General features: G+C 42.1%; 1 protein-coding gene across 1 annotated transcript; it reads right to left on the bottom strand.

Annotated features, from left to right (window-relative positions):
• Positions 1–71725: 71725 nt before the first annotated feature.
• On the bottom strand, positions 71726–115476 carry slc6a15 (solute carrier family 6 member 15). The gene is made up of 12 exons (XM_055650757.1): positions 114432–115476; positions 103731–104190; positions 102588–102745; positions 100749–100875; positions 97337–97518; positions 83294–83404; positions 80977–81218; positions 80687–80879; positions 79996–80188; positions 78460–78619; positions 76410–76572; positions 71726–74717 (listed from the first exon to the last, which is right to left on the bottom strand). The coding sequence occupies exons 2-12, from the start codon at positions 104020–104022 to the stop codon at positions 74349–74351; spliced, it is 2190 nt and encodes a 729-aa protein (XP_055506732.1). The 5' UTR covers positions 104023–104190; positions 114432–115476; the 3' UTR covers positions 71726–74348.
• Between the last annotated feature and the right edge of the window lie 28703 nt (positions 115477–144179).

Genomic DNA, 144179 nt, shown 5'->3' with positions numbered 1-144179 from the left:
AACGTCTATCATATCGGACTGATGAAAGCTCAGGGTCCGCATCTATCACCGAAAGTCTTATTTAGACCAGGGCCCAGAGCGGACCCCATGGAAAATGTGCCACCCCCCAATGTCACCGCCATGTCAGACGACGTGCAACACTCGTTGGACCAGCAGGAAACAGAAGAATACCCATAACCATGGAGGTAGGTGGGTCTGGTTCCTACCAGTATATAGAGCATACTAACACATGGGAGTCTATCACGAGTGATCAGTATATACTCAATGGCATTAGTGAATACAATTCATACTAGAAAATTTGCCACCAGGTCAACATTCACCCCAGAGGGTATTTTTCCTCTCTCCATTAAAGAAACAAGAGGGACAAGCTGAACTGGTGAGAATAATTACAAAGGGTGTCATGGGGAAACCTGAACCCTTGCAATTCGTATCAAATATATTCACTAAACCCTAAAAAGATGGCGGATGTCCCATCATCATTGACTTAACTTCACTAAATATGTTTGTTAAGTATATAAATTTCAAAATGGAACCGGTTGTTACTGCCAAACAACTAAATTCCAAAGGATACTTCATGGCAAGCATTCATCTTAAAGATGTTTACCATTTAGTACCATTCACAAGGATCATCGCAGATACCTGAAATTTACCTGGATGGGGCAGCTATAGCAGTTTAAAGCGTTACCCAATGGGCTCACATCAGCCCAAGAGTGTCACCCAGACACTAAAACCAGCTCTGGCAATATTCAGAAGACAAAAACATATTGTCATGGCATATCTTGATGATATCCTAAATGGTAGGCAAGACCATGAATTTGACTATGTTAGCTGTTCAGCTACCAAACAGTTATTCGAAACCCTGGGGTTGTCTTACATCCAGAATAAATCTAAGTTGAAGCCATCCTCTATCATGGACTGCTTGGGCTTCACAATTAATTCAGTCTACGTGACTGTAACATTGCCAAGAGACAACATAGTTGAATTGGCACAATCGTACAACAATTTAATGGTCAACAAACTACCAACTACTCGACAAGTAACAGAGTAATTGGGATAATGGTAGCAGCATTTCCAGCTACATAATTCGGACCTTTGTACCAAAAACGACATACAGGTCATTATGATCGTTTCATGAAGTTACCCACTGAAGTAATATCAGAACTACAGTGGTGGGCAAAAAACGTTTGACATAGTTTCAGCCTATTATCATCACTAACCCTACGTCAGTTATCCAAACAGATGCCAGTGCTCAAGACTGGGGAGCACCTAACTCTATATCCAGCACAAGTAGTAGATGGACTAACCCAGAATCATCGTTACCACTTACACTGGGCATTAATTATCTAGAGATGTTTGGGTAACTTTTTATGGTTTAAAAGCAGATATAAATATGCATCACTTGCATGTACGGTTATAAATAATACTACGGTGGCGGCCTACATTAACCATATGGGTGGCATAAAATCGGTATCATGCGACAAGTTGGTCAATACAATTTGGCAATGGTGTGTCCAAAGACATATTTGGCTATCAGTAACTTACCTGCCAGGTAAGCTAAATACACTGGCAGACACCAGATCACGTAAATTTAATGACAACATCGAATGGATGTTAAAACCCCAAAAATATATATTTTTCACAAAAGTTATTAAGCAATATGGCACGCCAGATATAGATTTATTTGCATCTAGGCTAAATCACCAAGTACCTATGTATGTCGCTTGGGAACCAGACCCTGAGGCAGCAGCGGTAGATGCGTTCGCGCTAGATTGGGGAAATTTTTCTTCTATTCATTTCCTCCCTTCTGCCTCATCAGTCCGGGGCTACGCACAGTACAAATGGTCTCTGCTTCAGGTATTTTGATAGTACCCGACTGGCCTACACAGCCATGGTTCCCAATACTCCATGACATGGTTATTGGAACTCCAATGGTATTCCCCAGTGACCCAGAGTTATTAACACCCAGTGTCGGGCACAAGCCACCCGTGCCATGAGAAAATCAAACTCCTGGGTTGCAGATGCTGCACAAACCACTTCTGGGACTGGGATTATCATAACAAACCGTCGACACCATGTCAGCATCCCTCCGAACATCCACTAAAAAACAGCACTTGTCCAGCATCAAAAAATGGGAGAAGTACTGCTTGGATACAGGGACCACCTACACAACCGCTACAGTTACCAACATACTGGAATTCCTGGCGAACCTTCACCACGATGAAGGACTTCAGCTACAGAGCCATCAACACAATTGCCCTGCCTGTCTATTTAAAACCAGCTCCAGGACAACAGGCCATGGGGTCCCACCAGCTGGTGATCAAACTAATGAAGGGTATTTACAACTCTAACCCCTAGACCAAGGTACACCCATAAATGGGATGTCAGTGTGGTCCTGACATACCTCAGGGGATGGCCACCAGCGAGATCCCTCAACCAGAAACTATCTATGCTCAAAACACTCATGTTTATGGCACTTGTAGCTGCAAAGAGGGTCCAGTCACTACACCTATTGCAAATGGACACCATGCTCACAGCTCCAGACCAGATCTCTGTCGTTATCCAGGGAATGATCAAACAGAGCAGAGCAGGAACATCTAATCCAGTCGTGGAATTCCGGGCTTACCCGCCAGAAACACGGTTATGTGCCATGACCCTCTTATCCTACATAGACACAACCAAGATATTCGAGGGAGATGAAAAGCCTTGTGGGTCAGTCATAAAAAACCTTATGGGCAGGTGACGAGCCATTTCAAGATGGCTCAAGCAGGTGTTAAAGGCTGCTGGGATAGAAACTAACATGTACAAAGTTCATTCCACCAGGGCAGCATCCACGTCGAAGGCTAAAAGAATGGACGTGCCTATAAGTCAGTTATTAAAGATGGGATAGCAGCACATTTGGAAAGTGGTGAATCATTGGACAAAGTCAGCATGGATTTACGAAAGGTAAATCATGTCTGAAGAATCTTATAGAATTTTTCGAGGATGTAACTAGTAGCGTGGATAGGGGAGAACCAGTGGATGTGGTGTATCTGGACTTCCAGAAGGCTTTCGACAAGGTCCCACATAAGAGATTAGTATACAAACTTAAAGCACAAGGCATTGGGGGTTCAGTATTGATGTGGATATAGAACTGGCTGGCAAACAGGAAGCAAACAGTAGGAGTAAACGGGTCCTTTTCACAATGGCAGGCAGTGACTAGTGGGGTACCGCAGGGCTCAGTGCTGGGACCCCAGCTATTTACAATATATATTAATGATCTGGATGAGGGATTTGAAGGCAATATCTCCAAGTTTGCGGATAACACTAAGCTGGGGGGCAGTGTTAGCTGTGAGGAGGATGCTAGGAGACTACAAGGTGACTTGGATAGGCTGGGTGAGTGGGCAAATGTTTGGCAGATGCAGTATAATGTGGATAAATGTGAGGTTATCCATTTTGGTGGCAAAAACGGGAAAGCAGACTATTATCTAAATGGTGGCCGATTGGGAAAGGGGGAGATGCAGCGAGACCTGGGTGTCATAGTACACCATTCATTGAAGGTAGGCATGCAGGTGCAGCAGGCAGTAATGAAAGCGAATGGTATGTTAGCTTTCATTGCAAAAGGATTTGAGTATAGGAGCAGGGAGGTTCTACTGCAGTTGTACAGGGTCTTGGTGAGACCACACCTGGAGTATTGCGTACAGTTTTGGTCTCCAAATCTGAGGAAGGACATTATTGCCATAGAGGGAGTGCAGAGACGGTTCACCAGACTGATTCCGGGGATGGCAGGACTGTCTTATGAAGAAAGACTGGATAGACTTGGTTTATACTCTCTAGAATTTAGGAGATTGAGAGGGGATCTTATAGAAACTTACAAAATTCTTAAGGGGTTGGACAGGCTAGATGCAGGAAGATTGTTCCCGATGTTAGGGAAGTCCAGGACAAGGGGTCACAGCTTAAGGATAAGGGGGAAATCCTTTAAAAACCGAGATGAGAAGAACTTTTTTTCACACAGAGAGTGGTGAATCTCTGGAACTCTCTGCCACAGAGGGTAGTTGAGCCCAGTTCATTGGCTATATTTAAGAGGGAGTTAGATGTGGCCCTTGTGGCTAAGGGAATCAGGGGGTATGGAGAGAAGGCAGGTACGGGATACTGAGTTGGATGATCAGCCATGATCATATTGAATGGCGGTGCAGGCTCGAAGGGCCGAATGGCCTACTCCTGCACCTAATTTCTATGTTTCTATAAACCACATCCTGGCTACAACAGGATGGTGGTGGGGGGGGGGGGGGGAAGACCGTTCAGAAATTTTATAATAAGCCGTTGGCAAAACCTGTTTTATTTGCAGGAAAGATTTTACAGACTGCAAATATTTAATTTAAGCTCAGGGGAACAATTTAATTTCTTTTTGTTCTTATTGTTAAAAAAATACCATTGTGTTTTTCTACAAACAGATTAATTGGTTGATTACGATAACACACTTCCTCCCTCAAAGACTTCGGCAGTGATGTAGTAATAACTGCTACACGGTTTGAAATCACAGAGCTTTGAAATCTTCACGGGATCACTCACGTGGCTCCGAAATAAAATCGTAAGATTAAATGAGAACTTACCAGTTTGAAGTTTGATCTGTATTTTATGAGGAGTTACAATGAGGGATTACGTGCCCTCCGCTCTCACCCTCAATAATATGGGTCAAATTCATAAACTGATGTCTCCTTATCTTTACTATGTTTATTTCAATAACTGTCTATCTGTGATTCCACACTGCTGCTTTGAAGTATGCCGCGCATGCATGCTGAACGGGTTCTTCACGTAATCCCTCATCGTAACTCCTCATAAAATACAGATCAAACTTCAAACTGTTAAATTCTCATTTAATCTTACTATTATATTGCTAAACAGCGAATCAAAAGAGGCAGCCATTTATAACTTAGATTTAAATTTATTTAACTGCAAAGAGCAAAATATTGTAGATTTTCCAGTACTATATGCCTTGATAATTTGAGCAGCATATAAGAGAGTAGTACAAACAATTTGATAGACACATAGTGATTTTTCAACAAAGCTACTTATGGTACTTCCTGATCCCATTCTTCCTTTTCCCAAGGTAGACACAAAAAGCTGGAGTAACTCAGTGGGACATGCAGCATTTCTGGAGAGAAGGAATGAGTGACGTTTCGGGTCGAGACCCTTCTTCAGACTAGTCATGGAAAAGGGAAACGGGAGATATAGACGATGATGTAGAGAGATAAAGAACAATGAATGAAAGAAATGTGAAAAAAGTAACAAAGATAAAGGAAACTGGCCAGTGTTAGCTGTTTGTTGGGTGAAAACGAGAAGCTGGTGTGACCTGGGTGAAGGAGGGATAGAGAGAGAGGGAATGACTTAGGGGGAGAGATAGAGAGAAAGAGGGAATTACAGGAGGGGGAGGGATAGAGAGAGGGAAAAGGTATTTTAAAGGGAGGACCCTTTTCCCTCTTGTGTTTTCACAATCGGGCAGCAGGAGATGCAACCCTATGGCGTGAAATACATTCTGTTCATTTCCCCTCCCTTGGGATAAGCAGAGATCTCGGCTGTGTTCACCCCACTGCCAAATATGAAATGTTTTTTTTATACAAGTATTTACAATAATACCAGAAATTATGAATAGTTACTGTATAATTAATTGACCATGCACTTCTTTTACTTCTGTCAAATGTTCCTCATTTATTGCATTGGTGATGAGATAATATTATTGAGATGCATTTTTCATTGAACTATTTTTGTTCCTCATTTCATTGCCATTTTTTTCTAATCTGTTAAAAGCATTTTTGTTTTAAATCTATGTTCAAGTATATTTGCCATGCATTTCAATAGATACTATTTTGGTACTGCAGCTGGACTTAATATTGCAAAACGAATCTACATCACAACTGTAAATGCACTGAAAAGATAATTTATTGTGTAAATATGCTGAGAGAGTTTGATGTGGTAAGGAAGGGAAGAAATTCAATTATGTATGGACTCTGGACTCTTATTAATCATGTACATTTATCTGCAAATTAAAGATCAAGAGGGATTTGTTTTGTTGTATAGTTAAGGGCTAAAGAAATATCCCTAATTTGGTATTCACCTAAAATGTTAATCCAGTCCAATGCAAAATTCTGTCTTGCTAAAGTCATTGAAGACAACAATAGGAATGAACACATGGAAAGTTGGCTAAACGATACCCGCATATTGCCTCCTAGCATTCATTAAAGATTTTGCATCTCATTTTTAGATGCTTAAAAGTTCAATTTCGTTTTCAGCAGTGACCAGTATGTCTATGATTACTGTGACATTTTACAAAACCTATCCCACTGCAGATTTACGCATCAGCATTCATTCATCAGAAGGGAGCAACGTCAGAGATCACTATCACCAGCTGAAGCCAACTACCACTCAATGGAAGGTTTGACTGCTCCACTTGAAGGGGAGGCACTCGGGATGCTATCCCACCATTTCCAATGGTGATTTGAAATTGTGGCAGAATAGGTACAAGGATAGTCATCCTGATTTACAAACATGGTCCTGGTGGAAGAGATGAAGAGGAGAGGACTCCAGAATATCCAGGAGTACAGTTATCCTGATAGATCAACGACAGTACCATTTTGAGGAGATGGTTGTCAAGGTTACCTCTGGTAGTGTAGCATCAATGGCATATCAACAAACCTCGTTTTCTAACAGCAGGCCCACTAAACTACCACTTTGCCCCTGTCACATTCTTAGTAGAAGTAGCTATTCTCACTTCTCTCTAACATTTAGATACACCATCACATCCTCACCCTCAACTTTGAAAACACATACATCTCAGGCCATGCACATATTCCTTTCTCCTGGAGGAAATATGGTGGAGTATCACACTTGTACACCATGGAAATGCTGCCTAAAACATCACCCCTCCTCTCTCGGAGGAGGAGAAGATGATACTTATTCACCAGCAATCATTGCACACCAGCAATGATCAATGTCATACAATCATAGTCACAGCACAGAAACATGCCCAGTGTCATCTTGAGCTGGTTGCATTTGCTTGACTTTGCCGCACATCCATCTGAACCGTTCCTATCCATGGACCTGTTCAAATGCCTTTTGAACACTGTAATTGTACCATTCTCTACCACTTCCTCTGGTAGCTCATTCCATTTACCCACTAAAAAAATGCATCTCAGGTCCCCTTTAAATCTTTCCCCTCTCACCTTAAGACCTTGGCCTCTTTTTTCAGATTCCCCTATGCTGAAAAAAGAAAAACGTCCATCCACCTTAGCAATGCCCATCCTAATTTTATTAGCCACTAAAAGGTCACTCTTCAATCTGTCCAGTTTTTCCTTATAATTCAAGCCAGTCTGTCCTTGTGGCCCTTTTCTGCAATATCTAGCTTAATCATATTCTTCGTCTTGTATGGCAATGAGAACTACAATAATATTTCACGTGCAGTCTCACTAAAGCCCTCAATAGCATTCACATGCGCCCACAATAGACTTTATGTGGCAATTATTCGCATACCTTGGGTCTGCAAGCAAAGAATTCCGCTGTGACTTATGTAACAATAAAGTTCAATTCAATTCAACATGACATCCCAACTCTTGCCCTTAGTATTCCATCTGATGAAGGTATACACCCCCTAGGCATTCTTCACAACCTTATCTCACTGTGTTGCCACTTTCAGGGAACTATGCACGTACCTCCAGGTCTTATTGTTCTACAACATACCCCAGATGGCTGTCATTTACTGTGTAAGACCAGCCCTGGTTTAACTTCCCGGGTTGATCTAGATTCTGTTGCAGCCTTCGACAAAACTCTTCACTACACCACCAATTTTGGTGCAATTATGTTGTGTACATTCTCAAAAAAATCATTAATATATATGACAAACAGCGGGAGACCCGTCATCAATCTATGTGGCCACTACTGGGCACAGAGCTCCAAACCAAAAAAATAACCTTCCACTATCATCCTCTGACCTTCCGCCAAGCCAATTTTGGATACCATCAACTAGCTCTCCCTGGATCCCATGATGTTACATCCAACACTGTGGTCAGTTGGAGGATGTGGGGTGGCCGTTACTGGAGCAATCACTACAGAGCCCAAGGCATGGAGAAAATTTATGTTTACATGCAAACAAATCTATTTACTATAACTCACTTATTCTTACAATCTATAATCCTACAATCTTCCCTGATTCCCAAAAGGCTGGTTGTGCATCTATCAACAAGATAGATAGTCTATCAGAGACTCAGGTTCCACCCCACCATTATAACACTGAGCCTTTTTGCTTTCAGCTGCAACTTATGGAGTCACACCGCATGGCTCACCTTAAACCTATGTCCTCTGGTTCGCGATTCTCATACTCTAGGAAAGAGACTCTGCATCTACATGATCTACCTATCTACATCTTTGAAGACCCTTGGACCATGCAGACTCACCTTCACTGATGTCATGACTTTAGTAACTAAATTCCTCATCCAGTTATGAAATGGCTGGTAGCAACTGTGTTCAATGTTCTGTAGCACACCTTGATGTTACTTTATGTACACATGAAATATATGTGTGTTTGCTGGTTTTACTCCTGATGTAGGCAACATCTCCTAGGTAGACACAAAATGCTGTAGTAACTCTGTGGGACAGGCAGCATCTCTGGAGAGAGGGAATGGATAACATTTCACGTCGAGACCCTTCTTCAGACTGAAGTAATCAGTCTGAAGATGGATCTTGACCCGAAATTGCACAGTCTGAAGAAGGGTCTCAAACTGAAACGTCACCCATTCCATCTCTCCAGAGTTGCTGCCTGTCACGCTGAGTTACTGCAGCATTTTGTGTCTCTCCGGTTTAAACCAGCATCTGCATTTTCTTCATCACATGAACCAGCTCCTGCCTGGCTCCTCTAAAGGGAAAATTGTGTCTCCTCTCCTGGCTCCAGCACATACCCCAGCAATGAAACATTCCTCCTCTCGCATCAAAGTTCAACTTCATTCTACCACCAAGGGCGCTGCACAATTGGCAGCCCTGCAACAGTCTGTTTGTTTTTTTGTCTTTTTTTATTTTTAGTGTGTATTTAAAGTCTGTGCAAATGTTCTCTGATTTGTTTTATGTGGGGGGAGGGCGAAGGGTCGGGGGAAACTTTTTTTTCAGATTTTTACTTTGCCGGACATGCAATTAATTTTCGGATCGCATTTTCTGGTCATTCTGCGGCCTACCATCGATGGAGCTAGATGCCTCCTTGGACTGACCTTGCGTCCCACCACAGGGCATGTGGACTTATATCGGAGTCGATCCTTTGCCTGGGGCTTTACATCGGGAACTTGCTTTTTCGGGAGAGACCGTGGATGTCGAGAGCTCCAACATTGCAGAAGATTTGACCAGTCCCGAAGAGGGGTTCGATCGTCCGGCGTGGGGGTGGGACCCCCCCCCCCCCCCCCCCCCCCCCCCCCCCCCCCCCCCCCCCCCCCCCCGATGCAGGAGCTGATCGCCTCGACGTGAAGGGCCCACCGCCGGCTACGGTAGTCAAGATCATCCCGTCAATAGAGGGCTCGAGGCCCCCGACCGCGGAAGAGCAAAGGGAAGAGATTGGACTTTTTTTCGCCTTCCATCACAGTGAGGAATGTGGAGGACTCACTGTGATGGATGTTTATGTTAAAATGTGTTTTGTGTGTTCTGTTGCTTTTTATTTGTATGACTGACTTGGCAAATGAAATTTCTCGTTTGTTCCAAAACATACTTGGCTAAGAAAGTATTATTGTGATTGTGATTGTGATTATTGCATAAATTCTGATGCTCTCTCTCTTTCTGCAAACTCCGTCCCCTCTGTAGCAGCCATGATTTCTGCTGCTGATGCCAAGCTCTTAAGGGGGCTGTGCCTTCAAGGCTCTTCTGTGATTGCTTGTAAACAAAGTGTGTTGGCAACTCTGCTAAATGGAACCTAATCCCATCTGGATTTATTGCAGGTCCTGTTTTAGACAATTCTGGGTGTAAAGCAACTGACACCATTTCAAATGTTTATATTGGCTAATTCCACAATATTTTATGGGGAACCTGAATAGGCATTCATGCCGAGTGCAACAACTGTTTAGTGCGACAAAGAAAAGATAAATCCAATTTCAAGGCAATGAAGACTTTAAATTGTAAGCTGGGGTCTCGAGACTGCATATGCTGGAGTCTGAAACAATAAACAAATAGCTGGATGGGTCAGGCAACATGTGTGCAGAGAAACAGACAGTCAATAGAAAATAGGTGCAAGAGGAGGCCATTCTGCCCTACGAGCCAGCATCGCTATTCATTGTGATCATGGTCTGATTGTTCCCAATCAATAACCCGTGCCTGCCTTCTCCCCATATCCCATGATACCACTAGCCCCTAGAGCTCTATCTAACTCCAAGGAAACAATGTTTTGAATTGAGGCCCATCACCTGGACTGAAAGGCTTCCAGTATAAAGTGGACAAAGAAGGAAGATATCTCCAATGTCTAGAATGAAAGACCTTACCTCAGTAGCAGATGTGGCAGAGGTTGTAAAACTGAGAGAAAGGGATGCAATTCTTACTGGAGATAGAATGTACCTCGGTGGGTGTGGGAGTCAGTGTAGTAAATGTCAGTGGATAGTTGCTTCCTGAGATGGAGGCAGCGAGTTCAAAAAGGGGAGAGAGGTGTCCGAAATGTTCCAAGTGAATTTGCAGGCATGGTGGAAGTTAGTAGCAGTTGATGAAATTGACGTGTTCTGCATGGGTGCAGAAGACAGCACCAATGCTGTTATCAGTGTAACCGAGCAATAGTTGGGGACTGGTGCCAGAGGAGGTTTTGGAACAAAGATTGCTCCAAATAGGGCAGCACAGTGACACAATGGTAGAGTTACTACATTACAGCACCAGGGTTCAATCCTGACTACAGGTGCTGTATGTACGTAGGTTGTACATTCTCCCTGTGACCGCATGGTTTTGCCCGGGTGCCCCGGTTTCCTCCAACACTCAAGATTCACTAATTTGTCAGTTGATTGGCTTCTGTAAAGGTTGTAAATTGTCCATAGTATGTAGAATAGTGTTAGTGTATGGAGTGATCGCTGTGTCAGAGACTCGGTGAGCTGAAGAGCCTACTTGTGCACTGTATCTCTAAACTAAATAAACTCAGTTAACAAAGAAGCAGTCGTATCTGAATGAATGAATGAATGAATAAGTTTATTGGCCAAGCATTCACATACAAAGAATTTGCCTTGGTGCTCTGCCCGCAAGTGACAACGACATACAGTGACAGTTAGGAATTACACATAAAACATTAAACCTTAATAATAAACATTATTGATTAAACATGTGAATTAAGTAAAATACCAGAGCAAAAGAAGGCTACAGATGTTTGGTTATTGAGTAGAGCTACTACTCATGGAAAAAAAAAAGCTGTTTTTATGTCTGGCTTTGGCAGATTTGACAGTCCGAAGTCGCCTTCCAGAGGGAAGTGATTCAAATAGTTTGTGGCTAGGGTGAGAGGGGTCAGAGATGATCTTGCCCGCTTGCTTCCTGGCACTTACAGTGTACAGTTTGTCAATGGGGGGGAAGGTTGCAGCCAATAACCTTCTCAGCTGAACGGACGATTCACTGCAGCCTCCGGATGTCGTGCTTGGTGGCTGAGCCAAACCAGACCATGATGGAGAAGGTGAGGACTGCCTCTACGATGGCCGTATAGAATTGGACCATCATTGCCTGTGGCAGGAAGTACATCCTCTGTTGTGTCTTTTTGACTGTGGAGTCGATAAGCCCCCATTTTAAGGTTCTTGGAGATGATGGTTCCCAAGAACTTAAAAGACTCCACAGATGTGACTGTGGTGTTGTTGATGGTGAGTGGGGTGAGGGGAGGGGGATATCTCCTAAAGTCTACAATCAATTCCACTCTTTTAAGAGCATTGAGCTCCAGGTTGTTGCGATGGCACCAAGCTGCCAGCTGTGTCACTTCCTGTCTGTAGGCAAATTTTCCCCCATCCTGGATCAGTCCAATCAGGGTTGTATCGTTCGCAAACTTGAGAAGCTTGACAGAGTAATCAGTGGAGGTGCAGTCATTGGTGTAGAGTAGAGGGGAGAGTACTCAGCCTTGCGGTGCTCCTATGCTGAGGGTTTGCAGGTCCGAGATGTACTTTCCCATGCTGAGGGTTTGCAGGTCCGAGATGTACTTTCCCAGCCTCACATGCTGCTTCCTGTCTGTCAGGAAGCTGCTGATCCTTCTAGGGCCCATTTGAGTGCCTCTGGCGAAACATCTGGACAAATTTGCACCGAAAGTGGACATAAGGTAAGTTCAGTCGGGAAAGAGAAGTGGATACAAGAGCCTTAGCGCAGTCCAGTTTGTGAATCATGGGGGAGAGAGGAAGGGAAAGTAGAGATTTGGTGAATTATATGGTTGGAGGATGTATAAGGAGGATCTCCTGTAATCATGGATCTGATGGCTCTAGAAAGTTTCCAAACTGCCGCTTAATCAGCCTAGGTCAGCAGAATACTCATTGGTGAGGTTTGGTCAAGCATGGCGATGAGAGGGTCTGACACTCTATATTTACCCTTTTCACTGGCTAACTGTGTCCACGTTCACTCAAATCAGTTTTCTGTCTCCTACCCAAGATTCTCAACAAGAACGTGTTTGACAGTCCCGTTATTTCCAATGGCTCTTGTCCGGGTGAAATCATTTCCTCACATCTTGACTCTGTCTTCTCCCCCTTTGTCTCATCCATTCTCACTACATAAGAGATACCTGCTGTCCCCCATTTCAACAACTTTAAATTCCCAGGCCCTCACCACCTCATCTTCATCATAGACACCAAGTACTGATACAATTCCATTTTCTAGCAGAAAGACATTAGGGCTCTCCATTTCTTTTTAGAACATGGATTAACCCAGTTCCCCGCTGCTAATAATCCTCTACGCCTGGCAGAATTTGTACTTTCACGGAACAACTTCACTTTCAAACCCTGCCATTTTCTACAAATCAAAGGTGTAGCTTTTGGCACTCACAATAGTCTCAGCTGCCCCAGCCGCTTAGTTGGCTATGAGGAGCAGTCAGTATTTAAAACCTATTCTGGCACCACTCCCCAAATCCTTCTTCACTGCATTGACATCTGCATTGGTGCTGCCTCCTGCACCCATACAGAGTTCTTCAATTTCATCAACTTTGTCACTAACTTGCTGCCTGCCCTCAAATTCAATTGGTCCATTTCTTTTTTCTTGGTCTCCCAGCCTCCATCTCAAAAGACAAGCTATCCGGTGACATTTACTGCAAACCCACCGACTTCGAGCTAAGACAACATCTCCTCCTGTTCTCTCTAGTGTAAGGACAGCATTCCTTTCTCCCAACTTCTCTGCCTCCACCACATCTGTTCCCAAGATGAGGCGTTTTACTCCAGGCCATCAGAGACATCCTTCTTCAGGAATCAGGACTTGCTCCTCACCCACATCATCTCCATTTACCACACACCCGTTCTCATCTCATCTCTCCCTAGATAGAATAAGGAGGGAGTTTCATGAGGCCCATTGTTTCCATTGGCTCTTGCCCCAGTGAAGTAATTCCCTCTTATCTTCTCACCTGATGACAGAATGGGTCACTGGAATTTAGAAGGATGAGAGGGAATTCTTATAGAAACATGTAAAATTCTTAACTGATTGGACAGGCTAGATGCAAGAAAATGTTCCCGATGTTGCGGGAGTGCAGAACTAAGGGTCACAGTTCAAGAATAAGGGGAAGGCCATTTAGGACTGAGATGAGGAAAATCTTTTTCACCCAGAGAGTTGTGAATCTATGGAATTCTCTGCCAAAGAAGGCAGTGGAGGCCAATTCATTGGATGTTTTCAAGAGAGTTAGATTTAGCTCTGAGAGCTAAGGAAATCTAGGGATATGGGAAAAAGCAGGAACGGGGTACTGATTTTGGCTGATCAGCAATGATCATATTAAATGGCGGTGCTGCCTCGAAATGGACTACTCCTGCACCTATTTTCTATGTTTCTTTGTTTCTCTTATCCACATCTTTCACCACATCAGGTTTCACATCCAGGACATAAATTTCCAACATTAGTGCCAACTATAACATTACCCGACAACCTGTCACATCCTCCCACTCTCAGCCCCCCCCCACCCGTTCTGCCTTCCACGGGAAACACTCTGCGACTCCCTGCTTCACCTATCCCTCCCCACCTCCTCCCCTTAGTCTTTTTCTCCTGCAACAGTAGCAGGTGCAACACTTGTCCCCACACCTCCAGCCTTACTTCTATCCAAGGACCCAAACAGCATTTCCTGATGAGGCAGAGACATAATGAGACATGCACTTTCTATAATCTTACTTATGACATTACCTCACATTAGCCCACCCGTCTTCACCTGGATCCATGGATGCCACTTCTCCCTCACCTCTTTATACTGGTTCTATCCCCTTCATCCTTACAGTCAGGTTGAAGGGTCTCGGCCCAAAACCACAACTTTCAATTTCCCTCCACGTGTACTGTCTGACCTGTGGAGAACCTCCAGCAGTTTGCTTTTTGCTCTATAGTTAAGCGGTTGGAGTACAGACAGTTCAGATCCGACTGAAGCTGCTTCAACTTTCCACACTGGATATGTTTTTTTTTCAGATTTTACCAAAAGCTTCAAATGGTGCACTTGATGGTAGAGGTGCAGTACATGACAACTCTACTTCCTGCATGTCTCAAACAATTATATTTGATCATATGTCTGTTCTTCAGGTGATTGAACCTCATACATAATAAATGTGAACTGTCATGTTTCAGATTGCTGGAGTTTTTCTGAACATTTTATCACGCTGATACGACATCAGATGCTGACAGAGAACTCCAAGTGTACAATTAAAGCTATCGTTTAGCTGGGGAGCAGGTAACACATTGTTATAACCCTGTCATCTTCCCATCTCTTTCCCGGATTATAGCTAAGCTTTCAGCCAGCCAGAACCATTCCAACCCTCTTATCAATGTCTTTTCTTATTGTTTCATTCTTCACTATGAATGGACTGTAAAATATATCGTTGCCAGTATTTTAAGCTTAAGAGTTTCAATCATGGATCATTATCATCTAATTGTGGCATGCCTTGTCTAAATGAAATGTGCAGTTCAAGAATATTGAATGTTATACATTGCTAAATGTCCCGAAAATGAGCAGAGGCGGCATCTGGTGACACCAATCTTCTTGAAACGCCCATATCACGCTTGGCCTGCCGAATTTGGCACATGGAACCAGGAAAAGCATGATTGGCTGGTCTATGCATGGGGAAACTGTTTAACCAGCATCCCATCCCATCCTGGACTATTGAAATTGGTCCTCCATTATGATATTTTAGTTTAGTTTAGAGATATGGCACGGAAACAGACCCATCGGCCCACCGAGTCCGCACCGACCAAAGATCACCCCGTACACTAGCACTATCCTGCACACTAGGGGCAAGTTACTATCCTTACCGAGGCCAATTAACTTACAAACCTGTACGTCTTTGAAGCGTGGGAGGAAACTCCTGGAGAAAGCCCAGACGGTCAAGGAGAGAACATGCAAACTCTGTACAGATGGCACTTGTAGTCTCTGGCACTGTAAGGCAGGAATTCTATCACTGCGCCACTGAACCACCGCTTAATCTTGGCTTCTTCTTCTTACCGAGTCCACACACAAGATTAAAAGTTTTTCAGCCAGAGCTGAACACACTTCTCGGCATCTGCATACAATGGTGTCTGTCTTGTTGCTTCTTGTGCTTCCTGTCCGTGGTGGTGGAAAGATTGATGGAACCCTCTTTCCTTGACTCCAATCTTAGCTTTGGAACAGGAAATAAATCATTTCTTTGCTTCAATACTCCAGGTGATTGGATTACTAGTGACATTTGTCAAAGGTACACTGTGCATGACATTAGTAAAATAGAGGCAGGAACTTGTCACGGAGTATCTAATTTCCTGTGCAGACAAAGTCTTTCTCCTCTGTTCATTTGGAAGATTAAGTTCTACATCTTGAGTATGGACTTGTACTTCCAGCTCCTCTTGCTGCACTTTGTGTTCTGCATCATGGCCCTTGCGCTTTGTGTCTCCTTACTGCTACACCAGCACTGGCTTCTGCCTTTAGTTGGTTAGGCTGTGCTGCAGGCACCACATCTTTGGTGAACTCTTACTGTCGATTTGGCATCGAATGCCTCCGCAGTCTGACTCAGGGAATGGTAAATTTCATTTATTGAGATCCCAAGATGTTCTCTGCTACAACTCAGTGGACTTAGTGGGACGAAAGGCCTGTTTTCGCACCCTATCCCTAAACTAAAATAAAGTACAGCAAACAATGTAATAACTAGGCCTACGATGCTCTCTCTCTCTCTAACCCTAAGTGCTACAATCTGAACCCCCCCATATTCAGAACTGTGTTTGGCTAACAGTCTGATGAGCTACAATGCTGAAGACTCAACAGATCATCATTGGCAATTCCACTCTGGATTCAGTAACAACCTGCTGATGTCTACTGGGGTTTTCTATATTTGTTTGTAGATTTGCAGATCATACCATAATTGGTGTTACAATGGACAGTGAGGATGGGTATGTAAATTTACACCAGGGTCCAGATCAATTGGGAAGGGGGAGGGAACAAAGATTGACAAATGGAATTTATCTCTGACAAGTGTGTGGTGTCTCACTTTTATATGCCAAATCAGGGCAAGATGTCCACAATAAATACTAGGGCCCCAGAGAGTGTTGTACAACCGAAAGATCTTTGAGTAGATACGAGGAAGACTGAGGTGGGCCATCAAGGAGCAAAGTGGGCCATCAATGAGTGAGAAGGGGCATCGGGAAGATCCCGGCAGTGGGCGGCCAGTACGGGCCTGCTATGAGGGCCGGAAGTCTGACGGGTCCGCGGTGGATGCCGTAGGTTGGTGGAGGACAAGCCGCCAAGAACAAAGAGGGACTTGGTGGTGTGGGGGGACTGCCAAAAACAAAGGGGGTCCCGGCATGGGAGACCTCCGAAAACAAAGAGGGACCTGGCGTGGGGGGCGGCCGAGAACAAAGAGGGATCATTGGGGACTACTTTGCAACATTGTTGGTGCTCTTTACCAATCATGCCTCTTTGCATATTTTGTGTATGGAATGCAAAACAAAGAATTTCGCAGTGACAGGTCTCCAGGATAATAAAGTATCAATCAATCAATCAATCAATCAACATGATTTCCTTTCAATCAAGTGGACAGAGTGCTGAAGAAGGTGTTCGGCACATTTCTCTTCATTGGGAAAGGACATTGAGTACCAAATGCAGCTGTACAATTCATTGGTGTGGCCACACTTGGAGTACCGTGTGCTGTGCTGGTCACCAACCTGTACCAAGAATGTCATTAAATTAGAAAAAGACACAGAAAGGATTCTCCCGGATGTTACTTGCACTTGTGGATTTGAGTTATAGGGAGAGGCTGGATAGGCTGCAATATTTTTCTTTGGATTGTAAGAGGCTGAGGGATGACCTCCTTGAAGAGTACAAAATCACGAGGGACATGGATATAGTCAGTCTTTCCCAATGTTGAGATTCTAAAACAAGAGGGTGTAGGCTTCAGATAAGAGGAGAAGGATTTAAGAGGGACCTCAGCACAACTTTTTCTCCCAGAAGAATGTCCATATGTGGAACGAACTGACCCAGGATTTTACAGAGGCAGATTCAATTACTGTATGAGTTTCATAAAATCTTTGGACAGATACCTGAATAGGAAGAGTTTAGGATATGGGCCGAATGCAGGCAAATGGCACTAACCCAAAATGCTAAATGGGCAACATGGACAAGTTAGGCAGCAAAGCCAGTTACTATGCCGTTTGGTTCTATAACTTGTATATATAAGGCATGATTAGTAAGTTTGCAGATGACATGACGGTATCATAGATAGCGGAGATGGTTATCAAAAATTACAGCACGATATTCATCAATTGGCAGGTAAGTGTGAGTCAAACCAGGGCAGGACCCTAATAGGCTGGTTCTATGAGATATAGAGATTCTATGAGTGAGCAGGTAAAGAGATGATCTTTAAAAACTTTCAAGTAACCCCTGCAATCCCTCTCTCTACCCCTCCTCCACCCAAGTCACACCGCCTTCTCGACCTCACCCAGCAAACACCTAACAGTGGCCTGTTTCCTTTATCATTGTTACTTTTTTGCATATCTTTCATTTGTTTTTTTTCTATATCTCTCTATATCATCGTCTATATCTCTCATTCCCCTTTCCACTGACTCTAGTCTGAAGAAGGGTCTTGAGCCGAAACATCACCCATTCCTTCTCTCCAGAGATGCTGCCTGTCTCATGAGTTACTTCAGCTTTTTGTGTCTATCTTTGTCTTTAAAGACTATCCCTACTGGCAGTTCCTAACTTCCTTCACAGGTTTCTCTTTGATTTTCAACAAAGATTCATACAACATCATCTTCCTCCCACTACCATACATCTCCTTCCTGTCTTTCTCCGTCTGGTGTCAGCTTCCTTTTGACAACTGCAGTAGATCACATAAGGACTACTAAATTGTATGCCTTGCCTTAAAATACATCGGGTGACTGCAAGTATTTCCGCAGGCGACCATAATTACCGTGCTTGTTTACTGTAACACCGAGTTAACCAGTCCATAGTCATGAGGAAATGCGTCTCTGTTTGATCAAATAATCCTCATCACACAATGATGGAAGAAACTTTGGCTTTGTCTGCATGTTTCATCTCAACAACAATCAACTATTAGCATTTTAAATACTTTAGGGATGAATGCCAATGTTTTCGTGCCAAGGCTGTTACAGCCTTATGAATTTCAGATCTTGTAGATGGTCGGGACCACAGTAGGCTCCGAAACAAAATGTTTAATTTCAGTCAATACATGCCAGCCTCTTTACTCTCAACTTTGTGCATTTACAGAGGTCGCAGGGCATGCCAGGACATTAGGCATTGATCAATTTCTGTATACATAAGCCACAAACTGCCTTCACTCTTTAGCTGCCTAGTTTAGTTCACCGGGGTATGGTTAAACATACTTTCCTGCAGAATAATGACAAAAAGTGTGTACGTTGATGTGAGGAATGAGTGAAGTAGAAAAGGGAAAAGAATCATCCCTCCAGACAGTGTTTGCCACTGAAAATACCTTCACCCTTTGGTGGTGTGTCCTCCCCAGGGTGAAGGTATCTTGCTCTGAGGAGGAATTTCTTTAGTCAGAGGGCGGTGAATCTGTGGAATCCATTGCCACAGAAGGCTGTGGAGGTCAGGTCAATTGATATTTTTGAGGCGGAGATTGACAGATTCTTGATCCAGGAGAATGGGTTGAGTGGGAAAGATAGATCAGCCAATAATGAATGGCAGAGTAGACTTGATGGGCCGAATGTCCTAATGCCGCTGCTGTAACTTATGAACTTATGAAAGTGTTTCTTAGAAACATGGGTATGAGGAAATTCATCTGATAATTCACTTGATCACTGAGATGTGGAGGTTTATCTGTTGAAAAGACCTGTGTTATTAATAGGAGCCTTTAAACGTGCATGTGCGTGATCAGAAGCTGTCTGTAACCCTAGGAAACCAGCAATGTGGGCTGAATCCATTGCCAAACATCTCTCAAATTGGAGTAAAAGAAGTCATTCCTCAGGCACAGATGGACTTGGTCAGCTCTCCAATGAAAGCATGAACGGAAAGTCGAAGGACAAGACAGAGATCTGCAACAGCCACTTGGAATGATCCCATGGCAAGGAATTTGAGAGTCAATGTGACCTTGACCTCCTCAGAAGAAACAGTCCAGATATGCAAGTGTGCCTCAGACCTTCCTGCACAATGTCATATATTTTAGTGGTGGCGCCTTGGATAATCCGTCTCGGTGAATTTATCACTCATCTGAAAGGACTCTGTGTCTAAATAATCCACAGGAATCCTGGATTTATAGAGAATCATAGTCATACAGCATGAAAACGGGCCCTTTGGCCCAACAAGCCCATGCTGCCCTTTAAACATTCATTTACACTCATCCCATTTTATTCTCCCATATTCCCATCATCACCCCTCCTCATCTGATATGTTCTACCGCTCATCTATAAAGTCGAGCTACCTTACAGTGACCAACTAACCTACCAACCTACACATCTGAAACAATACCTCTAGAATTGGAGTATAACCAGTGATGTCACCATGGAGGCACCTGGTGGGTGTGAACCTCAGCAGCTAAATACTTGAAAAAAAAATCTCTGTCAGTTGTAGGGCATTCTGTTGAACAAAGAAGGTATCTGGGGTGGAGCAGTACAACTCGGCAGTAGAGTTGCTGCCTTACAGATCCAGAGATCCAGGGTCGATCCTGACTATGGCTGCTGTCTTTACGGAGTTTGTATGTTCTCCTTGTGACCACATGGGTTTTCTCCGGGTGCTCCGGTTTCCTCCCACACTCCAAAGACGTGCAGGTTTGTAGGTTAGTTGGCTTTTTGTAAAATTGTAAATTGTTCCTGGCGTGTAGGATAGTGCTAGTGTATGGGGTGATTGCTGATTGGCGTGGACTTGGTAGGCCATAGGGCCTGTTTCCATGCTGTATCACTAAAGACTCTAAGGTCTAAAATAATGTGTAAAAGTCTGAGCAGCCTGCAACACGTTCTGATGCTGCCCCATCAGGCCTCCAGGTGTCAACACATCACGTTAAATAGCGGAAAGCACATTGCTTTTTATAAACAGCGAGTTTTAGAAAATGCCAAAAATAAGCACCAGGTTAGACAGCATCTTTGGAGAGAGAAACAGGGTTAATCAGAGTTTTTGAATAATGGCCATTCTTCAGAACTAAGAAAAGTAAAAAATGAAACATGTAATAAGTTGCAGAGAAGGGGGAGGGATGGGGAGAACAAGGGGAATGTTTGTCATGCAGTGAGGAAGAGAGCCTGAATCTCATAAGTTGTGGTATTGATGGGCAGCAAAAGTTTGTTCTATTTTTTGAGAAATCATAAATAAATACTGTAACTTTGAATTAGGAGGGATAAGAAAAGAAACACAGTGGAAATTGGATGACAGCTTTGGGGAATGCCTCTGATCAGTGTGCAAGGTGACCCTTGTAACACCTTGTAAAGGTGACACACGCCTCAGCACTCGTGAGTAAGGCAAGGCAGCGCCTTTACCACCTCAGGCAATTGAGGAAATTCAGAGTGTCTCCGAGGATCCTCCAGTGCTTCTACGCAGCGACGGTGGAAAGCATCTTGTAGGGGAACATTACCATCTGGTTTGGGAATTGCTCTGCCAAGGACAAGAAGGCTCTGCAGAGAGTAGTGCGTTCGGCCGAACGCACAATGGGAACTTCACTCACCCCCCTGCAGGAACTATACAACAGGAGGTGCAACTCCAGAGCAAATAAAATCATGGGAGACCCCTTCCACCCCTGCAACGGACTGTTCCAGCTGCTACGGTCAGGCAAACGCCTCCGTTGCCATGCAGTGAGAATGGAGAGGTTGAGAAGGAGTTTCTTCCCAGAGGCAATTCGGACTGTAAACGCCTATCTCACCAGGGACTAACTCTCCTGAACGTTTTTTCCTTCCATTATTTATTATGTAAAAGAATATGTGTGTTATGATTGTGTTTATAATTTGTTTGGTTGTTTTGTTGTTTGTCTTTTGCACAAAAGTCCGCGAGCATTGCCACTTTCATTTCACTGCACATCTCGTATGTGTATGTGACAAATAAACTTGACTTGACTTGATTTTAATTCTTCGTCCCACTCTCATCCCCACTGAACTGTATTTGATTTCTTACCCCGTTACCATGGTGCCCGAAATAAGCTTGAAGAGAATCATCTCATTTTCCAGTGAAATTGTTCATAGCACGACGGATATAACATTGAATTTAACAGCTTCAAGTAACCAGCGCAACATTTTTTATTGGAACTTGAAATTGAGTGACATTTTTTTCTGTAAATATATGACATGGCCAACTGGCATTTAATGCATTCACTTTAATTTCAAATACCCAGTATTTGTTGTGATTTGTAATTCAGCAGTTTTCCTCTGTTATTCTGTTTTATTTACATGATTTCCAGATAGGATAATGCCAATTAAGAAGCCTCCAAGCCTTCTTTCAGCTGGCACTACTACCTATGTCATTCAGCTTTTCTTAGTCTTTTGCCAAAGCCGCTGAACCTGATGGTGTACTCGATAAAGTACTTAAAACTTGTGCAGACCAGCTATCAGGGATCTTTACCAAGATCTTCAATCTTTCCCTGACATAAGCCACCATTCCACCTTGTCTGAACTCGGCTACCATCATCCCTGTCCCTAAAAAGCCAGTCATAAACAGTCTCAATGACTACAGACCAATTGCATTAACAGCAGTAGTCATGGAATGCTTTGAAAGACTAATTTCACAGCACATCAAAGCCAGCCTCCCTCCTAACCTTGTTCAGCTTATAGAGCAAACAGATGGACGGAGGACACCATCGCCACTGACTTCCACACTGCACTGAGCCATCTGGAACATCCGGGGAACCATGTAAGGATTATTTTTATTGAGTATAGCTCAGCTTTTAATACAATTATCCCTGACATACTAGTCAACAAGCTGTCAGACCTTGACTTCCCCCCTCTCACCTGCACCTGGATAAAGGACTTTCTTGCTAACCGCACACAAACAGTCAAAATGGGCCCCCACTGCTCCTCCACCCTCACACTCAGCACTGGTTCTCCACAGGGCTGTGTGCTGAGTCCACTCCTCTGCGCTCTGTAGACTTATGACTGCACACCCATCCACTCCATAAACTCCATTATTAAATTTGCAGATGACACCACGGCAGTCGGACTAATATCAGGAGGAGACGAGGCAGCGTACAGAGACGAGGTCCTGAAGCTGTCAGAGTGGCATTCTGCGAAAAACCTGGCACTTAACATCAGCAAAACAAAAGAAATGGTCATCGACTACAGAAGGCACAGAGTGGACCCTGCCCCGCTCTACATCTGTGTCGAGAGGGTTTCCACCTTCAAATTCCTGGGAACGCACATCGTGGAGGACCTCTCCTGGTCTGCCAACACTTCAGCGGTGGTAAAAAAGGCCCAGCAGCGATTGCACTTTCTGAGAGTGCCAAGGAAGAACAGTCTAGAGGAGAAGCTGTTGGTGACCTTCTGCCGCTCCACCATCGAGAGTGTGCTGGCATATTGTATCACGATGTGGTTTGCCGGCTGCTCAGCAGCAGACAGGAGAGCCCTGCAGAGAGTGATCAAAACTGCCCTGTGCCTTCCCTGGAAGACATCTCCAGCTCTCTGTGCCTCTCTAGAGCCAGGAAAATAATCAAAGACCTCCCCCATCCTGGACAGCTCCTGTTCAACCTCCTGCCCTCTAGTAGGCGGTACAGGTGCGTCAAAAGCCGGACAAACAGACTCAAGAACAGTTTCTTTCCCTGGGCCATCAGAACTCTAAATTCCTCAACTATCCACACGACGTGAAGAGATGCTGTCATCCATTCCACTATAAAACAGACCACTCAGCTAATATTTCTTCTTTTTTAATTCTTTTAAAGTATTTATTAATTTTAAAGTGCAATATTCTCCCAGTGCAATGTTCTACTTAGGTGTGATAAATATAATTGATATACTATTTCAAGCAGTTAAATAACATATTGGATGTAATTGGACATGTTATCTTTTTTAAAACTTGTTTTGGTTGCACTGATCAGGAATAGCTCTCCTAATTTTGTTGTGTTTCTAAGTACAATGACAATAAAGACTTGTTATTATTTTTATTATTGCAGATATTCCTTTGTTCTCTCCACCTCCTTTTGTGCAACATAACATTTCCTCAAAAAGATTAATGACCACTTACTCTGTTTCTCTCTCCAAAGAAACTGCATAAACCTGCTGATATATTGCCAGCAATTTTTGCTTTGATTTCCTCGAGTCATAGTCACATTAACAGGCCCTTTGGCTCAACTTGGCCCTGCAGATCAAAATGCCCCATCTACACTAGCGCACACACTGGCACTTAGCCTATATCCTTCCCAACATTTGCCATCCATGTATATGTCCAAATGTATTCATTTTCTTCTCAGTATTCTTCTCATTTAGCTTATTAGCAAAGAACCCTTTATTTCAGAATCACTTATCATTACAAAAGTTGTCATCCTCAAGACTACAGTAAAAATATCTTCAGTTATTTTGTTTATCTGTCTTTTTTTCTAAACACCTTTTATAAACCCAGTTGTAAATTTATAATAATAGACATACAGGTAATCACGTATCATAATTAAATGCTTACATTGGGTATCATGTAGTTATGCTATGCTGAATATTTAGTTACTTTACATATACTGCCTCCAGGGCTAACATTTACCACCTCACATCATTAAATTAGACAATCTTGACTATCAGTTCATTTAAATCATATGTGAACATTTAATTGCCTATAATATTTATGTCACTTTTATCAATGGCTCATTTACAAACCTACAATTCTTTTCTCCACCAAGATATCTGCCCTGACCCAACTGCCATAAGAATCACAGAAATAGGAATAGGTCCAAAGGTGAACCTAGTAGAGTTGCTGCCTCCAAACACCAGTAGCCCAGGTTCAATCCAGCACTGTCTTTGTGAACATATTCTCCCTGTGATCATATGGGTTTTCTCCGGATGCTCCTGTTTCCTACCAAATGCCACCAATGTGAAGGTCAGTAATTGATCACTGTAAATTGACCTTTGTGTGCAGATGGGTGGCAGAATCCAGGAGAAGTGGAAGGGAGTGTGAGGAGAATAAAATGGGTTACGGTATGATTAGTGTAAAAATGGGTGATTGAAAGTCAGCGTGGACTCAATGGGCCAATAGCTCTGTACATGTGTTTCACTAGAACTCTTAGCCATTGAGATTCTTGCACCACCCCACATTCAATAAGACTATGATTGATTATTTTACTTCCTTGCTATTTTCTTATAATACCTTCATTTTCCTTGTCTTTTGATTACCAACTACTATTGTTGAATGTACCCAGCAACTGAGCTTCCACAGTTCTCTTTTGTTGAGAATTTCAGATTCACTATCGTGAATGAAGACGTTTCCTTTCATCGTAGCACTGACCGGCCAACATTCTTTATTGAAACTGTGGGTTTTAGTACTTGTCATCCCAGTCAAAATAATCAATATACCTGCATCGACTCTGTAAAGCTCTACATGAGTTTTGAAATAATAGACAATAGACAATAGACAATAGGTGCAGGAGTAGGCCATTCGGCCCTTTGAGCAAGCACCGCCATTCAATGTGATCATGGCTGATCACCCCCATCAGTACCTCATTCCTGCCTTCTCCCCATATCCCCTGACTGCTATTTTTAAGAGCCCTATCTAGCTCTCTCTTGAAAGCATCCAGAGAACCTGCCTCCACTGCCCTCTGATTGGTGGAAACAGGGCCGCGACGTGAACGCTCTTTCCTGAGAAAAAGCCTTGGCTGGTGTCTGTTGTGGAGTTTTAGTGCAGCACAGTGGTGGCAGCGGTAGGTTCTGACCTTACACTGTCAGGAACATGTTTTGCCTCTAATGTGACCAATTGGATGTGGTGTATCTGGATGTTTCAATGGGAAGGCTTTCGACAAGGTCCAAACATACAAGATTAGCTGCTGCAAACTCTAAAGCACACGGTATTGGGGGTTCAGTATTGATGTGGATAGAGAACTGGCTGGCAAACAGGAAGCAAGAATGTCCTTAAAACGGGTCCTTTTCACAATGGCAGGCAGTACACTAGTGGGGTCTCGCAAGGCTCTCAGTGCTACTGACCCCAGGGCTATTTACAATATATATAATGATTGGATGAGGGAATATGAAGGCAATATCTCCAGGTTTGCGGATGACACGAAGCTGGGGGGCAGTGTTAGCTGTGAGGAGGATGCTAGGAGACTGCAAGGTGACATGGATAGGCTGGGTGAGTGGGCAAATGTTTGGCAGATGCAGTATAATGTGGATAAGTGTGAGGTTATGCATTTTGTGGCAAAAACAGGAAAGCAGACTATTATCTAAATGGTGGCCGACTAGGAAAAGGGGGGATGCAGCGAGACCTGGGTGTCATGATACACCAGTCAATTGAAAGTAGGCATGCAGGTGCAGCAGGGAGTAAAGAAAGCAAATGGCATGTTAGCATTCATAGCAAAAGGATTTGAGTATAGGAGCAGGGAGGTTCTACTGCAGTTGTACATGGTCTTGGTGAGACCACACCTGGAGTATTACGTACAGTTTTGGTCTCCAAATCTGAGGAAGGACATTCTTGCCATAGAGGGAGTGGAGAGAAGGTTCACCAGACTGATTCCTGGGATGTCAGGACTGTCTTATGAAGAAAGACTGGATAGACTTGGTTTATACTCGGAGGCTGCAACTGCGGGTCTGGCGGAAGGCGACACCGGGAGCCCGCGGGTCCCTGGAGGGAGACCGCTTTTCAGGGCTCTCGCAAAGGCGACTTCTCCCGCCCGAGTTGCGGGGTTGAAGAGCTCCTGGAGCGGGGCCTGACATCACCGCCCCGCGCGGCTTGGAATGGCCGCGGGACTCTGCGAGTGCACGCCGGGGGCTCTAACACCAAGACCCGGTGTGCGACCTCGCACCACCCGGCGTGGCTTTAATGGCCACGGGGCAATCGCCATCGCCATCCGGGGGCTTTGACTTTGACTCTGACATCGGGGGGGGGGGAGAGTGCAGTGGAGAGATAAGTTTTTTTGGCCTTCCATCACAGCGATGTGGGATGGATGTTTATGTAAATTATGTTGTGTCTTGGGTCTATTTGTTTGTAATGTATGGCTGCAGAAATGGCATTTCGTTTGGACCTCAAGGGGTCCAAATGAAAATTAAATTGAATCTTGAATCTTGAATCTACTCTCTAGAATTTAGGAGACTGAGAGGGGATCTTATAGAAACTTACAACATTCTTAAGGGGTTGGACAGGCTAGATGCAGGAAGATTGCTCCCGATGTTGGGGAAGTCCAGGACAAGGGGTCCCAGCTTAAGGATAAGGGGGAAATCCTTTAAAACTGAGATGAGAAGAACTTTTTTCACACAGAGAGTGGTGAATCTCTGGAACTCTCTGCCACAGAGGGTAGTCGAGGCCAGTTCATTGGCTATATTTAAGAGGGAGTTAGATGTGGCCCTTGTGGCTAAGGGGATCAGAGGGTATGGAGAGAAGGCAGGTACGGGATACTGAGTTGGATGATCAGCCGTCCGCATATTGAGTTGGCGGTGCAGGCTCGAAGGGCCGAATGGCCTACTCCTGCAGCCTAATTTCTAGTTTCTATGTTTCTATGTTTCTAAGGTGCCTTCTGTATGGAGTTTGCACGTTTGCACCTGTGACCAAGCGGGTTTTCGCCAGGTGCTCCTGGTACCTCCCACCTTCCAAAGACGTGCAGGTTTGTCGGTTAATTGGTTCTACAAATTGTCCCTAGTGTGCAGTATTGAACCAGTGTGAACGGGTGATCAATGGTTGGCGCAGACTCGGTGGGCCGAAGGGCCTGTTTACATGCTGTACCTCTAAAATAAAGTTATTAGTACTTTTCGTGTCTAAACTAAGGATATGATGGCTTGTTGAACATAACCATTCTGAAGGAGAAGTAAGAATCAAGAGATGAATATGAGAAAAAATGAGAGAAAATTGCAATGCTGAACCGAGAGATAGAAAGTGGAGTTGAGATGCTTTCTCTATGAACTTGGCATGTTCTCTACTAGACCACATGAATTTTCTCCAGGTACTTAGGCTTCTTCCTATATTGCAAAGACATGCTGGTAGGATAATTGGATAAATTCACTTTACTGAAGATTATGAGCAGAAATAATTGTTTTTTAAAGTTTGAGAGCAAATCTGTTACCTTGACAGATGGTAATAAGAGGAAGAATGAAATCATTAGTATTATAATGGACCCTATCAACTGAATTACCTCCAGCTCTGCCATTATAATGATAATATATGGAGTGATAGAGAGATGCAGCACAGAAACAGACCATTCAGCCAATAAAGTCTGTGCCAATTATCAATCATGCTTTTACACCAATCCTACATTAATCCCTTTTTGATGTGTTCTCATAGTGTCATCTCCAGATTCTCCAGATTCAACAATTCTAGAGGAAATCTACACTGGCCAAGTAACCAACCAACCTTCATGTCTTAGTGATGCAGGAAAAAATTGGAGTACCTGAAGGAACCCCACATGGTCACGGGGAGAACATGCAAACTCTACATCGACAGCACTTGAGGTCAGGATCTCTGTTGTTATGAGACTCTGGAGCACTCTTGCCTCAGAGTCAATGTGTTGTGAGATGATGATGCACCTTGGGGACTGGAGCATGGCAACCAGGAAAAGGGATTGTTGCATTATTGAAGGAGTAACCTTTTGGATGAAATATTAAATAGTGATTCTGTCTCTCCATTCGTGAAGCTGCTTGAAGAAAAACGGGAAATTCTCCTTGCGTCTTATTTTTAGTTTTAGTTTTCGAGATACAGCATGGAAACAGGCCCTTCGGCCCACTGAGTCTGCACCGACCAACGATCCCTACACATTAATGCTATCCTACACACACAAGGGACAATTTACACGTATACCCAGTTAAAAATTGTTTTTAATTACCCTGCAAACTTGTACGTCTTTGGAGTGTGGGAGGAAACCCACGCGGTCATTGGGAGAACGTGCAAACTCCGTACAGATAGCACCCTTAGTCGGGATCTAAACCACCTCTCTGGCGCTGCAAGTGCTGTAAGACAGCAACTCTACCTCTACACCACCGCGCCGCCCTACAAATACCATTGCAAAAAGGAAATTGCCGGTGATTGAATGTACATATTTGATACGTTTTTACACACTATTTAAAAGTAATTCATTAGTTGTGGTGCTATGAGATGTTTTCGAGGCTTGACAAAGCATTACATAAATGTTGTTATGATTTATGGCAACTGCGGGAGAACATTTCCCATGATAAACATTGGCACCCTCTTTAAAAGGTTATATCAACAATACCACTTAGTGCAATAAACTTGGTTTTCTTAATCCTTCTATTTAGATTATTCTTATGCACTGATATTGCAGTGCGTGTTTCCAAAAAATATTTATCGTGCCTCAGTTTTAAAGATCCTCAAGAGTTATCTGCACCGTGACATTTCAGAGGAAGACGGAACACTTGCCAACCTCTTTATACCTCTTTGATTCAGTTGCTTTTCCTCTCTATCTGTCCAACTGAAGACAAAGTGAATTAGAACCATCCATATTTGGTGAAATTATTTTATAAGATATGAATATAGTTTATTTGTTTTGGCAGTGACTTAATCCGATAAAAGGCAACCCAAATACATTCAATGTTTTAACAGTTAATTATTGCATTCCATTTCTCTCCTCCCGTACTGTAATCCTTCATTTTGTTTTTAATTTCTTTTGGAACTGCTTTGAAGGATTGACCTATTAAGTTTTCATCCTGAAAATCACCAGTCAGTAACACTTCATCAATTCTACAGTGTTTTCTTGAAGCAATAATATTCTGTTTATTAAAAACATCAGTTTTATGCCCACTTTTATAACTGCTTTACGCTCTCCCTTCTCCAATTCTCCTTTGCAATTCTCCTTACCAGAAATTCAGTGAGTCAGACAGCATCTCTAGAAAAAAGGAATAGGTGACGTTACGGCTCAAGACCCTTCTTCAGCGGAGAATCAGGGGATAGGGAAACGAGAGATTATAGACAGTGATGTAGTGCAATACAGTATAGAACAAATGAATGAAAGATATGCATAAAAGTAACACTGATAAAGGAAACAGATCATTGATATAAATCTGAATAACCGCGCTGCCGACCAGAACTTGCCTCCATTAGGCCCGATTCGCCCTGCAGGCCCCCCTAGGGGGACTGCCATGAAGCCAAGCGGCGAGGCCTGGCTGGGCCAAAGCAGCCTTGGCGGCAGCGATGGGAGCCTCAGTGGCAGGGACCATGGGAGCCTCAGCGGCAGCAGGACCCTCAGTAGCAGTAAGAGCCTCAGTAGCAGTGGGAGCCTCAGTAGCAGTGGGAGCCTCAGTAGCAGCAGGAGCCATAGTAGCAGCGGGAGCCTCAGTAGCAGTGGGAGCCTCGGCGGTAATGGGTGCTGCAGCGGCGGCAGCAGGAGCCTCAGCAGTCACTGGAGCCTCAGCAGCAGTGGGAGCCTCAGCAGCAGTGGGAGCCTCAGCAGCAGTGGGAGCCTCAGCAGCAGTGGGAGCCTCAGCAGCAGTGGGAGCCTCAGCAGCAGTGGGAGCCTCAGCAGCAGTGGGAGCCTCAGCAGCAGTGGGAGCCTCAGCAGCGGTGGGAGCCTCAGCAGCGGTGGGAGCCTCAGCAGCGGTGGGAGCCTCAGCAACGGTGGGAGCCTCAGCAACGGTGGGAGCCTCAGCAGCAGTGGGAGCCTCGGCGGCGGCAGCAGGAGCCTCAGCAGCCACTGGAGCCTCAGTAGCAGTGGGACCCTCAGCAACCACTGGAGCCTCAGTAGCTGTGGGAGCCTCGGCGGCAGCGGAATCCTCAGCAGTGGTGGGTGCTCGGCGGCGGTGTGTATTAGTTTGTTTGTTCCAGTTAAGGCGCTGTGCACACGGCAGCCAACCAACAGTCGCTTGTCTTTTTCTTTTTGTTTTCACTTTTAATTTCAAGTTTTTGTGTACCATGTTGTGTGCTGTGAATGTTGGCAAACCAATTTCCCTCCAGGGATGAATAATGTTATATTGTATTGTATCATATCGTAACGTTAGCTGTTTGTTAGGTGAGAACGAGTTACCGACAATAAGACTCATCAAGACGACTTTGAAGTTGGTACAACTTGGGTGGGAGAGGGTTGCTCCAGCTTTTTGTGTCTATCTTCAATATAAACTAGCTTCTGCAGTTCCTACCGACACAAAAGTCTACCAGAAACTGGCTCGTGGAACTTGGCTTACAATGCAAAAATGGACCAGTGTGACTGGCTTTGTATTGCTTTCCAACAATATGTTCAGTGACGAATCTGATCTCCACATAGCAATTCCCAGGAAAGATACATGATAGTTGAAAATTCAAATATAGTCTGACCCTTCATGCTTCCTATTCATTTACCTTAAACTAGAATGAATGTGGTGTATTTGTTTTTCAAATTTAGGTGATATTTCATGTTGGGACACTTCTTCAAACTGATTGTGGGGGGGGAGGGGGAAGAAATCTGGACGGAAGGAGGGGCAAGACAATGCTTGGCAGGTATACGGGATGATACAAGTGAGGGTCGTTTTGATAGGCAGGTATGGATAAAGGCCAGAGATGAAAAGGTAGAAGGTGTGATACAAAATTAATGATAAGTTGTGAATTGTGAAGCTAGAGGAAGGAATGTTGTTGGAAGAGAAATAATTGTGAGTCCGGGTGGGACACAGGAGCAAGGAAAGGGGAAAGGGGGGTTGGAAGCAGGGAGAGGGGGAGGGTTTTGTAGTTACATAAAATTGAAGAATTCCATGTTTATACCATTGGGTTGCAAGCGACCCAAGTTGAATACGAAATATTGTTCCTCCACGTTGTGCGTGGCCTCGCTCTGGCAATGGAGGCGGCTCAGGACAGAAATGTAGATGTGGGAATGGGAAGGGGAGTTATAAATGTTAGTAAACCTTTCCGCCTTCCACAGAGACAGACCCAAACTATCCCCATCCCGGGTACTTTCCCCCGCAACTGCAAGAGATGTGACACCTGTCGCTATACCTCCTCCCTCGCCTCCATACAGGTACTCCAGCTGTCTTTTCAAGTGTGACAGAGGTTCACATACACCTCCTCGAACCTCATCTACTGCATCCAATGTTCCTGATGTGGCCTCCTATACATTGGAAATACCAGGCATAGGCACAGCGACCATTTGCACTCGATCTACCAAGGACTAAGAGATCTCTCACTTGCTAACTCCTTCCCTTTCCCATTCTGATCTTTCAGTTCTCGGTTCCTCCATTGCAAAAGTGAGGCCACACACAAACTGCTGGAACAACACCTAGTATTCCGCCTGAGTAGTTTACAGCCCAAAAGTACGAATTCTGAATTCTCCAATTTTAGGTACCTACAAACCCGTTCACTTTCCCTTCTTCCTCTGAACCCCCTCCTCATTTTCCACCTCCCCCGTACTCCCCACCTTGACTTGCACCTGTTTCTCCACTCCACCTCCACTTCCACCTACATTCCTTCCTCTAGCTTCATAATTCACAACACTTCATCATACATATTCTGTCTTTTAATTTTCTTACACCGTCTGCCTATCCAAACCCCCCTCATCTGGATCAGTTTATTATCTGCTAGGCTTTGTCCTGCCCCTCCTTCCTTTCAGCTTACCTTGGTCAGGTGGCAATATCAAATTGCTTCAGCTTGTTTCAGTCAAGCTGACTTAATTTGGATATACTGTACATGTATCTATGAGCTAGTGCAAGCCTGTGATGTGAATAATGGTGAGTTACAGTGTGATCCCATATAGTATGGGTATTTGCAGGTTAATTTATCTCGTTCAATATTCCTTATCTTGTATGCATTATTAGATCCCTGTTTTTTCTGTTACTTCCTCCGTCTCCTCAGAAGCTGCACATCTAAGATATAATTGGCAGCATCAACTGTGCTGCTGCATCCCTAGAAGGTCATCCTTGATTTGTGGATGTAAGTAGCCACAATAAGTTGCATTGTGCTGCTGCTGGTATATACAAGTAGATAGAGGTGAGGCAAGTATCAAAATGTCCACCATTAGTGGCAGCAGTTATGATTAATATGTCAATGTCAAGCCAGTCCCTTCACATAAATTCATCTACACTGTACTGTTTTCCCTTTAAAAACAGAAGCAACCCCTTTAACTATTACACAGCTAAATTATGCCATCAGTTAGCTATTTATATTAATAGAATGGACTAACTTCACTCATTATAAATTCATTTCATCTCTCGATCTCTTTGTTCTATTAACTCTTCACTATAAGGTGCAGTCGACTTCTCCGTAGCTTTCGCTCCAAGCCCAGCACCGATCCCTGAGGCGCAACATTCGTCACAGGCCTCAGTCTGAAAACCAACTTTCCACCACCATCCTCTGCTTCCTACATTGTAGCCAAATCTGCATTCAGTTCGCCGATTCTCCCTAGATCCTAATGGGCCTGTCCACTTACGCAGCTTTTAAGGTGACTGCAAGAGACTATGCAGTCGCCACATGGTCACCACATGTTTGTGGGTGGTTGCCGGGGAGTCGCCTTCATGGTCGTGAAGAGTTCCCACATTCTGGGGACTAGTCACGGCCTCACATGTTGCAAAATTAGCAGCGACTAGAATGAAACCGCCACGGAGAGTAGCAAGAATTCTCCAGCCGTAGGTGGGTTGGCAGGAGGTCCTAGTGGGTTGCCATGAGGTCGGAGGTTCTCGTAGGTTGGAGCCAGTGCAGGACGGTGAATTTTGTTGGCTAATTGTAAAAAAAAAAAAGATAAGTAATAATTTTCAAAACCAAGGATAACCGACCGGTAATGTTAAATGTCCGCCGAGCTTCACAGCCTTGTATCTCTGGCTTCTTAAAAGTTGCCTCCACTCCTTCTCTCCCCCCCCTCTCCTCCCCTCTTTTAAAAGACTTACCCATACACTGTGCTGTAGCCGTCTTTTTACAGCGCCAACCTTCCTGTTCATCGCGGTGTGTGTCTGTATCACCTTGGCTTTGCAGCGTGTGAATTTTTTAGTCGGGGCAAGTGGGGGTGGGGAAGGCTGTCTAAAAAATTCACGGGCTGGTGAAGGAAGCGATGTGTTTGTGTGTGTGTGTCGCCGTTCCAGTTCCTGTTTTTTCAGGCAATTGCCAGCAACTTGACAGTCGGGTCTGCTGAAAAATTGCCTAAGTGGGACAGGCCCATAATGCCATCTAACGGTCCAGAGCAGCCTACCATGCGGTACCTTATCAAAGGCCTTGGTGAAGTCTATATAGTCTATGTCTATGGCCTTGCCCTAAACCACCTTCGTTCTTCAGGAAGTTAGTTCTTCAAAAAACTAAAAAGAAATCATGAGACAAAACCCCCCACACAAAAATCCATGCTAACTATTCCTAATCAATCAATGTCATTGCAATCCATGTGTATCTTTTTCCTCAGAATCTTCTCCAATAACATCCCTACCACAGATGTTAGCCTCACCCGTCTATTGTTCCCATGTTTTTCTTTGCAGCCCTTCTTAAATATCAATAACGACAGCCATTGCATTTATACATAATATTTACTAAATTTATAGAAACTGCAGACTACTTCGAGTGACGGCATCTTTGCCCCCTTCTCGAGGCCTATCACCTGGATTGGCAGGGCCTTTCCTGCTGGAGACCGGCCAGAGATTCAGCGGTGGTGCAGCACTGAGGTACCATCGTGGACCCGGGTCGCCGTGTGGAGCTCTGGAGTGTTGGGACTGCCGACTTAAACATCGTGGAGCCGTGGTCTGTGGAGATTCCAGCCCCGGGCGGCATTGACACCGTGGAGCCTGACATCTCTCGCTGACATCGTCAGTGTTGGAGTTCTGCCCATCTCAGCCTGTGGACTTCGGGAGCCGCGGTCTCCGGTAGCAAGCGGTGGTTTTGAAACTCCAAGCCGCTGAGAGTGTTCTTCCGATGCCGGAGTTCCATCATTCCATCGAGAGGGCTTGAAACATCGGGCCGCCGTAGCGACGACTGCGGAGGTCTCAATAGGCCCTGACCACGGGTGAACCGGAAGTGGACTGAACTTTGCTACCTTCCCTCACAGTGGGAAACGTTGATCACGCTGTGCGGGGATGTTTTTTATGTTTAATGTTAAATTCTATAATGTTGTGTTTCTTTTATTTGTGTGCTGCAATGGAAACTCAAATTTCACTGCACCAATTGGTGTATGTGACAATAAATGTCCTTTGTCCAACAATGTCTTTGATTGACAGTGTCTGTGTTTATCTGTGCATCGCATAGGCAATTAAATAGAGGTAGACTGTACACAGAATATTATTGACAACTGCTCTCAGCTAACAGCTGATATTTAATTCATACCAAACACTCAGTTCTTAGAGGTACTCTTGCACTTGTATACACAACTGAAGTGGGAAGCAGTAGACCATTTCGCCCAGGGAAACATTAAAACTGAACCTGTCAGCGCATATGAACAGCTTGTTTAGTTTAGCTTAGTTTAGAGATACAGCAAGGAAACAGGCCCTTCAGCCCATCGAGTCCGCGCCGACCAGTGACCCCCGTACACTAGCACTATCCTACACAGAGGGACAATTTACAATTCTTACCGAAGTCAATTAACCTACAAACTCGTACATTTTTGAAGTGCGGGATGAAACCGGAGCACCCGGAGAAAACCCATTCGGGCACGTAACCACCCGTACCATAATTAATGAGTGCATGTTAAAATGTTGAGACTTTTCCCTTAACATAGTTTATTAGGATGGAAAGATGAAGAGAAAATGCTCCGAATACGCAGCAGATAAAGTAGCAAAGAGTTGAACTTGTGTAGGAAGGAACTGCAGATGCTGGTTTAAACTGAAGATAGATACAAACAGCTGGAGTAACTCAGCAGGACAGGCAGCATGTCTGGCGAGAAGGAATGGGTGACACTTTTTGGGTCTTCAGTGTGAAGAAGGGTCTTGACCCGAAACGCCACCCATTCCTCCTCTCCAGAGATGCTGCCTGTCCTGCTGAGTTACAGCAGCTTTTTGTTTAGTTTAGATCAGTTTAGTTTAAAGATAGAGTGCGGAAACAGGCCTTTCAGCCCACTGGGTCCGCGCCAACCAGCGATCCTCACACATCAACGCTATCCTACACATATTAAGGACAATTTATACATTTACCAAGCCAATTTACCTGCATACCTGTACATTTTGGAGTATGGGAGGAAACAGAAGATCTCAGAGAAAACCCATGCAGGTTAAGGGGAGAACTTACAAACTCCGTACAGACAACACTTCTATCCGGGACCGAACCCGGCGCTGCAAGCACTGCAAGGCTGCAAGAGTTTAACTTTCTTTCCTGTTTGAAATATCATCCTGGTTTCCTCAGCACTGCACTTTAATCAACAGCATCAATGTTTGTGAGCATTAGTTTGTTTGGTATGTTTACTTCACATATGCGGAGCTGGCCACATGACAGGCTGAACTACTTTAGGAATGAACAAAAAGCATCTATTTACCCCCAATCCACTTTACCACGCCTGCTACGAATTAAGCATTCCCTGTGAACTGTAAATATTATGTGGTTTGCTTTTCAGACAATCAAGAATATGGTTGCATGTTTGTGGAATGTACTCCATGTTGAGCAAGTTTTAAATGTATAGTGCTGTGCAATTATGCAGTGGCATATAAATCCCACAACTAAGAATTTTAAGCAAAATGTGCTTAACGAAAACAATATGCCTTCATAATGAAAGTATCAGAAAAGAAATAAGCTGTGTTACGAGAAATGGGAAATTTTCTCTTTGAAACATAAACAATTCTTCTGGGGATTAACAAGGTAGATGCAGAGATGATATTTCCCCCGACTGAGGAGTCCAGAACAAGTGATCACAGTCCCATCATACCAGGTCAGCTATTCAGGACAGAGGTGAGAAGACATTTCCTCTCCCAGAAGGATAATGAATCTTTGGAATTCTCTGTTTTAAGATCAGGCTCAGTTGCTATGGATATTCAAGACAGAGATTAATATTGTTTTCTGGATATCAGGAGAATCAAGGGATCTGGGGTTAATGCAGAAAGGGATACTAAACTAATAGATCTGCTGTGGTCTTATTAAATGGCAGCGTAAGCACAAAGGGCTGACTGGCCCACTCCTTCTGCCTTTATGTTTTAAGAAGTTCATATTGTACTGTGCGATGTTACCAATCATTAATACTTTGTACAAAATCCCTCTGAAATTGGTGCAGCGGTAGCGTTGCTGCCTTACAACACCAGAGACTAGGGTTTGATCCTGACCACGGATGCTGTCTGTGCAGAGTTTGTATTCTCTCCCTGTGACCGCATGGAAGTTTTCCAGGTGCTCCGATATCCTCCAAAGACTTACGGGTTTGTCGGTTAACTGCCTTCGGTAAAATTGTAAATTGCTCCGAGTGTGTAGGATAGTGCTAGTGTACGGGGTGATCGTTGGTCGACATAGATTCAGTGGGCTGAAGGCCTTGTTTCCACGCTGTATCTCTAAAGTTTAAAGTAAAGCCTAAATAAATTGTAAATAATTTTTTTTAATTGACATTTTAAAGTGAATACAGTAATTTGTGTAATTTTACAATGTATTCAGAATTTGATATTCCAATAAGGTACTAATAAATATATTTTTTGGAAAAACACACAATTTAAGTACAATTAAAATAAACAAAAGCACATTGCAACCTGTTTAAGCAGTTGAAAGTGATGTCGTAAGTGACGCAGTTAAGCAGTAGAAACTAGAAACCCTGCTTGGAAAACTAATCATGGCTAAGAACAGAAAACATTTGAAACACAATGCAAATAGTGCAGATTTTGAGGGAGAAATAGACCCCATTGCTAAATAATAGGGAAACTCTTTAAGAAATTCTTTCTGACAAAATGTATCAATTTGCTTGAAAAGGGACGGTATTTTCTCATCTGGAAAATTGTAATGTATATTCTTCAAAGTTAAACAGTTTCAAATTAAAAAAACTTTGTTTACACCATTGCAATGGAGGGTTAATTTCCACTCTCTTATGTATATTCCTGGATTCATCAGCTCTGCTCATAGTAACCAGTACTCAAAGGTTTTCTATAAAATCATAATTAAGCACTCGGAACAAAATTGAATAATTAAATAAAATCATCAGAGTCATAGAGTCATAGTCTTACTGAGTGGAAACAGTGGAAACAGGCCCTTTGGCCCAACTTGCCCACACCAACAAATGTGTCCCAGCTATACCAGTCCCACTTCCCTGCATTTGGCCCCAATATCCCTCCTGAACCTGTCCTACCCATGTACCTTAACCCATGTACCTATGCTCATCTGTAAACTTCTTAAACACCACTATTGTACCTGCCTCCACCACCACCCCTGCCTCGAGTTCCAGCCACCCACCACTCTCTGTTTAAAAAAACTTGCCCTGCACATCTCTAAACATTGCTATTCAGAACATAAAGCTCTGCCTTCTAGGCTATGACATTCCCATCCTGGGAGAAGTTTCTGACCGTCTAGCCTATTTATACCTCTCATAATTTTATAAAACAGCCTAAACTCTCCTTGTAGCTGAGGGCGGCAGGGTGGCGCAAAGTGAGGACTGAGAAATGATTGAAAGGCAATGATCGTTCCAAGAAAAGTATAATTAGTCAGGATGTAAAACAGGCAGCGTGGCAGCATGGATTTCAAGTAAAACTGAAGCCAGTAGGGATCAGAAGAAAAGCGTGGTCAGGGCTGGAAAATCTTTGTAGTTTCTCTTCAATATTTCTTAAACATAATTCCTTCAAGTGCACCTGCCTGCTTGGATTATGAGATTATGGAATCATCCCTCAAACGTGACACACAGACATCCCACAGCCAGTGAGCTGTCTAATTTAATTATCGAAAGGTAAAAAGACTGCCAGAGTAGTAGTCTGAAAATATATTTAATGGTAATGTCGCTACTCTCCCATTCTGTCATTCACAATCTATCCACGGCATTTCATAACCTTATAAAATCATTGATTTCTTATACTGTTTTTTAAATTCCATTTGGCCCATCAACTCTATACTGTCTCCTAGTTAAACAACCCTGGCAATAGTATTCCCCAGTCATTCCCTCCGGACTCTTTGAATTATTCTCTTGAATGCCTATCCATTTTGCTTCTGGATGCCCCCATTGTTTCTAGCAGCCTTGCAGCCATTGAGTTCTAATTCATTATCACCCTCCAAGTTAAATAAAATTTCCTTGTATTCCCCTTAAAGCAATTCATTGACATTTTGAATGTATCCTCTGGTTCATGAACATATGGTGATTGGACCGGCTTCCCACTGTTTAACTGCATCTAAAATAGTTGATGTATAATCAGGTTTAATAGATCTGGAACAATTAAATTCAACCACAACTTGTTCAAGTTACTCTCCTCCCTTTCCCCTTCCTTAAACATTAACGCATGCACTGCCTATTGAATGAAATCCTTGATTGGTAAAGATTATCTTTTGAAAATTCTGCCATTTTAAAAATAAGCTTCAATATTCATCCTTGTCAGTGCTGGTTTAATGCAGTCCTGACAAATTAATATTACTTGTAAGAAGACAGAACTTCTCTTGTTGATACTTGAGATATTTGTTGTGATATTCTTTTTAGAGTTGGCACTACTTCAATCCACAATATGCTTCCTGTATTCAAAGTTAGAGATCTCAGCACCATCTAGTGGGAAGAACTATTCACTGCCTCCACAAAGAAAATTGAAAAAGTTTAGTTTAGTTTAGAGATACAGCATGGAAACAGGCCCTTCGGCCCACCGAGTGTGCACCGACCAGCAATCACCATGCACTAGCACTATCCTACACACACTAGGGACAATGTTACATTTATACCTAGCCAATTAGCCAACAAACCTGTACGTCTTTGGAGTTTGGGTGGAAACCAAAGATCTCAGAGAAAACCCACACCGTCGCGGGGAGAACGTACAAACTCTGTACAGACAGCACCAGCAGTCGCGATCGAATCTGGGTATCTGGCGCTGTAGCAATACGATACGATATGATACGTTAGAACTTTATTTATCCCAGGAGGGAAATTGATCTGCCAACAGTCATAAAACACAAGATGTTTAAGAAGGAACTGCAGATGCTGGAAAATCAAAGGTAGACAAAAGTGCTGGAGAAACTCAGCGGGTTAAAAATAAATTAAAAAGTTAAAAAGAAACTTAAGCGGCTTAAAAATAAATTGGATAGTTATATGGATGGGAAGGGAATGGAGGGTTATGGTCTGAGCGCAGGTATATGAGACTAGGGGAGATTATGTGTTCGCCACGGACTAGAAGGGTCGAGATGGCCTGTTTCCGTGCTGTAATTGTTATATGGTTATATGGGTGCAGCAGCATCTATGGAGCGAAGGAAATAGGCAACATTTTGGGCCAAAATCCTCTTCAGACTTTTCTTCAAAAACAAGACACTGTATATGAAACATGACATTAAAGTTGCTAGTGGAAAGGATTGGGGATGTGCAAAGATTTGTGGGGGTGGGGGGTGGGGGGGATATTCTAAAAGAATATTGATAGAAGGGGGAGGAGTTGTACAGTTTTATAGCTACAGGGAAGAAGAGCTCCTGTGGCATTAATGTCTGCATTTTGAGGGAACCAGTCTGTTGCTGAAGGTACTCCTCAGGTTGACCAGTGTGTCCAAGATGCTCTGCAGTTTCAGAAGCATTCTCATCTCCAAAACCATCATCCATGAATCCAACTGGCAGCAACTCTACCGCTGCACCACCGTGCCGAACTCAGAATAGTTGTCCAATATCCATGAATTCATGATAGAATTAATTAATGTTTAGTTTGCTAATGTGACTATGTTCAACAAACTGCAATGCATTGTTGCCCATTGCTGTAATATCAAGACAATGACAAAAGGTTGCACCTTAGCTAAAGTAAATAAATAATAAATTAATCCTTTTGCTGTCACGGGGTCGAAGGCTCTTAGCGAACAGCAGTGTGGGAGCGCCTGCAGATTGAAGTAAATTAAGAAGAAAGATGATCACCACCTTGTCAAAGTCATTAGGCAATGGCCATAAACACTGGACCTGACATTGTCTCCCACCTTGTGTAAATTAAAGTAGAATACGACCACCTTTGAGATCTTCCACAATATTGCACAATAAAAACAAGCGTTAAATTACTTCGGCAGTGGGTATGAGTGTGGATGTTCAAACAAAGGTAATTCAGTAGAGCAAGCAAGATATAAGATCACTGTGCATTAAGATGTATATTCTGAAAAATCACAAAGGGGAGGTATATATTCCAGTGACTGACATGACTTATCCCCGTTATTGTTCTACTACAGTTTAAATTGTCATTTATATAATGTGGGCATTACTGGTTAGAACAATATTTATTGCCTATGACCAATTATCTGCTTTGTTAGGCCATTTCAGATTTAATTAAGCAATCCATCCAAGTCAAATCAACTTAAAACATCAGGACACAAGATGCTGGAGCAACTCAGCGGGTCAGGCAACAACATGTCACATGGAGAAGTGACGTTTTGTGTCCTGATCTGAAACGTCACCTGTGCATGTTTTACAGAGATGCTGCCTGACCCATTGATTTGCTCCAGTACTTTGTGTCCTTTTGTATAAACCAGCATCTGCAATTCCTTGTTCCTACAACTTAAAACATACTTGTTTTCTAACTTTACAAGTTCAGGTAAATAGTCCATAACCTGACACATTAGATCTGTTTCTCACTGCATGGAGGCTACATGGACTGCTGAGAACTTCTGGCACTTATTTTAGTTGAGCATAAGACACTTCTTTTCATGAGGAGGGTGTTTTAATCACTTTTCGGTAATTGCATACTCATTTATTCTGACACTGGCTGTTTAATTCAGAATTCATTTAATTACTTGACCCAACCATGCACTTTCATTCACCCAGTGAAGCATGCAAATACAATGCATGCATGTTGTGTGAGTTAAGCTTTGAAATCAAAGTTACTTTTAAAAATATTTGTTCTTGATATATATGGTGGTGGCCCATTGGTAACGAAGATGGTGGGTTGTGCAGTCTCAATTCTGGTGAGTTCTGACATGGCTCACGAGTCAGAGAAGAGGGCTGCACAAAAACCTGTGCGTGAATGAGTTTAAGGTGGAGAAGCTGTTGCACTGTAACAACCCCACCCTCTCGGCCGCAAACGTCAGAGTCCAGTGGTATGAATAATCATCCTGGCAGGAGACTTCTTGGCTGCAGTGGATGGGCGTGTTGTCTTTAGTGCTCTGACTAGCCCTTTGCATCCCACAGTGCATTGCTATGTCGCCTTTCCAGCTGTTGGTTCATAAAGATCTCTTCCGCCTGGTCCACCAAAGCAGGCTTTCCATGAAGGATGAGCATGTCCCACAGGTTGAACTGGACTACATGGTACCATTTGCAAGGCTACACCATGACCTGACAGTATATACACATACACAGACACATACATACATACAAACATAATCAACATGAAAACATAAAACATCCGACCACATTAGGACCAGAGTTTCCCGCTGTGATGGAAGGCACAAAGGTTCAGTCAATCCTCCTCATTCTGTGGACTCGTGGTCGGGGCCCTGAAACCCTCCGCAGTCACCACTACGGACAGCCCGAAGTACAGGCCCTCTCACCGGGATGGTGGAAACTCTGATGTTGGGACGGATCAGTACAGCCCGGGGCTCGGACTTCCCGCATTGGTCACTTCCCACCAGCGACCGTGGCTTCATGATGACAGGTCCACAGGCAGCGCGGTCGGAGCAACTTTTCTGGCAAATCTTTGGCAAAGGTCGCTGGTAGCTCCTCGATGTTAAAGTCCATGCAGCGCCCATGACTAAAAGCTCCACAGACCGAGCTCCATGATGTGAGGGCAGGCCCCCGTGGTCGGCGCCCTAACATTGGCGATCCTCAGCCAAGGACCGCAGCTCCACGATTGAAGTCCATGCTGCACCTGTTGCTGTAACTCTAGGCTCTGGGCAGGTCTCCGGTCAGAAAGACCGCGCCAATCCAGTTGATAGGCCGTGAGGGGGGCGAAAATTGCAACATGGAGAAAAGTCGCATCTCCGCAGAGTAGGTAACTGGTTACGGTTTCCCCATGTACCCCCCCCCCCCCCCCCCCCCCCAGCACAAGACACACCGAGGGACACTAATACATACATTGGGACACAATAAAAAGTATAAAGTGGAAAGAAACACACAAGCGGCTGGCGTGGGCGACTGCCGCCATCTTGGGGACTGGATAATAGATATGATATCTATTATTGTGTTTACAGACCTGTTAAGCTGCTGCAAGTAAGATATATATGGGATAGCATTAAACTACTAGCTTCCCAATTAAGTAGGATAAAAAGACCATTGTCAAAGTTTATGGAAAATTGGTTAGTTCAGGTTTTTGTTAATTATTTCAGTAATATTTTTAGTGAGCAAAAGGAAAAAAAAAATGAAGGTGGGAATAGATCAAAACTTGACATTGACCCAGAATATGCTGGGAAAATGCAGGTTCCATCAATTGCATGATGCCCACACAAACAATTGCTGACCACTTTTGACTATGCTCTAATGTTTGATTCTCCATGAGAGACTAGAAGTTGAATATAAGATTCTTGCAATTCCAGTGACATACAAAGAGGAGTCCATCAACTGAATCTGTCCACTTATTTCAATGGCAAAGAACAAAGCTAAGTATTAGTGAACTAGTGAATTGAATTATTGGTTCAATGATTTCAATGTTTTAAATGGTTTAAGTCCGAAACCTCTGCTTCAAATTTTATCACAGCAAGAAATTAGCAGGTAGTCAGGAGGTGGTGGAGGCAGATATAATTACAATGCATAAAGCGTATTTCAACTGGTACTAGGATTGGAAAAGCACAGAGGGATATTGGCTTAATGCGTGTACATAGTATGCGTGTACATAGTATTAGCATAGATAAGCATCACAGTCGGCGTGGACATGTCGAGTGAAAAGAGCCTGTTTCTATGCTCTTCGATTCTACGACTTGATTTTGATAGGGTGCCATATAGAAGGCTTGCACACAGGGTAAGAGCTCATGGCATTAGGTGAAGTTTACTAGCATGGATTGAGGACTTGTTATTACATAGAAGACAGACTCAGAAGAAATGGTTCTTATTCAGACTGGTAAGAGGTAACAAAGCGCCAATGAAGTGTCCCAAGGATAAGTTTCTGGTCCAAATATTTACCATCCAAATTAATGACTTGAAGGAGGAGGCAGACTGTAAGGTATCCCAGTTTACCTGACGACACAAATTTGCTGAGAGGACATGCAGTAATGGGAATATTTGGATTTTTCGACAGGATGTAGATAAGTTGAATGAGGGGACAAATGGTGTTTAATGTAGGAGACTGTGAGAAGAGTTAAGAGTTCAACAAAAGGCCACTGCCACAATATGGCCTTGTGCAAAATGAACATTTGTCCTTACCAAATTCAGAAATCCTAATAACATTTGCTCTCATGGAATTTGTGTGAAAAAAAGTAAACAGCACTGGAGGTAAAAAAAGCATGACTCTAACAATGCTTTCCAACTTACCCAGGTGAGCATATGATGGAGCAGATAGATGATGGCGCCCTCAACCCCCATCTTTGTTTGGTAAGCAAACTGCGGGGGACAAGGTAGGGTTTAACTAGGGGTCTCAAGTAAGTGAGCACCAGCCCCTCCAGGAACTTCATGATGTGTGAAGTCAGTGCCACAGGTCTGTAGTCATTGGAGGAGCTGGGACGTGTCCTCTTTGGTAGAGGAACCAGGCAGGATGTCTTCCACACCATAGAAACCCTCTCCAGACTCAGGCTCGGGTTGAAGATATGCTGGAGTACTCTGCTAAACTGGCTGGCATATGCTTTGAGTACCCTAGGGCTAACACCATCAGGACCCCCCTCTCCCCGTGGCTTTGCCTGGGCAGAGTCTGCTCAGCCTTGATGGTCAGGCACGACAAAGAGAAGGCAGAGGAAGTGGACGAGGGGGATAGTCTGTCGGGGAGCTGTGGTGGATGGTGGGCTTCCTTCACCTGGAATTCCGCATACAGATTAGGATCTCATATTTAAGGGAGGATATACAGGTTGAAATTCTCTCCTCCAACACTCTTGGGGCCAAACTGGTACTGGACCACTGAAAATACGGATCACAAAAAATGCCCCAGCGCATGAGAACTGCTCATTTTAAGAATAGACTTACTGAGTCACCAAGGGTTCTGAGAACAGTCTGTAAACCCAAGTTTCCATAAGTTGGAAACATTGTCAGCTGAGATCACTTTCAGCTGAGATCACTTAAGTTGCACTTGTAGGTTAATTACCTGCAGAGCGATACAGATCTCAATTAATGTTAGATCTTACTTAGATCTTAGTACTTAATGGTATGGATCTGCACTACCAATTCAATTCCTGCCCAACCATAGGAGGTGACTGACCATAGAATGCTGGGCTAGCAATTTATCCTAGCATTGGAGGCAACCCAGAAGAGATCCATTAGGCTAATTTCTGGGATGAGAAGGTTATCCCATCTCATGGCTAAAATCGTTAGATCTGTATTTGGGGTTGAGAGTAAGGAAGGGCGACCTTACTGAAACATATGAGATCCTAAAGGAACATTATGGAAGGTAGGTACATGAAGGTTGGTAGAAACATAATGTAGATGGTAGGTACATGAATGTAGATGTTTCCATTGTGGGATAGTCTCAAATGAGGAGGCAGTCATTTATAACTGAAGTCCACAGGAGTTTCTTCTCACAGATGATAATGAATTTCCAGAATTCTCTACCCTAGAGAATTTGTTGAATCGGTCGCTCGTAATATTTAAAGAAGAGGCTGATAAATATTTAAGAAACATGGGAATTAAGGGTTAAATGGAAACACAAGGAACAGTAGATACTCGACCAAAACACATAGTGCTGGAAGTATTTGGTTGGATAGGGAGCATCTGTAGAAGGAAGGGATAGGTGACATTTTGGTTTGCAACCCTCCCTGAAGGGTCCGGACCCATAATATTGCCTCTCCATTGCCTCCACAGATGCTGCCCTACCCGCCAAGTTCCTCCAGCATTTTGTTTTTTGCTCCGGCCTTACATAAAACTGGCACAGAAGAGGAGTAGAGAGTGTGGACAGATCATCAGAGATCATATTGAATTGGACAAGCTTGAAGAGTTGTACCCATTTTATTGTGTGTATAAAGCCATCTAATGACTCCCTCATGAATTTACTATAAACAGATCGAAACCCACCTAGCAATGAAATAATTGATCAAAACTGGATCTTCAATCAGAAGCAAAAGCAGGGGAACTCATTGATATGTTCTGAGCAAAGCTAGGATTGTTTTGTAAATTTGAAACATTTGCTCATCAGAGATTGGATAACATATGGAATCTGAGATTCCAGCAAAACTAAACAAATGAAAAATGAACAGAATTAACCCTGGAATAGTATATACAAAGCTGCGGAGCTATCCAAATATTAAATAATAAAGTGGACATTGAACATGCACGGAGTGGACAAGATGATCCTTGTAAGAATGTAGACGAAGTTAGATTCAGAGTATCAGTTGCAAACAATGTACCTGGTGCCAAACCAAGTAAATTCGGTAGAACCAACATGCATTAAATGTATAGGAAAGAACTGCAGATGCTGGTTTATATCGGTGAATACAAAATGCTGGAATAACAGGCAGCATCTCTGGAGAGAAGGAATGGGTGACATTTCGGTTCATGACCCTTCTTCAGACTGATGTCAGGGAATTGGGCGGTACATAAATAGAATGTAGTCGGAGTTGGTAAGATTTGTGGGAGAACTGGGAAGGGGATAGGAACATAGAAACATAGAAAATAGGTGCAGGCGTAGGCCTTTCGGCCCGTCGAGCCTGCACCGCCATTCAATATGATCATGGCTGATCATCCAACTCAGTATCCCGTACCTGCCTTCTCTCCATACCCCCTGATCCCTTTAGCCACAAGGGCCACATCTAACTCCCTCTTAAATATAGCCAATGAATTGGCCTTAACTACCTTCTGTGGCAGAGAGTTCCACAGATTCACCACTCTCTGTGTGAAAAATGTTCTTCTCATCTCGGTCCTAAAGGATTTCCCCTCTATCCTTAAGCTGTGATCCCTTGTCCTAGACTTCCCCAACATCGGGAACAATGTTCCTGCATCTAGCCTGTCCAACCCCTTAAGAATGTTGTAAGTTTCTATAAGATCCCCCCTCAATCTCCTAAATTCTAGCGAGTACAAGCCGAGTCTATCCAGTCTTTCTTCATATGAAAGTCCTAACATCCCAGGAATCAGTCTGGTGAACCTTCTCTGCACTCCCTCTATGGTAATAATGTCCTTCCTCAGATTTGGAGACCAAAACTGTACACAATACTCCAGGTGTGGTCTCACCAAGACCCTGTACAACTGCAGTAGAACCTCCCTGCTCCTATACTCAAATCCTTTTGATCCTTTTGGGATGGACAGAAATTTCCAGGTAGGAAAGGACGTGTTTGTTGAGGGCGTGGATCTGGTGTTGGATGAAGCGCAGTTGCAGTCCATTGCAGGTGTGGTTGAGTGCAGCCCGGAGCTGCAGGAGAGTCGGAGCGAGCACCTGTTGGTGCAAGCGCATCGCAGCCAGTGTAGAACGCAGGGCACGGATTGAGAACTGTATCTTTCTAAGATGTTGATATCAGGCCAACTATTATAATTTCAACTCAAGTAGGAAACAACATATAATGTCCATCAATCTTGAGGCACTGCACGTGATACGAATGACTTATGTGCTAATAATGTACATGAAGACTAAACCGATGCCTGCCAGGAGATGTGGTGAACTCAAGGAACTGGTGGGAAATATGATGTGGATCATAATGGCATGGCGTTAAGCTGCATGATACAGAATAGCATGTAGAACCGATAAAAGTATATCATGAGGGAATTCTGAATATCATTTCAAATCAAAGGTGAGGGGAGATAAAGATTTAAGGTAGACACAAAATGCTGGAGAAACTCAGCGGGTGAGGCAGCATCTATGGAGAGAAGGAATATGTGACTTTTCGGGTCGAGAGCCTTCTTCAGAGTGATTTAATTTAATTTATTTTCATTCGATTTAATTGGAACAACTATGAGGAGCAACATTTTCGCACGGAGGGTGTGGGCAAGTACAAAACAACATACAATGCAATACAATACGGTTTATTTGTCACATTACACATAAAGTGCAAGTGAAATGAATTTGTCAGCAGCGGTACAATTATAAAGACACACACAAAACACAATAAAAATTTCCCATAAACATCCACCACAGTATTCATCACTGTGGTGGAAGGCACACAATTTGGCCAGTCCTCCTCCATTTTCCCCCGTGGTCAGGACCTCAACCCTCCGCAGCCGTTGCTGCGGGTGTCCAGATGGTAAAAGGACAAGGTACAAGTCCAGGTAAGTCCAGAGTTGGCTCTTCCCCACCGGAGACCGTGGCTTTAAGTTGGTGTAGGCCGCAGGCTGGTGGTCGAAGATTTAAAGTTTAAAGTTCCCGCCACAGCCAGAAGCACCGCAGACCGCAGGGCCAGCGGTTGAAGCTCCCCTCCAGGGGGTGATGGTATGTCGCCACCACGCCTGCGGTAGAAGTTGGCCGCGGGCCGGCAGTGATGGCTTCTTCTTCCCCCGGGTCCCCCACGAGGGATCCCGGGCTGTAGACGCCGCGCCAGCTGGAGCTGTGCAGACCGTGGCTTCAGGCTGCCGGCTGCTGCGGGCCAGCGAAACAGAGCACTCCGCTCCAGTGAGCCCCAGCGAGGGCTCACCCGCTCCACGCCGAGAGTCCACGCTGCGCCCGCCGCTGAAAGCCCCGGGTGCGTCTCCGGGAAAGGCCGCGCCGATCCTTGCTGTTAGGCCACGGGGGAGGCGACCTGGAAAAAGTCGCCTCTCCATGGAGGATGGAGAGAGGCCGAAACAGTTTCCTACTGCTGCACCTAATTTCTATGTTTCTATTTTTCCCCCCCACCCCCCCCCCCCCCCCCTTACCCCCCCCCCCACCCCCCCCCACACAAAACACACAAAGAATCATTAAAAACATACTGAAAAACGTACTAAAAAATAATTTTAAAGTTGAAAAAACTAACGCGCTGCTGACAGGGCTGCCGCCTTTGCAGCGCCCCCACCGATTTAACATTTAAAAATATTTTGAGTGGATACATGAATATGAAAGGTTTCGAGGGATATTGGTCAAATGCAGACAAATGGAACTAGAGCATCTTGGTCAGCATAGACGTGTTGGGTTGAAGGGCCGGTTTCGAAGCTCTACAACTGACACTTTCATTGCACACCTCACAGATGATTCCGCGACTACCTTTTATTCAACGGTAAAGCCAGAAGTGCTTGAAAATTCAGGAAAGCAACAGCAAGGCAGGCGACTGAAGAAGACCCATTATTATTAAAGTGATATCAAAGAGCTCACATTATTCAGAGCTGAAGCCAAATGATGCCCACATGAATGGCAGAAAGCAAAAAAACTGAATGATGGACGAACTCAGTAAGTCAAAAGGTGTAAGACAAGGTTTATGGTCACAATCCAGCATCAGGGTTGGGAGGGAATGGGAATGATAGTCCTTCAATGGCAGCGTGTGGGTGTGGGGAAGGAATGGGAATGATAGTCCGTATTTAGCAGTGTTTGGGTGGGGAAGGGAATGGTTGATGGGGAGGGGGTATAGAGACTGATCGATAATAGATGGAACCAGATGGGGAGAAATATAAACTATGTCATATTTAATATTGGTTTGAAACAATTGTAATTGTTTTGAGACTATACCACTTTATCATCTAATCAACTGCTCTCTGTGCTGTTGCAATAGTGTTTAGTGGGAAACATTCCGTCTGTCTGTCTGTGAGGGGAATTACAGGGAAGGAATGCAGTCTTGAAACTGTAATCTTTTCTATTGTTAAGTAATGGATTTTTGTTGTGAGTCTGAACCATTGGCTATTCTCCAGGATCTTACTGAGATATAAACATTCTTGATTTATAGTCCATTATTAAAGTCATATATCTCAATATTCCAATTGTTTTTTCAATCCACATTGCCTGACATCGAAAAAGGCAATGCCACTGTTACTCCCAGGTTTCCATCCAAGTCTCTGTAAGCCTCCATTTCCTTCAGTGGACACGGGATCTTTAAAATTTTTCATTTAAGGCTTGTCATCTGTATTAAATTCCATTTTCCATTTCTCTGTCTGGATTTGCAGCATACATATGTTTCTCTTCAATTCTTTTTAATTTCAGTAACGCCTGTACATTGAGCAAAATTACACTTGGGTTCCGTGTCTGAGTCAATTACGCAGATTGGACACAACTGAGGTCCAAGCACTGACCCTTGAAATGTTGCATTTTGATATTACAGAAAACCACTGAGGCCTGAAATGATTTACTTGGCACCACTCTCCACTTTGCCAAGACATTCTCCAAAGTATTTTCCAATTGTTATTTAACTTCTCATCCAGTTCTATCCTGATGACAATAAGAATTAGAAGTGAAGGGGGTGAATTTCACCATGGGGGAGAAGGAAAAATTGCCCTGGTGAATGGACAGAATATTTCACACCGCAGCTAATGTTTATCCCAATGAGTTAAATCAAAAAATACATTTTGAAAGAGAGTAAAATTCTTTGCCTCACTTTTAACATTTAACTTCCACAATAGCCAGATTAAAAATACCCACTCCCATTCAATATCATATTTAAAACTGAAAATTACTTGATTTTAATATCTTGACCTTGCATAACTAATTACACACGAGAAGTGAGTACAAGTATACGGAGTACCAATTTGGTCAAAATACTTGAAATCAAAATCCAGGAAGAAGGATGTAATTTTTTTATTTAAAATTCGAGACAATATATAATGGAACATAAAAGTACCTTTCCCAGTATATGTCAATTGTCAATTAGCAAATGTTAAAAAAAAAAGTAATACCAAAATAAACAAGATGACCCTCTGACTTTTGTTTAACAGTACATTTTCCATCATTAAACAACATATTTATGGCAACCCAAAGTTTGGGGGCAGAAATTAACTGCTGAGAAATATTTTCAGAATAAGTAGGGATTCATTGTTTCTCACTGATGTCCATTCAATAATAAGGGGATGCTGTTTTAAGATTATCATATGAAGAATAAATAAAGAGAGGTTAAATAGTCTTGTTTCAGAAGGAAGTTTATTACAATATGGAAAGCTTTGCCTCAAACAATTTGTACGTTTTCCACGTGACCTGCGTGGGTTTTCTCCGAGATCTTCAGATTCCTCCAACACTCCAAAGATGTGCAGGTTTGTAGGTTAATTGGCTTGGTATAAATGTAAGTGTAGTATAGTGTTATTGTGCGGGGATCACTGGCCGGTGTAGACTCAATGTGCCGAAGGGCCTGTTTCTGCGCGGTACCTCTAAACTAAACTAAACTAAACCAAAGAAAATGTGACTTTATAGCAAAAGGAGCAGGTGTTTTGAAAAGACAGAACGTAAAAAGAGGGAATGTGAGTAGAAAGAGTTCAAAAGAGGGCTGATCCCTTTAAAGAAATACCATTAGCACAATGGACTAATTAGCCTCATACTCGAGTATAAGTTTCAGATTATTTAGTTTCACCTGACCCGTAAAAATGTTTTCTGCATTTTCTATTTCTTTCCCCCATCTTGTTTGAAACCATGAGTATTTTCTCAAGAAATGATATGATAAATGTCATGTTCTCTGAATCTTGCAGACAGTTGGGAGAATCTACCCAGAGAAAGAAGCAGCTGCCTCATAGGTAACACCTCTAGGATAACCAAAAGATCTTGGAGATACATTTATAATGGTGCATATTTAATTCAAATATAAAGCAGATAACATTTCCTAGCTGATTCAAGTGGATCTCCAAATAGCAAGTCACACATATTAAACACTAAGCACTCAAGCATCCAGGAATTTATTTTTAAATATTTTCCGTCTGGTTGGTTGCAATATTAGGTGCAAAGTAAGAACAGATGGCAAAAATTAGTCTCTGATAACCCAAAGGTGTTTTTAAGTGCCCATTCCTGTCCACACCCAGAAATATTGAACTGACTCTGGGAAATGTAGTTCCTTGCTTTGCCTGGAGGCTCTTTTCATTTACAGATCAATTCCACTTCATGTCTGAAATTGGACTCTCAACTTTCAATCATACCAGATTCCTTTTTTGCTTATTCTCTGTTTAATACCCGATAACTGTTTAAGACCACCTCTCAGTCTTCTTCATTCAAGGCACTCCTTGCAACGAAGCAGTCTTAATCCTGAAGTCCAAAGACCTGAGGCCAAATACAGTGACAACATTGTCAATTGTTCCATCTTGTGGATGAGATATTGAACTACATTTTGCCAAGTAATTTCAACAGTCATCTGTTTAACAACAACAAGCTGTTTGTACTCCTTTTCATGAAAAGACTCTGGTTCTGGATTCCTACTAACAAGTCAAGGTTGTGAAGAATCTTTACATGGAGGAATCATGAAACTGCACAAACGATTTGCAATAGGTTAAACCTGACGTGGTATCTTCACTGATTTCAATAGGGAGCATAACTGGACTAAGGTAAATGCCGATGTTTCTGCATATTTTAAAAATGTTTGAGTTTATTTTAACGAGTTAAAATACTTTGATAGACACAAAAAGCTGGAATAACTCAGCGGGTCAGACAGCGTCTCTGGAGAAAAGGAATAGGTGATGTTTCGGGTCGAGACCCTTCTTCAGACAAAATGCTATTATGTATTTGAGTGTTTTTCTTTAAATTTTCTCAACTTTTGGTAGGTTTAATAATTTTTGAAATGTTCTTCATTTAAGCTAGTCTATTGCGGTCCAAAGTATTCAATAGTTTGACCATTTTAATATGAAACTAAATCACTGAGCTTACTTGGCTGTCAAAGTTTCAAAGATTTGCCAGCTATTTTGTTTAGTTCAACCTTTATCGGCCTCCTAATCTTCATCTTGATACGTTATGCCATGGAATGGGTGATAAGGCAAGTTTTCACCAAGGGGATCAAACTTGCTGTTTGGAGAGCCACTTGAATCAGCTAGGAAATATTATGTGCTATATATTGGAATAAAATATACACCATTATAAATGTATTTCAAAGCACATTCAGTTATCCTAGAGATGTTACCTGCAGCTCTGTTGTGGTGTGTCCTATGTCAACTCTGCGCACACATTAAACCTAGCTTCACCTGCCTACTTAGTGAAAGGTATTCAATTCAATGAAGGCGGCACAGTGGTAGAGTTGCTGCCTTACATTGCCACGGACCCAGATTCGATCCTGACTACGGGTGCTGTCTGTACGGAGTTTGTACGTTCTCCCCGTGACCTGCATGGGCTATCTCCGGGACCTCCAGTTTCCTCCAGAGACATACGAGTTGGTAGGTTAATTGGCTTGGTATAATTGTAAATTGTCCCAAGTGTGTTTAGGATAGTGTTATGGGCTGGTCCCACTTAGGCACCTTTTTAGGCGACTGCAGGAGGCTATGCAGTCGCCACATGGTCACCACATGCTCGCGGGTGGTTGCCGGGGAGTCGCCTTCATGGTCGTGAGGAGTTCCCGCATTCTGGGAACTAGTCGCGGCCTCATTATGGTTGCCACAAATTTTTCAACATGTTGAAAAATTAGCGGCGACTGGAATGAAGCCGCCATGGAGAGTAGCGAGAATTCTCGTGCCGTAGGTGGGTCGCCAGGAGGTCCTAATGGGTTGGCAGGAGGTCAAAGGTTATTGTAGGTTCTCGTAGGTTGTAGCCAGTACTGACTGGTGAATTTCATTGGCTCTTTGGGAAAAAATAAAATAAGCAGTAGTTTTAGCTAAAGATAACTGACGGTAATGTTAAATGTCTGCCGAGCTTCACAGCCTTGTATCTCTGGCTTCTTAAAAGTTGTCTCCACTCCTTCTCCCCCTTCTCTCCCCCACACCACCCCTCCTCCCCCCCCCCCCCCCCCCCCCCCCCCCCCCCCCCCCCCCCCCCCCCCCCCCCCTCCCCCCCCCCCCCCCCCCCCCCCACCACCCCTCCTCCCCTCTTTTAAAGGACTTACCTACACTGTGCTTTAGCCATCTTAAATACAGCGCAAACCTTCCTGTTCATCACGGTGTGCGCCTGGATCACATTGGCTGTGCACCGTGTAAATTTCACTCAGACAGTGCTCCCCCACTTGCCCTGTCCCTCGCCTGCACAAGGAAGTGTGTGTGTGTGTGTGTGTGTGTGTGTGTGTGTGTGTGTGTGTGTGTGTGTGTGTGTGTGTGTGTGTGTGTGTGTGTGTGTGTGTGTGTGTGTGTGTGTGTGTGTGTGTGTGTGTGTGTGTGTGTGTGTTCGTTCCACTCTGACAGTCGCCGTTCTAGTTGCCAGTTTTTCAGGTGACAACCGACATCTTGACAGTCGTCGGTAGTGGCCTGAAAAATCGCCTAAGTGGGACAGGCCCATTAGTGTGCAGGGATCGCTGGTCGGCACGGACTCGGTGGGCCAAAGGCCAAGTTACCACTTTGTATCTCTAAACTAAACAGAGCAATTCTTCCTTAATGACCAATGATTATCTGTCAACCAAGACCTGTGATATGGGCATTTCATTCTGTTTTATGAATTTTGCTCTGTATGTATTTCCCATGGCATGTCCTATTTTGCAACAGTGTCTAAACAAAAGGCACTGTTGCAAAATATAACATTGTTGATATGTTTTAGGATGTGCAAGTTGCTGTGTTAGTGAAAGTTCTTATCCTTATTTCATACAAATATTTAACACAGGTTTCTCCAGTCTTACCCTCTCATATGATCCTCCGATAATAGGGATCAGACTGCTTGGGCTTGTTATTGGAATATTATTTTGTTCCTGTTGACCATGACTGAGAGACATACACAAGGTGGAGATTAACCAGAACTCTATATAATTGAGTTATGGTTTCCTTCAGCTATCAATCTAGTAATCATGCAATATAGCTCAGCTTTGCACTTGCTTTGTTGACCACTTTTCCATAGACATTGGATACATTTAAGTACATATTTGACTAATATTTCATATATCATTCAGATCCACCCTTTACCATGGCAGTGATAATCCTGAAGGACCAATGTCAACCATTTTTCATTGTATCTGAAGTATTTATCACTTTATCATCTGTCACAGCATGGCCTATATATATTTTATTTGACTCATTTTGCGATTCCCAAGTGCTTCTTCAGACTGAGCAGTCACCTGGCATCTGCCAGCAATCTCACCCAACACTTTTGCTTTCATCTGCTATATAAGATAAATTGAGAATAGTTTACAGTTAATGCATGAGGGAATGGTTAGCCTGCTTAGTACTTTTTTTTGCACTTCCTCCCTTGAAAAATACTTCACTTTGATATCTTGAATAGAAATTCTTCAGGCACAATGGTATTTCGTAAAATAAAATCAGAAATTAAGAGATACAATGTGTTCGAACTGGAGAGAGCATTTGAGGCACGATTTAAATCCAATTGATTAATCAATTACCAAGTATTGGCCTATATTAGTTTAGTTTTAGATTTGCTTATCTACCAAGAGGTGTTCTCGCACCCATTGTAAAACAATTTCAACCTTTTCTTAGCATATTATAATTTGCTAATTGTTTGTACTGATTTATAGAGCTATCATTACTCCAAAGTGTTTTTAATAAATACCAATGCAAAGTGAAAGTTATGAAAATCAACATAACAGCCACAGATGCAGAAAATCTGAGATAAAAGTAGAAAGTACCAGGAGCATTCAGCAGGTCAGACAACGTCCAGGGAAAGGGGACAAAGAGTTAACGTCTAAAGTGAAAGACTCTTCCTCAGAACTGGGAAAGAGAGAAACTGTTCAGCGAAGGTGGATGAGAGATGCTTAGAACAAAGAATATCTCTAATAGGATGAGGAAAGGGTTGCCATGGACGTAGGTTTGGGATCTTCGAGTCAAATAGATAATAATGCAGACAATGAAGACTAATCTGTTGCAAAAAGCAGGGCTAAGGGATGCGTCCAGATGATTGAACTGCACATATGAAGAAAGAGAAACAGAGCCAACATCACAGCAACGTTGAGTCCAGAAGTCAGTAAAGTGCCCAGGCAGAGGATGTGTGTTCCCCGCGCTTATATTGGGCCATATAATGGCAGGAGAGGAGTTCATAAATCAATAGTTCATAGTGGAAATGGGTTGGAGAATTAAACTGACAGTTAATAGGAAACTCAGGATCATCCCAGCAGTCTGGGTGGCATGTTATCTGTCTCTTTCAGAAATCCCGTCTTCCAATGCCACCATTGCTGATATTGGCTCAACTTCTCTTTCTCTATTAATATAAGCTGGGCACCTGATGCAGGCAACACATTACACATCTTTGTCTGGCATTCCATACAGGCACATGACTGTTTCTGTACCTTCTGGCAAAACTCTTGGCTAAGCACCGACACAACACATAGGACCTGGAACAGTACAGTACAGGAACAGGTTCTCAGCCCACCATGTCCATGCTGAACATAATACCAAGTTAAACTAATCTACACATGATCCATATCCCCCCATTCCCTGCACAGCCAAGTACCTACTTTAAGCCTCGTAAAGTCCATTATTGTATCTGCTTCTGCCACCACCGCTGGCAAGGATTTCCAGAAACACGCAGTTTTCAGTGTAAAAAAAAATTGCCCCGCATATTTCCTTGCATGCGGAAAAAGGTTTTGAGTGTCTAACGTATATTATGTTTCTTGTGTTTTATATACTTTTACAGCGTCACATACAGTACTCTGAGGGGCAGATCTGTGTTTTTACCTCCACAGAATTGCTGGTCAGCATTGGGCTACTTGTAAATGGGTGAGGGAAGATGCAATCATTTGCTATAATCAAGTTGAAAATGCTAAAGGCACAGGAATATTTGTTCTTTTGCCATTCAGGCTATATCTCTTATTTTCTGACCAAAATAAACACTCATTGGTGATGTAGAATCTATCCATGTAACATCACCTGGGAAAAGATAATTAATAAGGGACAAGCAACACCTTCAACTGAAACTGATAAATATTTCACTTGGGTGGAGATGGCACAACTAAATTTAAAGGACAAAAGATTTTGAAATACCAGTGTGAGGAGAGAATATTTCTGGCCTATATGATTTTGGTGATTAAGCTGCCACTGTGGATTAGAGGAGCAAAAAAAAAACTGTTGAGATGGCAGGAGCTATGATATTTTTGGTCTCATTATTGCTCTGTCGTGCACCCTTTTGATTTTCATCTGGTTTTCTTTATTAGTAAAATTACATTTTATGGACTTTTGAATTCTCCAACCATTAATCTTCCTGACATCTAATTTCTTTCCCCGTCCAACCCTCCCAAGACACTCGTAGATCATGAATCATTTTATGTCTGAATGGCAGAGCCGGCAATGCTGAACAAATCGCGGATGGCAGATTTTTATTCGTAGAGCAATGATATATAAATATTACAAGACATAATGTAAGAAAAGAGTGAGACTGACCTAAGAGTAGCTGGCGTTATAGTGCTCCACAATCAAAGCCAGTTAGCATACCAGGAATGTTAGTGTACCAGGAATGTTAGTGTACCAGTGAATCTAGTGTACCAGGCAGACACGTGTGGAAAGATAAGGTCAGCAATTTATATGAACTGAATGTTTGCACATTACATGCAGCCCTTTATCTCCTCAGCAAATATGTTTCAAGCTTCACACATTCAATCTATATTTATTAGACTGAAGGTGAACACAAAAAGCTGGAGTATCTCTGAAGAATGGTCTCAACCCGAAACGTCACCCATTCCTTCTCTCCAGAGATGCTGCTTGCCCCGCTGAGTTACTCCAGCTTTTTGTGTCTATCTTTATTAGACTATTACCGGTAAAGTCTATATTCTCAGTGTGGCAACAATTGACTTTTTTTTCTCCCAGTCCTTCTTAGCAGAGCGGAAGTTTGGTGGAGAAGAAGATTCTTCGAAGAACACCCCACAGGGTGTTCCATATATTTCCCAAATACTAGAAAGGACACAGTGCTGGATTGAGTCGGCAGGTCAGGCTGCCTCTCTGAAGAACATGGCAATGTATCAGGTTGGGACCATTCTTCTTTAAGGTAGAAGCGGGCAGTGTGGGACTGGGGAAGGATAAGGTTGGAAGCTGTGCCTGATTCCTTGGGGAGTCGATGGTTGGAAGGAAGGTTTACTGTGAAACAATTATTTTATACTTTAAAATATCTGGGTACCTCACACAAAGTTGCATACTTTAATTGACACGATTAGATGCCATTTAGACCTAAATTAACTAGCAATGTTTCTATTCAATGATTCTGTAAGATGATGCTTTGGTAGCCTATTGGTAACATGTATAAAATGTCAGGAGCCTTTGCAGAAATTAATGTTGAGCAGGATATGAGATGCTCTATGTTGGTGCCTTATTATGCAGGGAGCATAATGCAGGCACAGTTTATGCGGGGGTTACATGCTTGAAATGTTGCGCTTAATTCAAAAACACGTAAATTAAACGTATACGTGACTATGCTGTCAGTAGTAAATTTGACTGCGTTATTCTGAAAATATGATCGCTTCAATCAAGATTTGGTATTAAAGGGCATAGGCATTATTTCAAAATCGCTCTAAACAAACACGCATAAAAGGTGAATTGCCTGTACGTGCTTGAGGTGGCTGACTGATAAAGAAGGAATTTACATAGCAGTTACAAATGTAGTATAGACGACCTTATGGTGAATAGATGAACACAAACATCATTTGATCTTTTCCGCAAATGTTCATTTGCAGCAAAATTCAGGACAGTGGCTTCTGTTTGGCCATTTATTTGAAAACTGGCCGGTTTTACTCAGACTGCCCTTTCTGTTGATCATGTATCTCTTTTTAAATGAAAATACTTCTTACATAGTTCATACAGCACAGGAATAGGCTCATTGGCCCATCATGTCCATGCCAACCGTCAGTAACCAGGAGAGAATTATGGCAGTCAAAATAAAGACCGGGAATGCTGCATTCAAAATGTTTCTCGTATTCAGTCTTATTCAGGCTGTTGTTTTTTTTATTGTAAACAATATGGTTTAAATCTAACTGATGCCTGTCTCAGATTGACAAAGTCAATATAGACATTTTTAATGCACCTCCCTTCGACAAGTGCAAACCACAAAATTCTTCATTAATCGACCTAAATCTGCCTAAAGTGTGATGGGAACACACTCTACAGAGATAAAATTCAGACATGTCACAGGTTCATAAGTTATAGGAGTAGAATTAGGCCATTCGGCCCATCAAGTCTACTCCGTCATTCAATCATGGCTGATCTCTGCCTCCTCATCACATTTTCCTGCCTTCTCCCCATAAACCTTGACACCCGTTCTAATCAAGAATTTGTTTATCTCTCCCTTAAAAATATCCACTGACTTGGCCTCCACAGCACTCTGTGGCAATGAATTCCACAGATTAACTGCCCTCTGACCAAAGAAGTTCCTCCTCACCTCCTTTCTATAAGAGCACCCTTTAATTCTGAGGCTATGACCTCTGGTCCTAGACTCTCCCACGAGTGGAAACACCCTTTCTACATCCACACTATATATGCCTTGCATTATTCGGTAAGTTTCAATGAGGTCCCCCCTCAACCTTCTAAACTCCAGTGAGTGCAGGCCCAGTGCTGTCAAACGCTCATCATATGCTAACCCACTCATTCCTGGAATCAATTTTGTATGCCCTTACCATAAAGTTGAGGAAAGTTTTGAAAATAACATGCTTGTCAAGCTGTTATGGGTGTGTTTAGTCATGTTATTTGTATACTCTTTTCTAGCCCTGTCAATTTTCAAAATCTAAAGAAGAAAAACGTATGTAGAATATCGGTTTCATTTTGCATCATCTAAGTTTTCATTAGTACACAATTATACTCAGGGTTGGAGCAGCATATGACACGCACAACTGTGACTAATTTAGTGTGAAATATTTAAAGTACTACCTACATTTTACTTTCCCCACATGCTGGCTGATTAAAAAGGTTTTGATCCCTGGAACAGAACCATATGTAATTTCGGTCCATGGACTATAATTATTTATTTAATACTGTGACCCCCGCACCAAGGGTCATTTCATGTGATTTACAGTGCCTGGTGTAGCAACAGGATTTGAGGCAAAAATTTCCAAAAGGAGTAGGTTGAAAATAAATCATCTGAAAGGATAATAGCTCACTCTGTAAGCTGTCTCGTGAATGAAGTACATTTGTTGACATTTTAAATTACCAGTTATTTCCACTATTTTAATGATGAAAAGGGAAAATAATAGGATACATCCCTGTTATAAAATGTATAGTAAGTGAGGCATAATGTGACCTGTGGAAACCACATACATCTACTGTACTCATCGTTTGTCCAGAGACTGGCTGATCACACATTCTAGGGGTAATTAATATCTGTATTATGAAGCGCAACCCAGGCAACTGACATGGGAGGTTAGTCATTCTCCCACAGGCTGAACCGACTAGGTCGACGGAACTCGCAAGCTGAAGTCCTGACCTGCTTTCTTGCCAGAAAATCAACCTTTATAAAGTAGGATAATGAATGCCCCAGGAGTTTCCAGAAACACAGGGTTAAAAGAAAGACATTAGTATTTTAAATTGTTTCATTTTCACTGTCTTAGGAGACTGTCACCTAATGGTGATAAAAAATATTGGAGATGGAGATGGAGATGGATACCTCGGAGCACAGGAGGATGAGGGGTGATCTTATAGAGGTGTATAAAATCATGAGAGGAATAGATTGGGTAGATGCACAGAATCTCTTGCCCATAGTGGGGGAATCGAGGACCAGAGGACGTAGGTTCAAGATGAAGGGGAAAACATTTAATAGGAACCTGAGGGGTAACATTTTCACACAAAGGGTAGCGGGTGTATGGAACAAGCTGCCAGAGGAGGTAGTTAAGGCAGGGACTATCCCATCGTCTTAGAAACAGTTAAACAGGTACATGGATAGGGCAGGTTTGGAGGGATATGGACCAAGCGCAGACAGGTGGGACTAGTGTAGCTTGGACATGTTGGGCGGTGTGGGCAAGTTGGGCTGAAGGGCCTGTTTCCACACTGTATCACTCTATGACTCTATGACTCCATGGGTAGAATGGTTTGATTTGCCGAGAGCATAGAAGAATTTGGGGCAGGGAGTATTGGAATCTGTTCTCTTTCCAAGTAATGTTAGTTCATTCTTTCAACTGTCTGATGGTAGGAATGTGAGTCAGTTTCATCGGAGCCACAGGGTCAAATGACACAACTTGCTTGAGCTCACAGCCCAACCACTGGTAACAACTTTATTCTGAGATTAATTACCAGCGTGGAAGCAGTTTTGTGGGCCTGATTTACTGTGGCTATTGAGAAAGCAGATCTCATTTCTGGCATCGTTGATGTTGCTCCTGTTATCTGATCTTCCTGTTGTCACCGTAACAACCTTCAAGTCTCTTGTCTCATCCCCAGACCCTGCCTCCTAACCCAGATACATTCTGGAGTGCCATTGCAGATTCCAAAATTTCCAAAAAGCAGATTCTAATTCACAATCCATCCAGTTTTTGCTGGGCATGCTGCAATATGATAATCTCAAGGCAGGATGACTCTGACCAGTTAATGAGTAGAGGTCAGCACATGAGGTGGCAACGAACAACACTCATCATGTGCTGACCTCTACTCGTTAACTTCTGGCAATCCCTTGGGGAAAAACACTTTGAAATAGACTGAACAATTTTTTTCACCATGTCCTTTCCCACAGAGGTGAGTACCTAACTGCTTGCAAATGCTTCATATTGTATAAAATATACATGGACACCCTGTTTTAACTGTATGCAGTGCAAGCTACATTATAAATTATTTAACGCACCAACCAGTTCTCTGACACTTCTGCACAATACCACTTCTTTTTCAAAATTCAGTCACTTCTTCCACAGATTCTATTCTATTAATTTCAGGAGTGCAATCGTCATCAAGGAACATTTCCATATTCCAGGTGTATGGCTTGCTGGAATTAGGTGATTGAAATGTACGCCTGTATATCTCAAACTTTCACAATATATCGCTTTTCAATACGAGGTAATGATAGTACATTTAGTTTAGTTTATTGTCACGTGCACCGAGGTACAGTGGAAGGCTTTTGTTGCATGTGGAAACACTAATCACTAATCACTAATTCTTCAAGATCTTTATCTAAACCAATCTAATAAACAAAATAGCAGCGCATTGCTTCCTGCTCGCAACACCAGAATGTCTGAAGAAGGGTCTCGACCCAAAACGTCATCCATTCCTTTTCTCCAGTGATTTTGCCTGTCCCACTGAGTTACTCCAGCATTTTGTGTCTAACTTCACCAAAACGTTTAATGTGAAAGTCTTCCAAAATCTACCGTCTTGCGATATTTAACATGGCAATTCTTGTGTCCCTATTCAACACAACCATATTCCATTAACTACTTGCTTAATGGCACAGTGGTGCAGCGATAGATTTGCTGCCTTACAGCACTTGCAGCGCCAGAGATCCGGGTTTGATCCCGACTACGGGTGGTGCCTGTACAGAGTTTGTACGCCCTGTCCCCATGACCACGTGAGTTTTCTCTGAGATCTTCGGTTTCCTCCCACACTCCAAAGGCGTACAGGATTGGAGGTTAATTGGCTTAATATAAGTGTAACTTGTCTCTAGGATAGTGTTAAAGTGCAGGGATCGCTGGTCAATGAGGACTCGGTGGGCTGAATGGCCTGTTTCAGTGCTGTATCTCTAAATTCCTATTGTCATGTATTCAATATTCTGACTCAGACTGTCATTTTAGTTTTTCTTCCCATCTGCCGATGTGAAAATAATCTCCTTTTATGTCTCCTCAGCTATGCCCATTGCTCATTGCTATAGCTGGAAAATCATCCACTAATTTCAATTGTGAGAATGTGAGAATCCTGCTATCACACCCTGTGTCCAAATTCTGATCTGATAACTTGGCGATGCAAGCACAATCACACTTTGCTTCAACACGTTATATTTAATCGTGTAATCATAGCGTGAAAAATAATGACTCTTTGCAGTCATTGTGAGCTTTATTGACAGGCCCAAGAGTTGGCAATGAAGACCTTTGGTCTATGACCAGAGGAAAACGTGCATTCATAGGAACTGCTTAAACTTTTCACTTCTTCTTCATTGTCCAGGTTCATAGTTCAAAGGCAACTAGTACTTCCTAACCATGATCTCAGTTCAGTTATCAGTTTAGTTTATTGTCATGTGTACCATGCAGTGAAAAGCTTTTGTTACGTGCTAACCCGTCAGCAGAAAGACAATACATGATTACAATCGATCCATGTAAAATGTATAACGTTTAGTGCAAGGTAATGTCTGGAGGGTAGTCCAAGGGTCATCAACAAGATAGATAGATACCATGCATATTACAAGCAATGTTTACACACTTTATATTGTTTAAATACAGGTGGTAATGCAGTATGTAGTTCCTTCATGTTTCATTATTACATGCCTTTGTACAATAAATGTATTTCATTTTTCTAAAGATTTGTATGTGATATTTCATCTTCTTTAATCTCCTGTGCATTTTCTAATCCTTATTTTAATCCCAGTGAATTATAAAAGTCCTAGTCAGGTATTTAACTTTTTTTGTATTTTTAGTTTGCTGTCTGGAAGAATTCTTCGCTATGATCAGATGGTCTGACAGACAGATGGCAATACTGGTGCCAGGTGCTACAGACCTGAAAGTAACTGCTGTCAGATAAGTGGACATTCAAGTCTCATCGACCACTAAATCTCACTTAGCAGCCTTCTTCAAGTTCTGCAGTGATTACTGTCACTATTGCTGCTACTGATGGCAAAATCTCATCTACAATTCATTGCCCTGGCTGTGTGGACTGCTATGTTTTGTAATGTCCTTAAGCAGTTGGGGATTGGTTGGAGACTAGAGGTGTTATGGCCTTTGTGAAAGAGATAATCAAACATGATGCATCAGCCAGTTGGCCGCTGGATATCTGTATATCTGTGCCTGGTGCACAGTTCAACAGTATAAAAGGTAAAGGTGAATGGCAGAAAATGTTGGACTGCTGCATGTTAAAAACATTCACCTTTATGGCAAGTTGTAAAGCCCAGTAAGAAACATGAAAGAATTTTCTCGCAGGATACATAAAAACATCTGTGCCATAGAATTGTGTGAATATTTACTATTTCTTCCCACAGGAAAATGTGAAAACATGGGCTGTGTTTGACAGTGTTGGAACGGGTCATGTCAAAGGAATGGCATTTTCAGGCTGCTCAAGTGTCTGCAGTCAGTGGCACCTGACGGCCTTCTTTCCAAAACAATCAATCACAATCACAGTAATACTTTATCAGCCAAGCATGTTTTGCAACATACGAAGAATTTCATTTGCCAAGTTAGTCATACAAATAAAAAGCAACGGAACACACAAAACACATTTTAACATAAACATCCATCACAGTGACCCCTCCACATTCCTCTCTGCGATGAAATGCGAAAAAATGTTCAAGTCCCTTCCCTTTGCTCTCCCGCGGTCAGCGGCCTCGAGCCCTCTGTTGACGGGATAATCTTGACTCCCGTGGTCGGCGGCGGGCCCTCCGGGTCGAGGCGATTTGCTTCTGCATCGGGGGGTATGTCAGCTCCCCCGCGCCGGACGATCAAACCTCGCGACATTGCAGCTCCCGACATCCACGGCCTCTCCCGAGACTGCGAGCTCCCGATGTAAAGACCGTAGGCCGCAGTTGGAGCGATCCCTGGCAAGGGATCGACTCGGATGTAAGTCCACGCCCCGCGGTGGGGCCCCTAGGTCAGTCCGAGGAGGCCCCCAGCTCCATCGATGGTAGGCTGCAGAGCGACCGGAGTATGCAATCCAAAAATTAAACTCATCTCTGGTAAGGCAAAAAACTGAAAATAAAAATTTCCCCCGACTCCGACCCCGACCCACATAAAACAAATCAGTGTTTTCAATCTATCAGTGGTCCCTGGTGTTTGGTGTTTGGTGTGTGGCAGGGAAAGCATTAAACATGTTGAATCTGAGATAGAAGTAGAGTTAATATATGAGGAATTAATCAATGGACGATGAAGATGACTAGAATTTTGATACTCTTGAACACAGAAGGCCTACACACCACTGTAGCACCAGGTACCTGTGTTGACCCATTCTGATGCTCAGTGAAGAGGATTCAATTTTAGCTCTGTAATCCAACAAGTGAAAAATCCACTAGGTTTCTCTTCAGGCATGTAAATTGAACTCCAGATTTGTCATAAAAATTGAAGTTAGCTGTGTTATGTGATCCAAATAAAGAAGTAGATAAAGCCTTCCGAACTAATGAAAACTTGTCAGAGAAACCATCAGAGAAGGCTTAATAATTAATAATGCACAGTGTGTGTGTATATATATAAGATTTTACTTTTAGTAATATATATATATATATATGTTACTAAAAGTAAGATCTTGACCCTGTTTTTCTGTTTCATGATATTTGAAAAATCGCAGCCACTTACGGCTGTGATTTTTGGCCATCTTACTCAGAGTCCCCCTCTGCCATGCAGGACAAGTGGATTTTTCCCATCGATGAAAAATAAAATAGTTATTAATGTTTAAAAAATGTTGCCATTCTCTCTGCTGCCTCTGCTGGTGGGAGGGGCGAGGCACTCTAAAACCCGGATGTGTTGTGCCTCACTCAGTCTCTGCAAGATGGAGGAAGTGAGAGGGTCACGTCTCTCTGAGCTGTGAATAACACTGAACACATGTCTACTCAACTGTGAGTGCCCTTAATGTGATTTGAAAATGAAAATGTGGTAACTGCTTTGAAATACTGCACTGCTAATGATTGTTGGTGGGGGTAACTGCTTTGAAATGCTGCACTGCAAATGGTTGTTCATGGTGGTAACTGCTTTGAAATGGGAGGGAGAGGACATGACTCTGTCTGAGCTTTGAATCAACTGAACACACTGAATCTCTACCAAACTTTGAGTGTGGTGTTTATGTGGTGTTTTGTGTGGTTATATGGTGGTTTTATGGTGGTTTCACCCTGCTTGAAATGGCATGAAACTGCATTTGAATGTGGTGGCCTTGCACCTTGCATGAAATGGTATGAAACTGCATTTGAATTTGGTGGCCTTGCACCCTGCATGAAATGGTATGAAACTGCACTTGAATTTGGTGGCCTTGCACCCTGCTTGACATGGTATGAAACTGCATTTGAATTTGGTGGCCTTGCACCCTGCTTGAAATGGAATTTCAAGGAATAGCCGTGAGTCAACTGCTCGCCCACCAGCCATGAGTGAGCTGCCAGCGCATCAGGCTTGAGTGACTTGAGCTGTCACCCCAATAATCCATTTGGCTCACAATGTCCATACTAGCCCTCATACTAGACTATATATATATTCTGGGTTTTTTTAAGGTGAGACAATGTAGCAGTTCTTCCCCAATTTCTCCTTGCCTGTAATAATTTCCCACTTACTCACTTGTTTGGATGTTGTTCTATATATTTTCTCTAGATTTCTTTTGGTGCCCCTGGTCATTTATGAAAATTACTTAGATTCTGGGATTTTGAGCAAAGTTTGCGTCAATGTAGAGCAAGTGATCTACCCCAGTGCTGTACACATGCACATAAGCTAGAGTTTGTGCACGTGTGTAAACAAAATCCTAGCGCGGTGCGTTCACAAATGATCATGAATTTAAGCGTACACAACAATTCCGGTGGGCGGCGCGACTCTGGTCAGCAGCGGCCTCTGCAGTCTGTCCGCGTTTTATTATTTTCTGTCTGTGTTTTTATGTCGTTTTTGTTATTTTTTGTTGGGGGGTGTTTTTGGGGGGGGGGGGGGTGGGGTAGGGGGGGGGAACTGTTTAAATCTCTCCCTGCACGGGAGACCCACCTTTTCTCGTCGGGGTTTCCGTTGTCCTTGAAACGAGGAGCGGCCTCCAACAGGAAGAGACCGGGGACTCTGGTGCTACGACTCACCGTCACCGTCGCGGGGCTGGCCGAGTCCGGAGCGGGTGGATAGGAGCGTGCTGCTATATGCTTGCTGCTGCTGCGGCCCGACCGGAGAGTTTCCAACGGCAGGTCTGTGGACGGCGGCACCGGGAGCCCGCGGGTCCCTGGAGGGAGACCGCTTTTCAGGGCTCTCGCAACGGCGGATTTTGAGTTGCGGGGTTGAAGAGTTTGCGCCTGACATCACTGCCTCGCGCGGCTTGGAATGGCCACGGGGCTCTGCGAGCGCACGCCGGGGGCTCTAACACCAAGACCCGGTGTGCGACCTTGCATCACCCGGCGCGGCTTTAATGGCCGCGGGACAATCGCCATCGCCAGCTTGACTTTGACTCTGACACGTGTGGAAATAAGTTTATCCATCACAGCGCGTGATGGATGTTTATGTAAAATGTGTTGTGTCTTGGATCTATGTGTTTGAATGTATTGCAGAAACGGCATTTCGTTTGGACCTCAAGGGGTCCAAATGACATTAAATGTATCATCTCTTGTAATTCATCAGCCTGTGGGCAAATGCATAACCTCAAGGGTCTGTATGTTTAATCAAGAAAAAACATGTACACATGAAACAAACTCCACAATGGTGAGCATGGACTCAACCTTGGGCCTGTATGTTTGCGAATGAACTCAGGCTGGTGTGTATATATTAGACATCGGGCCGGGGACTTGCACATGCAATTCCTGGCTTGAGTGTATGCAATGGACCTCAGCCCAATTTGGTACAAATTCATCCGCAGACCTCTAAATGCTCCCATCTTTCAGAACCAATGCTCCTTTTGGGTCATGCATACATAAGTTCGATAGCAGGCCAATGTCAAGTCTGCACATCGGCATCCAACTTCAATTGGTGAAGAAGGGTCTCGACCCAAAACGTCACCCATTCCTCCTCACCAGAGATGCTGCCCATCCCGCTGCATTACTCCAGCATTTTGCATCTATCTCCAACTTCAACACTATCCCTGCACCAATCTGAGACCAAAGATCCTATAGCAGAGCAAGATAGACCACTCCTTCTAAATGCAACAGGCTGACGTGTAGTACGCAACGGAGCGGAACGTGGACCTTTTTTTCATCCATTTCAGTAACCCGACCCGACTCGCAGTGTAATCAACGTTGCAGGGGAACAGTTTGTGTTAATAAATTATAATTCTGAAAATGAGGAGAAGATTTTAGCCAAACAACTTTTATTTTTACGAGGATGTTTCCATAACCGGCTTCCATCTCCGCACTAGTATCTTTGCTCTGCTATGGGATATTTGGTGCGGAGACGGAAGCCCGTTATGGAAATGGGGCCAGAAATTACCCATGAATCTGCCCATGACCGTACTACGTCTTTTTTCGTTGAATGATCTATCTTGCTTGCTATAGGATCTTTGCCTGAGACTGCAGCTTGCAGCCTGAGATGATCAGCTAATCATTAAGATTTACAGGCATGCCCAGACCTCTTTGTATCCGGTTGCCTGATTTTAATATCCTGGCATCCAATTTACATTAAGTTTCCAGCACTTTTGGTCGGCAAGTGACAGGCTAATAAGCCCCAGCTGCAAAACATGGCATGGACTACCTCTGACATTCCAAGTAAACCAACCACTCAGTTCACCATTTTCTTGCCGGGAGTGAAGATTTGATCCTATGGTTACTGATACAAGTAGTGTATTCAGTGTTAATTGGGTTAGATTGGTTGGCAATTCTCCATGGCTGGTTTTCTGCTCTTAATAGTTGTGATTGAAGAAAATTGGCTTTCTCCCATTGTATATTTCACAAATTCAAATTTCATTTCAAGTTCACTTGTGTGTACTTTATCCTCATTTTCCATGCTAACCCATGATTGCAATAAACTAATTTAGATGTGCAATTTTCATTCGCTGCTTTGACTTCCACCCATGTACTGAGGGCTGACACTACCTTCTTTCCCACGAAAGGAAGCATTTAGTGAAGTAATGTACGTATTTGAATAAAAATATGTAGTTTCAAGTTCAGAAATAAATTATTTTTGTTGCAAATTTATATGTAATATGTAGTTTCACTCAGTACTTTTGGAATCATGGTATTTGTTGTTAATGCACGTGTAACTAATACAATCTGATGTTGTTCCAAAGAATATGATACTTTAAATTGGTCTTCGCTAGTTTGCTTCTATTTATTTTGCTGCTTCTCGTTTCAGTTATTGTGCGCCATTCTCCATTTCTGGCAGTCATCTGTCCCAAGGTCTGTACTAATGTCTGCCTGTAATGTACCTGGAGTTATGCTTGCGGCAAAATTAAGGAAGTGCAAAAAGATACAAAGTGCTGGAGTAACATCATCGGTGGAGAACATGGATAGGTGGTGTCTTAGGTCGAGACTCTTCTTCAATTTCATATCGGTGTCTACAATAAATAAAGCCCTCCAACCCGCAAAACTGGAATGATTATCCAAGTCTTTTTCTCCTTTGATTGGAAATATAGAGACCTATAGGTTGTGCATAGGTACACTAATCATTGAGTTGGTGTCTTACAGCACCAGAGACCTGGATTCAATGTTGTCTATATGAATTTTGGACTTTCTCCCTGTGACCGCATGGGTTTTCTCCAGGTGCTCCGGTTTCCTCCCACACTGCAAAGATGTACAGGTTTGCAGGTTAATTGACTTTGGTAAAAATTGTAAATTTTCCCCAGTGTGTAGGATAGTGTTAGTGTACGGGATGATCGGCGGACGTTGCGGACTCGGTAAGCAGAAGGGCTTGTTTCTACACTATATCTTTAAAGGCTGAAGTCTAAAGAGGATGAATCGAATGGCCTTTTTCTGCATTGTAATCCTATGTCCTGTTAAATCATTATAGGTGCCTATTTCATTTGGTGCAAACTATTCCACCATAGTTGATAAAAGTATAGAGGATACCCGACACTAAATCACCAAGCAGAATGTCTTCAAGGAATGTAACACATGGTAGCGTACCCTGTGGGCCCGGCTAACAAAAGAGAATGTATTTATTTAAAATGTCCTGAGCATTAGCATTAACAAACAGCCTGATCGGAACCAAACCGGAGGATTTGCCCTGTTTTACATTCTATGTTCTATTTACAGTTTTTACAGTGGTGTAAACACTATTCTACTGCACAAGCGGCAAAAGATCAAGACCATTGATTCAGAGGTGTGCAGCACAGTGGCACAGCGGTAGAGTTGCTACTTTACAGCACCAGAGACCCAGGTTGAATCCTAACTATGGGTGCTGTCTGGATGAAGTTTGTACGTTCTCCCCGTGACCTGCGTGGGTTTTCTCCAGGAGCTCCGGTTTCCTCCCACACTCCAAAGACACATAGGTTTGTAGATTAATTGTCTTGGTAAGTTTTTAAATTGCCCCCGGGGTGTGTAGGATAGTGTTAGTGTGCGGTGATCCCTGGTCAGTGCAGAATCGGTGAGCTACAGGGTCTGTTTCCACACTCTAAATTAAACTAAACTAGAGATGTAAGTCTCACATCCCACCCTAGCAGCTATGAAGTATAAATTTAAGTACTGCAATTTGATAATTCTGAAAATTATCACTAACAATAAACCCTGCCTCCAAAACAACTGAATGTCCTTTACCAATGTCTTTCAAGGAAGGAAATCTCATGTCTTTACCTTTGTGTGACTACTAATCCCACCAATTTGATTAACATTTAACTGCCACCTTCATACATGTGCCATTGTGGATGGGTATTAGTATCTAGCTTTGCCAGCCAAGCCAGCATACTATGAATGGTTTATTTTGATTGCTACTGCCTCCAGACTTTGAATTATTTCATGTCATGACTCTGCAGCAGAAAGCATTAATGATGTTTGACTGTTGAAGATTTCAGCAGTTGAAATAGGTGGAAGGCAGGGCGATTGCATTGCCTTCCCAATAAGAGCAAGATAAGTTACTTTACATTGATGAACAGCACACTCTGCATTATCCTCTTTAATGTAGCTGAACACCTCCATATTTTCCTCATTCAACAATAAGCCTGCATTGAGTGAACAAACTCCATACTCCCAGCAAATAAGCAATAACCCCATCTCTATGGTATGAAGACTGGCTCTGACCCAAAACGTCACCTATCCATGTTCTCTAGAGATGCCCCCTGACATTGAGATACTCCAGCTTTTTGTGACATTTTTAAGGACGTGCATAGGTGGAGTTCAGATCATTTTGGGTTTTGGCAACTGTATGTCCAGAGGTAACTGGTTGCATGTTAGAAACCCGTAAGGAATGGAAATATCAGTGCCACAGGTTTTTATGGGCAATACTTGTGATGCCCAGATCATTCATACATCTTAAGGCAAATATCAGTTTGAGGAAAATTCTTCAGTTACTTCAGTTATACCCCCCATAGTTGACTGGTTCATGTAATAAGCACCAAATATTAAAGGAGAAGGTTCAGTGGTGCCATAGGTTTTATAAAATGAACAGAAAAGTTACACTGTTCAAAGGATGGAAATGCCCCAAAAATATGTCCTTCCTACTTTAGATAGACACAAAGTGCGCGAGAACTCAGCGGGTCAGGCAGGTCTTTCCAAATGTCTCTGGAGAAAAATCATCCTTTTTCCTCCAGAGATACTGGCTGACCCGCTGAGTTACTACTGCAGTTTGTGTCTATCTTCGGTATATAGCAGCATCTGCAGTTCCCTTCTCTATACACTCCTTCCAACTGTAACCAGGCAACATGCAAGCGAAGAGGCAGCAGTGGAAAGAACTTGTAATTTCCGTGCTGGAAAAGTTTTACAATCAATTACAAGACAAAAGAAACAGAATCCAATCTGAATGGTCTCCATTCTCATGTCAAGTCAAGTTACAGGGCCACAGAAGAGCTTGTCCAATGGTCAATTCTAAGCTGACCAGGTGGGATGACATAGGAAATCTATGGTTGGCGTGGACTAGGTGGGTTGAAGGGTCTGTTTTCATGCCGTATCTCTAAACTAAACTAAATGCTGACCAAGTTTTGAATGTAAATAGGGTTTAAAAAAAAAAAAATTTCCCAGTGAATAGTTAAAAAAAACAAGCCGTTCTTTCCAAATGTCACTGTGCAAAAATTCTAATAATCTCCTGCAGAACATCCAGCAAAGTGCCAAGTTCTCCCGTGCAAGAGTCTGTGTCCAAAGTCACCTGGTCAAATATCCCAGCCCAACAAAACAACCAGAACAAGACTGTTTCTTGTACTCCTGCGCTGAAGTGAATATGTTTTGTGCGAGTTTGAAACAAAAGCCTTTTTGAAAAATACCACGCAAGAATAAAAAGCACAAGTGAAGTCCTGTGGTTTATCATTAAGTGTTTAATTTCATGTGGAATATAACAAAAAGGCTGGAAACCTCCAGACAAAAGTCAAAACGTAAATGTCCCTCAAAAGGAAGAGTACAGCTATACCTTTACTATAAGGAAAGCGATTTAGCCAAAGTAACAAAATTAACAAAGAATTTCATCAAAGGCTTTATCAATGCTGAAAAAATGCTCTTTTTGCATCAAAATGTTCAAACAAATCCAGATAAAATATACATATATACATTTTACAATATGCAATATAAATATACAGCCTGGTCACTAAATATTCTAAATCACAATAAATATCTAAAATAATTAGGCAACAAATTAACCATATTGATCAGTTTGATAATAAGAGTCAGTTTGGACTCATGAAAATAGTACTTTACCGTTTCAAATTAATAATAGCAAACACTTTACACAAAATTTACAGCTTATTTTAACATTACTGCTCCCCCCAGCTATCCAAAGCTCATGCCGGCCACTCGCATGTTGCGTCTATGCAGCAGAAAAGCACAATAATCTCCATTTCACAATACAACTGCTAAAGATAGTCGCCATTTTCTGTTAAGAAAAATGAAGAAGAATGCTTGTTTTTCACCCGATTGAACAGACTAGCTGCAAGAAATTGCTAGCTGGATTAACAGGCTAGCTGAGAGAACTTGTAACTGCTAACACCACAGTCTGGTGGTACTAGCAGTTACAAGTTCGGAGAATATGATTGTCCAAGGTAAGTAATTAAGGAGCAAAATAGGGCGAAAAAAATTCCATGATAATGCTTCCGCCCCATACCTGGTTGACTTTGGGCCTGAAACTCTATTCTTAAGATATTGGACCTGAAGTCTCATTGTATTGTCTCTTGGCAAGGAGGAGTGAGGGAATGAGACACCATTTGTGGTAAGCAGATCCAAAGATCAAGTGTGGGATGGAGAGGAGGAACAGATGAGCTTGAGAATTGAGATAGACACAAAAAGCTGGAGTAACTCAGCTGAACAAACAGCCTCTCTCCTGAGAAGCTGCCTGTCCTGCTGAGTTACTCCAGCTTTTTGTGCCTATCTTCGATTTAAACCAGCATCTACACATTGTAGATTCCTACACAATTGAGAATTGAGATGGAAGTTTGTAGGGGATGGGATGGGCAGTGGACCATAAGAGGCAGGAATCTGAGCCAAAGTCCACACTTGATTCAGAATGTCCACAATTCCAGAAATCAGATGAAATGATCTTTATGCATAATCAGTGGGGAGAAGAATGGGTGGGAATCAGTCGATCATGTTGATGTCCAGTCAGGAGCTTGCCCTGTCATCAGATTCAAATAACTATAATCATCTTCATTGTTGCAGAGTAATTTCTCCAAGTCCAGCCCTCAATGCCATTGACCGGCTCAGGGCAAACTAATGCCAGAAAGGCGGCCTCAAAGAAGGAACTGGAATATTGAGAAAAACACAGTGCTGACGGAACTCAGCGGGTCGGGGGGGGGAGAGCAGGGAAGAGCAGGCGATGATCAGGAAGCATAAGCTATCCACCTCGTCTACAAAAGCTGCATCCAGCGCTCTGTGCCTTGACCTCAAGGGAGTGTCTGACACAATGGTCTCTCAAGGAATTCTCTTGGCCAATGCAGCAGGCTGTTCACTTTCAGCTATCAGACCATGTGCCTTTCCTATCTATCAGGTCGGGGGTTTAGCCATCAGAGTTGAACTGAAAAAACATTTAAACAAAAAATAAATTCCTGGGTTGCTAATGGAATCAAGAGATATGGGGGAAAGCAGGAATGGGGTACTGATTTTGAATGATCAGCCATGATCATATTGAATGGTGCTGGCTCAAAGGGCCAAATGGCCTACTCCTGCACCTATTTTCTATGTTTTTATGATCAGACAATTGGGACCACTGTACTCTGGAGTCCAGTTCAAGCCTCTCATCCTGTGGGAGTGATTTGCGGATGTGAGGAAAGGAACACCCCCTCCAAAAACCTTAGATTTAAAAAAACAAAATGCTTATTGCAGTTTTATAAGGAAATAAATAATTTATGATTATATAACTTGTGATTACATCATGCGTCACTCTGTTTCGACTCTGCAATCTTGCACCATGCTGATGTTTTTGTCACCGTATTTAGTGTTTTTATCATTACTGTGTGTGTGTGTCGTTCACACTAAGATCTTCACGTGAGCAAGGATTTTGATTGTACCCTAGTATAGACGGTAGTAGGCTAATCTGAATCGGAATCTGAATCTAAATTTTACATACTTCAGTGGTGAAATTATTTCTAGATATCTGGATGTGTCAAGAAGAGTTTGGAAATGAGAATCTTACACCTTTGCTGAATTCTATGATGTTGATCGAGAGTGATCTGTGGCTAAGAAACAAGCAGGTTCTCTTCAAGAAAGATGATCTTTTGATTTCTTTCTTAGAGGTATCACTGAATAAGATCTTTCAGAAATAGAAACTCACAGCGACTGGCAGGCAACAGTATTTCATTATCACTAATATGGAAAAATATAATCTATCTACAGGATATGCATGGTACATATGCCACATTAGTACATTGCGTGCTTCGGAGTGGCAATTTTGCTCAATGTAGCAACATACATATAGCCAAGCATAGCTCAATCAGAAGCTACAAGTCTGATTCAGGCATGTCAGCCATCAGGTACCCAATGCCATAGCGGCCATTTGGAGCTGTGCCTGCTTCTGGAGTGGGGGATCCATTTTGCTTGCGATATATGCTGTTGCCGACCACTGGGGATGGCATGGCACTGGGGGTTTTGCTGTGCAGCAGACTGGCATCGTCTTCCTCCAGGTTGGAGTTCTCCTTCAGAATCCGTCCTTTCTTGTAGGAGACCGAGGCCAGGGAGTTGGAGCCATCGTCAATGAGGTTAAAATAACGGATGACAAAGACGACTGGAACAGGGAGGACTGCCAATATGATGAGGCTGATGCACAAAGTCAAACCCCACGTTGGGAATGTCAGAAACTTCTCACCACCCTAGGAAAATTGATAAAATAATTTGTCAATTAAATAATCCATAACTTGCTTGTATTACACATGAAAGATATTTAGGAAGATTCAATTATTAAAATTGACAGAGAATGGGCAGCTATTTATATTTCAGTGAGAATGAAACCAGGCACAAGGTGAAGTGAAGGTGGACGCAAACTGCTGGAGTAACTCAGCGGGTCAGGCAGCCTCGCTGGAGAAAAATAACGGGTATTTTCCTCCTGGGATGCTGCCTGACCAGCTGTGTTACTCCAGCACTTCTTCTATCTTCTATATATACTCCAGCACTTCTTCTATCTTCAGTATAAACCAGCATCTGCAGTTCCTTCCTAGACAAGTGAAGTGAGCCTGCTTCAGAATCCTGTTCGCTTCCGTTAAAATTTTACAGGTTTCAATCCTAATTTGCAGATTCCAATCACACTTTCTACAACTTTGCTGCTCAAACAGCCTCGGTGGTATCTCACGGGCAAGGACAAAAAAAAAAAAGATACATTGTTCCTGCCCGCTTCAGTCAGAAGGTAGACGCAAAATGCTGGAGTAACTCAGCGGGACTGGCAGCATCTCTGGAGAGAAGGAATGGGTGACGATTCCGGTCGTGGTACTAAGACATCAGTATTGGGGGATTTGGGAATTAAAATGATGGAAGTGGGAAAGGTGGGAGCATATTGGGGCAACATATTGCCAGCCACTGTCGGACCCCCAAACACAATAGAATCCCAGTCCTAGAGTCCACAGACACTGTCTGTGTCCCTCTGCCCTAAAAGGGTGAGAGTTATTTGACAAAACTTTTAAACGGATACATTTGTCAGTCATGAATCTCATGATACTTGAGTTAATGTTCACCTTCACAAAACTTGCTGAATGATTTATTCTACAAAATAACATGACATATCATTCTTGACTGGTGCATGATTTAAAATGGTGTAGGGACAATTTTTACAGTGGAACTGATTTGGGTGGCATTCTGGTGCCTGATTTCAGGCAGGTTAAGGAATGTGAATATGACTAGCATCTTAATACCCATCCAACATTTCCACATAGATTACAAACCAGGCTCATATCACTTTCTCCCATTTAGCATAACCTGATAATGTTGTTGTTAATGTTAATACCTTCAGAATTATATGTACTAAATAAAGATAGGTTTTCTTCCTGCATTGCTTGTTTCTGAAATGCTGGGACTTCAAGAGTAATACTCGACCACAGACTAACTGCCCATAGTATTCCCTGGCACGTAATAAAAATGTAAAAGCACAATTAACCAATGTATTAACTACTGAACTGACAAGGGTTGCATGGTTGTGCAGCGGTAGAGTTGCTGCCTTACAGCACCAGGGATCTGGGTTCGATACTGACTACGGGTGCTGTCTGTACGGAGTTTGTACGTTCTCCCTGTGACCGCGTGGGTTTTTCCCTGAGATCTTCAGTTTCCTCCCACATTTCAAAGGCATACAGGTTTGTATGTTGATTGGCTTGGTCTATGTGTAAATTGTCCCTGGTGTGCGTAAGATAGTGCTAGTGTGCGGCGATCACTGGTCAGTGCAGACTCAATGGGCCGAAGGGCCTGTTTCCCCAATAAACTAAACTAAACAAACTTACACAGGCAACACGCACACTGTAAATTCATCAGCAGTATCACAGAACAATAGGATATTGCCATTTAATTTAAATAACACTCACCAATTCACTTATCCAGGCATAATAGCCTGGAGGACTTAAGCCCAACTGGACAATGCTGGCTATAAACAGAGCAATCAGAATCAGTGGAGAAAAGTATTTCCACGTGTAATAGTAATATCGGAATGGAGTGAAGCCAAGCATATCATTCAAATCCTCCATGAACCTATGAAAGTGAAACACAGTTGTACATCATTAAATAACCTGTTTGCAAAGGCAGAGCCTTTTGATTGTGTAAATTTGATTTTGCATTTCAAATCGTAACAGAATTCTTCAAATACTTTTTGTGGTTGGCTTTGCTTATAAATTGGTGTGTTGAGATAAAGCTTTCTGACTTCAGTGAAGTTAGATACAATTTGAGCATGAATTATCTAGCAGGATAGACACAAAATGCTGGAATAACTCAGCGGAACATGAAGCATCTCTGAATAGGAATGGTTGACGTTTCGGGTCAAGACCCTTCTTCAGGAAGGAAGACGAGGGGGACTCGACGAGAAACGTGGTCTGAGAAAACATCACCTGCTCCTTCTATCCAGAGATGCTGCCTGTTCTGCTGAGTTACTCCATCATTTTGTGTCTATCTTCGGTGTAAACCAGCATCTGCAGTACCTTCCTTCATCAATTATCTAGCGGATTTGTGCACATTTTCCAACAGCAGTCTTGAAGGTCCAAATGTCAGTGATACCAGGAATCTACTTCCATAGAATGGAATAGTAGAGAGAGCAACAATTAAATCGTAAGTACAATCCATCAGGATACTTCTGCGGTATCACAGTCCACTTGAATTAAAAAGGTTAAGAGGTGCTGAATGCAAACAATGGATTAGGTCAAGTTACTGGCAGAAGTTGTAGTCAGCAGGAAGCCACCTGTTGACTTACTGCCCAAAGTCATCTAGATCCAATAAGGGCAAGGCTCTGGCATAACACAATGTCCTCACACGAGCATGCCAGAACACAATCCCCTCAAGGAACATTTTGAAAAAGCGTTAGCGGCCGGCAAAACCATTGTGCCAAATTAAAGCGGATGTCAAACCTGTCAAAGGGCATGAAACATTTTGGATCTCCTTGACATTAACAAGAAATAAAAAAGTTTGCAAAACTATTAAAAGAGTATGATTCCATTACATTTTTATATATTATTAAGTTATAACACTCACTAACGCGCACACAATTAAAAACATTTATTTAAATTAAGTTAAATTAATTACATGTGAATTATCTAGTACCTAACAAAGTTTGCCTAAGTCATTGCCCTTCAGTGAAATGGATGACCTTCATGTTCCTGTGCCAGCTAATCTGGCAAAGATTCAGTGCGCAATCTCCCAGTGTAACAGTGTATGAAGGATCAGCAGATGCTGGTTTAAACCGAAGATAGAAGTGTAACTCAGCAGGACAGGCAGCATCTCTGGAGAGAAGGGCGGAACTGCAGATGCTGGTTTATACCAAAGATAGAACCAATGGTCTGAAGAAGGGTCTCGTCCCGAAACGTCACCAATTCCTTCTCTCCAGAGATGCTGTCTGCCCGGCTGAGTTACTTCAGCATTTTGTGTCTATCTCCCAGTGTAACTACAGGGAAATTGGGTTGCACCTCTGATCTCCGTGTGGAGTCAGTCCAAACTCGGAGAGTAGTCGGTAAAACTCTCGTGTCCAGTAAGTGTGGGATTTCCACATTAGTGACGGTGTCATAATCCTCCTGATAAGCTCCTCGGCGAATTACCGGCAGTTCAGTGTGGAACTGTCTGCACTTCCCAACAAGTTCTGGCCCATCTACTGAGAGTAACTGTTCCGATTCCCAATGAGATCACTCGACAGGGCTATATGAAGTTACAATGAAGACCTACTGTGGCCACAAAGGACAACTTGTGCCTGCGCTGATGAAAAGGTGTTGTGTAATGAGGGTAGAATGTAAATTACAAAGAAGGCAAATGTTAATTACGAAGAAGGCATAATCATAATTAGGCAGAACTAATATATTTTCAATCATTTTTGTTTCCTCTGTTACACATTTTACTATATGAAGTAAATTTGACGATCATAAGTTTGTGGATACGCACTTATCTGTGCCATAAACCCAAGCAACAGCGACATTCTCCAGGATGACCACAATCAGCAGCGGCAAGGTAGCAGAATAATCATCAAACATGGTCACAAAGTAGTTTCCAGAGCGTTGTACAAAGAGGAGGCCAATACAGAAAGCCAGGAGACAACAGCCAACTAAAGTAAAGAAAAATATATATTATGGACCTGACAGATGGCCAAAGTACATTGCAAATCAGCTACAAATAAGCTGACTGTAATCCTGTAATTGCTAGCAGAGTAAGCATGAAAAGGAGGCAGAATTTAAAAATCATCCGCCTTTTCCGCACAGTGTTTGGAGAATAAAGGCACCAGTGTTTCTTGTCCAAAACCTTTCATGGCTCTACATTGAAAATAAAATTTATACATTGTCCGCTGTGAGAGTTTCAATACTTATTTCATTCACGTACGGGGATGGGGACAGGGAGCTCATTTGTTGGCCGATTTTGAACTCGAAGAACTGCCCCTCAAGTCAAAGCTGAACAATGGAATGCTCGAGCTTTAATATAATTCCCATGGAAGCTAGAACCACGGGAACAACAAAGGTATACTGCGTAAGCGAACTTTCAGCTAACTCAGCTGTGACTCTTTGCAAATAACAAGACTTCTTGGAACAAGAGGAGGGAAAGATCCTGCTGGGTTTCCAATAAATTTTTAACGGCATTGTTCGTCGTCAATAGACAGCACGTTTAGCTGAGTGAGACAATGGTACTTGTGAGGTTCCATCAGGGCACTGATCAGTCTTGTGGTGCTCAGACCCAGACTGTGAACCGTGGGCCTTGAATAAAACATAAGGAGCTGAACCAAGCGCATTGTGCAAGCTGGAGCCTGGAGTCTGCTTTAGATGCAGTCTGGAGTCTGGAGTCAGATAGGAGGTCCTGGCACGATGCATTCACAACATGCTTTCATCAGATAATCCCATGTACTCCAGTCTTTCTAATCAAAGGAGCAATGGACCAATATCTTACTTTTCCACATAGATGTGATGGTACATCACATTGTTGTACAGGTCAGCTTGAAATCCCCTCCCCCCCCACGCTCCAATGTGCCTGAGCGGGTGAGGTGGCTGATCTTGACCACAGCAGGAATTCCGCGGCTGACTGGTGGGACAAATTTGCCCCCACTCCACAGCCATGACTCTGGAACTCCAGCCTGGCCAGAGCCGGCAGATCCGTCCCCATAGCCGAGTGTCGGCTTTGTGGGTCGGTATCTCAGCTTCTCAGCAGCCTAGGCGGACCAATCTAGTACTGTTAGATTTCTCTTGGAGGCTGTGACCTCTGTTGGTCTGCAAAACATATAATCCAGCAAGGCTCATAAACAAAGGGTGCCAGAAAACCAGTGGTGGACCAGTACCTCCAATTAATTATACACAATCCCATTACAAATCCAAACATGTTCATTTTCATTCAATTTTATCTAAGCTGAATTTTCAATATACCAGCGAAATTCATCCAAGATTATATGTGATTATAATAACAAAACTGGAAGGATTACCTCGTGACCATGCTACTTACTGGTCAGAATTTCTTTGCGCACTTTGAATGTATCCACGAGTGGTGTGAGTATGCCTTCAATGGTACCAAACATGCTGCCCAAGCCTAGATTCACCAACATAAGGAAGAACATCACTGACCAAAAAGGAGATGCAGGGAAATGAGTCATGGCCTCTGTGAAGGCAATAAAGGCTAGGCCAGTTCCTTGTGCAGCCTGCAAAACACAGATAAAAAACACAAATATTAAGAAGGAGACATTATGATCAAGTGGTTAGTGAAATCCCCTTGGTGGTAACAAAATCCTACACTTTGAATGTTCCTCCAAGACACACACAGACTGCTGCTTGGACATCTAAATTATAAAAGGTTGACCGGGTACAAAGCATTTCTGCGATTTCCAATTTTATTGTCTATATTAAGCTATGATATAATGCAGTTAGGTGTAGGTAATTTTGATTGAATGAGATTCTGGACGATGATAATATTTCCATTTTTATCCCATCATTATGCTACCATTTCACTTCATCCGTCCATGGCCAGATCTAGTTTACGTTTTCACTGATATCAAATTGAGTGAATCAAGGCTTTATCTCAAATGCCTTTCTCTACCCAGAATGTGATCTTCCCTCCATCCCCTCAACCCCTCATCCCACAGTCAGAACACCAGCACCCAATCCTTACTCTGTTTTATTCCATTTTATTGGGAACTGACCTGGTTAAGTTCATCCTCCAGTTGGCATGAATCCAAGCCTAATTTGAGAAACTCTTCTTCTTTCACTTCCTTTATAATGTTGTACATCTGATGGTAGTCGGTCGCGGAAACATCTGACAGATTAATATGGTGAGGAATGAGATCGTGACTGATTACTTCTGCCTTTAGCATATCCAGGATCCTGTCTGCATTCCTAGGATGTAACCAACAGAGCCGAATCAGCATGAGTAAGATCACTCATACCTGGCCAAAACAAGGTCAAGGATATACAGTAGAGAGTCAGCACCCACCTAGCAATGCATTTTTCATTTATTATATTTGCTTTGAAGCCCAAGACGGCAAATACAACGAGTGTTGCTAAGATAGATGTGAAGAAATTGATTAAGGACACAAGGACTGCATCGAAATGGCAATTGTTGTTCCGTTTGTTGTAGCTGGAGAAAGCAATCACGCCGCCGAATCCTAAGCCGAGAGCAAAGAACACTTGGGTTGCTGCTCCTCTCCAGACCTGAGGGTCCAACATGATCTCCAGCTGTGAAGTGTGAGAAGAATGTGTGAGTAGTTGATGACTTCTGTTCAGTCATCGCTGCAAATGGCTTGTATCTAAAGTAATAAATCTGACGATAAAAAGCTAGCTTTAAATGAAAGCAAGCATCACTCTAAACTGTGGAAATATGTTTAATAAAAGAAGTAGGTCTCTCCAGATATTTGCAGTTTCAGTATGTGTTGAATGGACCTTCTTCCTCTGTCAGCTTTGGAAATGATTATTGCTGCTGCACACTCTAGATATATGATTGATTGAAAGGTACAGCATGGAAACAGGCCCTACAGCACATCGAGTCCACACCGACTATCATTCTATGATATATGACACTTGCATCCACTCCTAGGGACAATTTTACTGAAGCCAATTAACCTGCAAACCCACAAGTGTTTGGGATGGGAGTGGAACCCAGAGCATCTGGAGGAAAGCCACAGAGAGAAACCACTGGGAGAACATGCAAACTCCACACAGACTGCACCCAAGGTCAGGTCTGGTCTCTGGCGCTGTGGGACAGCGGCTCTACCAGCTGCACCACTGTGCCGCAGCAATGCAGCTACTGACGCCCTTTCAAACATGACCTTAATATTTCTCTCCACTAACTGAACTTAGCAGCTTCCCACACAAGGGATAATGAAAGTGATCCCTGTGGGTTCCTTGCAGTTTACTATTGCATACTGCAGTAGCCACATTTACCGTTTGTGTGGCTTCTCTAGTAGGAAGGGGTATTGCAGAAAAGCGATAATGGTTCCGCATTCAATGGGAGGGAAATGTACACAACATAGCTCTCATCCTGGTGGCCACCTTGGTGTGTGGCTACATTAGACTGTGCATTGAGCTGGACTACCCTGAAACCGTGCCACTGGGTGCTAGGCTTCCACCTGTCTTTGGTGTTGTGAGGGATGGGTGCTGCACAATATTCTGTCCAAAACTGGCTAACCGCTTGTCATTCATTAAAAACTCACTGCAGAAAAACACATCTGATCACCAGACGTTTGGACAGTGGACAGCACCGGCAAGCCCAGCATCAATTGGTCATAATGGTTTCCTGAGCAGGTGTTTCTCTTAATGGCAGCTTAATTCTAAACCTCTTATTAGTTGCTAATCGTACTATACCTCTTATTCGGAACTAATAATTCTATACCTTGCATTAGTAGCCAGCTGTGCTATGCCTCGTATTGGTAGCTAATAATTGTGTACCTCTTTATAGTAGCTAATCATATTATGCTGCTTATTAGTAGCTAATAATTTTATATATCTTTTAATTGTGAAACCATTCATGCTTCTCTATCACATTACCATGACCTGTGCAATATTGCTTTTTCCACTGATCTTTTATGCTTCCTCAGAATACAAACTAGCGTCTATAATGTTATACATGCATGTATTTATACATTTCTGCATGTTATTAGATTTATATTGATTGATGCATAAAACAGTGCAGATACGTTTCCAAGGAATATGAAGCATACTTGCTATTTTCTGCTTGTATTTACAATTATTAATACATATAGTCTGAAAAATAACACTCCAAAATAAGCTGATATCTAACATTGACTGTATAGGGAGATCTTCCCAGATTTACAATGTAACAGGATTAGCTTGTCACTGCCAATTGTACCTAAACCACTAGGTGGTGGGCAATAGAACAATCAAAAGTAGGCACAAAATGCTGGAGTAACTCAGCAGGGCAGGCAGCATCTCTGAATAGAAGGAATGGGTAAAGTCTCGGGTTGAGACCCTTCTACAGACTTCTCGATCCGAAACTTCATCCATTCCTTCCATCCAGAGATGCTGCCTGTCCCGTTGAGTTACTCCAGCATTTTGAGTCTATCTTCGGTTTAAACAAGCATCTGCAGTCCTTCCTACACGAGCAATCAAAAGTGTTTAACTCTAGGTTCACCACTAGGTGGTGCCAACATCCATAATGCAGACTGTTGGGCACGTCAGAAATAAGAGAGAATGGTCTAAAAACTGAAAAAATTACATTCTACTTAACTTGGCCTTTACAAGCTGTGACCCTCCATGCAATCTGCATGTTAGCGATAAGATGCATCAGAACGTACCTTCGGGGTAAACATGTAACGGATGCCATCCCAAGAACCTTTCAGAAGAAGCCCTCGAACCAGAAAGCAGATTAGCACAACGTAGGGAAACAGAGAGCTAAAATACATCACCTGGAAGAAAATATATGAAAAGATGTTATTACAGCAAAGCATAAAGATGTACAGAGACCAATGGATTGATAGTTGAATAAAGTCTGTCTGACTTTGAACACACTCAGTAATGGGCCTGTTCAGAGGTGCTGTCTGAACGGCTGAGTTTATATGTGTCTTATATGTGTACAGCTTTTTGTCTCTATCTCCAGTTTAAACCAGCATCTGTAGTTCATTCCTACACAGTGTTAAATGATAGTTTGGCACAAGGAATGGAAGTGATGGTGCACCTGCAAACATGTACCCATGAATGGATACAGGAGAAATTCAAATTCCAAGGGAAGAGCTAATGTTAGGGAGACATTGTAAAGCAAAAACCCACAAATGCTGGAAATCTGAAATCATAACAGAAAATGCAGAGAAAATTCAGCAGGTCAGGCAGAATCTGTAGCGACATTGCTAATGTTTCATGTCAATGATTCTTCATCAGAAGAGTTAGGGGAGACATGTCTTGACTATAAATAGAAGATAAAAGGATAGGAACAGATCATACAATTACTTGTTCTGATAATTCAAGACCAAATATTATTCGGAACCTTTTTGAAGAGAAGGCAAATAACCAAAATAATGTTCTTAACCACAGAGCACTGGAGCCAATTCAACGTGAATTAAATCAACCTATTTTCATAGCCTTATTAAACATTAAAAAAATGAATCATTAGTATAGCTCCAGCTCACTAGGAACACAAGATGGGCTGGTTATAATATATTAAAATAAGAGCTCGTAGACTCAAAATGCTACAGTAACTCAGCGGGACGGCAGCATCTCTGGAGAGAAGGAATGGGTGATGTTAAGGGTTCAAAAGAAGGGTTTCAACCCAAAACTTCACCCATTCCTTTTCTCCAGAGATGCTGCCTGTCCCGCTACACCAGCCCCCGCAGTTCATTCCTACACTAAAAATTAGCCATGTCCTTTCACCAAGGTATATTGATGTTTTAGCAAATTCAACAGTGCAAGACTAATAATTTGGATGTTACATTGTAATTTTCAGTCCCAAACTGAAACAGGGTTCACTTTTGCATAGTAACAGGAGCAATCACATCACTTTCCATAAATGTCCCTCCTCAAATGCAAGTCTGAAGACCTGCTGGGAGATCTCGTTGGTTCAGCAATCCCATCAATATCATTAAAAGTAAATGCAGTGCTCATGCATCTCGTTGATGCCTATAATGTGAGTCTGAAGAAGTGTCCCTGAGATATTGCCTGACCCACTGAGTTACTCCAGCACTTTGTGCCCTCTAATAGACCACTGCAGGGCTCATGCAAAACTAAATTTGCCTATGTTTTGATACCATCTGAGAAGTTTGAAGGCATCAGAGCACTGGGAAATGTTGGTTTTGCACGAGCCATCAAAGATTCATCAGCATTGATGAGATGTGTTCAGAAGTTCAGCCAGAAATGTCACTTCTGTGTCAGAGATGTGATATCATAGCTGCCTTCTGAATACAGTATGGTGGAGAAGTGGTAGAGTTGCTGCCTTACAGCGCTTTAAGCGCCAGAGACCCAGGTTCGATCCCGACTACATGTGCTGTCTGTGCAGAGTTTGTACGTTCTCCCCATGACCTCATAGGGCTTTCTCCGAGATCTTGGGTTTACTCCCACGCTCCAAAGACGCACAGGTTTGTAGGTAAATTGGCTTGGTATAAGTATAAATTGTCCCTCGTGTGTGTAGGATAGTGTGGATGTGCGGGGATCGCTGGTCGGTGGGGACTCAGTGGGCCGAAGGGTCTGTTTCTGCTCTGTATCTAAACAAAACTAAACTAAACTAAACTGTTTTACTGCGGAGTCACGTGAGTGACTACATGAAGAACCCCGCCAGGACGCATGCCTGTCATATCGCTTTCACGCCTGTGAAATGACAGGCGGGGTGGAGCGTTCCCACGCAGCGGTAAGTTTGAAACCGCGACCTGCAGGTAAGTGATTTACTCTGCGGTAGTTTTTGTCCCCGCACTGTTTTTACACAGGGGGGGGGGGAGAAGCTGGACAAAATAGTGTCCACAAGTGCTGCGAGTAAAGCTGGCTGGGGAAGACCGCAAAGTTGCGGGAGCCAGCAGCAGCTGAAGGCACAAGCCCCGTAAGGGATCAGCTGTGCCGACTTTTGGTCTCGCGCCGGCCAGAACACGGACCGGGCGGGAGACTATTCGGAATGGGGCCATCGACTTTTGAGAAGTCGAAAATGGCAGGAGGTGGGGTGGAAAGATGTTTCCCTGTAGCGACAATTTAAACCTGGACCTGCAGGTAAGAATACTCTGCGGTCTTTTTGTTTTTTCCCATGCTGATTACAGGTGGAGAAACCAACGGGCTGCGACAAAGCTGGTGGGCTAGCAGCGGCCAGCGGCACTTGAATCACCTATAATGGGATCAGCTGTGCCCAATGTCGCCTCCGCACCGGCCAGATCCACTCCGCGGCCGGGCGGTAAGGCAAGACAAAAAACCATCAAAGGCGTGGACTCAGAGGAGTCCGACTTTGAGCAGCCGCGGGCGGCCAGCGACCGTGAGCGCTGGAGCCGGATGGAGCGGTGTGTGGAGCATTTGCTCCAACGTGACAGGCTCCGGGAGATGGAGTCGGGTCACTGTGGGCTCTATGTAAAACCCACAGCAGCACCTCTTGTAGGGCTGCACAGTGCTTCTCCCTCGTCAGAGGGGAGTACTGGGGGTCAGTTCTAGGCTGATCCTGAAGAGGGGTTTGCAGAACAGAAATCAAGTGTGCAGGGGGTGCAGGAACGTGTCCAACTTCATACAGCCAGACCAGACTGGCCAAAACCTGGACGCCTGACATCGGGTAACTGTATATCCCTGAACGTTCCTGTAATAAATAATTGTATATGGAAACTCCTAAACAGCAGGGATAACAGCTTTCACCCGCACAGTGGATGAGATGGACATGTCGCAGGACCAACATGATGCATTGGCACTGCTTTGCAACACACGGCCATAGACAGCACCCTTACACACCCACCAGTACAACCAGACTGACTGGTGAAAACTCGAAGGTCCGGTACACCAAACATGAGTCTTTCTTAGGCATTGGCCCAGACCGGCCTTCTTGGAAGATAGGCAAACCTCCAACATCAACCAAACCACAAACCCAGACACCGACGCCTCAACATCAACAAAGGATTTACAAAAAGAAGTAAACCTGCCACTGGTAACTATGGAGGTAGGTGGGTCTGGTTCCCTACAAATTGCAGGGAGCATGGAGGTTGGGGGGGGGGGGGGAGATTACTCTCCTTTCTGGATGCATGGAGCATGTTAACTACTGATACATATTTAAGCAGTATCCAGGGATATACAATAGAATTATACACAAGTACAGCCCTCCAGTTCAACATATACCGAACCGAATGTTCGTACTTTCCGGTAAAGAAAAATCAGAAGCGCAGGCTGAACTGGAGCGGCCTTAAGCAAAACGGGTAATTGAAAAATCCCAACACAAACTGCTAGAATTTGTGTACAATATATTTTTACCAAAATCAAAAAAGATGGTGGTTGTCGCATCATCATAGATCTGACCAAATTGAATACATTTGTACAATATATTCATTTTAAAATGGAAACCTTTGTTACTGCTAAACAATTGATTTCCAAAGGATACTTCAAGGCTAGCATCGATTAAAAAATGCTTACTATTCAGTGCCTATACGAGGTGACCACAGATGTTACTTAAAATTCAACTGGATGGGACAGATCATGGCAATATAGAGCGCTGCCAAATGGGTTAACATCAGCCCCAGGCTGTTCACTGAAATTTTGAAACCAGCCCTAGCGTTTCTACGGAAACGAAAACACATGGTCATAGCATATCTAGATGACATACTTATTGTGGGCAAAACTTTGGAATTGTAACAAACAATTGTAACAGCCACAAAACAGTTATTTGAAAAACTGGGGTTTATTATCCATCCAGTTAAATCTAAATTAATGCCTTCCACTACTATGGAGTATTTGGGGTTCACCATTGACTCAGTTCACATGTCGGTGACTTTGCCAAAGGGAAAGGCTATAGACTTAATAGAGGCTTTAATAGAGGCAGATTGGTAGCAAAAGTAAATGGCAAAATGGTGGCTGCTTTTCCAGCCACAAAATTTGGATCTTTACATTACCAAAATTTACAGAGAGCAAAAATACAAGCATTCAAAATCAATGCTGGTCATTTTGACAGACCAATGAAGCTACCAATCAAAGCAATAATGGAACTAAAATGGTGGATAGATAACATTTGGCTTTGTTTCAATCCAATCATTATCAGCAACCCTTCTATGGTGCTACAAACTGATGCCAGTGCACTTGGCTGGGGTGCCACCAATTCCATCTCCAGCTGTGGAGATAGATGGACTGCTCAGGAGGCATCATTATTACTAACACTGGGCATTAACTACCTGGAAATGTTGGGTGCATTCTATGGCCTAAAGTCATATTGTACTGGGTCATATCACCAGCATGTTAGGCTACAAATTGACAATACCACCGTGGTAGCATATATCAACCACATGGGTGGAAACAAATCGACATCATGTGACAATCTGGCTAATACAATTTGGCAGTGGTGTATCCAGAGAGATATTTGGATATCAGCTACTTACCTACCAGGTAAACTAAATTTAGTGGCAGACACCAGGTCACGCAAATTTAATGAAAACACCGAATGGATGTTGAATAAAAAGTATTTGCTGATATTACAGCACGATATGGAACACCAGATATCGATCTATTCGCATCCAGGCTTAATCACCAGTTATCAAATTATGTTTCATGGGAACCAGACCCTATGGCAGCGGCCACAGATGCATTTTCGCTGCATTGGGGGGGGAGGGAATTGTTTATTTATACATTCCTCCCGTTCTGCTTCGGGTGTAATATCAGTCGCAAAGTAAGGAAAATACAGCAGGACTCTGCGTCTGGTATTTTGGTATTTACCCATTCCCTCCAACCATGGTTCCCAGTGATAATGAACATGGTATTAGAACCATGTATCACAATCCCGAATAGACCAGACTCTGTTCGTCTGGTAATTTGGTAGTACCCGATGCCCTAACTAATTTACCATTTGGAATTTCTACCAGTGATAATGAACATGGTCTTAGAACCATGTATCACCATCCCGAAAGGACCAGACTTGTTGGTTCATCCCGTAACAAGGGATAGCCACCCATGCCATAACTATTTGAATTTATTAATTTGTAGAGTTTAAAAATACCTCTACTACAGCTGGGACTGACGGACCGAACAGTGAATATGATTTCGGCGGCCCAAAGACAGTCCACCAAAAAACAGTATCTGGTCTATATCAGGAAGTGGGAGATGTATTGTAACAAAAACAGCATCACCTACAGAGATATGAACATCCCGTCTGTTCTGGAATACCTGGCAGGCCTCCATTATGATGAAGGGCTCAGTTATAGCGCCATCAACTGCGCCAGAAGTGCCTTATCTATGGCAAGGAACAGAGCGTCACCCTGTTGGAACTCACCCACTGGTAACAAAACTTATGAGGGGAATTTTTAATACCAATCCCTCAAGAACCAGGTACTCCCAAATATGGGATGTGAGTATTGTCCTGAAGATGCTCAGGAATTGTCTAAAATATGTTGACACAATTCCTCCTACAGTCATTAAGGCAGATGTGATGCATGGACTTGTTTCCACGGCATGAAATCACAGAGCTTTGAAATCTTCACGTAGTCACTCACGTGACTCCGAAGTAAAATAGTAAGATTAAACGAGAACTTACCAGTTCGAAGTTTGATCATTATTTTATGAGGAGTACGTTGAGGGAATACGTGCCCTCCGCTCCCACCCATGATCATATACTCAACTGGTATTTCTTTCTCTAATCTTACTATGTTTAAGTCATTACAGTTATCTGTGATTTCACACTGCTGTTTTGAAGAATGACACGCATGCGTCCTGGCAGGGTTCTTCACGTATTCCCTCAACATACTCATTATAAAATAATGATCAAACTTCGAACTGGTAAGTTCTCGTTTAATCTTACCATTCTGCTGCAATTTGATTCAATTTATATCACTGGAATCAAATTTAAGAGAGGAATACATAAAATTATTATATTCCAAGATCGGCAGAATGAACACAGAGGTTCTTTTTTGCTTTATGTAAATGAAAATATGCCTTCTAAACTCGTATATAATTCAATAATTTACTAATGTTTCTACAATAGGTTCTGCAGGTGCAAGTGATGCTCAGAAAAATGTATAGAGACCATTGATATCAGCAATAATAAAGAAAAAAGGAACCAAGTGAATACATTTCCCCAAATGTAATAGTCCTAGTACTGCTGAAGCGAATAAGCGTAAAAATACCACAAATTGAACAATCTTTCTTCAGCTGCCATGTTGACATATACCAAATAGGTCCTGCAAAGATTTTATCAGAAAATGGACCATAACAGAGAATACTTGTCTCATAACTTTAGGGATGGAATTCTTCTTGTTATCTTAATTTTATTCTGACCTATCAATTATAAACTTAAAGTGCCAACATCAAATATTAGTTCAATGGTTCAATAGCACTTGGCTGTGTCAGCTTGCGTGTAAATTTATTTTGTTTGAGATGGCACATTCTGCCAAAGAGTGTGTCGGCAGTGGACCAAGGCCGTGTTTACAGGGCAGCATAGTTGGCACAAGTCTTGTACCACTGTCATCACCCTGTGTCCTTCTCCCTTCATTCACCACTCAACCCATCCCCCTTCTCCTCCTGTTGCATAACTGTTGATCTGCCCTGAACCCAGATCATTATGAAGTTGTGTAGAACATGGAGAATCACAGGTAAATCTTTGGACCCGAGGTGTTTAAAACTTTAACGCTCCTCTGACGATGTCTCGACGGCCCGGTTTATCAGGCTGCAGATGACAGCTTGGCCATTTTGTACACATGCTGCACCATTCCGTGTGTGGGTCGGGCTGCAGTCATGAGCTCGGTGGTAGGAGGAAAACCCAAGTCACTTTCTGACTTGACCCAGTGGCTCAGTTAAGACATGAACCTTAAAGTGGTGCAGAATAAACATATCATGAAAGGCCACTGTGAGCTCCTGGGAATAACCCCACTCTCACCATCGACGGCACCACCGTCTCCCCATCTCCCCAGGCCCGCAACCTTGGCGTGATCTTTGATTCCACCCTCTCCCTTGAGCCTCACATCCGCCATGTCATTAAAACCTCCTTCTTTCATCTCCGCAACATCGCCAAACTAAGACCCTCTCTCACACCTCCCACTGCTGAAAGACTCATCCATGCCTTCATCTCCTCCCGACTGGACTATTGCAACTCACTTCTCCTTGGCATCAGCTCCACCTACATCAGCCGACTCCAACTGGTCCAGAACGCAGCCGCCCGACTCATCACCCACACCAAATCCTGGCATCACATCACTCCAGTCCTCAAACAACTTCACTGGCTTCCCATCTCCCACCGGATCACCTACAACATCCTGGTCCTCGCCTACAAAGCCCTCCACCATCTGCTGTCCCCCCCATATTTCACTGACCTCCTCTCACCCCCCCCCCCCTACCAACCCTCACGGTCCCTCAGATCCACATCAGCCGGTCTCCTCTCCATCCACAAGTCCAACCTCCGCAGTTTTGGGGACAGAGCCTTCTCCAGGGCAGCTCCCAGGCTCTGGAACTCCCTCCCCCAACTGATCCACAATTCCGTGTCCCTCACCATCTTCCAGTCCCGCCTCAAAACCCATCTCTTCACCTCTGCCTATCCTTAGCCCCACGTCCCCCTCCCTTTTCATCTGTGCATTAATTGCCTCATATTGTGTTTTAAATTGAATTCTGTCTTTACTTTGTGTACTAGTCATGTTTCTACTATTTATTTCATTCCCCTTACATGTTTTTCCTCTACCTGCTAAATTTTTGTAAAGTGTCCTTGAGTCTCTTGAAAGGCGCCCATTAATAAAATGTATTATTATTTTTATTATTCAAAAACTTAACATCTTGCCACTACAATACACAACTCGCCTCATATCTATCCCCTCAAATTTAAATGAGTGCTCATAATGACACCCTGTCCATATAGGTAAACTGCAGTTGTGCATTTCGTTGTCTAATGCATTTCGTTGTCTCTGTACTGTACACTGACAATGACAATTAAAATTGAATCTGAATCTGCAGTTGCAGTGGAGATTGAGGGCAGTTATGCTCTCCCATAGCAGGGACTGCTTACAACTTCTCTTTTCCAGTAGTTGTGCTGACACTGTGAGATATTACAGATATTCCTTGCGCCAGGAAGTGCAAGAAGACTACAGGCTAATGGCTACCATGGCTTTCAGAATGATGGGCAACTTGGCTCTTGGCCTCATCACCAGCAGTGACTTTAGCTGCAGTTAGCTGTTCAAACTTCCTCATTGAAGCTGAGCCATTGAAGTGCACATTGAGACACAGTCCCCAAAACATCCAGGATAGCCAGTATCTCCTTGCTGAAGGCCTTCTTTCCCCTACTGCCCTCCAGCTTTGCAGTGCTCATCATTACACCCTTCTCAGTTACCTTAAAGGGTTTTCACTGATGTCTTAAATCATGAGCGCTTTTCTGAAGATCTTTCACCTTTTCACAAAAAAGGGTCGTGGGTGAGTGGAACGAGCTGTTGGAGGAGGTAGTTGACGCAGGTGCTATCGCAATGTTCAAGAAACATTTAGACAGGTACATGGATAGGGCAGATTTAGAGGAATATGGGCCAAACGTAAGCAGCTGGAACTAGTGTAGATGGGACATGTTGGTTGGTGTGGGCAAGTTTGGCTATAGGGCCCGTTTCTACGCTGTATGACTATCTGAAGTGAGAACACATATTCCTCCCTCAAGACTCCTTATGGATAATACAAACTCTAGCGTGATATGTAAACACAAAACAATAGCATGTGCATTAAAATGTGCAACTAAACTACAACTGATTGAGGATCCCTTTAAATAGGGGAGGGTTCTTTCTGTTCCTATACACTGATCCTCTGTACACATGGCGTTAACTGCAAAATTGAAATCTTATTTGACAGCATTGGCATTAAATTAGCATTGCACGCTGCTTGACATCATGATCTGCCTAATCTACTACTCGCATCTGGTTTGCAACAGTGTCACACGTGTTGGCTCTGTTCCTAAAATGGCAAATGCTATGATTTGAATTAAAAAAGTGCACAAGTGCAACATATGGCAAACAGATGCAGCCAAACAACAGGTGATATGCAACAGAATTTTAAAGCTACTGACCCATAACAAACGTAGATGCTTGGGAAGCACATCTGGGCATTCTCTTGGCATGAGGAGTACGTGTGGCATGGTCAGTCAGATGGTTAACTGCAATGATTGCCATGCCGCGTACTAGTCACGGATTTCTACTGTGCATTCAAATAAATCTTCATCCAGACGTTAATGAAAGCATAACCCAAATCACAAGTGCAGCCAGGAATTATAAAAGCTGTGCACAAAAGTGCAAAGCTGTAGGTTATAATTAAAATTCCAACATGAATTGTATCTTTAGTTTAGTTTAGAGATACAGCCTTTTTAGTTTAGAGATACAGCTAGCAAATAGGCCCTTTGGCCCACTGAGTAAATGCCGAAATCGATCACCCGTACAATACTTCTACGTTATCCCACTTTCGCATCCTACACATTAGAGGATATTTACAGGAGCCAATTAACCTATAAACCTGTGCGTATTTGGAATGTGGGAGAAACCAGAGCACCCGGCCAAAACCCGATCACGGGGAGAACGTACAAACTCCACACAGGCAGTGCCTGTAGTCAATATCGAACCCAGGTCTCTGGCGCTATGAGGCAGCAGCTCTGCCTCTGCTCCACTGTAAATATATGGAAATGGCATGAAATTGGCCAACTGTTGTGTAAAATTTGGTGTGGAGGTGGTGGCAGGGCAGCAGATTGAAAAATATCATGAAGCAAAGTTATTTTCTTTTGAAATTATTAATTAAGAAGCTTTCATTTAATTATCCAAATCATACACTCTTCTGTTTGTAGATGAACTTAAGTTGCAGGATTATAATGAGCATGACTGGTGTGGATCATGTATATCGGCCAGATGGCACATTATTAAAATTCTGTGTTCAGCGCAGCTAGTGATCGCTCGACGATTCTTCTGAGCCAACCTCATTTACATCTAGCCTGCTTCACTGTGGGTGCTTTCACAGACGGATGGCTGAGGGACTTCTTTGCTACTAATGGCAACTAATGGCTACAATCAGAACTTGTGCTTTCCAGGGGCAAAAAGCTGACCTAACTCCAGAGAACAAAAGATTAGGAACTGCTATGGTAATAAATATTTAGCCTTCACCTAAAGATTCTGTTATTAGTTACATTAATTTATGGGAAATAAAAGGTGTTAAGTTTTTTTTCCAAAAAATTCCTCATTTAAACTATATTTTAAACTGTCTTAATTTAGCAGAGCAGTGATTTTATCTCCGTTAAAATAACCTTCCCGCAAACATGTGTTCGATATTGATATTGAGAAATATTTTTTGATACTATGGATTTCAACCATTTACTGTATAAATAATCTTAGGTTTTTTTTTTCAAAAAGGCAGCATTCTTAATACAGCAAACAGTCTGTCAATGACAATACTAAAGATCTGAATTGTAATGATGTACATTTCTGCAAAATCTATATTTCCCAATCTTAGAAACATCTATTAAGCACTCAATGTGTTTGTTATTATTGCTGGTGATATACATTTGGGAATTATTCCTGATAATTTCTGCAAAGACCATATGCCTTGTGTGTTATCTGGAACATAGAACATAGGCCCACAATATTTGAGCCAAATATATTGCCAAGTTAAACTGATCACATCTGCCTGTACATGATCCATATCCCTCTATTCTCTGCGCTTCCATGTTAAACACCACTATCATATCTGCCTCCAACACTACCCCTTGCAATGCATTCCTGACCCCCACTACTCTCTGTATAAAAACTTGCCCCTCACATCTCCTCTGATTTTATGACTATGCCCTCTAGTGTTTCCACCCTGGGAAAAAGATTCTGACTGCTATCCTATCTTAGCCTCTCATATTTTTATATAGGCTATATAGGTTAAATATCTATGTTCAGGTTGTCTCCTTTGTCATGACTTTTATGTCTCTCAGCCAAGTTGCCTCTTCCCTTTGGCTAATTGTCCATTGCTTTTGGTAGTCATCCATCAAGTTGCACAAAGCTGCCCTTCTGAACAACATTTTCTAGCCAACCGCATTTGGGAAAAAATGTATCTGAAACATTGCGTGTGGCAGTTTGTTGCTCTGTAGCATCCTTGTTCATTAAACAAACTGAATAAAACAAACATTCCCACTGTCTCTCTTCATGAACTCCATGAATCTACAATTACGATCCATTCCCCTATATTTTACTGTCTCTATATAATTGCCCGATGTTCAAAGTTCGGGGAAGCCAACATCAACAGACCAAAAACATGTTGATAGGAAGGACCATAATCCACATGAGCTACCTCATAGTTCAAAACATGCTTCTTCACGTAACACAAATTGAATCAGACACACAGCCCTGTAGATGAGGGGATTCTGTCTTTAATGTGGGCAATCTTTTGGCAGGATATAACCTTAGTCTTTCCTAAAAGTTTGTAATTTTCCTCTCATGTTTACCATTCAGGTGATGGAAGTGAAAAAATGCCCAATGTCTTCATTACCAATGAAGAAAGAGAGAGTTTAAAGGTACACTGGCTGACATTGTTGTGGAAGGAAGGTCAGGTTCTCTGCTTGTCTCATAGATCTGGCAGGACAACCAATTCCCCATGGTTGTACAGTGGCACTTAGACAGAAATGGAGTAAACGTGAACTGCTTACGGGCAGCCTGCAATTTGGAAAGGTCGGAAATCTGCCAGGGCAAATAGTCAGCAAGGGGGTTACAGCAGGACCTACAAAGAAGTGGTTAGAGTCAAGTAGAGCAACAGATTTTAAATGTGACAGTTTTCATAAGCAGTGAGTGCCGTGGACGCGTGGAAGCCCTTAAGGCTCAGAATTCTAATCATTTAAACAATTTCTTTCAGGTTTTTAGTTTGGTTTGGAGATACAGAATGGAAACAGGCTCTTCGGCCCACTGAGTCCATGCCACCCAGCAATCCCTGTACACTAGCACTATCCTACACACTAGGGACAATTTACAATCTTTACCGAAGGCAAATAACCTACAAACTTGGAGAGTGGGAAAAAACCGGAGCACCCGGGGAAAACACACACAGGGCATGGGGCGAACGTACAAACTTCACACAGGCAGCACCCTTAGTCAGAATCAAACCCGGGTCTCTGGCGCTGTAAGGTAGCAACTCTACTGCTGCACCACCATGCCACCCTAAAGCTTTAAACACCCAGAGGTGTTTTTGACGGGAGTTAAGGATTGTTTAAGCTTGTGCTATGATTACAGCCTCCTGACTTGTATCCCCAATGGTCTGTGGATTGTTTAAGTGACATTGCAATGCTGCTAGATATAAAACAAGCACTTGGTTGGAATCCCTTGAATGCTCTAATTACTCTTCTGGCTGCTTCCCTTTTAGGGTTTACAGCTATAAATGATGGGGCATGAAGTCTGCACTTGCATCAGATTCCTATGAGACCAGATTGCAGGTGAGATCAATACTGATGGCATTGGGAGACACAATTGATGGTTTGACCTCAGTGGCCAAGAAATGACGATAACATCTTGTACTTGATGGATAGAGAAAAAATAGTTCAATATGAGAACTCTCTTATGGAGGAACTGGAAGTGAAAATTATCACTAGTCTATGCAGGGATGTTCAAGTGGAATTGCAGGAATAAGTGGAATTATGACTGAACTCAGAGAGTCAAAACTGGTTGGGTTAAATAAAAACCATAACAGCACTGATTTTGTAAAGTTTGAAGCAATGAATTAATGGTCAAAACTGCATGTCTCGTTCATGCTTGTTCTTAGTTTAATAGACATGCAGATTACCAAGCTACAAATGACAAAAATAATGTCACACGGATCCAAATATTACGCTGCTCAAAACACTACCCTGTTTAAACTCACATGAGTTTACTCACATTAAAATTAAGAACATACCATAAACAAATCAGAGAATGGATATGTCACATCCAATCTCTTGTATTTGAATATAAATTTTGTTTGCATGGAAATAGTGAGCTCATTCAAATAGCAACTAGTGTCAGAGGTTATGGGGGGAATGCAGGAGAATGGGGTTAGGAGGGTGAGATAGAGCAGCCATGATTGAATGGCGGAGTAGACGTGATGGGCCAAATGGCCGAATTGTACTCCTATTCCTTATGTTTTTTCCCAGGTCTGGACTATTTCAGCTGAAATTTAAAGTGGAAATTTAGGCTAAATATGTCTTTAAATTTATTTCCTGTCAGTTTAGCTTAATGCATGATATGGTAATGTTAGTGTATTATGCTATGCCTATTAAATTCACTCCACTGACTTCATAAAATGAACTTCGAAGTCTTAGCAGGAGCGTGGATAATGGATAACATTTCTGGATGATTTTATACAGGTTGAGAAATAGTTGAAATAACTGGAAAGTCTTGATCCCAAATCATAATATTCATCAAGTTGATAATGGTTTTGAATAAATTTAATTTTAGTGCTGAAATTATACAGTTCTATATTTTTAAGGACTGGATTCTCTCAATTTCTGGGATAAATCTTACATTAAAATGAATGGCCAGAACAAAGAACGCATTGTGTGTATTCTTTGGATTTGATGATCTGTTGAATGAGCACTCACACTGGAAGCAAGCACAAAGTCTTCACTTCCGCCTAGTAGTGAATACATGTTATCACTCATACTTACAAATATTTTGCCTGATTGGAAGACTGCCAAATTATAGATAACAATCTTAAATTGAATGATGCTCACCAGAGATTACAAAACCACCAACCTTTCCAGAAGATTGAATGCCTTTGATCATGGCAAGACACACCATAAACCAGGCTATGAACAGGCAGACAGTCATCTTCCAGTTCAGACCGCCACTCTCTGAGATGGAGTCGGATATATCCAATGCTTCTCTGTACCAAAAATAGGTTGTGGCTGAGCTTTTTTCACATTCAGGAACAACAACTAAAACAAACAGAAGGACACTGCATCATTCAATACAATATAATGGTACAAATACACAGCATAAATCAAACAAAAAAAACGGGGCACGTGCTGGAAATCTAAAAACAAAAACATAAAGCACTTAAAATACTTAGTAAAACACAAAGTGCTGGAGTAACTCAGCAGGTGGGGCAGTAATTCTGGAGAAGATGGATAGGTGACATTTTGAGTCGGGACCCTTCTTCAGGTTTAGTGAATCAGTGGGAAGAGAAACAGAGTCAATGTTTCAGGTCAGACCCATCATAAGTTTAGAAAACTTTAGGGCAGGTGGGGAAGGGGAATTCCGTCCCCAATAGGATGAAATCAGGGTGATCATGGAGATAAACTGTAAACAGAATAATCTAGTCAATGAATGAACGGGAAAATTAAAGAGTGAGAATACATACATAAAAATGTGGGGGTCGCAAAATGTGGACGACAAGGAATCATGGAATTATAGTCATAGATCTATGCAGCACGGAAACAGGCCCTTCGACCCAACGCATCCATGCCAATCCATATGGCATTTTAGGATCATCCCATTTGCCTGCATTTATCTCATATACCTCATTAGTTCTTCCATACATCAGTCCAAAATTATTTTGAAAGGATATGCCTGGCAATTCAGTCTTAGTGTATCTTTCACCCCCAGAGAGTGAAAGAAAGGTAAAAAAATCAAACTAAACTAAAATTACAAATAGATGACTGATAGAGACTGAGAAATCAAGATGCATTAAGATGTAGAATCCAATGTTGTGACCAGACGGCTGTCTTGTGCACAGCAGAGTGTGAGGTTGTGTTCCTCCAGCTTGCACTGGGCCTCAGTGTGACAGTACAGGAGGCCACAGACTGATAGGGCAAGTGGGAGTGAGATGAGGAATTGAAGTGACAAACAACAGAAAGCTACGTAGACTGAACCTATGTACACCACAAAGCAATCACTCAATCTGCATTAGCTTTCCACAATGTAGGGATCAGATTGTGCACACAGAATGTGTTGCGCTAGACTGGAAGAAGTGCAAATGAATCACTGCTTCACTTGGCAAGAATGCTTTGGCCCATGAATGGTGGGAAGGGAAAAGGTGAAATGACAAGTATTGCATGGAAAAGTGGCACAATGAGGGCACAAACTGCTCTTCCGTTCCAATAACTTTCAGGATTTTCTCCCTTTCACTCTCCTCAGACCACAACACTCCTTCAGTCTCCGGCTCTGCCATGTTCTGTGGAACCCTTTCACCCATCGATACTCCTGACCCACTCGACACCTCCCTCCTGCCAATTTACCCTCCCTGGATTGGTAAATGCCGACGTGACATTGACTGTCTTGACTTTTCAACTCCCTCTTGTATTCTAACCCATCCTCTTCTGAACATGCAGAACTCCATTCACAGAGAACCAACCCTGATATTACCATCAAACATGCTGACAAAAGTGGCACTTCTGAACTAACCTCTAGATAGGCCAGATGCCAACTGGGCCTCTAACTGGGCCTAGCTACGCCTGTTCTTTGTGGAAGATGTGGAACAGTCTTTGTTTCAGTCCTACCCAGAGCTGCTCTGTCAACTTTTTTTACAGTACATCAATGATTGCATTGGCACTGTCTCCTCCACAATTGCAAATTTCATATTTTGTATGCTAAATTTCTTCCTGCCTTTCCCTCGTCTTCAGAGCGTCAATGTCTGATTCTTCCCTTCCTTTTCTGGATCTCTTTATCTCCATCTCAGCTGATAGTGTAGCTATTAACATCTATTATAATCCTACTGACTCCCACAGCGATCTTAACTACTCTTTGTCACTCCCTGCTTCCTTTAGGACTCTATTCTATTCCTCCAGTTCCTCTGTCGTATCTGCTCCAAAAGTGAATATTTCCACACATGTGCGTTTGAAATAGGTGCCTTTGTGCTCTGTGAACTATGCCTCCCCACTATAACTGTTAACCATGCCACTCACCTCATCCACCTCCTGTGGTTCTGCTCTTACCCCTACTCTAGGGCAGTAGAAGTACAGAGTTCCCCTGGTCCTTCACCTTCCACCCCACTGGTCTCCATATTCAACAGAAAATTCTCTGCAATTTCTTCAACCTTCACAGAGCTTCCATCACGAGACACATCACCTCACCTCCCCTTTCAGCATTTCACAGGGACAGTTTGGTTGTGTCTCCCTGATCCACTTTTCCATTTTCACTAATCACCTCCTATCTTATGGCACCTTCCCTTGGAACCGCAGCAATGCAACATTTGTCCATTCACCTCTTCCCTTCCCACCAACTGTACTTCAAAATAAAGCAATGATTCATCTTCACTTCTTCCATTCCTGTGCACTGCCTCTGGTGTTTACAATGAAGTCTCCACCTGAAATTTACACAAATTGAGTGATTGCTTTGCAGAACACCAGAGTTCAGTCGAAATGTAGTGAAGGGAGGAACTGCAGATGCTGGTTTGAACCAGAGATAGACTCAAAAAGCTGGAGTAATTCAGCAGGACAGGCAGCATCTCTGGAGAGAAGGAATGGGTGATGTTTTGCATTGAGATCCTTCTTCAGACTTGACTTCGACCCGAAACATCACCCATTCCTTCTCTGCAGAGATGCCACCTGTCCCGCCGTTACTCCAGGTTTTTGTGTCGATCGACCAGTGTTCAGTCCACAGGGGGCGACCTTGATCTTCTCCTTGTCTGCCCCTTTAATTTGTCATCCCACTCCAACTTGGCCTCCAGTAATCTCACAATGAGATCCAACATTAGCTGGAGGAACAGCATCCGACGTCCGTCCATGCATGTTGGAACCTCCTATACTCAATATTGAATTCCACGAATTCAGGCAATTTGATTCCTTGGTCCGCATCAATGATCCATCTGTAATTTTAGCTCAACTTGGTGCTTTGGTCCTTTAATTTCTCTGGGAGTGGAGGAAATGCTCAACTTGTCCTCCAACTCCGCACTTTGCAACTCCAACATGGTATTGTTTAGGGTTTTTTCATCTCTGTTCTTACCCTTCCACTGCTCCCATTCACTTATTGATCAAGTAACCTTGTTCACATCTGATCTCCATGGCCACCCCAGTAGTATCCTATCATCCTTTACTGTTCTGATGAAGAGGTCCAGATCTGAAATGTTGAACCAGTCTCACTTCCAGCAGATGCAGCCTGATCTGCTGAGTTCTTCCAGCACTTGCTGGTTTTGTTTTAAATACACACAACGTATTTGTATACTCACAGGTCTGGGTCCCATTTTTTTCCAAGGGGCACTGATCCCAGGGCAGTGGGTGCTGAAATGACTTGGAGAAGTAAAATAAACTCCAACCAATAATGACATTGTAGTAAAGAGCTACAAAGAAGCACACCTAAAATCAAAACACCAAGATGTATCTCACATTTCTTTTCTTGGGTTAAACATAAGATGCCACACTGCAAGCTTCTTATTAAAAATGCTTTAAATTGTTTAATCCGTAAATTATGATGCACAATAGTTTACATAGGTTTAATGCATGCACATTATTTTCCCTTTATTGTGAATTTAGTACTTGTTAATTTCAGATTCAATGGATTGCTTTAAGATTAAATATCCTAGAGTTTCCTGCAGCAAATGAATGTCCTTGCCTCCGGAGTTCACAAGCTGACTTATCCTCTACAATCTTGGTACCAAAAATTGAAAGAGATCATACTGTCGATGCTGAGCTCGTGAGAGACTGAATCCATGAGATAGTCATCACAATTACAAGTTTCTTACTTCAGAGGAGCAGCGAGCTTCCTCCATAAGCTTTGGTTCTGTGGAGTCAGACCATGTGATTAGCAGATTCCATTGGGTATTCTGATGTGGGTCTTGTGATTTCAGAGACCACAGTGACTTTTGATTCAGTCTCCAACACTCCCCATCACGCCTTCCACAACGTTGGCGAACTGTCTGACCCAGTGCTCCATGATGCATCAAGCTTACTTGCCATTCACTTCCCAGGAACCTTCCCACCTGATAAACATTAAAAACCTGGCTGGCATGCAGGCTGGAAACGTCTTCAAAATGTTTTTAAAAAGAAGCAGCAATTAATTTCTGCAGCACTTTTACTTTTCTGAGTTTTTCATCTAAGAATACAATGATTGGTGCCTTTCATAGAGTCATACAGCACTTAAAACAGGCCCTTTGGCCCAACTGGTCGAACTGGGCTAATCCCATTTGCCTGCATATAACTTTACAGTTGATGCTTTGACTGAGATGAATGTTCTTGCTCCAAATCAGCTTTGTTTTATATAACAATTGTTTTGTGTTCCACAGTGTGCCAAGGTTTTCCTCACATCAAATAATAAATTAGCAAAACAGAGGTTGATATTTTCCATACCAACTCTCAGAAAATTTGGTACTTTGACAGACCAAACATAATTAGCCTGATTCATCCATCAGAAATTGTTGGAAAGGGTCAGTACTTGAAGACAATATTGTTTAAGGAGCCTTGGACTAATAACCTGTGACTTCATGTTTCGGCAGATTTATTTTGTATTATATCTGAAATGCAGGACACAAAACGTTATTTTCCTGAAACAAAACTGCTTCCAGCTGTTACTTCATTGCAGCAACTTGTGGGCATTGTTTTTACCATTTGAATATTCACAGTGGGAGGCTAAAGTTGTACTCACATTGTCAGCTAATTTTTCCAATGGCCTGTCCCATGACAACTATACACAATCACCTCTTATGAACTTTGTACAATAAGCTAGCAGCAAAACCCGACCTTAGGAAGTGAAGAAGTTGGCATGAATTAAAGTTTTGAATAGTCTGTAATTGTGAGCAATTTTAAACATTACTGTTTCATCAAACTACCTTGGAGGGCACACGCCATGAATGAAAGATGTTGTGTCTGACTTCCATGAACTGCTGAATACATCAATGTATGCTAGAATGGTTTAAAACATTCATTTATGAATGGATCTTGAAGAAAGAACTTCTGTCTATTTACAGATAAAACAGAATAAATTTCCTGAAAGATTCCGCGGACATTGTCAACGAATGCTTCGAGAATTAGCACAGAAAAGAAAAGGTATTTGTTTAAAATTCAAAACGTACAATGCAGCTTGAAAATCCTATTCCACCCAGCCGTGGGCTGATGTAATTCCACACACCAATACTGCCTCGCCTGATTCTCTGACCGACTGCAAGTTCCAGGAAGAAGAGTGGGATCCCAATAATAAGCAGCAAAATCAAATAGGGCACAAGGTAGGCACCTGCAGAGAAAACATGGTGTGAAAACCTGCCACTGATATCTTTTGAGCAATTTTGTTTTCAGCTGACATATTACAACTCATAAAAAACAACAAACATATTTAAGAAATATATCAACTTGGATTTATTACATTTCAGACATTCTGTTTGAATTGACGGTGATTTATTAAATTAGGATCAAATATTTCACTTCACAAATGTGTTTTCCACAATCTTTAACAAATTGAATTTAACGCACTGCTATTCAATGCGACACACAATCAATTATCTGCTCCTTCTTGATTATTTGCATACAATTCCAAAATGTGCAACTAAGCCTCAGAATGCAAAGCAAAGAAATGAATTAATTATTCTTAACTATAGAATGTGATGTTCATTATAACACAGGTTCAGCAGTCAATGCAAAACTTTAGGTTCAATTAAATTATCTGAGAAGACTGCAGTTAAGAATGAGCCTTATATGCAGGTAATTATTCTCCAAACCAGAAATCGCTTATTTTAATGTTAAGGTAATCCTAGTATTCTAAATTTTAAACACATCGTGACCCTGGTAATTGTAAGGTTTTGGTAAAGCCCCTGTGCCACTTTCCAGAGTTACTCATGAATTCTCCTGAGTTTTTCCCTTGATTCAAATTCGGGGAATGTCCGTAGCGAGTCCGTAGATATTTAGTAGCGGCTCGTAATGCCAGCCATAGGTACTCGGGGCATCAGGTAAGTCGGGATGTTTGTTGAAAAATGTCCACGAGTAAACAAAATAGCCCCGAGTACCTACGGCTGGCTATTACCGTAATTCTCCGAGTTTGAATCAAGGGGGAAACTCGGGAGAATTTGTGGTAACTCAGGAAAGTGGGACAGGACTTTACTAGGATAATTTTTCTCAATCAAATCTTGTTTCCTTTAAGGGGAGCACAGATCTGTTATCCTATCTATTTATTAGTTATAAAGTATACTGTATAGTTATTAATATATCGGCAACTGTGTCCTTACCTCCACCATTTTTTTGACATAAGTATGGGAATCTCCATACATTGCCCAAACCAACTGAGAAGCCAACCTGTGCCAGAATGTACTGAAGTTTGTTATTCCAGGCTGGCCTTTCATCTTCAGTATCAGATCCTTCTTCAATGTCCACATCTTTGTCAGTCTGCGAATCATCGACATACAATGCACTCTTCTTAAACTGGTTATCATTCATGTCCTCATTGGAAAGAAGATCTTTGACAGACTCTGTGACATCTTCATCCAGTTCTCTCTTCGCAACTTTGCTATTTTTCGGCATTGGAAAAAACTCGGCCACAAATTTGGAAACAGTCTACAAATGTCAAGCGATACTCCCAGTCAAGAATAACTAAATGTCAGGCAAATAAGGGAGGAGACCAAAAAACAAATTACTGAGTGCCTGAGGTGAATTTCTGGTGAGTCTGAAAGAATATTCCACACTGCAAATCTGTTGGGAGAAGAACATTTACATTTTGGTCACCAGGGCAGCAATGTTTCAGGCAGTAGTTGAGAAGGCATTTTAAAGGTTCGGCGTTAATGTATCACAGAACATAGAACATAGAACACTACAGTAACAGGCCCTGCGACGCACTATTTCTGTGTGGAGCATGATACCAAATTAAACTAATCTCCTCTGCCTGCTTGTGATCCATATCTCTCTATTTCCTTGCACACCTATAAGCTTCAGTTCAGTTCAGTTTAGTTTATTGTCACGTATACCAAGGTACTGTGAAAACTGTTTGTATTCGCCAATCTAAAACTCATAATTCATTTGCCTTCTTGCTTCTTATTATTGATGAAGATTGGCTGCAAAGTCATAACAATCATTCCCAGCGTTGTGTTTTAAATGTTCAAGGAGGGGACAAAACGTCCCTTAGATGATGAGCAGAGGGGTGAGGGCACTGGGAAATAAATTACGGCAAAGGACCAAAAGCATGTTTAAAACATGTGTATGTGTGGACAGGGTATGATTTAGAAAATGGTATGAATCCCCGAAGGACTGCTGAATGTTCCACTCTGAATGGCAGACTGTGGAAAAGTAGGTAAAGGATTGGAAAATGCACTGGGTTTTATGGTTAGAAGCCACTACTCATAGAGTCATTAAGTCATAGAGCGACACAGTGTGGAAACAGGCCCTTCAGCCCAACGCCCACACCAGTCCCAGCTACACTAGGCCCACCTGCCCCCATATGGTCCATATCCCTCCAAACCTGTCCTGTCCATGTGCCTGTTTAATTGTTTCTTAAATGATGGGATAGTTCCTGCCTCAACTACCTTCTCTGGCAGCTTGTTCCATAACTCTACCGCCCTTTCTGTGAAAGGTTTACCCCTCAGATTCCTATGAAATCTTTTCCCCTTCATCTTAAAGCTATGTCCTTGATTCACTACTCATTTTCAGTGGTACAAGTTTATTGGATGTTCTAATGATAATATCGACAAAATAGATATACCAAGATTTATTGAACCATCTGAGTTTGTCATGGATGGATGTAAATCTCAAAAGAATGTCATGGGTCACAGTAATTGAGTTGCCGTGCAGTTTGTAATTTATCAAATACTGCTAGTAAGGAACATTTTAAAAGTTTAATCCAGATACAATGAGGGTGAATATGAATTAGATGCACATTTCATGGATAGGAGATTTTCATTCTGCAGATGAATTGCAAATGTATTTAAGGGCAGATCAGGGCAAACTCTGAAATAATTAAATTGGATTAGATATATGGTAGATATCTCCAACTGTCTGTATTGTGTCTGTTTTGCTTGCATTAAAATATAGCACAGATGTGTTATAGGGATAAAAAATGGGGTGACAGATGAACTGATGGAAATCCACATTAGGCAGGAAATGATGTTGGATAGACTGATGGGACTGAAGGCTGATAAATCCCCAGGGCCTGATGGTCTGCATACCAGAGTAGTTAAGGAAGTGGCTCGAGAAATCGTGAATGCATTGGTGATAATTGTCCAATGTTCTATAGACTCAGGATCAGTTCCTGTGGATTGGAGGGCAGCTAATGTTATCCCACTTTTTAAGAAAGGCGGGAGAGAGAAAACAGGGAATTATAGACCAGTTAGCCTGTCATCGGTGGTGGGGAAGATGCTGGAATCAATAATAAAAGATGAGGTAACCGAACATTTGGATAGGTCCGAGTCAGCATGGATTTACGAAGGGGAAATCATGCTTGACTAATCTTCTGGAATTTTTTGAAGATGTAACTAGGAAAATGGACAAGGGAGAGCCAGTGGATGTATTGTACCTGGACTTTCAGAAAGCATTTGATAAGGTCCCACATAGGAGATTAGTGGGCAAAATTAGGGCACATGATATTGGGGGTAGAATGCTGACATGGATAGAGAAGTGGTTGGCAGACAGGAAACAAAGAGTAGGGATTAACGGGTCCCTTTCAGAATGGCAGGCAGTAACTAGTGGGGTACAATTTACAATCTACATCAATGATTTGGATGAAGGGATTCAAAGTAACATTAGCACATTTGCAGATGACACAAAGCTGGGTGGCAGTGTGAACTGGGAGGAGGATGCTATGAGAATGCAGGGTGACTTGGACAGGTTGGGGGAGTGGGCAGATGCATGGCAGATGAAGTTTAATGCGGATAAATGTGAGGTTATCCACTTTGGTAGCAAAAACAGGAAGGCAGATTACTAACTAAATGGCATCAAGTTAGGAAAAGGGGAAGTACAACGGGATCTGGGGGGTCCTTGTACATCAGTCTATGAAAGTAAGCAGGCAGGTACAGCAGGCAGTGAAGAAAGGGAATGGTATGTTGGCCTTTATAACAAGAGGAATTGAATATAGGAGCATAGAGGTCCTTCTGCAGTTGTACAGAGCCCTAGTGAGACCACACCTGGAGTATTGTGTGCAGTTTTGGTCCCCTAATTTGAGGAAGGACATTCTTGCTATTGAGGGAGTGCAGCGTAGGTTTACAAGGTTAATTCCCGAGATTGCCGGACAGTCATATGCTGAGAGAATGGAGCAGCTGGGCTTACACACTCTGGAGTTTAGAAGGATGAGAGGGAGCTCATTGAAACATAAAAGATTGTTAAGGGTTTGGACACGCTAGAGGCAAGAAACATGTTCCCTATGTTGGGGGAGTCCAGAACCAGGGGCCACAGTTTAAGAATATGGGGTAAGCCATTTGGAACAGAGACGAGGAAACACTTTTTCTCACAGAGAATGGTAAGTCTGTGGAATTCTCTGCCTCAGAGGGCAGTGGAGGCAGGTTCTCTGGATGCTTTCAAGAGAGAGCTAGATAGGGCTCTTAAAAATAGCGGAGTCAGGGGATATGAGGAGAAGGTAGGAATGGGATACTGATTGAGGATGATCAGCCATGATCACAGTGAATGGCGGTGCTGGCTCAAAGTGCCGAATGACCTACTCCTGCACCTATTGTCTATTGTCTAAACTATAATTCAAGAGAGGAGTCAAGAGTGTTTTATTGTCATATGTACCAGTTAGAACAATGAAATTCCTACTTGCTGCAGCACAACAGAATATGCAAAAATAGTATGATATGACAAATGAGAGAGAGAAAGAAAAGCTCAATGTGCATATATACACATAAAACATACCTATATATATATACACATACATACATACACACATACTCAAAAACAAGCAAAACAGTGCAACAATAATAATAGTCTATTGTAGTTCAGAGCCCATATGAGGTTGTAGTGTTCATAATGCATTTTCATAGTATATTAATTTCTGGCTATGTGGGAAAAGAAGCATTAGTGCAAATTTCTGAGGCCAACAAAGTTTACAATCGTAACAACTGAAGACATTTTATGGCTGTCTTATCCAACACTGCAGGAGGGAAGTAAAAAGTTCTGGGCAAATTATTGAATTGAATTGAATTTTATTTTTGTCATTCAGACCTTTCGGTCTGAACAAAATTTCGTTGTCTTGCAGTCATACATATAATAAAAATGACAAAAACACACAATAAACACAAATTTAACATCCACCACAGTGAGTTCACCAGGCACCTCCTCACTGTGATGGAAGGCAAAAATCTTAAAGTATAAAGTCTAAATGTGATCAAAGTAACCAAACAAACATAAACTTGCTAAATCAGTGAATTATTTGAAGTTCTCTGCAGGTAACTTCTTCATATTTTGTGAGATAAATGTATAACACGTCATTTTCACATGCATCTGAAGGGTGAGATTATGGTAATTTTATTAAGTCAAGGACATTTACAACGGTGTAGGGTAATGGTTCCTCTTGCCAAGTCACTAATTTTTTTATTGTTAAATTAGAAGGTGTGGTCGAGTACTTTCCGTGACTTTTAAGATGCATGCTTCCCAAGGAAACTCATGTCTGAGTTCTTAAGTTATTTTCAACTGGGACTAATGCTAAACAGTCAACATTAAGTATGATTGAGGAAATGTGATTAAAAATCTACTAATGTTGTTCAGTGTAATTATATTATTGAAGTAAAACAGCTTGCTACAATATGCTGCCCAGAAACCCCTAAATATAAAACAAATTGATATAGTTAAAACAGGAATGGATAGCAATTTCAAATTTAATAGCATTAATACATACGTGGAATTGTGATTTAAAAGATAAGGAACTCCACTGGCTAACAAGATGGTGAATTGGGATTGATGTACCCAATGTTCCAATTGTGTTCCTTGTTCCTATGCTTCACTTGGTGGGAAATCATTACTCTCATGTTAGTGGCAGTAAATTATTTGATCTAGCAGTGTTTACAATAAGAGATTGTGTGGAGAGATTGGGACTTTACACAAACATTTCTGACCAATAACACTTATTTTAATCATGTTCTTCCACCAATCCAACACAGTTTGAAACACATAAAGTGTCAATTTGCATGAAGATTATCACTCTCTGTACTTTCAGGTTCAGAACACATGAAATATTTGAAGTTAAGTTTTGTCAACACATACAAAGTTACTAACTGTGGTTGTACTTGCATTTCAACATTCAGCTCCACAGAAGCAACTGTCGGTGAATGCAGAGAGAGACTTGTAAATGGTGTGTCTTTAGCTTTATCGACCAAAGGCAAGTCATGATGAAAATGATTTCCTAGCAGGAGATCATAAGATGATCTGACTGAGGTTCATAGTTTATAGTAGTTTTAGTAACGTTAATACATAAACGGCCTATGCCTATGTCAATTCTCAATGGCCTATGCTCCCTAAAGGGCTTAAGAAGAAGAAGAATACATCAAACTTTCCATTGGATGGGGAGCCAATAAACAGAAGATATAAATTTTAGATTGTTATCAAAGTCTTGAATATTTTTTATTTGCGTAGGGGGATACTGGAAAATACAATGCCCTAACAGAGTGTACATTATTTTTTTCTTCTTTATCTTACTTGTTGTAAGAACCTTGAGATATTTCAGTGCATTAAAAAAGAATTTCTAAAAGCAAGGCACTGCTGTTGTTGTTGTACTTATCCCTTACATATACTATTATCATTTATGATTCCAATTAGTTTGGCATCACACGCAAACAGGGTGGTGAAAATGTATTTTGGCCTTCATCAATTAGGGTATTGAGTATAGAAGTTCGGACATTACGTTGCAATTCTACAAGGCATTGGTGGGGCCACATTTGTAGTATTTTGTTCAGCTTTGGTCACCGTGCTGTAGGAAAGATATCATTAAGTTAGAAATAGTGCAGAGAGGATTTACAAGGATATTGCCCGTGGGGCTAAGCTACAGGGAGATGTTGGGCAGGCTATGTTTCAAGCTAGCACATGAGGCTGAGTGAGTGAGGTCTAAACTTATGGAGGTGTATAAAATCATGGAGGGGAATATAAATGTTGAATGCACACAGTCTTTTACCCAGGTTAGGGAATCAAAAAATAGAGGACATACAGTATGTATAACATAGAAGGCAAGATAGGACGCTTAGGGGTAACCTTGCCACTTAGTGGGTGATGGATACATGGAACGTTCTGCCAGAGGAAATAGTTGCTGCAGGTGTTATAACAGCATTTAAAAGACACTTGGACAGGTACATGGATAAGAAAGGTTTAGAGGTATATGGGCCATACACGGGCAAATGGGACTAGCTTGGATGGGGCATCTTGGTCGGCATGGACAAGTTGGGCTGAAGGGCCTGTTTGCATGCTGTATGACTTTGAGATGACATGGCATTTATGACATTCAATTTAAGTAGGAGGAAGTCTAGGGGTCCACAAATAAGGGCCAACTTCTGCAAACATTGCTAATTTCTGCAAATCAATACAATTTCTCTTTCCTGATATGGATGCAAAGCTATTTCCAAATTGTATGCTTGTAAATATATACAGGTACATCCAAGGATTCACATATATCGATATGGGCAAGAAATTGGCATTAGATTGTTACAACTAAGAAATTATGTATCTTTGCTTTATAATTGGAGCTGTGGAATGCATTGAATTAATGCAAAAAAATGTGAGGTGTGGCATTTTGGAAAGTCTAACATGGGCAGGATCTACACAGTGAATGGTAGGGCTCTGGGTAGTGTTATAGAGCAGAGGGATCTAGGAGTGCAGTTGCATAGCTCCCTGAAGATGGAATCACAGGTAGATCAGGTGGTCAAAAAGGCTTTTGGCCTTCATGAGCCAGAGTATTGAGTATAGATGTTGGGAGGTGTATAGTGTAAAAAGGAACTGCAGATGCTGGTTTAAACCAATGTTGGGAGGTCATGGTGCAGTTGTTGTTGGTGACGCCATATTTAGAGTAGTGTGTTCAGTTCTGGGCGCCGTGTTATAGGACAGATGTTCTCAAGCTGGAAAGGGTACAGAGATGATTTACGAGGATGTTGCCAGGACTAGAGGGTCTCAACTATAGGCAGGGGTTAAGTAGGCTGGGACTCTATTCCTTGGAGTGCAGGAGGATGAGCAGTGATCCTATAGAGGTATATAAGATCATGAAAGAAATATATTTGGTAGATACACAGTCTCTGGTCCAGAGTAGGTGAATCGAGGACCAGAGGTTATAAGTTTAAGGTGAAAAGATTTAATAGGAATCTGAGGGGTAAACTTTTCACAAAAATGTTGGTGGTTTTCTGGAGCAAGCTGCCAGAGGAATAGGTTGGATAGATGCAAAAAATCTTTTACGCAGAGTAGGGGAATCGAGGACCAAAGGACATAAGTCAAGGTGAAGGGGAAAAGATTTAATAAGAAACTGAGGGGTAAATTTTTCACTCAGTGGATGGTGGGTATATGGAACAAGCTGCCAGAGGAGGTAGTTGAGGCCTGGACTATCTGTTCATTTATGAAACAATTGGACAGGTACATGGATAGGACAGGTTTGGAGGGTTATGGACCAAGCGCAGGCAAGTGGGACTAGGGTAGCTGGGACATTGTTGGCTGGTGTGGGCGAGTTTGGCCGAAGGACCTGTTTCCACACTGTATCACTCTATGACTCTTAAGAAGCAGTTAGACAGGTACATGGATAGCTCAGGTTTGGAGGGATATCGACCAAACACAGCAGATGGGACGTATATCTGGGATATGTTGGCCGGTGTGGGCAAGTTCAGCCGAAGGGCCTGTTTCCACACTGTATCACTCTAAAGCACGGAGGTAATGATAAATTATTTAAAATATTGATTGGCTCGTCTGAAATACTGTGCACAGTTCAGTGGATCACACATGGGGTTATGTTAAGGCCTTGATAAGAGAATTGGGAAGATTTTCCACAATGGTGAATGAGACATCTCAGTGAACAAGCAAAGCAGAGGAAGTCACATGGAGGTTTGAGACCATAGTGTGTTTGATAAGACTAGAAAATGTTACTGCTGGCAAGAAAGTTGGTATCAATGGACACAGCTTTAAGATAACTGGCAAAATATTCAGGGAGAATTTATGAGAATTCCTTATGCGACCAATTGGTATAATCTGGTACATTATCTCCCTGAAAGGATGCCAGAGAAAAGTATGTATATCAAAATGGAGAAGATACAGGTCTACTGGAAAACAGCAGGGGAATGGGACAAGTTGGCTGACTCCTTCAGTCTGTGAAACAGTGGCCTTACTGACCTTCTTCTGTGCTCTATGGTAGTATGAGAATGACCTATTTCTTTTCTACAGACTAAATAGAAACATTACCATCCCTCAACCAGGATTTCCACTGAAAAACAATACTTCATGTAAAATATAAGGCTTTCATTTATAAACAGTAGGAACATGATTTTAATGAGCATCTATAGAAATGTTAACCCCATTCCCCAAAGGGTAAAAGAGAATGGAAAACTCTGGCCCAGAAAAACAGCCAGAGTATTGGATTTATTTGGTGATAGTTCTCAAACATCACCCCCCACCCTCACCCCCTCCCACCATGCTGCATCTAATCTTCACCAATATAACATCCTAAAATAACTGGCTTTATTTTTAGATAAACCTTATTTCCAAATAATATGTGCTTGAGATAAACTTCTGTTGAAGACTGCAGTCAAATATCTATCAGTGTGGGCATGTAGAGAATGTGGTACATTATCGGAAAATGGAAAATGTTCACTATAATTTACTTACGTTACTGCTTAAACATGAAGAATCTTTAAACTATAACCACAATACTGTATGTTCAATATTTATCAAATAAAACTCGGCAAACAACTCATCCATTCAGTACATTTGCCTTTGCAAGCCGAGTTGCACCAGTTATTGAGAGGTACACACACGGCAGAACGTGTAGCCTGGTAATTTCGAGTTGTAAAATAGTTGGTAACTACTAATCTCACACTCTGGCAAATTAGGAATAAGCCTCTCGATACTGGAAACTGAATCACCTGAGCAGACCAATATTTGAGAACTGAAGATAGACACAAAATGCTGGGGTAACTCAGCGGGACAGGCAGCATTTCTGGAGAGAAGGAATGGCTGACGCTTCTTCAGACTGATGACAGAGAATTAAACCAGACCTTGATAAAGTCCTATTTAAAGAGGCGGCTTTTATCGCAGAGAACGAATAGGTTGGCTAGACGACCCTGTCGCTTACTCAATCAATGTCCATGACGGCAGGAAACTTAAGCCATTGTTCCAATTGCAGCGTATTTTTCCCCTCGGTTGTGTTGTGTCTGCTGCAATTTCAGGGAGCGATCAAACGGAGCGCCCTCCACATGCACCTCCCCCAGATCAATGGCTCCAGCGAGGAGCGGGCCAGCCCGATACCGCAGTGCCGATGGATAGCGCTGCTCTGTAGAATTGAAATGGATAGAGCTGCAAAAGACTCTCAGGCGCTGCAATGGATGGATGTCCGTGGCATGTGTCGGGCATATTCAGGCATTCATCGTCTTTAATCTATTGCGTTAGTGGAGGGGTATGCGTTGGTACACAACATCTCCTGATCTCTCCCTCCTGCATTCGCGTCGACGCACTAAAACCTGTCTGAAACCTTCGACCTTGACCGAGGATTGGCAATCCTTTAAAGCCCGCACAGACGGATGATTGGTGCCGGCCAAAGGCGTCCTAGACTCACGGCGACCATTCGCTGTGAAGCAGATGATAACGGGTAACGGGTGGGAAGGTACGATATTCACCAGGCGATGCCCACCGATCTCCGGGCAGCGTGGACCAGTGTGGTCGGCGGGGGGGGGGGGGGGGGGGGGGGGGGGGGGGGGGGGGGGGGTGAGGGTCGCGTCCATCGCTGGGAGCTGCTGGAATAACCTTGGGTGGATAACTTGCCAAATACACCTTGCGCAGAGCGAACCCAACGCAGACTACGCCAGATAACGAGATCATACGACCCAGCAGCAAATAAAATGTCGCTGTCTATGGTGGTCCGCTCACGTCTCATTGTGTGCTTTTCTTTGTATGCGTATTTGTAAATTTAATCCTTGTCACCTCGTCTCTCCTGTGTGGATTTTTTTTAATGCTTCCATTTTACTCGCCTTTGTAAGCGTGTGTCTGCGTTTATTTACATGGATCAAATACGTTTGAGTAATCGTGTTGCATCATGTGCCTCGGTGGATTACTGTGTCTATTTTGGATTACTGTCCATTTTTATATTGTGTGTACTAGTTTGTATATGTATATATTTGCGGCAGCGTATGGGTATGGTTTGTCTGCTTCAGTGCATCTGTGTGTTATCGTGTGCGTGAATCTATGTGAGCGTTGTGTGTGTGTGTGTATATACATATTCACAAAGGCACGCGTGTGTGTGTGTTAGAATGGGTGTGCATGTGTTGAGTGCCTGTGGAGTTGTCTTTTATTTACAATGAAGCGGCAGAGGATCGAGGAGACAAAACTGCCACTATCAATCTGCATACAACTCCAACCAAACACAAGAATCTCCACGGTACCAATCCCCTCGCCATCTCCGCTGCTTTACGAGACGATCCAAAAATAAAACACAGATGCAATAAAAAAAAGACAGATTCCACCACACCCTCCCACCACCACCACCCCTCCCCTCGGTCCATCCCGGGAAGAATGTCGTTTGCTGCCTTTTATCCAATAAATCGAAACGCTGCAGTTGCAGTTGAATAAAAAATGTCCTGAAACCGGTGCGGGCGCCTCACAGTTTCTCCCGACCATTTCCTTCACTATTGTCAAAGCGCACATCAATCCACACAACCCGACTCATCGCCGCGTAATCTATCTATCCTACTTATTGACCGTTTTGAAATTGTATCTGTTTCTTACAAAATAGAACACAATTTTTGTCTTTTTTTTTGTTTTTAAATTGCGCATGATCTTACCTTTTTTTGGGAGGGAGGGAAGGGGGGAGGGGAGAAGAACTTGAATAGAATCGAGGAGCGTCCCTGATCGCCGCTGGATGATCTGAATCACGGTGCTAGCTCCTGGTGTGAAGAGACGGCTTTCATCTGATGAGAGGCTGGAGTGCTCTCACAACCACACCTTCACTAAACTCCAACCCTCCAACGTGACGACAGCCATCGCCCTGCACTTAAAGGGAAATGCTTTGAAACTGACATCCACTATCCTCAACCCGTAATCATTTCCCAATAATCTCCCGCAGCGACTTCCTCGCCGCATCGGTCATCACTCCTGGCCCCTGGGTTGTACCATTGTGTGGTGAGGTTCGACTAGGTCTTCGCTGGCATTGGGCACATGATTAAGATTGGACGGTAGCAGCTCGCTACTTAATTTGGCAAGTTTTGATTAAAATATGAGGGCGGACATTTCCCAGAACATCAAGTTTCAACTGATATGCTAATCTCAACAACACTTTTGTTTTCAATTTGCAAATGTTCAAATTGACTACTGCTATTATACTGAAATATGGTTTTCTTACAGTATCAGGGAAAGTGGGAGTTTTCTAATGGAAATCTAACTGTATTCAATGTTAATGCTAAAGGGAAGGATGCTAACATGAAACCTAAATTAATCAGGGAGTATCAGACCTGTTAAATCTGCCCAGGATCCCACATCCACCAAGACCTATCGGCAAGCTGGACGTTGACACACACTGCCCCAGGAACAAATTTGCATTTGAGTGCCTTTCGCTTATAAAGGTTCTGAGTAGTTTGGTTTGGTATTCGAGTTGCAGGGCCTGCAATTGAAGTACACCACTCCACTGATTTCACTGTGAAAGGAAAATGTCACCATTACCACGAGTTTTAATGGCACAGACTCAATCCATCAAAGCACAATGGCAAGGTCACTCATCTTGAAACAATCTCTAATTAAAGGCATTGTTGCCCACAGTCTCTTTGCCAAGGCAGTTCAACTTCGAGAAACAATCCGATCACCAAAATAAATCTGAGAAGTCAACATATTTTCAACATTAACAAACACTGTGATATAAATTACAACCATGCTGTAGAGAAAAGCCTAAAGATTGATATGAACCACAAAGCTACACTTCTCTGTATTTCTAATATTTCGTGGTTTTATTTAAGGTTTCCAGCATCTGCCAACTTTTAAATTGGAGTTATTTTAAATTCTATTATCATTTTTGGTGGGACCAAGCATAGGCTGGGTGACCACTTCACTAAACACTTGTGTCCAATCTGCCAGGACCCGCTGGAGCTTGTGGTTGTCAGACATTTTAATTCCCCTTTTCCTTCCCATACCGACCTGTCTGCCCTCAGCCTCTACCACTGCCAGAGTGAGGCCACAACCAACTAGAAGAACGACACCTCATATTCCTATCGGGTAGCTGACCATCCAATGGCTTGAACATTGAATTCTCCATATTCCGTATACCCCTCCACTTCCCCTCACACACATAATTTACCCAGCTTCACCGCCACCTCTTTGGCGCAAACCTTCCTTTGTTCCTTTACCCAGTTCCCTTCTCCACATTCTGCTCCATCTTCCATCTGCTCATTTCTCTAACGCTCCTTGTTTTCTTTAACCCACTGTCCCTCCCTCTGGTTGCACATTACACATCCCATCTTCCTTCTTTATCAAATTCCACCACCCACACACTTCTGTTCTCTCGGCTTTTCACCTCCAGCCTTGGTTACCATCTCCAACCATCTCTCTCCTACCCAACTCATCTACCAATCTACCCCTCCTGATCTGAATCCATCTGCTAACTCATTTCCCACCGCTTACCATCACGTCCTTCCACTAGTTAATTTCTCCTCTCCATTAATCCCAAGAAGGGTCCTGATTGAAGCAACATCTGTCCATTTCCTTTCCATGGATTCTGTCTAATTCAGTGTTCCTCCAGCAAGTTTAAAAAAAATCTTTATTATAAAAATCTATTCCTTCATGTGAAATCACTTCATGATCTTATCTTCTATCTCTGCACAGCCCTTCAACCTTACACATACCTCTTCAATATATCTCTACTCCTACATCTCTACTTTTGGTCACTTCCATGAGCAGAGCTGTATCTTCACCTGGTCCTAATGTTGCAAATAGAAAAACAATGGATGTCTCTGATATTTTTGGGAACCATGTAATTTGCATTCTCTACAACTCCATTCACTAATTCCCTACCTACCTCCAACTATTCAATCTACCTTTTGAACATTCAAAGCTTACTGGTTCAAGTAACCTTTGATGTTCGCTTAACGTCAATGCCTCTAGTACCCAAAAAGCTGTGGATATTGCCACGTCCATTACGGGTAGTGAGCTCCCCATTATCAAAGAGATCTGCAGGAAGGCAGCTAATATCATTGCACCACCCACACCACCCTGGTCATCTGACCACTACCATCGTGAAGAAGGTACAGGAGCCTCTCCACTGAACTTTGTTCACTTGCACATCATCTGTAAATGTCACATTTTCTCTGCTTTAATACAGAGAGTTGAACCTTTTTCAAATGGCATTGTATGAGATTCTGCATTTATCCCAGCATGAAATCACTCTTATCTTGACAGAATCATGAAGTAATTGAATTTCTTCCACCACTGCATTAGAATCCAAGTTATAGTCTTGAGACAGGTCATTAAGAAGTGATTTAAAAAAAAAACATAATTCCTTTCCAGTAAAAGTCTTGAGATCATCATCTGTTTTATCATCAGACGATGTCTTCTCTGCTTTTGTTTAATGATGTCAGAACCCTTTTTTAATGCATGACAGCCTTATACATTTCAATTTCTATGCACATCATCAGTACATTGGCAGTGATCTCAGAGATGTTTTGTGCAAAATAAAGACTGAGGTGCAGAGTGGGTGAATGGTTGGCAGCAGAATCAGTTTTGGAACAGTCTTCAAATTCATGCAGTTTAGTTGTCATATTGTTTGCAACTTCTGTTGGGAAACCTGGTCCAAATGTGTTGTGCTTGAACATTTTCAATTGTATCTGCTATTAAACGGGGTTCTTGTGTTTTCAAGAGAGAGTTAGATATAGCTCTTATATCCCAAACGGAATGAAGGGACATGCAGGAACGGTGTAGATTTTGTAAGAGATAAGATTTTGGATGATTAGGTTTTTAGGAATTAGGATTAGGAATAGATTTTTACAATGGATGATCAGGCATGATCATATTGAATAGCAGTGCTGGCTCAAAGAGCCGAATGGCCTACTCCTGCACCTATTTTCTATGTTTCTGTTATGAAAACAATAACTCAGAAATGATTTACAAGACACATAAAAACATTTTATACAATTAGATTTACTCATAAACACATTGAGAGCATGAGAATCTTAAATCTGTATCTCCAAATGGTTGGTGAGGATGGGTGCACTATGCTTCTTCTTCGCGTGGCATAAAATCCCAGAAGAAGAAGGAAGGGTGTTAATTAGTTGCTCCAATCACCAGATCACTCAGCTGCAAGCATCAAGGTTAGTGGAATGTAGAGAACTACTGATGGATATCAAGGAAAGGACAGCCAAGTTTTGGACATGCATGGATAAGCACCATGTGAGGAGCTCTGTCCACCTGACATATAATGAGCAATATAAGTACATTGAACTTCACTTCTGAAAGTTGGTTCCATTGAATTTGGAGTTTGGGACAGGGAACATAGTGCCATCGATGCATACACCCATGATCACAATAGTCAGGGTAATCTGTAAATATTGTGGTTATGGGATTCCACTGAGCCTCTTGATGATTCAGTTAACATGTCTTTAATGTTTTGAAATCACTCTTATCTTGTTAGAATTATGAGGTCAATGACCTTCTTCCGCCACTGCGTTGGAATCTGTGAGATTTTGAACTGCCTCTCACAGTTACTTTTATCCTCATATCTGTAAAATATCTTCTTTCTGGTTCACTGAGAATCTGCCTTTTTTTAGCTCCAGAAATTGTGTTCTTTCTGCGGAACAGAACAATTACCGCACTCTGACAACACCAAATCCAAACAACAATTTCAGTCCTTCACTGAAATCATGGCTGGTCCATGGTCTAACTCCACACACCTCTTAAGCCCCAATCTTCTTTATAGTTTTGGTTCACTAGTGCAATGTAATTTCAATTGAACAGAAAAATTAATTACTTTTCATACCTTAGAAGTAAAGCACAAGCTTCTATTACCATGGGCAGAGATTCTTTCTAACTTCACCCTGCACATTTTTGCTTTTCGTTAAACTGGTTGGAAATTCATTACGGGTGGAAGTTACTTCTTTATTAGTTGACCCCTAGAGTTTTTAGCTGTTTCTCCAGATTTGGTAAAGTAAGTTCCACTCCGCTGCATTTACAGTAGACAATAGGGCCGCCAGGGATTTGAAGAATAGTATTTTTAACACTTTAGGATTACTAACAATCATCCAAACATCAGCAATATTTTCGTAAAACTGTATTTAATGCTCATCAATGTTTATTTTGCAAAAGTCCTCATGTCTGAGATTGTTGACTTTTGCCCTTCTCATCATTACAATTGCAGCTGCACTTCAAGCATGTCTTATGGTTGTGAAATGCTTTAACATTGAAAATAACTGTAAATATGATTCCTTTCTATCACCATGAGATTGGTAATATTTGATTATGTATAATATTTCTTTACACCAAATCTATTACAATACTATTTAGTGATTATTTCAAAGTTGCAGTGGTTTATTTTTCCATTCATGTTGTCATTTTACTGCTAGGTTTACAATCATCAAGTCTACTCCACCATTGAATCATGGCTGATATATCTTTTCCTCCTAACCCCATTCTCCTGCCTTCCCCCCATAACCTCTGACACCTGTACTAATCAAGAATCTATCTATCTCTGCCTTAAAAATATCCACTGACGGCCTCCACTGCCTTCTGTGGCAAAGAATTCCACAGATTCACCACCCTTGGACTAAAGAAATGTCTCCTCATCTCCTAGAAGGGAGGCACGGTTTATTGATGGGGACGATCAGCCATGATCACAATGAATGGTGGTGCTGGCTCAAAGGGCCAAATGGCCTCTTCCTGCACCTATTTTCTATGTTTCTATCCATGTTTCTTAAAAGATGCTGTCTATTTCTTGAAAGTAATCTCTGGCTTCTCATTCTCATCTTCTTACCTCTCACCATGAAGTGAAGGGTTATACTCTCCTTTCAAACATATAACATTGTTTCTGATGCAACTTATCATCAACTGTGATTCAGTGGTTTATTTGTTGATTAAAATCTCAGTGTACAATTGTACACTTGTACTAAAGTCTCAGTGTACAATTGTCCCAGTAATGTTAACATGCTTGCTTTGTTTATTCCACAGTTCTTTGTAAATGCCATAAGCCTATTCTTCAGCTTATCACACACAATGAATCCCAAATCAATTTCAACTCCTCTGTACTTTTTAAACACAGATAATTCATATTTCATCTTAATAAACACAGATTAAATGAATTAATGGCATTAACAAAAAAATCATGGGAGAATATAGGCGGATAGTGAGAAACGAACTGATGAGTGAAATCAGGAAATCACATTGAACTGCTAATTGATGGTTGACTGACAGCAAAAAAACCCTGTGACATCAGTAAAATCAATAATACAATAAAGGAGCTTGTCAAATGAACTGAGATTGTTATTACTATTAGTGCAATGCAATATATTCATTTTCCAAGCAAATCTTAGGTTTAAATACAAAACTCATTTTAATTTATCAAGATTGAATGCCCAGAAGATGTGTTGCTTTCGTAAGTAACTATATTTATATAGCTCATCTGATTCCTTAATATAACAATATATTATAATTTTATTACTTAACACGTCTACTTAACGTTTGTGCACAGGAACTGAGCAGTTTGTTGTTCACTGTAACGATAAAGCAAAACGCAAATGTCTGTTGGGACGAGTTTTTTTACATTGTGTATTATGCACACCAAATATCTTTTTTATGGGGTGTTCTTTTTTTATACTTTGTGTTCTTTCATCCGAAATAAAGTTCATTTAATTTTAGAACATAAAAAGTGAAGTTACCATATTTTTAAATCTTATATTCTTATATCCTGCTTCAGATATTATGATTACCTGAGGAATTATTTAATAGGTTGGTTAAAAAAAGTAACATAAAAATAATTTAACTTTAATTTGGAACACAGATAATGTGCATATTAAATATTGCAATATGAGAAAACAAGAACAAAAATTGTCACAACTTCAGTGTTAATTTTAAGCATTTTTATTAAACTAGACATTTTGCACAATTTAGCGTTTACATTTTGTTCATTACCATGGAGACTTGAGGAAATGGAATGCTGCTAATACCATTTAATTAAATGAAATTACCAAATGGGTGATTATAGGTTAGGTATACTTGATTGCATACATACTTCAGGTATCTAAGGCATTCTTTTACAGGCATGTATTTAGAAAGTAGCAATCTGACTATAACATCACTGATTTATTTAGCGAATGCAAAGTCCTTTAGCCAAGCAGATGCCTCTTGATTTGCTGTATGAAGGGTGACAAGTCATCCTTTGAGTCTTTGTTGAGGGCATGCTTCAATGATGTGTTGCATTGTTTGCTGCTCTCCACAAGCACACCGTGGGGTTGGACGGCTGCCCCATTTGTGAAGGCTGGCCAAGCAGGGGCCATATCCAGTCACTGATAATGAACTATGACAATTAACTTTAAAATGATTCAATGGAATAGATAGCCAAGATACCTTGGAACCTTACAGAGCGGTCTATTCCTTCCAGTATCACATGTGGTCTCAGTCTGACATAATTAATGTAATGTTTGACATTAGCATAAGTAATATGAAAGTATACATTCAAATCTTGGAATTGCAATGAACACAAATGAAAGTGAGTGTGGGCTAAATTTTTACTAGGTTATAGAATGAGGACTTTCTGCTGACCAGTATTCATTCAATAACTATAGATTATACAACAGCAAGAAAGGATATAGATTAATGGAGCACAGAAACAGGATATTTGGTCCACCATGTCCATGATGACCATTGTATTTATCTATGCTTGTCTCATGTACCCACATCTGGTCTGCGGCCCTTCTTTTTTTTTGGCGATTCAAGCATTTTTCTAAATCTTAAATATGGTGAAAGAACCTGTCTTGACTATTTCCTCAGATTTCCAGATTTGAACCATTTTCTGGGTGAAAAATAGTCCCCCTTAATCCTCTCTAAACTTCTTCAATCGCACCTTCTATTGAAAGCCTCTTGCCTTAGATCACCCTGAAATGGGGAAAAAGGATTCTTACTATTTACCCTATACACGTTCCTTTATAACCTTTTATAACTCTCAGGTCACGCCTCAGCCTCTCCCATTCCATGGAAAACAAACCCAGCCTCTCCCAATAACCGTATTGCTCCAATCTAGGCAATATCCTAGTGATAGACACAAATTGCTGGAGTAACTCAGCGGGTCAGGCAGCATCTCCTAAGATAAAAGGATAGGTGACGCATTGAGTCAGGACCCTTCTTCAGACTGAAAGTAGGAGGCGGAAAATAAAGGTCCTGATCCAAAATGTCACCTATCATTTTTCTCCAGAGATGCTGCCTGACCTGCTGAGTTACTCCAGCACTTTGTACCTATCTATGGTATAAACCAGCATCAGCAGTTCTTTGTTTCTACGATATCCTGGTGATCCTCCTCTCTAGAACAATCACATCCTTTCGCAGTGTGGGGACCAGAACTGCAAACAACACTCTGGAACTGAAGTGCAATGTATCTTCATTTACTCATCACCCTCAGACAAGGACTGGGATTAAATTGGTTGTAGATCTTTAACTACAATGACTGTTTCACCTTGCAAAGTTAGCCTAATTTAGTAACTGCAAGTGCCTGATTGTTCCTGCTGAACAACCATGTTGATGAAGCCATGTCTCCTTACTCCACATACGCGAGGCGGCAAGATAGGTCAGGAAAGAAGGCTTTGAATATTTTCTGGCTGCATTTGCTGGGAAGTGAAAGTGGAAGATTTTATACCCAAGTGTTTGGTTTTGAAACATAAAGTAGAGTTTGACATGCTTTGGATAGGTGTCTGTACCAACTTACCATCCCACAGTTTCACTCCACACAGACATTAACTGTGATGGCAGCTCTTTTGATGTATTCAAGAGAGAGTTAGATGTAGCTCTAAGAGCTAATGGAATCAAAGGGTATGGGAAGAAAGCAGGAACGGGATACTGATTTTGGATGATCAGCCTGATCATATTGAATTGCGGTGCAGGCTTAAAGGGCCGAAAGGCCTACTCCTGCACCTATTGTCTATGTTTTTATGTTTCTATGTTTTCCTTTAAGCACCAAGTTTTCTTTGTGGTATTCCCTCATTGGAAAACCAATAACAACACCATGATAGTTATTAGGCTATGGCTCATTGAATGCTAATGTTTTGTAATACCTTTCTGGGCATATCATGAGACATTTACCACATTCTACATCTCATTACAACTCGCAAAATGTTAGACTCCCAAGAGTCATTTAATGCTGAAATCAAATAAATTGGAATCATGTCCCTAATTGGTTATTTTTATGATGAATCCCAATTACATCATAAAGGAAAGTCACTGCTTTACTTCAATTAGATGGTCTTGCTTTGCACATCTTGTGCATTACTTTACATGATTATTAGGCAATGTTTCTAGCTAACAGGTAATGTTGACTAATTATTCATTAGAATTCAATTTCTAATCCCATACATCTATCAGTAATTGAAAGATGCGTTTCTGAATAGAATGAGTGAATACAACTTTTCTCCGAGGCTGGAGATATAAAATACAACATGTTCAACATGACTGCCTCAGGAAAGTGTGATAGCACTTTGTGATAAAGCGATGTATTGTTGCAGAGTTCAGTCTCTGGTGCTTGACAGATATACCAAACCACACGCAATGAAACATATTGCGTGAACTGCTGGTTAACGGGAAAATGACCGTAAATATCCAACAATGTGGGCTGATACATTACTTAGTTCCATCATATCAGCCATGGGCTTCTGACAAATAGTTAATTGATTGTTGATAGTGATTCTCCAAGTACCAAATGGGATTGATCATTTTCGTGAAAAGATTATGGTTGGAAATTCAAGTGTTAGCATTAATGAAATGCTTGGTGGAAGTGGGCTCCAGGGCAGATTCTGGGCTCAAGGGGCGGCACCGTGGTGCAGCGGTAATGCTACTGCCTATCAGCACCAGAGACCCAGGTTCGATCCTGACCAAGGGTGCTTGTCTGTACATAGTCTGTACGTTCTCCCCATGACCTGCATGGGTTTTCTCCAAGATCGTCAGTTTCCTCCAATCCTCTAAAGACATACAGGTGTTGTAGGTTAATTGACTTGGTGCAGATGTAAAATTGTCCCTAATGTGTGTTGGATTGTGTTAATGTGTGGGGATCGTGGTCGGTGTGGACTCGGTGGGCCGAAGGTCCTGTTTCTGCGCTCTGCCTCTAAACTAAACTAAACTAAACTAAAAAATGACAGCGCGTAAAACGCTTCCGTCAGAGTCCCATTGGACATTTGCCATTGAACGGGGTTTGAGTGCTTCTGCTTGTACATTGGCTACACTGCTCAACTTCAAGCAGCCTGCGTTCTTCCACAGTTTCCACCATGCCAATTGGAATGAACGCAGAGAAATAGCAAGACACGGCAAATAGCACAAAGCCAATGGCAAATTATTTGGAATTAGGAAAACTTTCAATTAAATCTTAAGAAAAGCCAGATTTATAACTAAACTTCTTCCCTGCTTTTATCATTCTAATGAACAGTCCTCTCATAAACTAAGGGTACAATCTCAATCTCCAAACCTACCCCAGTGTTAGCCTTGCACATTTTTCAATCTGTACTTTCTCTGTAGCTGTAATTCTATATTGCTTAATAATATACTCTGCACTCTGGTAATGTCTCTTTGGACTACCTGTTATATTTGTGCATGGCTTAATAGTGTGGTATGATTTGACTGAATAACACGCAAGTAAAGTTTTTCACTGTATCTCGGCACACATGACAATAATAAATCAATGCAAATGAGTGTACACCTGCTGGGTTCAATAATTGCTGAGCCATCTCTGGCAGGAAGAATCGCCTTCATGGAATTTTGTTCAGTTCTGATGAGATGAGAAAACAGCACACCTGAAGAAGAAAATGTGGAAAGTGAATCAGATTTAATTCTCACCAGCGGGACAACTTATGTCAAAGCCTGAGAAGTTTTTTCTGATTCCACCATCAACATTCAACCAAATACACCAGTACTGTGGAGGAATCCATGGCACAAAAGAACCAGATCTGCAATGAATTGCCCAAAATAATTCTGTTGTTTTCTTATCTCATCTCAACTGAACAAACTTCCATGAATATAGACATAAAATGCTGGAGTAACTCAGTGGGACAGGCAGCATATCAGGAGAAAAGGAATGGGTGACTTTTGGGTCAAGACCTTTCTTTCAACCAGATTTAGCTCTTAGGGCTAAGGGAATCAAGGGATACGGGGAAAAAGCAAGAAAGGAGCATGAGAGAAAACGGGGAATTACAGACCAGTTAGTCTGACATCAGTAGTGGGAAAATTGCTGGAGTCAATTATTAAAGAGATAATAATGGGGCATTTGGATAGCAGTAGAAGGATTAGTGCAAGGCAACATGGATTTATGAAAGGGAAATCAAGCTTGACTAATCTTCTGGAATTTTTTGAGGATGTGACAAGTAAAATGGATGAAGGGGAGCCAGTGGATGTATTGTATCTAGACTTTCAGAAAGCTTTTGATAAGGTCCCACATGGGAGACTGGTGACTAAAATTAGAGCACATAGTATTGGGGGTAGGTTGTTGACGGATAGAAAATTGGTTGGCAGACAGGAAGCAAAGAGTAGGAGTGAACGGGTCCTTTACAGAATGGCAGAAAGTAACGAGTGGAGTGCCAGTGTTGGGGATGCAACTGTTTACCATATATATTAATGATTTGGAAGAAGGAATTAGGAGCAGCACTAGCAAGTTTGCGGATGACACAAAACTGGGTGGCAGTGTGAACTGTGAAGAGGATGTTAGGAGGTTGCAGGGTGACCCGGACAGGTTGAGTGAGTGGGAAGATGCATGGCAGATGCAGTATAATATAGATAAATGTGAGGTTATCCATTATATCCATATTATCTCAATAGGGTTAGGTTAGATACGGGGAAGATGCAGCGAGAACTGGGTGTCCTTGTACACCAGTCACTGAAAGTGGCGTGCAGGTACAGCAGGCAGTGAAGAAAGCTAATGGAATGTTGGCCTTCATAACAAGAGGATTTCAGTATAGGAGTAAAGAGGTTCTTCTGCAGTTGTACAGGGCTCTGGTAAGACCACATCTGGAGTATTGAGTACAGTTTTGGTCTCCTAATTTGAGGAAGGACATCCTTGTCATTGAGGCAGTGCAACGTAGGTTCACGAGATTTCCATGGGATGGCGTGACTGTCATATATGGAAAGATTGAAAAGACTAGGCTTGTATGCACTGTAGTTTAGAAGGATGAGAGGGAGTCTTATAGAAACATATCAAATTATAAAAGGACTGGACAAGCTAGATGTAGGAAAAATGGTCCCAATGTTCAGAGTCCAGAACCAGGGGCCACAGTAATGCCCCTGTCCTACTTAGGAAACCTGAATGGAAACCTCTGGTGACCTTGTCCACAACCCAAGGTTTCCATGAGTCACCAGAGGTTTTGGTCACTTGCCTGGAAAGCCTTGACCGAAGCGTGAGTTGCATCTACCAACCGAAGATCCTACAGGATCTTTGCTACCGACCGCACACACACACACACACACACACACACACACACACACACACACACACACACACACACACACACACACACACACACACACACACACACACACACACACACACACACACACACACACACACACACACACACACACACACACACACACACACACACACACACACACACACACACACACATATAGTGAAGGTGGGGGCCAGACAGCGGAGGAGCGCTGTCTCCGCGATAAAGAGGAAGGAAAACGGCTGCCACAGAACACGGTTAGTCCTTAGAGAGAGGGGGGGGGGGGAGAAGGGAGAGAGAGAGAGAGAGAGAGAGGGGAAGATAAGGGGGAGAAGGGGGGAGAGAAGTGGGGAGAAGGGGAGAGAAGAGGGGGGGAGAATTAGTGGAGACAGTTTTAAGAAGTTTAATAAAGTTAGCGGGCATTTTACCTTCCTGTGGGTCCTTCTAGGTCCTGAAAACTCCAATGAGCCAATCAAAATGGCTGGTCAGCGAAGGAGATGGCCTTCGACTGCCTGTAAATAAATAGCGACCCCACTCCACTGGCTTCGACCAAACGGCAACCTATTTTTAGTCGAGGCCGGTTTTGATTTTGTTGAAATAATCGAAGCATCCTAGAAGAAGCGTCGACCACATGGAAACCACTTTCGACCATTAGGGAGAGTGACCAAAACCTCCGGCGACCTCATGGAAACCTTGTGTCGTGGGCAAGGTCATCAGAGGTTTCCGTTCAGGTTTGTTAAGTGGGACGAGGCATTAGAATAAAGGGGAGGCCATTTAGGACTGAGATGAGAAAAAAACGTTTTCACCCAGAGAGTTGTGAATTTGTGGAATTCCCTGCCACAGAGGGAAATGGAGGCCAAATCACTGGATGGATTTAAGAGAGAGTTAGATAGAGCTCTAAGGGTGGAATCAAGGAATATGGGGAGAAGGCAGGCACGGGTTATTGATTGGGGACAATCAGCCATGATCACAATGAATGGCGGTGCTGGCTCGAAGGGCCGAATGGCCTCCTCCTGCACCTATTTTCTATGTTTCTATGAATGGCGGTGCTGGTTCAAAAGGCCAAATGGCGACTCTTGCAATTATTTTCTATGTTTCTATGCTTCTCTCTGCAGTTCCTTCATACAAACTTCCATGAAGGCTGGTCTTCCAGCAAGAGATGGTTTAGCACTTATTGAACTCAGCAGGAACACTCCTGCAGTCATTGGAAAATACAGCAGACAATGGATGGTGTGCTTATGATATGGTATAGATTAGCTATATATTAGAATAGATACAAGGCCTATTCCTATCCATGCTCCTGTGAATAGCATAATCAAATAGGAGAACAGATGACTAAGTATTAGTTAATACTAGACCAAGTGTGACCCTCTGCGACCCGTTGGGCCCCATCCCCCAAAGTGCGGGGGGCAAGGAATCCACGCTCACCCCGGAGACAGGCGCCCCCGGGAGCCAATCACCACATCACCCCCCACAATTATGGAATTTATGGAGGCAATCAATTGTCTCCACATTGGGGGGGAGGGGGGAGGTGGAGGGGCAGGGGGCTTGGGGGCCTGAGGGAGGGCGGGGAGGGTGATGTGAAGGAGGCAGAAGCGGGGGGGGGGGGGGGGGAAGGGGGTGTGGTGGGGAGCAGGCAGTGTGGACTCGACATGTGTGTGTGGGGAGGTTGCGGGCATCATCGGTTTAAAGTTCTGTTTCTTTTTGTAGAACTGCAATCAATCTTTGAGTCAATGAATAGACTCGACCTTTGCCTCGATGCAGACCACCGACATACCGTCCCGTCCCCCACTCCCACCACCGTCACACACTAACCCCCCCAGTCGGACTGAAGATCATGATGCGCAGCATTCTCTTTTAAGCTGCTGCTGCCATTACCAATGGCAACCCCATCGCAATATTCCACCACTCGCCAGCTCCCCCAAAGCAACCCGTTTTTACCACTCACCAGTTCCCCCAACGCATCTCTCTCCCTCTCCCTCTCCCTCTCCCTCTCCCTCTCCCGCTCCCTCTCCCGCTACCTCTCCCTCTCCCTGCACTGCTAAAGTAAAAATGCACTGCTAATGAAATAAAAATGCACTGCTATTGGTTGTTTGGGTTGAAGTAAAAATTCACTGCTAATGGTTGTTTGGGTTGAAATAAAAATGCACTGCTAATGGTTGTTAATGTTTAAAAAATGTTGAGAATCGCTCTCCTGTCAATCACACCATGAAGGCCACACCTTTTCTGGTGGAAGGGGGAGGGACTATAAACCCCGGAAGTGTGGGTGTGGCTCAGTCTCTGTATGATGGGGGAGGGAGAGGTCACAACTCTGTCTGAGCTGTGAATCAACTGAACACACTGAATGTCTACTGAACTGTGTGTGGTGTTTTGTGTGGTTTTATGGTGGTTTCACCTTGGTTGAAATGGTATGAAACTGCATTTGAATATGGTGACCTTGCACCCTGCATGAAATGGTATGAAACTGCATTTGAATGCGGTGTTGTTGCACCTTGCATGAAATGGTATGAAACTGCATTTGAATTTGGTGGTCCTGCACCCTCCTTGAATGGTATGAAACTGCACTTGAATTTGGCAGTCTTGCACCCTGCTTGAAGTGGTTGGAAATTGCACTTGAATTTGGTGCCCTTGTACTATGCTTGAAGTGGGGAAACTGAACCTGAATTTTGTGGCCTTGCACCCTGCTTGAAGTGGTATGAAACTGCACTTGAATTTTGTGGCCTTGCACCCTGCTCGAAGAGGTAAGAAACTGCACTTGAATTCGGTGGCCTTGCACCCTGCTTGAAATGGTAGGAAAATGGATTTGAATTTGGTGGCCTTGCAGCTCTCCAGAAAGCCCCCCCTCACCAATATTGGAATTGGTGGAATGGTGGAATATTGTGTTGGGGGACCAGCTCTCCCGTGTGAACATGGGACCCAACGGGTCCCACTTAGTCTAGTTATCATTTAAAGACTGCACATGATTAGAAAAAAACATCATCTGGTCAACAAGCCATTTCAATCATTCATCTCAATTTGGGTTTACAGCCAACCATTGTACATAAAGGAAATTGGTTAGACTATCGCTCACACTGTGACGTTAATGCAATCACAATGCAAGTATGATTCATTTTATCCTCCTGGACATGTGATTTCATTTTTTTGTCCATGTGGGTGTTCACCTCTTCCCTATACTCCTACAGGTATTGCTACAAAGAAGCCAGTTATCTTCAAAGGGACTATTATTAATGTGTGTATGTGATTAATTATAACTTGATAAATGGTGTAAGAACAGTCTGCAAACCTGTTGTCAAACCATGAACACTGAGAACAGATCTAGTGACAGTCAATGATTAGCTATGAGGAAAAGTGACTACTGTTTTTCTTTTCTAAATGCTGAAGATAATTATGGTCTTGTATGAACAATAGAACCTGGTGACTTCCAGCTACATGACGCTTGGTATTACTGTAAAATTACTCACTTTCAAAAATTCCAGATCTCTTATATATCAAGATATTTCCACATCCTTTATCAAATTTGGCTGCAGTAAACACTCATGAATCTCATTCTTTGGTTAGTTTTGCGAAACGGCAAATTCATCTTTGCGCTTTGTTCTGTTTATAAACAGAGGAAAAAAATACATGTCAGAGACATCACAACTCATTTGTAACTTTGTCATTTTATAGATAAGTACACTGTATCCACAAAGTCCCTGGTATGTATCCTATATTTTCTTCATTATTATTTTGTAATGACTTCTGTGGACCGTTAACAGATTTTCTGAATGTATACCAACCAGGGTGTTCCCAGTTTATGAAACTATTAAGAAAGAATAAAGGAATAAGTCTTCCTGAAAACTGTGCTTGATAAACAAAAAAACAGTGAGTATACAATTTTCTTCAGAAGTTCTGAGTTACAGACAGTTTACAACTGTTACTTTACTGTGACCTTGGCTCGTATATTAGAAAACATTGAATCTTTGTTGTCAATCCTTTTTCAGTGTTTCCACAAGTACTAAGAGATAGCCATCCAAATTCATTAAACATGTGCCATCGCCATAAATTGCAGCTGATTAATGCCAATAATTTCACCCAATGACTGATTGCTGACATACTGTCTTACAGTGCCAGAGGCCCGGTTGCAATACAGAGTTTCTCCCCGTGACCACGTGGCTTTTCTTATTATCAACAGTGGTTCAGTGGGTAGTGCTCTTTGAATCTGACGGTTTTGAGTTCAAGTCCCACTCCAGCATCTTTAGTGCAAAAAAAAAAAGAGTTCCATTTTAGCAACAATTGAGTGCTTTGTTGTTTGTGATGCCACTGGTGGGGTAAGATGCCAAGTAAAGATGTCTTCTGTTCAGTCAGCAGAAATTAAGAATCCTGTGCCTCCGTGTTGATGACAGATTATTCGGCATTACATTTACATTTGCAAAGTTTTCTTGTGCAAATTGTCTATTACATTTCCTAAAATCCATCAGTGACAACACTTCAAGAGGCATCATTGTTTAGTCAGTTTAATTTAGTTTAGAGATACACCGTGGAAACAGGCTCCTTGGCCCACCGTGTCAGCGCCAACCATCGATCCCCGTCCACTAACACCATTCTACACACAAAAACAATTTACAATTTTTACCAAAGCCAATTAACCTACAAACCTGAATGACTTTGGAGTGTGGAAGGAAACCGGAGCACCCGGGTAAAACTCACGTGGTCACAGGGAGAACATACAAGCTCTATACAGACAGCACCTGTAGTCAGGATCGAACCCAGGTCTCTGGCACTGTTGGGCAGCAACTCTACCACAATGCCATCATGCTGGTGTTATTGACCAAAATATTTTTGGTGATAAAATAAGTCTTTCATTACTTCCAGTGTTTCCCAGTTGCTAATCTCTTGCTAAAGGTATTGCTTTCAGTTGACTAGATTTGTGTAGAGTCTTACTTAATATAAAAGCACTTAGCTCAACACAATACTGGAGCATTATTCAAGTATTAAGTGCTTGACTTATGCAACTCAGTGGAACAATGTAGGCCTGACATGACTTGCAGTTTCTCAAAAATATTAACAACCTGCCAGCATGGTGTAAACTAGAACAGATAAGGTTTTTTTTTTTTAATTAAGAGGTTATGCAAATATTTATATGCAATTAAGTCATGAGTAAACTTCCAAAAATATATTTGATCTTGATATGAATGTTTCTTTTCCTAACATAAAGAAAGAATCAGGATTGTGTGAAATACTCAGAACTATAACAGCATTAATTATTAAAAACACCAAAATCGAGTAAGTATATAAAATACCAACAACAATAAGTGATTATTTATACCATGGATGGGGATTGTGCTTTAGCTCTTTAATTAATCTATGTTGACCTTTTGACAAGAAGAGCCACTGGACATGAAATTGAAAAGTACCTGGAGACAGTCATAGTCTTGCTGTTGCTTAGAAGAGTTAGATTAGTGCTGCAAAATTGGCTATAGTAGCACAGTTCCAGCAGTCAATTTCCAACTTTGTTGGTGAAGCTGTAACCAGCGGTAGTGAGTGCATGTGGGAGTGAGGGCACTTGAGTACACTGACAAGATCAGATGAAGCAGACTGAGAAGAAATTTGGGTAATTTATAAATCCTGGCAAATGCCTTTAAGTCAAAAGGCCTGTTTTCTGCTTAGTTTAGATTTAGTTTAGTTTAGAGATACAGTGTGGAAGCAGGCCCTTCGGCACAGCGAGTCCGCACCGACCAACGATCCCCACACATTAACACCACCCTACTCACACTAGGGACAATTTTACATTTATACCAAGCCAATTAACCTACAAACCTGTACATCTTTGGAGTGTGGGAGGAAATCGAAGATTTCGGAGAAACCCCATGCAGGTCATGAGGAGAACGTACAAACGTCATACAGACAGCATCCTTAATCAGGATTGATCCGGGTCTCTGGAGCTGTAAGGCAGTAGCTCTACTGCAAAGCCACCGTGCCAGACTGTATATGTTATGCAGCCCCAACCATGTCAATGGTCACCCGTAAGATGGATGCAGGATGTGTTGGTGCAGGAGATAATCATCAGCCAGAGTTGCTTTAAAGAGCCAGGAGGAGCGTTCATACTTCACTCAGCTGCAACAAAAGTGAATTTTCTCAATATTTTAGGCCCCATCTTTTGACTGATCAATAATTGTTTCTTTAAGAGGTGCCAGACAAATTCCACAAGGCCTGGAAAAGATAATAGAAACCTGCGTCGTGCATGCAAAAACCATTCTGACTGTATTTAGCATGCTGGGGTAGAAATTAACCCCTTATGGAAGCAAATCTTTCATTTTAGGTGCCCCCCATGGACAAGTCATCAGCTGCCCAAACATCTGCATAATGTGAGCAAAATTTGTCTCTTTCTCTATAATTATTATACTCTGTTTCCTGAGTGTTTTCAAAGACCGTGTACTCATTTATTATTACACCAAATAAAATCATATTTAATAAAAAAGAATTGCAGATGCTGGTTGATACCAAAGATAGACACAAAATGCTGAAGTAACCCAGTAGGCCAGGCAGCATCTCTGGGAAAAATCTGGAGAAAAATGGAGGAAATAATATTTATATTTGTTAAAATAAAAACCATGGACAAACAATAACTGAATGATAGATTGTTGACTGAGTAATAACAAATTGTTGAAGCTTACCTTATTGTCTACAGATATAATAATTTAAGTCTATTGGCAAATTTAAAGCAATCACATTTGTTCAGAACCATGGCAGAGTTCCTGGTGGCCCAATTTTACTTGGAAAGTTGGCTACATGATGGTCAGGCTTAAAGATTTGGTTACACGGAAATTGGATCTCAGGTTACGTTAAAAAAAAAACACCCAAGGGATTAGATGGTTGCAGGATTGAAGGGTGGAGGAAACATTGGGAATGCCTAGTCATGGTGCATCATGAATTACAGGAAAGGCATGAGGAACTGATTCCCACCAGTCAATTTCTTAATTCTACAAGAATCAATATTTGTTACCCCTTGGACATGTTTATGGGCTGGGGGGGGGGAAGAGTAGTGTACCTAGAATCATGGGGCCATATAGCACAGGTGCAGGCCACTCAGCTCAACTTGTCCATGCCAAAGCAGAGTGGTAGTAGTAACTGCTGCTTCAGAGGGTCAGAGGGTCAGGCTGAAAAAATCTGTTATTCTGCTCTACCTATGGATTTATTTGAATTAGATAAATGATTATGTCCATTGAAACATTTCAGCCTTAGTCATGATCTTGTTAATTTAAAAGAACAACTTGTTATATTGCAACTCAAAGGTAATCTTTAAATATGGGGCAATAAAGGCAGTTTTGATGAATGAATGTGCCATTCTGCTCACCAAAGAAAGATATACCCTCCAAGAAAATGTTTCAATAGCTTTGGAAGATCGGAAAAACCCAGTCAATCAGTTGAAATAGACTTTTCTCTTCGGTCATCATTACTATGTAGGAAGGAACTGCAGATGCTGGTTTAAGTCAAAGATAGACACAAAAAGCTGGAGTAACTCAGTGGGACAGGCAGCATCTCTGGAGAGAAAGAATGGGTGACATTTCGGGTCGTCCCTTCGTCAGACTGATAGTCCCGGGAAAGGGAAACGAGACATATAGATAATGATGCAGAGAGATAAAGAACAATGAGTGAAAGATATGCAAAAATGTAACAATGATAAAGGCCTGTATCCTTTATAATTTTGACATTATTGTCTATATCTCTCATTTCCCATTCCGGTGTCTTTCAGTCTGAAGAAGGGTCTCGATCCGAAACATCACCCATTCCTTCTCTCCAGGCCATCAGCACTGATGGATTTATGTACCAAGTACCAAGTGAGGGAGTCAAAGGAAAGTATATACTGTATCTGGCTGAATCATGATTTAATGTAGCAGAGATAGCATATTATCATTATTGATGTTGCTGCATACTGAAAATGAAGATAAAATAATGAGAACTTGTGAGCAGTGAATGAAGACTCGATGGACTTTAATTTATGTATTGTTTCTGATAAAAAAAAACCCATAGGAATTTATAAATTATAGGAGACATGGATAGGATAGAGAGTCAGAACCTTTGTCCCGGGATGGAAATGTCAAACACTAGAGGGTATAGCTTTATGGGCCTGTCCCACTTCGGCGATGTTTCAGGCGACTGCCAGCAACTGGAATGGCGACTGTCAGAGTGGAACACACACACGCACACACACACATACATATACATCGCTTCCTTCACCAGCCCATTATGCAGGCAGGGTACAGTGCAAGCGGGGGGAGCACTGTCTGGGTGAAATTCACACAGTGCAAAGCCAAGGTGATACAGACACACACCGCGATGAACAGGAAGGTTGGCGCTGTAACTAAGATGGTTATGGTAAGTCTTTTAAAAGAGGGGGGCAGAAGGAGAGAGAAGGCGTGGAGACAACTTTTAAGAATCTAGAGATACATGGCTGTGAAGCTCGGCGGACATTAACATTTCTGGTCAGTTATCCTTGGTTCTGAAAACTACTGCTTACTTTTTTTTTTTCCCCAATAAGCCATGGAATTCACTGGTCAGCACTGACTACAACCTATGAGAACCTTCGACCTCCTGACAACCCACTAGGACCTCCTGGCGACCCTCCTATAGCACGAGAATTATCGCTACTCTCCATGGCGGCATCATTCTGGTCGCTGCTATTTTTTCAACATGTTGAAAATTTTGTGGCAACCCTAATTAGACTGCCACTAGTTCCCAGAATGCGGGAACTCCTCACGACCATGAAGGCGACTACCCGGCAACCACTCGCGAACAGGTGGCGACCATGTGGCGACCGCATACTCTCCAGCAGTCGCCTAAAAAGTTGCCTAAGTGGACAGGCCCATTAAGGTCAATGGGAACGTTTAAAAGAGATCTACAGGGCAAAATCTTGCACAGTGAGTGCTAGGTGCCTGGTATGCCATGCCAAGGGTGCTGGTAGAAGTAGATACGATAGTGATAATTAAGAGGCTTTTAGATAGGCGTATACAGAGTATATGGACCATGTATAATCAGACTAGATTAACTTGCATAATATCTTTCATAATATCTTACATAATATCTTTGGCCGTTCAGCCCAACTCTCCCAAGATGCCCCATCTAAACAAGTCCAATTTGCCCACAATTGGCCCATATCCCTCCTACCCATGTACTTTACCAAATGTCTTTCAAATGCTGTTATAATATCACCTCAGCCACCTCCTCTTACTGCTCGAAGATAGACGCAAGAAGCTGGAGTATCCCAGCAGGACAGACACTTGTATAAACCAAACAACCTTTGACAGCTTGTTCCATATGTTTTACATTCTTCGCTGAATAACCCCAAATAATATAATACATACATTGGTTCCTTCCACTTGAAAGTGTGCTCCCATCTAGATGGTTGGTGGAACAGATACGTTAATGCCTTTCATTAGAAAAGGAGTGCCAGGAAATTATAAATTTCACTGTGGATGCTATTGTTCTCAATCAGCAGCTGCCAAAAGGCCCCGAGCTTCTGGTCAGGAAAGCACCTGCAAACTTCAGGCTTTGTGCTCGTGGCTATAAGTTACAATTTATTAATTATAATTCACCTATCAATCATTAAGAAAAATTCCTTTCATAAATACACATAGCTTGTTACCTTTCACAACAGTGAACCGTGAAGACATTTTCTGAATTATTTTTTGCCCTTGGATTTATAATTTGTTTAACCGATCATTGTATCAAACAAAGGATGCCAGCTTGTTTACAACTGTGGAAAATTGTTTGCCTTCAGTAAGATCATGGGGTAAACCCGGGTCATGGCCAATAGTATAAAAAAAAACTTGGCAGACCACAGATATAAAATAGACGATGGAAAGTGATAACTCACTTCTGCAAAGGTGCAGTTTTATTTCACTCAATTGTCTACCATCCATCTAGGTTTGTAGCACAAATACTCTCCAGCCTCATTTAAAAATAAAGAGGGAGACATCCAGCACTCTGTAAGTCAACCTTGTGATAGCAAAACAGTTTTTAGTTACTTCTTTGAGTACTTGTTACAGGCTAGGTTTTCCATGTTCTATCAGATGACATTGGTTGGAGTTATACATCTTGAGTATGGCCCTCTCCCTAATGTAACGGTCACAATGATCTATTGTGCCTATGTTCTTTTCAACAGCCTGCAATCTCAGATGCCGTGGATATTTCATGAAGTAGACCAAGCTGCCAGTGTCGATGAGCTGCATCTCCAGAACATCTGGTGGGCTGTTCCCAGATGCTATACAAGGCCTTTGCAACTGTCTCCAAAATTCATGCCAATCTGACTCATTTAGAAACAATATTATACAATGGAATTAATTATTTTTTTAAAATAAGGGTTTGAAAATCGGTTAAAAAAACTGGAGTAAACGTCATAAATTAATTAAAACACAATTGTAAAGTCAAAAGAAACATGGAATTTAACCTTCATTTAGTTTTCCATTGAAGGTGGGTACCATCATTTAAATGAATGGGACCACATAATACCTGACAACTCTGACTGGTATAAAGCTAAAAGGTCAGATGTATCATGTATCTATCTCCTCGGCCTGGATGATCATAAAGAACACAGTGACAAGTGAGGAGGAAATAGCCATTGCTTCTCTTCAAGCTGTTGGTCATGTTATCGCATTACCATCCGTGCCCAGCAACTATTTCAGTGTCGAAATCACCATTGCTCATTTTAGCAATTTCATACCATGCCTCATTTTTACTCCATTACTTTTTCTTTCCGCAGAAGTCCCTCATCTTTTATTGGCCCTTATTGGGGATTATTGAGTTTAGTTTAGTTTGGTTTTTGAGATACAGCGCCGACCAGCGATCCCTGTAGACAACGCACTAGGGACAATTTACAATTTTATACCAAAGCCTGTACGTATTTTGAGAGTAGGAGGAAACTGGAGCAACCGGGGGAAACCACGTGGTCACAGGGTGAATGTCCAAATTCCCAATAGACAGCACTCATAGTCGGGATCAAACCCGCGTCTCTGGTGCAGTAAGGCAGCAGCTCTACCGCTGCACCACTGTGTCGCCCTTGGTATTCTTTGTTTTTCTAATACTGTCAATCCTCTCACTATGACAAGCAATGTTAAACAATTAAAAACAATTTAAGATTAGTCCCATGTATCGTTGACATTTAATACATATACACGTTGATGACTTCATAAAATAAATATACTATCAGTTCTATCAACATTTACCCAGCGAAGAAAGTTATTGCCTTACTGTGTTGTGAAAGACACAAAATAATATATTGATGTAACCCCTGAGAATCCCCAGGTCATTTCAAAGCATCTTATGGTCAACTAGGAAGTTTGAGGAATGATTAGTTGAGGATTATAAACTCAGAGGAGTTTAAAAAATGGTAAGCTGTGCAAACCGTTGTTCCCTTAGCAGAAAATTCCCTTTGAATTGTACGAGTGTCAGGAGTTATGGGGCGAAGGCAGGAGAATAGATCAGCCATGATTGAACGGCGGATTAGACATGATGGGCCGAATGGCCTAATTCTGCTCCAGAGGAGGAGATTTTGTACTATACCCATGCCCTCTATCTGACTCAGATAGGCACAGACATAAAATAAAACAGCTCGTAGATCAGTGGTGAGTCTATCGAACAAGTTGGTTTATTAAAGGCCTTATCAGGAAATAGTGTGAGCAGACTCAAACTGCTTGAACAAGCCATAGTAACTATAGAAACATAGTAACATAGAAACATAGAAAATAGGTGCAGGAGTAGCCCATTCGGCCCTTCGAGCCTGCACCGCCATTCGATATGATCATGGCTGATCATCCAACTCAGATTGTTATATCCTCATAGAATGGTTACTTGTGGAGCTGAAATAAATAATTTATCAAAGTCTCTGTAACCTTCCACCTTTGTCTTTCCCCATAGTTAACTCTAACCTTACATTTCTTTATATCTAACAAATAGATACCATAAAGGGAGAACTGATTCCACTCACCGAATGGGGTCCCCTCATTAAAGAGGTCGTTCGTTAACCTTTGGGAGACTTGCCTACTAAACACAGTGACAAAGAACAGTTGTGATCTCAAGATTGCAACAGATAAGAACCAAGACAGAACTGCGAAGGATTATCCTCCCCCCAATAGATAAGAAAGCATGTTTCTCAGCAGAATGTTTCGGCTTTAGCTAATTTAACTACATTCTATGTTGGCCATTTTCCCCATCCTGCTCCCTGGTATGTGAGCTCCAGGTTTAACCAAATTATAACCTACTCATCTTCCTTATAATTCTCAAAATTATCAACAACATTCCCGACAGTGAATATTGTTAAGGCAGAGATAGATAAATTCTTGATTAGTACAGGTGTCAGACATTATGGGGAGAAGGCAGGAGAAAGGGGTTTGGAGGGAAATATAGATCAGCCATGATTGAATGGCGGAGTAGACTTGATGGGCCGAAATGCCTATTTCTACTCCTATCCCTTATGACCTTATGACCTTATGAACATGCTCTTAGAACTTATGAACATGAAAGAACTGTAGATTTACTGCAAACAGAGTAGGGGAATAATTTGAACATGAGACACTGTTGTGCTGGAGGGAAAAGCTACAGACTACGCATTTAGTGATGTTAGAGAAACATAGAATCATGATAAAAATTATACCTGTAATGACCTATTTGGTAATAGTAGGTTTAGTAGTCAAAGGGACTGCCAGGGTTACAATGCTGTGACTGCATTAACCCAGGCATTATCTCCTTGGTTGTTAATCAAGTTAGACCAAGGCCAAACAAATCAGACAGGTCAGTCTCTCCCACCTGCAAAATTGCAATGTGAAATGCTAAACATCAACTGGAATGATGCCTATTGCACCCCTTGCACAAACATAGTATATCTCAAAGTAAGTGTTAGGAAGGAACTACAGATGCTGGTTTACACCATAGCTAGACATGAAATGCTGGTGTAACTCGGCAGGTCAGGCAGCATCTCTGGAGGAAAGGAATAGGTGATGTTTTGGATCAAGACCCTTCCTCAGACTTCACCAGTCTGAAGAAGGGCCTCAACCCGCAATGTCACCTATTCTGCATCTAATAGTAACCCCGGACCGTCTTACGAGAGTTATACTGAGCAGATGAAAAGCCAATATCCAGATAGGGGTCACATCCACCCAAGTTTAGAGGTCCGTGCGCAACCCATTTATTATTCCAAAGCTGTGTGTTGTATGGTTCAGTAAAATAACTCACTGCATGCCTAGTAACATGTTGTTGCATAGCAGCTAGAAAATCATCTGACTATCTTAAGTCAATCGCTTATACATCTGCACTGAAATAGATCCACTGGCATTGAGATCTGTGTCTAGTTAAGGAGTACAAGTAAATATGTCAGATTTCCTCTGCATGGACCCAACATTGCTGAAAAACAACAGACTTTGCTTCATCTGTCATTCCCCTACAGCCACCTTTGGGGTGTCATAGCAGGCATGATCTGCAGACCTTGATGGTGGGGTCACCAGGGACATTGCTGACTGATGCTTCTTGCAGTAAGGGTGGAATAGACTATTTCTATACCCAAGTCAAGAGGTGCCATTGTGAACTGTTGGGAGAAGCATGCCATGCAGCATATTTTGCTCAGCTCACTGTGAAATGACAGGTTACATATGGTTCAGGATCTTCACTTGGCCATCTCAATGTATCCATTGTCCCCATCAGTGGAGAGATACATGTTATTGGTGGATGAATATGTGGAAGACATTGCAATCTCTCCGTAGAACAAAAATTGTACAGGTTTAGTAAAATTCTCATAGACCTCGTCTGCATCTACAGTGGACCGCTAATGGAGCTGTTGGTTCACAACGCCGGCGACTCAAGTTCAATCCTGACCTTGGGTGCTGTCAGTGTGGAGTTTGCACATTCTCCCTGTGACTGCGTGGGTTTCCTCTGGTTTCCCCCAACACCCCAAGGACGTGGTAGGCTAATTAGCCATTATACATTTTTCTTTGAGTGTGGATAAGTGGAATAATTGCAGGGAATTGATAACAATATGGAGAGAATAAAGCTGAATTATATTGGTGATGAATTAATGTAAATGGGTGGTTGATGGTCAGTGTGGACTTGATGGGCCAAAGGGCCTGTTTCCGTGTTGTAGTCTCTCCCACGTTATCACATAATTTTTGTAATGTTACACAATATAATTAATAATCATATCATTTTTGTAATGATTATTCTGATACAAAGACAACAACCAAAACACCAGGGAGAACAAGTCATTTTTTCTTTGGGTGCTGAGGTGGAATGCTTACGTTTGCCTTGAGCTAGGAGTTTAGTATTGGAAGTATTTGACTTGATGGGCCAAATGGCCTAATTCTGCTCCCATCACATGAACTTACGAACTTCTGAAGTAAAGGCCAGCACATCCGATTATGTTGAACTCCCTCAGTATCAAACTGAAAACTGTTGCATCCATATCATTAACTTAAAAAGTCAGTTTTCTATGCTGCTTAAGCAGAAGATACAATAAAAAATACTTCTGGATAAATTCTGCTTCCTCCATTATAATTGGGGATAGTAAGTATGCTTGTTAAATGTAGTTTAGTTTAATTTAGTTTACTTTAGTTTAGTTTATTATTGTCACATGTACCTATGAAGTCTTTCCCATCAAAACTAATAATTGTCAAAGTGCTTATAAACGTAGTGTATTAATTCACCTGAAACAAATGAAACAAACAGTGTCTTTTAAGTACTAAATTGTCTTGAATTTGAACACCTATCAATTAGGAAAAATAGCAACAAAGTGGCTTTAAAATAAACCAAAATAAACTTTTTTAAAAATCTCAAAGGCAAAGCGTGTAATGTCAAACTTACAGCCCCAGTTGTAATCTGCAGTTTCAATGTATAATTCATTTGCTTTGCTCCGTCTGTTTTTCCATGAAAACAGTTCATTTACATGTATAAGGTTTCAGTATTTGAGATATCATGTAACAAAACGTACTTTGTGTTTTGACAAAAGCTTCTTGCAATTGCACACACTGATACTTTTATCATCATAGCCAGGGTCAGACAGAAAAACAAAAATATCTAAATTGCACAATGTAGAGGACACAGCATATAGTGCACAGTGGAAATGTTATCTTCATGTCAGTCATATTAACATGTGCCCTGTTTCAGTAGAGAGTGTAGGTTGATTACATATTCAAAAGGGTACGCTTCCTGTGATGATAAGCATGTGACTGTGTGCATGTGAGCTTTCTTATGTTCCATTGTGAATAGAGATGACAAGATTGACGTCAGGAACTGCATCAGAAAGTCACTGGACATTGCTCCTTTATTTGCAATGATCTGTTTGAGGGTATGTGGAATCATTTGGCGAAGCTGCTGGAAAGCCATATTTGGATGTAAGGAAACCTTTCTAAATGTTGGCTTTTAAAATGGCCCAGTTCTCTGCAGAACCAGTTAGAACTAAAAAAAAGGTTCCATTACATACATAACAGTGTGGACAAGCACATTGCTGATTATACTACGGTTTACTTTCCTGAATATAGAACCTTTTAGTAAAAAAAAAGCCAGTTGGCCAGCTTTGACAGTCATGAATAAATTCTATGCCTTTAGCTGTAATTTGTAGGAAAAATGCACGGCAAATGTAGAATGCTAGCTTTCATTTCATCTTCCTCTCCCTTATGTAAACCAAATCACATTCTATAGATATCTTAGTTACCATTCTACATAGTTCTTTAAGTTTCATTTTTTCATTTGTTAAATGCACTGTGATTCAAATAAAGTATTCAATTTTTTTTTTAATGAATACTGCCACCAAACTACACTGAATTACACTCATAATGTAGTTATGTAAGGATGCATTGTGTTCTAAACTGGCCAGTGGATTGCATGTTACTTTTATGTAGCTTAAGAAATTATCATCAGTAAGTTTAGGCCACATTAGAATCCTTGATAATGACATGGACTGTAAACACAAATGCAATGATAATGATACTTAAAATAGCAGACATAAACATTCACAAAATTGTAGGAATAACAATATATTTTTATGTTTTCATGTTAATCACTATTTCAGCAGCTATGTTTAAATCAATTGATGATTTAAAGGAAGGACTAAGAGAAATAAATGCCTTCATTTGTGCTACAAGTTAGCAAAATCAGATAATGGAACTTTTATCCTAGTCACTGAACAATGCTTTTGTGACAATGTCACAGTTTTATGTTGTTAATTCAGTTTTATCTTCTGGTTCTGATACCAAATTAAACCAAAAAAAAGTGTATTTCACACAGTCAGGCGTAGTTTTTAGACATAAATATATCAATTCATAAACTGTTTGTAAACCATGTTCAAAAAGCTGAATGTCAGCAACTCAAGTAAGCTACTGTTTGAGGAATTCACAAAATCAACGTGTATGTATTTAATAAAATGACAACACTTCCATAAATCAAAAATAATTCTATTCAGTCAATTCCCATTGAGAAAGAGTTATTCATTCAAAATTCTGATAGAGGACGGGAGAGAGGAATAGGGTGGTATATTTGTGGGAGCTTGTTACTGGCCCTGTTAATGTAATTTGTCAGACTTATAAATAATTGAGCAGCAATTGAGCACTGTTTCTTGTAGAATTCTGCTTCAAATAAAAATTGGAATCCGGACACCATGATGATAACATCTAACAATTTATTTTTCTTTATTTACTTCAATAGTGCTGCATTTGTCACATATGCAACTGCACAGCTAAATTCTTTTTGCATATTTACACATGCAGGCACCGCCATTTTTGGTGCCATTATTCAAAGTCCAAAGTCCTGTCTGGCCATCTTTGTTTCGTCCGACGTTTCCCAGCCCCACCATCAGATGAACCCTCATGCAAGATCACCCAAAAATAAATAATCCAAGTGACTATGTGAGCATTTTGTGGTAATACATTTGTAACAATGGTGTTTACAGTGGTTCCTCAGATAACATTTTCCAAAAAGACTGGTGGCTTCCCTTCATTTCAGTGTTGGTGTTGGTGTTGGTCTTGGCTATGCTCAGATATCCAACTGAGAACTTCCAGAGGTTATTTTTTTTCCCATGATGTAGAACAAAGGATAAAGATTGACCAGCGCGTCAGAGATAACTTTTTAAGCAGTGTTCCACATTCACTGCTGAGAACAGATAGGACCATAATTTAACGCCTCATCAGGAAGAAGGTACAAGTGCATTAACAGCCCTTATCACAAGCTTCACTACTATGATTCTGCTGCAATGCACAACAATAGAACAATTCAGTCACTTTCTTTACCAATAGCTTCCCAAGAATGCAGACTCATGATGCTGAGCAATATGTCTTTGCACACCATAGTACCAAATGTATAAGCAACAATGAAGTTAATTGTCTTTCATGTATTTTTTTAACTGAATTGGAAACACAGTGGGGATGAAACGTGTGAGGACGTGGGAGTTCATATTTGCATGCACACACAGAGGAGCCTTGAACTTTCTGATATCCATGAAGGTAAATTTTTTTAGGATCTGTTAAATCAAAATGTTGCTTTCAGAAAGGACTTAACTTGAGGTCATCAAAACCCTGCTGACACGTCCTACGCATGTCAAGTCCTGGTTACTCACTGAGCACTTTCACCCACATTTAAAGTAAAGTGCCATTTAGAAAATGTCTCTCATGTTTGCAAGACTTGCTGTACCTCTGCAAATTTTTCCAGCACCCCAACCACCTGAGATAACTGTTCTGTCTAATTCCTCAAATATAGCTGCGTCTCCAATAAGCCATGTCTTCACCTGGCCAAGACATATTCTGGATATGTTTAGTTTTAGTTAAGTTTATTTTAGAGATTCAGCGCAGAAACAGACCCTTCGGCCCACCGAGTCCGCATCGACCAGCGATCCCCGCACACTAACACTACCCTACACATACAAGGGACAATTTTACATAATTCAATTTTACCAAGCCAATTAGGGGAGAACGTACAAAC

Source organism: Leucoraja erinacea, chromosome 19 (assembly GCF_028641065.1).
Source record: "Leucoraja erinacea ecotype New England chromosome 19, Leri_hhj_1, whole genome shotgun sequence".
NCBI lineage: Eukaryota > Metazoa > Chordata > Chondrichthyes > Rajiformes > Rajidae > Leucoraja > Leucoraja erinaceus.
The sequence above is the reverse complement of the archived record's forward strand: the minus strand, read 5'-3'. Positions and strand labels throughout refer to the sequence as shown.

Bases quoted from the DNA above. Each gene is read 5' to 3' on its own strand.
- slc6a15 (XM_055650757.1), bottom strand. From the start codon at position 104,022: ATGCCGAAAAATAGCAAAGTTGCGAAGAGAGAACTGGATGAAGATGTC. The intron at 80,880-80,976 runs GTGGGTGCTGAC...GTTACATCCTAG, and splicing joins AATGAAAAATGCATTGCTAG to GAATGCAGACAGGATCCTGG. The intron at 74,718-76,409 runs GTGAGTGTTATT...CAATTTTCCTAG, and splicing joins ATGCCTGGATAAGTGAATTG to GGTGGTGAGAAGTTTCTGAC.